Source organism: Oncorhynchus keta, chromosome 26 (assembly GCF_023373465.1).
Source record: "Oncorhynchus keta strain PuntledgeMale-10-30-2019 chromosome 26, Oket_V2, whole genome shotgun sequence".
Lineage (NCBI taxonomy): Eukaryota > Metazoa > Chordata > Actinopteri > Salmoniformes > Salmonidae > Oncorhynchus > Oncorhynchus keta.
This window is the reverse complement of record NC_068446.1, coordinates 23,983,856-24,105,751: the sequence shown is the minus strand read 5'-3', so window position 1 is coordinate 24,105,751 and position 121,896 is coordinate 23,983,856. Positions and strand designations below refer to the sequence as shown.

Below are 121,896 nucleotides of genomic sequence, written 5' to 3'. Positions count from 1 at the left end.
TTACTATCTTGTCTCATCACTACAACTCCCGTACGGGCTCGGGAGAGACAAAGGTCGAAATCCATGCGTCCTCCAAAACACAACCCAACCAAGCCGCACTGCTTCTTAACACAGAAGCCAGCCGCACCAATGTGTCGGTGGAAACACCGTTGATAGAGGAATTCTAAATTCCTGTATGTTTTATTGCCAAAATCAATTCGCACTCATTTCTAATTCATTAATGAGTTGTAAGTTCATTAATTATGCATGAAGTAGATTGAGACCAGTCTTAAAAGCCAAAGGTAAACAGCGTTTATTACAAGAGAGTACTAAATGCATACACACATTTCCACAGGTTATAAACTGAAAATGACGTCAGCGTTTTCCAAACGTTCTATTTCACAAGCAGAGGGGCCCCCTAGCTCTTGAGCCTTCGCGTTATCAGCACGAAGTCAAGGCCAGTCAGCATAAATCAACATTCTAGACAATCTGGCCCGTTCCCACCACCTGGAGATTTGTACAACTGAATGAACTAAGGAACAGACCTTCATTGTTACTAAACTCCTGACTACATTATATACAATTGGGAAAGGGAGCAAGAGAGAAAATTCACATGTACAGTACATTATAGCATTTGGACTAGTCAGTTCTGATTGGAATGTATACATAATTAGTCATTTCAACCATAATTTCCTCTATCAACCGTGCACTTGGCGACCTTGGTTAGCGTGCACTGCGCCCGGCCTGCCACAGGAGTCCCTGGTGCACGATGAGACAAGGATATCCCTACCGGCCAAACCCTCCCTAACCCGGGTGACGCTAGGCCAATAGTTTTTTTGTGGGACCTTGATTATGTGTAGGTGCCTGTGAGCACTCCATAGCTTCACGTGTCGTTTGCTCTTTATCGTTTTTTTGCCATATCACCCATATCACGCAGCGCCTTGATCTGAATGTTATTATGACGATCGTGGCAGAAGATCCCACCACACCAGGACCAAGCAGCGTGCCCAGGAGGAGAAGGTATCCTGGACTTGGGAGGAAATCTTGGATGGGAAGGGATCCTGGACTTGGGAGGAAATCCTGGCAGGACAGGATCACCTTCCTTCGCAGCAGACGCAAGGAGAGAAGGGAGGATAGCGCCGACGCCAGGGTTCGCGGCCACAACGGAAGCCCAAAGGACAGCCCCAAAAATGTTTTGGGGGTGGGCACACGGGGTGGTTAGCGGAGCCGAGGAGGGAACCAGAGCCCATCTGGGAGAAGATGGAGAAATTGGAGGAGAGTGAATGGAGAGAGCCAAAGACCACCTGGGAGGAGCTTCCGGCGATGGTCCCCAGTCCAGAACATCCGGCAACGGTCCCCAGTCCAGAGCATCCGGCAACAGTCCCCAGTCCGGAGCTTTCGGCGACGGTCCCCAGTCCAGAGCATCCGGCAACAGTCCCCAGTCCGGAGCCTCCGTTGATGGTCCCCTGTCCGGAGCTTCCGGTGATGTTCCCCGGTCCGGAGCTTCCGGAACCTCCTGCGACGATACACGGTCCGGAACTTCCTGCGACGGTCCATTGTCCGGAACCTCCAGTGACAGTTCCACAGTTGCAGCCCCAGACGGTGAGGTCAATATCCACCAGGTAGCTTCTTACGAGTAAACATCAGTATATTCCACATGGATAGGTCCCTTCTTTTCAGGTGGGAGTGCCAGTTGTTGGTGTGTGTGGTATGTGTTAGTCCTGCTTTGTTCATGTGCAGGAAAGGACAGAGTGAGGGGAGACGTGAGGTTTTATACAGGCAGGGCATCACTGAGGAGGCAGTGTCATCCATAGAAGCCTTGTCAATGACGTGGGCTAGGATAAAGGATGGCCACTGAGATGGCTGGACTCAGCCTGGCTGTGTCCACACACCTTGGCTGGTTAAGACAAGCCATACAGCACCACCACATACAATATGATGATGGTTCTCCATTGATTTTAATATTCACTCTTCGGTTTAGGTCTGCACAATTAGAGCTCTGTCTATCAGGCAGAAAGATTTTGATTCATGTAAAAAAAAAAGAGCTTCAAATGTTAAGAGATATTCCTTTGATTCAGATTGGGGGGAAAAAATCCAATAACGCTTTGAATGCATCGTAAAACCGTTAAATTATCAAGAGCAATAACAGTTCAAATAAAACAAGTTAATTAATTTGTAAGATAATATAACTATTACTCCACCAGAAGATATGACCAAGCATACAGTACATCACCAAGTCATTTTCTCTGATTAGTCCAATCAAGAACTTCACATTGAGCCAACCTACAGTAAATTTACTTTATGTTTGTTTCTTATCTTTTCTTATTTCTTATTGTTGTTGCATTGTTGAGAAGGAACCTGCAAGTCAAGTAAGCGTTTCATTGGACGGTGTACCTACGACTAATACAAACATGAAACTTGACCTTCCTCCCTGGTGCATCCCTCTTTTCCCCGGGGTGAGAGGAAGACTGGGGCCGATGTGAGGAATGTAGCACAGGGGTCAGAAAGCAGTGGGCTTACGGTAAAGGGTTTGTGGTAGGGCTGGATGGCCCCACCCAGCAGAATGAGACCTTGGGTGGAGACCTCCAGGGTCTACAGTCTGACAGGCAGCAGTCAGCATACATCTCCAGTCTGGACAGAGAGACAGACAGGGCCAGCCGGTGCCACTCTCCATCCCTCTGCTTGAAACCTGCCCAGAGGAAGAGGACACACAGAGAGAGATGTGGTGGATCAGTAGGCAACGGGTATAGAGACACTCCACTGTAGAGGACATTGTGCCTACAGTGTCTATGCGTGGAAATAGTCATTGAGCTTTGTTTTAAGGGCAAAAATAAATGATACGCTCTATGGATTTTCTTAACATTGGAATAGGAGACATATTTGTCACGTCAACCATTCTAATGACATCTATTTCAACATCCTCAGCCATAGCTCCTGGCGGTGAGGATGAGGACTTGACTGTGTGTGTGTACATATGTGCACGTGTATCTGTTGGTACTGAGTAGCGTCGTCTCCAGGTACTGACGAAGGTGAGTAGTCCAGATCCCAGTCTCAGCTGTAGCAACTCCTCCGCTTCCTCTGACAGCACTGCCAGCAGACTCCTTTCCTCCACCCAGGCCTCCCAGCCTCATCTGAAAACCTGACACACACACATCTCCCACAGGCTCACACTGCATCTTCAACCACAAACAGTGTTGACAGTCTTGTCTATGCAATTGTGACTGATGCAAATTAGCAAGCCAAATAAGGCTATTTTGCATTCAAAGTGGAGTGAAATGTAATTGTCGTGTTTCAGACAGGGTAACTGGTCCTTTAAACACATTGAAGACCAGTTTCATAAGCCAATGCAAAGTAATATTCATTCAGCTTCAGTGCCCAACATGTCAACATTCAAGTTCAAGTTTCGCACCAAAGCATAATGTCAACCTTGAAAGAATCTCCCCATCTACCCAATAAAATAAGGCATTTCGACAATGCCTTTCAAACTCAAAATGATTAGATTTGATCTTTACATCAGCTTGCTGGTTATCATTTCCACACGCTGTCAATCCATATGACTTACTGAAGGCCAAACGCTGTGTGTGTGGGGAGGAACAAGGTGGAGTACTGTCCGGTCTCGTAGGCCAATCAGCCCCTGCTGTAGAGACATTGTAGTGGTCGGGGGAAAGCATGTCCAAGATGTCCAACAGATTCTAGAAAAGGGAACAAAACATGGATCGATAATCAGTGAGAGGATTGTGAGACTGAAGTGTGTAATAACGATAGCTTTGGCAATGCTCAACTTTGATTGAAATGAATGTTAGGAATTCACCAGCCAGTAGTGTATATTACATCACCTCAATCAATGGAATTGAAACACACTTTGATGTTAGAATGGCAGTGAGTTTAAAAATGAACTGGATGTGATCATCTTCTCCCACATCTGTTTGGTCAGCCAACGTGAGAGCAAGGTGAGGTACCATCCTTTGATAATTGGAACAGGTTGCTGTGTCTACCTAGAGAAGAGAGAACTTGGCTGCCTCTCTGTGAGATCAAAGACTGGAGTCTCACCTGCTGCCAGTATGGAATGTCTGAGTGGAATCTCCCCAAGCTTGAAAGCAACACCCGTGTTTGACATGGACCAACTCTCCACCTATTTTAAAGGGTTCTATGACAACACTGTTGTGGGGTGAAAGATAGAGATATTGAGATGTATTGCTTTGGTGAAGTTGGCATGGTTAGAGTAACGAAGTAGGAACACATCACACAAAACAACACATTTCTGCGAAATACATTAATATTTGTTACAGATTATCACAATTCTGGGATTACAACAGTTTCAAAAAAATTCTCAATACCTTCTATATCAATTACTGTAAATACACCAAACATGCAAAAATACAATATATTGCTGTCATGGCCAGATCAATTTTATCCTGGGGTGCCATACTCACCTTTGGCCACGGCTGGTGTTAGGTCTCCCCTGACTCTCCCATACTCCTATGGTCCTGTTTGGAGAGGGGACAGCCCATGTGTGGACCCATCCTGGGAGGCTCCTTCTCCCCAAGCCTCGAACAGACCTAGTCCTGCCCAGAGAAGCACCAGAGTCCCAGCCATGCCAACCCCTCCAGGTGCCCTTCTGGTGTCCATCATGTCCCAGGGGAGGGCTAGTGAGGAGGATCTGAGGACACGGTCACAATGACTCACTGTATCAGCGTTGTCATGGCAGCATTCCCCTCTCACACAATGTCGAGAGATCCACCACCTGAGCTCTGTGGGTACACACACAAGCCCATATCTAACCACATGTGGTTTATCTTTAACCTACTGAGACAAAGCCAAGTAGCTATGCCAGAAGAGACACAGCTCTCCCCATCATCATAACTATATCTGCCACATCTAAAGCAGTGATTTTTTTTTGCTGTCATAAATCGATTTTCAAAAGATGATTTGTCACTACAGCTTAGTTGACATTTCATTAAAGAGGATTAATATTTTTTAATGGTTCTTTACACAGATATGCAAACATATTTTTTTAGACAGGCATCTAGATTAAATACAGTATGAACAGTGCATTAAATTAGACATGTATTTGTTTATATATACACTACATACAGTCGCTAGTGAAAGTCTACACATTCCCTGCCTTAAAATTACACCTAAAAAGGGATTCAATTTGTTTTTTTCCTATCGATCTACACAACCTCCACATTTTCAAAGTGAAAGAAAAATGTAAGAGTTTCATTCCAGAACGCTATATATATAAATGTTCAGACATGTTGGTAAATTAGCTTGTTTTGTTTAAAGAACTTATAAAAGAGGTTGGTGTATATTTTCACCACCTAATCAGGGCATGGGGTTGTTCAATGACAGGCATGTATTTGTTTGATATGGCTAACTTAATGTTTTCATTTCAGAGAGACAAATAATCATGTTTTGTTGCAAAACGCTATATATCCGCGTCACTGTCAGAGAAATAAGTAGAACTGCTAGTTACAGAGTCAAACACGTCAAATAACACCTTTTTTTTATAAAGAAATGTACAAATTATGCATTTGTGACATCACTATAGAGTGCATTCGGAAAGTATTCAGACCCCTTCCCTTGTCCCATATTTTGTTAGGTTACAGCCTTATTCTAAAATGGATTAAATAAAATAAAAAATCCACATCAATCTACACACAATACCCCATAATGACAAAGCGAAAACAAGTTTTTAGAAATGTTTGCACATTTATTAGAAAGAAACAACTGAAATACCTTGAAGTACTCAGACCCTTTGCTATGAGACTCTAAATTGAGCTCAGGTGCATCCTGTTTCCATTGTTCATCCTTGAGATGTTTCTACGACTTGATTGGAGTCCACCTGTGGTAAATTCAATTGATTGGACATGATTTGGAAAGACACACACCTGTCTTTATAAGGTCCCACAGTTGACGGTGCATGTCATGTCAGAGCAAAAACCAAGCTATGAGGTCGAAGGAATTGCCCATAGATCTCACGAGACAGGATTGTGTCGAGGCACAGATCTGAAGAAGTGTACCAAAACATTTCTGCAGCACTGAAGATCCCCAAGAACACAGTGGCCCCATCATTCTTAAATGGAAGTTTGGAACCACCAAAACTCTTCCAACAGCTGGCCGCCCAGCCAAATTGAGCAATCGGCAGAGAAGGTCCTTGGTCAGGGAGGTGACCAAGAACCCGATGGTCACTCTGACAGAGTTCCTCTGTGGAGATGGGAAAACCATCCAGAAGGACAACCATCTCTGCATCACTCCACCAATCAGGCCTTTATGGTTGAGTGGCCAGTTGGAAGCCACTCCTCAGTAAAAGCACATGACAGCCTGCTTGGAGATTGAACTCTTTGGCCTGAATGCCAAGCATCACGTCTGGAGGAAACCTGGCACCACCCCTATGATGAAGCATGGTGGTGGCAGCATCATGCTGTGGGGATGTTTTTCAGCAGCAGGGACTGGGAGACTATTCAGGGTCGAGGGAAAGATCAACAGAGCAAAGTACAGAGAGATCTTTGATCAAAACCTTCTCCAGAGCGCTAAGGACCTCCGACTGGGGCGAAGGTTCACCTTCCAACAGGACAACAACCCTAAGCACACAGCCAAGACAACACAGGAGTGGCTTAGGAACAAGTCTCTGAATGTCCTTGAGTGGCCTAGCCAGAGCCCAGACTTGAATCCGATCGAACATCTCTGGAGAAAATAGCTGTGCAGCAACACTCCCCATCCAACCTGACAGAGCTTGAGAGGATCTGCAGAGAAGAATGGGAGAAACTCCCCAAAAACAGATGTGCCAAGCTTGTAGCGTCATACCCAAGAAGAATCAAGACTGTAATCGATGCCAAAGGTGCTGTAACAAAGTACTGAGTATAGGGTCTGAGTTCTTATGTAAATGTGATATTTCCGTTTTTTTTTATTTTATACATTTGCAAAAGTGTCTAAAAACCTGTTTTTTGCTTTGTCATTATAGGGTATTTTGTGTAGATTGATGAGTAAAAAAAACGATTTAATCAATTTTAGAATAAGGCTTTAACTCTTATCCATAGCGACTTACAGTTAGTCCATTCATCTTAAGATCTCTAGGTGACACCCCATATCACAGTCAAATACAGGATACAAACATTTCATTCCAGCTAAACAATGGATATATAGCGTTTTGCAGCAAACCCCATTTTAATACACATCTAGAATCCATTAACAAATATTCTGAGAGCAGTAATAGTTTACACACATGAAGTTACCGACAAGTAATACTTTTGGATGAAAAAAAACATGTGAAAAATGTGTGGTTATAGCGTTTTGGAACTAAACTTTATAGAACATTTTCTAAATTACTAAGAAATATTGAGGATGTATTGATTCGGTATGTCTTCACACCCCAGAATGAATATTTGGTGGAAGCACCTTTGGCAGCCATTACAGATGTGAATCATTTTGAATAAGATTCTATCTTTGACAGAATTGCTCAAGCTCAGTAAATCTGTCTGGGAGTCATTGATGGACAGCAATATTCAAACCTTGTCTCTGATTTTTTTTTAAAGCAGGACGGAGACGGGACTATTCAGGAACACTCAATGTCTCTTGGAAATCTATTCAGGTTTGTCTTTGGCATTAAAATGTGTGTAATCGCCCGCAGAGAATAAAACCCGATCCCAGAGTTAGGTTTTCAGAAAACTTTTCCTCTAACTTTTTACCTGGGCTTTGCTCATTTCATATTTATTTTGATCCTAACAAACTCCCCAGTCCCTGCTTGTGAAAAGCATACTCATATCATAATCTTGCCACCACAATACAAAGGGATCAACAACATTTGCATTCCCTCCACATTACTGGCCTGTATGACAAAGTGAAAACAATGAAGCCTGTGTTAAGAAATCCACTCCAAATCATCCATTTGGTTTGCAACAAGGCTGTTAAGTAATACTGAAAGACAACATGTCAAAGACATTGACTTTGGGCCTAAATTAAAAAATACAGGTTTGGAATAAATCCAATACAACACAACACAGAGTGAAACCCTATGTATTTGAAAGAATTGTGGGGGTAGCAGCATCATGTTATGGGTATGCTTGTCATCGGCAGAGACTTGGAAGTTGTCAGTATCAAAATAAATATGAAAGGAGCAAAGCCCAGGTAAAAAGTTCAATGAAAACCTGCTCCAGTCTTCTGAAAACCTAACCTTGTAAAAGAGTTTTATTTTTCTGTGAGACAATTACAAAAAAATGAATGCCAAAGACATGGCTTTACAAAAGGTGTTGAGTGTTCCTGAGTGGTCTCGTCTCAGTCCTGACTTTTGCCTGAAAATCAGAGACAAGGTTTGAATATTTATGTCCGTCAATGATTCCCAACCAAATTTAATGAGCTTGAGTAATTTTGACAAAAACAATGGACATACGTTGCCCTAATAGTTGTGCAAAGTTGGTAGAATATTTTTCTGAATTATTCACAGCTGTAATAGCTGGCAAAGGTTTTTTTGTATTTATTTTATTTAAGCTTTATTTTAACTTGGCAATTCAGGTGCTTTCACAGAGGACATCTTCGTTCTATTACTATCTTCGACTTTGAAAATGTGAAGTAGGTTGTGTAGATCTGTAGAAAAATATAAAATTACATTAAAAGGCAGCAAAATGTGAAGACTGTGCAAGGGGTGTGTAGACTTTCACTACGCACTGTATATACCAGAAAGCTTTTTATTTTCAATACCAGAAATTCAATAGCAACATAAAACTCATCATGTTCCACAGAGCAGTGGGCCCGTACATGCCAGAACAACATTGGACCAAATACCTCCTATTCACATTTCAGAAAGATGTCCACAAAACAAGTTACAACACGACATGTGATATAATAGAAGCTATCTTTTGGGGAACAATCACTGTTCAAACGCTGGAATGTTGAAAAGTGAAAATGTTCAAATGCTGGGCTTAAAAACCACGCGTAAACATAATTCTGTTGGGGTCTGATGAGTGAGAACGCCACTGAGTGGACATGGACCCATCAACTGCATTGAGTCACCCTACTCACAGGCAGGCACATTTTATCACTATCACCATCATGATGATCACCATCATCACAACCATCATCATAACCATCATAATGTTGCTACAAGACAGAGCTGTATCTGGCTAAAATCTAGTTTTATACAGCACTGTCAACGTGATAGCAAAAACGGACTAGGTCAGTTTTGAGTGACATGGTAGTTAACTTCAAAATAAATCATAGTTAGGAATCATCCATAAAAATATCCATGTTGAAATAATTTGCATCAAATGACAGATATGATTCATTACACAAAAGGAAACAACCTCAAGACACTTGATTATATTTACAGGAAAAATGGCTTTGTAGACTTTGTAGTCTCTGTAGAAATCCGAGTTGTCTCACATAATATTTCAAATGCTCTAGCTTAAAGAGATTGTCCAGTACTTGTGTTTACTTTTCAGCCAGTAGTTCTGAAAATAGAGCTTACGAGCCAAAAGTGGTCCACGAAAATTGGGTACTGTGTCTCATATGTGCACCACGTCTTTGCTCTCTCTCGTGCTCTGCCGTGTGGTCACTCAAATGGCGAGGGACTGAAGCTCATTGGTTGAACTCAAATTACTAGAGGGATGGCTCTCGTGGGAGAAAACTTAGGAAAAATGGTGCAGCACAGCTTCCAAAAAAACAGTTGCTTCCAAACTAGGGATTTTGTGTACTAATTGCTCATAGATTACGCATGTATGAACTACACATTAACACATCCAGCCCAGAGTGAGAGGTTTAAAAAAATACTTAGTCGTCGCCAATGTTCCCAGAGCATGTCTTTATCAGGGCCTGGTTTTCCAGACTATTGACATGACAGCAGTATCCAGCACATGAACATTACACTATGTCTGTAGTTTAGGAGAGGCCAGTCTTGCTGCTGTCCACTGAGGGTCTATAGTTTAGGGCTGGCCCTCTCCCAAGTACTCAAAGTGGTAATCATGCTTAATCCAATGAGGTGACAGTGACAGACACCAGCATGGCAGTGGGTCTTCTGTCCAGAGACACACTGAAGGTCACACAAGGACAAAGCCACCATGTTTAGGCTGAAAATGAGAACTAGAGATTTGACATGGAATGACACTGGAACACCTCACTTTAGAGGGTTCAAAGCCCCAGAGCTCTGGAAACGTACAGTATCTATCAGGGAAAGGTCATGTCCTTGCTTAACGGGTCCTAAATACCATAACATTCTGAGAACCATATGTTTCTTAGAGCTTGGTGAGAGCGTGGTTGTCCTATGGTTATTTTGCATACTGTACAACCTTCCCACAAGGGTCTGGGAAAGGTGCAGCTAGCACATAAGTTCTGAGATCCATATACATTGAGTATACTCAATATTAGGAAGGTGTCCTTAATGTTTTGTACAATCACACAGCATGACGTTTACACATGGTTCTCTTTAAAGTAATGTTCTCAAATTGTTCATAGAACGTTAACAAACAACATTCTTCTGTAGGAATTTCTGTACTTCAGCATAACACTTTCTACAGGTTTCCTCATGGCTCTATTTAAAGTAATGTTCTCAGAAGGTTCAGAAACGTTTTCTTTGGGAATTTCACTACTTCCAGCCTAACATCTCCTGAAGGTTTCCTCATGGTTCTCTTTAAAGTAATGTTTTTATTTTTTAACCAGGTTAAGAACAAATTCTTATTTACAACGACAGCTTAGGAACAGCGGGTTAACTGCCTTGTCAGCTTGGGGATTTGATCGAGCAACCTTTCAGTTACTAGCCCAATGCTCAATAGGCTATCTGCCACCCCAAATGTTCTCAGAACATTAAGAAAACGTTCCATAAAAACCACAAGAAAATTGCTAAGAAGTTTACTTTGAAGCAGTGTGCCAATGCTTGTTTCACTTGATCAGAAGTACGAGATCAGTGACTTCTGAAACATAGTTTTTTTTCGAGCAACCACCTGATTGGTTTTGTATTGGTTTTGGTAGAAGACAAAAACGCTACCCTGCACACGCGCTACGGCGTGTGCGACTTCATCTATAATAATTTGGCGGTTCTAAATGATTTTGACCAGCAGGTGCCACTAGTGTACAACGTGTTGATCAAAGCTTTGAGTAATTAACCTATTTTTGACACAATTGGCTGGAAATGCGCAATGCTTCAGGAAGCTTAGTTTCCTCATCACTCGTTCCAAGATCATTCTGAGAATGTTATTTAAAAACGTATACAGTACCAGTCAAAAGTTTGGACACAACTACTCATTCAAGGGGTTTTCTTTATTTTGACTATTTTCTACATTGTAGAATAATAAAATAGGAAATAACACACATGTAATCATGTAGTAACCAAAAAAGTGTTGAACAAATCAAAATATATTTTATATTCTTCAAAATAGCCACCCTTTGCCTCAATGACAGCTTTGCACACTCTTGGTATTCTCTCAACCAGCTTCATGAGGTAGTCACATGGAATGCATTTCAATTAACAGGTGTGAGTTGTTAAAAGTTCATTTCTGAAATTTCTAGCCTCAATGCATTTGAGGCAATCCATTGTGTTGTGACAAGGTAGGGGTGGTATACAGAAGATATCCCTATTTGGTAAAAGACCAAGTCCATATAATAATAATAATAATATATGCCATTTAGCTGACGCTTTTATCCAAAGCGACTTACAGTCATGTGTGCATACATTCTACGTATGGGTGGTCCCGGGAATCGAACCCACTACCCTGGCGTTACAAGCGCCATGCTCTACCAACTGAGCCACAGAAGGACAAGAACAGCTCAAATAAGCAAAGAGAAACGACAGTCCATCATTACTTTAAGACATCCCTTGTGTAGTCTTAGCATTCTGTATACTCCCTTTGTCCTAAGGGTAAAAAATGTCCTGCCTTCATTAAACCCCTAAAATAAAGCAGCTTAATTGAATTTTAAACCAACAAATCTATTTTGCATGAAGAAACAACCTGTCACCTGTCACTCTTCACAATGCAGAAAGACTGCATTGACTGCATCAGTGGACACCACTCGTTTTTAAAACACCTGTCATAATTGTTTTCTTTACTAAAGTAGAGGTTTATTATTATTATTACTACTGCTAAAGGTACTGCATAGGTGTAAACATATTTTTTTGCAAGAGATACCACTTGTATAGCCTCGCCTCGACCTCGTTCGTCTTCAGTCACCCACGTGGGTATAACCAGTGAGGAGATGGCACGTGGGTACCTGCTTCTACAAACCGATGGGAGTGGCAGGACTTGTAGCACGATCTGCGTCAGAAATAGAACCGATTTCTATTTTAGCCTTTGGCAACGCAGACACTCGTTGGTGCGCGTGAGCAGTGTGGGTGCAATCATTTAATAACGTGGATTTCTACATTTATTTTGCGACGCTCGTGCACGCAACGCAAGCGGTGTGGTCAGCCTATGAGACAATCTTTGTATCCTGGTGGTGTACAGCTTTCTTTGAAATATGAACAAAGGCGATGTTTCACTTTTTCTAATGTTGGGGTCACTCAATCAAATTTCAAGTTGACAAAATATAATTTAGGGGGTTTTCTCTGCTGTTAAACATAGTGGCGGGTCATTTTTTACCCTTAAGACATCACAAGGGTTAAGACATGAAGGTCAGTCAAGCGCTATGATGAAGTTAATTAGAGTTACCTGCCTCAGATTGCAGCCCAAATAAATCACATAGTTCAAGTAACAGACACATCTCAACATCAACTGTTCAGAGGAGACTGTGGGAATCAGGCATTCATGGTCAAATTGCTGCAAAGAAACCACTACTAAAGGACACCCATAATAAGAAGAGACTTGCTTGGGCCAAGAAACACGAGCAATGGACATTAGACCGGTGGAAATATGTCCTTTGGTCTGAAGAGTCCAAATTTGAGATTTTTGGTTCCAACCACCGTGTCTTTGTGAGACGCAGAGTACTGTAGGTGAACGGATGATCTCCGCATGTGTGGTTCCCACTGTGAAGCATGGAGGAGGAGGTGTGACGGTGTGGGGGTGCTTTGCTGGTGACACTGTTGGTGATTTATTTAGATTTCAAGGCACAGTTAACCAGCATGGCTACCACAACATTCTGCAGCGATATGCCATCCCATCTGGTTTGCGATTAGTGGGACTATAATTTGTTTTTCCACAGGACAATGACCCAGCACACACCTCCAGGCTGTGTAAGGTCTATTTGACCAAGAAGGAGAGTGATGGAGTGCTGCATCAGATGACCTGGCCTCCACAATCACCTGACCTCAACCCAATTGAGAAGGTTTGGGATGAGTTGGACCGCAGAATCAAGGAAAAAGAGCCAACAAGTTCTCAGCATACGTGGGAAAACCTTCAAGACTGTTGGAAAAGCATTCCTCATGAAGCTGGTTGAGTGTGCAAAGCTGTTATCAAGGCAAAGGGTGGCTACTTTGAATAATTTAAAATCTATAATATATTTGGATTTGTTCAACTCTTTTTTGGTTACTACATGATTCCATATGTGTTATTTCATAGTTTTGATGACTTCACAATTACTCTACAATGTAGAAAACAGCCAAAATAAAGAAATGTGTAGGTGTGTCCAAACTTTTTACTGAAGATTCTGTTCACAGCATCAATAAAACTATCTCTATACTCTTAAGTGTGTTCAGGTGTGTTGACCATGACCACTAATGAGCCACACCTGATCTTAATAAGTGCCTGTTTCCTTTGAAATAGGGTCTTTTGAATAGACTAAAATTAACAGCTTTGTATGAGTTTAAAAAAAAACATGGCATGCTAACTGCATCCTGGTGGCACAGTGGACTAATTCCATGAATAGAAAACAGAGGATTATAGGTTTGAATCTCACTGGTGTTGTGCCACAATAAAAAAAGAAATGTGTTTGCATGATTAATGCCTCATGAATGTCCTATCTGTGCTTGGAGTTCAAAACAGTAAAACTACCTATAATTTACGTTCTCAGAACGTTAATAAAACTTTCAGGTAACCATAGTAAAATGTTCTCAGATCCTCTCTACAACCTAAAAATGTACTTTCCCAGAAAAGACAATATTTTCACCTCCATTCTCAGAATGTTGAAAAAACATTGCATTTTACTGGTGAAGAAACTTATGGCTTCGTTGCCAGGACCAAGAACTTTCGTTGCCACAATTTCCAAGCAACCAAATGTGCTAGCTGGGTTGTTTTAAAGCAGTGTCTGTTGTGACAGCCAATGTCTGTTTCGGATCCCTACACACCAATCACTGTTTCATGATCCACAAAGATCTAACAATTGAGAGCTTTCTTCTTATCTTACATGAGGAAAAGAGAACAATTTTAATACATTCCTGCTACTTCAGTCTCACATGCTATTTTCAGCTACATACTGTACTTGAAACATACTTATTATTTTTCATAGGTCTAAGCAGTGAGGATACATTCTCCCCAGTTATTCGACTTTGTTCAAACAACAATCAAAATGCAACTGGTGAACTTTTACACTGTACGTCAGCAGTGCACTTCCCATATCTTCCCTGTCTTATTGATTTGGCAAACATATTGCACTCCTACACACACACACACACACACACACACACACACACACACACACACACACACACACACACACACACACACACACACACACACACACACACACACACACACACAGACAGATGCACACTCAGTACACGCCCTGACAGTGTACTTCAGACTGAGGACCCCTGTCTCTCTGGTACCCAGTTTTGCTGTCCATCTTCCTCATCTTCCTCTCCCAGTCCCGGCCCTAACAGCGGTCATCCACGTCGGTGTCACACAGGAGCTCGCAGGCGGCCACAGAGCTGGCCTGACCCAGGCGTTTATGGAAGTGTCCGTTGGGGACCTGCCAGTTGTGTCTGAGCTGGGGGGCAGAGCTGATGGTGTTGGCCCGACCCAGACTGGTTGCAATGGCCACCTCGAAGGTCAGAGTCTCCTCCAGGCCTGAGGAGTCTGGGCTGTAGAACTCCTCGTGCAGGGGCAGGTATGGCTCCGAGATGTACCGGTGAGGGGAGGGATGTGGGTGACTGACCCCTAACCCTGGGTCACTCACCCCTACTACCACCCCCACCCCAGATCCTCCTCCTGCCACCTGGGCTGGCCTCTCCCCTTCCTCCCTCCACAAGGCCTCCTCCGTCTCTCTAGGGGCCTCCTGGGTCTGGGCTCTGCCCTCGCTGACAGCAGGGGGGGAGGGGTGGGCTCGGCATATCAGGGGGGAGTAGGAGATGTGAAGGCGTGGCCGCGATGGCGTCTGGGGGAGCTGCCGACGGCCACTGGGTGTGCTGGACTCAGAGTTAGACGGGCCTGGGCTGCCTGAAGTGTTGCCCTGCAGAGATAAGAGATTTCACACATAAACCAGGATTTAATGGTAGTAGGGGAGGTTATTGACAGTTAAAGCCAGGAATTAAATAATAACAGTGTCAGGGCCGTTAAAAGAACACCCACCTGTCTATGGTGGACATGTGCGTGTCCCTCGCTGGGGGAGCGGGACTGCTTGCGTTCCTGTGACGTGTCCTGGCCCCGCTCCTCAGAGTTGCAGCGGGACACGTCGGGAGACAGCAGGTGGCGCCGCTCTTTGGAGCGCCCCCGCTCTTGATCCACTGGTTCCCTGAGGTTGGACCTGATGCCTGAGAGGCAAGGAGAGAGAGGGGAGCTATGAAGAGGGTCACATACATTTCAGTAAACACACAGCTTTCATCAGGGGGCTTCTAAAACTGAGAACCACCAGTGTTCTTCAATAGTTCTTGAAATGGAACAGGACCAGTGAATAGACCCTAAGCAATGGCATAGTGAACACATTCCTGCAACTGTGTATAAGGTACCTCTGATGCTCCTCTGTCGTGGTCTACACAGACGGTCAGAACTGACCCTCTCCAGAGAGTACTCCTCCTGCCACAGCCCATTTACGCACTGATCACCAATAGTGGAGAAGGAGCGTTTCATCAATTTGCTGCTGTCCGTCCCAACCTACACACACAGATAAACACACACACATACAGTGCACACACACACACACATACAGTGCACACACACACACACACACACACACACACACACACACACACACACACACACACACACACACACACACACACACACACACACACACACACACACACACACACACACACACACACACACACTTGGTTGAGAGAATGTGGGAGGGTAGGAAGTGTGTGGAGTTCTAGTTCTGAGAAGAAGACTTTCTCCCATTCACCACACACATTCCATGTTTAATACATGGTATTTACATAGCGCTTTTCAAGGACCCAAAGTCACTTCCAAGCCATATTACCTTGAACTAAAAGACACCGTTTTGGAAAACCTGGCATACTGACATTTTTGCCACGCAAGGATTAGAAACCATCAAAGTATGCCACCCACACTGTCAACAACCATTGAAGGTAACAGTTGAAATCATATGTATCTACTATAGCAACCTAGTAACACCCAATCCGCCACTTCATGGCAGATTGGCTGACTGACTGCTGTATCTATGTCCCTGCACTGCCCCAGTGTTCAATCAATCCCTCTGAAGCCGCCACAACGGCTGTCTGCCTGGGTCCTGTTCTTTCCCCATGGGTAGAGGAGGGGAGGTGAGGGGCTGTACAGTAACAGGTACCTGTGTGTCTACAGCCAGCTGAGGCATAGACGAGGCTCGGATAGAGACTGCCCACCCGGGCACCTTGAGTGGGGCATCCTGCCTGTTAGTAGGGCAAAGGATGCGGTTAAACTCTTTGCGCTCCGGAACCTATATAGTTAGAGAAAGAGGAAGGGGAGAGAAACACAGCAGAGTTCTAATGTGTGAAAACAGACAGAGTTTGCAGCAATGACGTCAGGGGACCAGCAGAGGACTACTGTACCAACACGCCACAAGCAGATGTAGTATGCTGCCTGACATACCGTAGAGTGGAGCTATCAATATCGAATAGCCGTACACTCTCTTAACTCAGAGTAAAAGCACTGTCTGTGCACAGTGACAGCCAAAGCACTGTGTGTTGGCAGTGTAATGTATTCATTTTTCACTATTCATTGTGAACCTGTGTGAGTGGTGCCTGTCTGGATTCCTCAGAAGTACTGTGGGTTGGAGTACCACTGTCAATGAGGGGCTGACAACCAGGCGGGGCAGAGAGGAGGGGCTGAGGGGAGGAAGGGGGCGGTGTCGACATGCGCAAAAAGGGGTTAAAGCTGGCGCTTGAATAACTGAAAGTCATGAAGCGGAGGAAAGAACCAGTCACATGCATGCAGGCTTAGGAAACCAAAATGCCCTCACTCATCACCAAAGAGTTGAGAGGAGCTGAGAAACCATAACCAAAAGACGTGAGTAGTATCCTCCAACAGAACTCTGTACAGCTGCTCAAAGAACAGAGAGGTGTGTGGGAGAGCCATATGTCATACAGCTCTGTATGATGACAACGGTGCCAAATACCGGCACAGTACAGTTAAACCACAAAACCATGAGAGGAGTGAGACACTAAACCACGAGAGACAAGCCGCCGTCTCCATCTCTGTTCCATTGACACACTTACAGAAAGGCACACACTTTCATGTAGTCAGAGTCACACTCCCCATAGTGCCAAAGCTCAGCGGAATCCCAAACAATTTTGCAAAGTAAGCATAATATGCATGGTCCATCAAAGCCTATGGCGAAGAAATTATGATACCATTTCATAGAAATGGGTGCGCAGTCATAATGCCTAAAACAAGGAACAACACTGTGTGGAGTGGACAGCATGGTAAGACATTGCCATGGTGAAGTTGGGAATGACACAGAAGGGGGCAAGGCAGCTGTATCAGCTACTACAATCCAGTACTGCTAGATATAACTGGCATTGATTGTGTAGAGGTCATTAGAGTGTGTATTGATAAAAATATAGGTGTGTGTTTGAATGGCTTTGAGTGTAACGTGAGAGTGTGTATGACGGGGCCTCCCGAGTTGGGCAGCGGTCTAAGTCACTGCATCGCAGTGCTTGAGGTGTCGCTACAGACCTGAGTTTGATTCCAGGCTGTGTCGCAGCCGGCCGCGACCGGGAGACCCATGAGGCGGCACAGGGGAGGGTTTGGCTGGCTGGGATGTCCTTGTCCAATCGCGCTCTTGCGACACCTTTTGGCGGGCCGGTCGCATGAACGCTGACGTCAGTCGCGAGTTGTACAGTGTTTCCTCCGACACGTTGGTACGGCCAGCTTCTGGGTTAAGTAAGCAGTGTGTCGAGAAGCAGTGCGGCTTGGCAGGGTCGTGTTTTAGAGGACGCATGGTTCTCAACCTTCGCCTCTCCCTTGTCTGTACTGGAGTTGCAGCGATAGGACAAGACTGTAACTACCATTTGGGGCAAAAAAGGACTAAAAGGGTGCCTGAATAACAGATGAGAAACGAATCTGTGCTGGGTCTAATAGATATGATGACAGTCTGATCGTACTGTACACGCTTGGAAAAATGGTTTTTCGACTGTCCCCATAGGAGAACCCTTTAAAGAACCATTTTCGGTTCCAGGTCAAACCCTTTCCACTGTGGGTTCTACATGAAGCCCAAAGGAGTTCTACCTGGAACCAAAAACGGTGACATCCAAAGAACCCTTTTGGAACCCTTTTTTTCTAAGAATAAGAGTGTAGGGATCAGCAACAGTGCTTTATACAATGTTGTTTCAGACAAGAGTGTGATGATGAAGCAGAATACACTGGCACCATACATAAAACCTCTCGACACAAATCACACCCCACTAGCGTCCGAATACTGCATACTGATTGGGCTGGGACTGCGACAACTAATTGACTGGACAGTGACACAGTGATGGATGGGGGATTGGATGAGTCAGAGTGAGTCCAGCCAGACGCTGCCTCTCCTGGGACAAACAGTCTCAATTCCCCCCTCCCATTCTCTCTGGATCACAACCGCATCCTACCAGACTATAACCCAACCCCATAATATCTCACTGGATCCATCAAAAGTCTAACTACTAATGCATTAAGTGTGTAATACTAAAAACACAATAATTTCCCCATGAAGTGAGTAACATACTAATACATGCTTTTACACTGTGTACATGCGGAATTAACTTTAAAGGCACAGTTCACCCAAATGACAAAATAAAATATTGGTTTACTTACCATGTAAGCAATCTACACACATCATGTCCACATCATCTGAAAGTATCTCAAATTGATTCCCGAAAAATGCAAAAATCAGTCCCATGACTTGAATGTGATTTGTGCACCAAATGCAAAAATGTTAGCATTTGGAAACAGTGCCAGCCACTGCCAGGGAAACTATACCAAAGCATAGGTTGCTGTCATACCTTGTACACTGAACAAAAATATTACTGCAACATGTAACAATTTCAAAGATTTGACTGACTAACAGTTCATATAAGGAAATCAGTCAATTGAAATGCCCTGATCTATGGATTTCACATGACTGGGAATAAACATATGCAACTGTTGGTCACAGATACCTTAAAAAAGGTAGGGGCCGTGGATCAGGAAACCAGTCAGTACCTGGTGTGACCGCCATTTGCTTCATGCAGCACAACACATCTCATTCGCATAGAGTTGATCAGGCTGTTGATTGTGGCCTGTGGAATGTTGTCCCACTCCTCTTCAATGGCTGTGCAAAGTTGCTTGATATTTTGGTGGGAACTGGAACACGCTGTTATACATGTCGATCCAGAGCATCCCAAACATGCTCAATGGGTGACACGTCTGGTGAGTATGCAGGCCATGGAATAACTGGGATATTTTCAGCTTTCAGGACTTGTGTACAGATCCTTGTGACATGGGGCTGTGCATTATCATACCGGAACAATGAGGTGATGGCGGCAGATGAACGGCATGACAATGGGCTTCAGGATCTCGTCACTGTATCTCTGTGCATTCAAATTGCTATAGATAAAATGCAATTGTGTTTGTTGTCCGTAGCTTATACCTGCCCATACCATAACCCCACCACCAACATGGGGCACTCAAATCACGTTGACATCAGCAGACCGCTCGCACACAACACCATACAAGTGGTCTGCGGTTGTGAGACTGGTTGGACGTAATGCCAAATTCTCTAAAATGACATTGGAGGTATAGAAATTAACATTCAATTCTATGGCAACAGCTCTGGTGGACATTCCTGCAGTTAGAATGCCAATTGCATTCTCCCTCAAAACTTTACACATCTGTGGCATTGTATTATGTGACAAAACTGCACATTTTAGAGTGGCCATTTATTGTCCCCAGCACAAGGTGCACCTGTGTAATGATCATGCTGTTTAATCTGCTCCTATATATGCCACATCTATCAGGTGGATGGATTATCTTGGCAAAGTAGAAATGCTCACTAACAGGGGTGTAAAGAAATTTGTGCACAACAATTGAGAGAAATAAGCTTTTTTGTGCGTATGGAAAATTCTTAATTTCAGCTCATGAAACATGAGACCAACACTTGACATGTTGCGTTTTATATTTTTGTTCAACATACATACATTTATTTACTTAGCAATGTGTAATTTAGAAATTTTGGTGAACTATCCCTTTGATTTGATTTGCTTTGATTAGGGCGTTGAGTGAGTGTGTTTCTGGGGGTGTTACAGTACCTGAGACCTATTCCTTACCAGAGTGTGGAGCTGGTGGTGGTGGTGGTGGTGGTGATAGTGGTGGTAGTCCTCCTCTTTATCCTCAAGGTCCTGGGACATGGGCTGCATGAACATCTCCTGGGGGGAGATGGGACTCAAGGCGACAAACCCTCCTCTGGTCCTGATGGAATGGATAAGAAGACAGACATTCAGAGAGGGATAGGGGACACCTAGTCAGTTGCACAACTGAATGCATTCAACCTAAATGTGTCTTCCGCATTTAACCCAACCCCTCAGAATCAGAGAGGTGCGTGGGCTGCCTTAATCGACGGCGTACGTCATCGGCGCCCAGCATGCCTATCTAGGATGAACACACACATCTATTAACATACCCGTACCCACATGCACACACAGGTTCGGGGACTTTAGGAGTCAAAAAGCATATTTACAGGGCAGATCCAGCGCTGTGGGTCAGAAAGGGGAGGGCTTTGGCACTGCAGAGGATGTCCTGAGGCAGAGAGGACGCGTCCATACGCTGGAACATGGGAGCGTGTTTCTATAGGGGATGAGGATGAAATAGGTCCAGTATGAGAGTATGCAAACTACTGTTCAGAGGCCATAGTTTCATACTGTAAATAGAGGTAGATATACCTGCTCCTCCAGCTGTTGCCTGAGCTTCTTGGCTTTGCTCTGCTTGTAGTAGTCCATGATCATCATAGCTGCGTAGATCTTCCCAATGGTCATATGATTGGCTGGAAGAATGGCATAATGTCACTCATTTGGAATTCTTTGAAAAGCAAAACTACTATAGCAAATAGTTCAACTACATTGACTAATGCCAGAGGTACTATAAATTCTGACTGTCACCTTTGTGGATGGGGACGAGCAGGTCTAGCGTCTTCTGAGAAAGGTGTGGCCAGATGATACTGATCTCCTTCTGTAGGTCTGAATCCATCTGCCCCCTGTCCTCCCCTCCTGGAACCACCACAACAACAACAGGAGATAAAGCATGCAGCCGTTGCTCATGGGGGCAGTTGGTCAACAGTGTGTAGAGAAAGTTGAGAAGAACAACAAGTTCAGAGAGTTGTTCATGTTCAGCTATTTTCACATGCGAGCCTGACCTCTGGCTATCTTGACCTCCAGGGCAGTTCGGATCAGGGCCATGAGGGTGGAGGTGAAGTGAACAGACATCTCCTCATCCACGGGCATGTTCATCAGCACCAACCTCTGAGGGTGTCCATGGAAGGGAAAGAGGGGGGAGCAAAGCAGGAAATATTACTCACTAACCAGGAGACAACATGTTGCCGACAAGAGAAGCTCAGTTAACCATCTATGCCTTACAGTAATATACAAGTCTCAACTACTTGATGGTCTTTTTTCACTGTTCAAGCTAAACGTACAATCGAAGGATTATAAATGCATGTTTTAATAACACAATTCTCTAATAAGTATGACATTGTAACAACAGCCAAGAGACTCACAACACAGTGTGCACAAAGAGGTTAGGTTCATTCCCATTGTACAGTCCATGCACACATATGACAATGATAATGAGAAACAAAGGCAAAGAGGGCAAGGGCAGAAGGCACATGCGTAGAGATAGAGGAAGTAATCAGGCAGCAGTGATTGAGAAAGGTTGTTTGGCATTCTGACACTGTACAATGTGGCTCTATGAAATACATGTTAGCTTTTTGCACCCGTTTCAAAACCGAAGCATTCTTACTGTCACTGAAAACCAGTTATTCCACAAACAGCTCTTAAACACACAAAACCTGACTCGGTTAGTTCTCTGCCAAGATGCAAATCAATACAAAAAAAGAAAACGCCAAAGCACAATGCTCATTTATGTTTACTCTACGTATTGTCATCTGCCGATCAAAAAACACCATTGTGGATATTCTCTTACAATTCCACAAGCGACACGTTACGGTACGATATAGACAACAGTCATTTTCCACACTTCATTTGGAACTGGCTATATAACACAGAGGTTTTACTTTGCCATCTCCATTGACCAAATGTAGAAACGTTGCCCAGTTGTCTTTGGTCTACCTTATAAGCCACTTTGGAGGGACATTTCTTTCCGAGGCCAAGAGGTGGCGACATATCAGTCAGCATCTCGTACATGTCAGTGTAATGAATACGCCCGCTGGGGAGGAGGCAGGGAGCAGGGCAGATGACGAGGAGGACGAGGAGGAGGAGGAAGGGCAGGGAAGGTATTACCAAGGAATGGAGGAAGAAAAGAATATGGAAAAAAAGGAAGAGATCAGAAAGAGGGTTATTCAATGGCATTACACAGAGAGGATCAAATCAGGTTGTGGTATTTCTATGCAGACTTGGCATAGAAAAGAGAGAGAAGAAGAAATCTAAAACCAAAGACCAAAGGAATGACAGCAGGGTCCTCTGTGGATCTGGCAGATACTTACCTGGCATCCTAAACCTGCAACGTTACTGCTGACAATTGTCAGGGAGGGACTTACAGTAGGCCCCACTATAACCCTTCTCATGATTCTACTATAACCAGTCAACTAAATCAGAGGTACCAGATCCAACCAGCCACAGAGTGTCACGACTCAGCACACTGGTTTTGTGTAGTTGTAAATGTAATGTAATGTAAATGTAGTTGTTTGTGACACTATGTGTTCCAATAGTTCATTGCTCTGCATCTACAGCATGACGTGCATAATGATATTGTCTGTATGCTAGAGGAGGAGCCATCTCTTTGTATCCTGAAGCCATAACCCAGTCATTCTTTGGCCTGGGGCAGAACCAGGGTGGTCCCCCTTCAGCAGTGCAAGCAGGCCTTAGAGGGGTAGTGAAAATTGTTGGAGAGGAATGGAAGTGGGCATAGGAAGGATCCCAACAGGTAGGAGGGGTTAAGGGATCAAGGGATAGTGGGGAAGTGGTGGGGGAGCCAAACCTTGCATGCCACGGTGTAGGGGCAGTTCTTTCCAAAGCCCAGGGGAGGTGAAATAGTGCGTACTACTGTGTACATCTCCTTATAGTGAATCCTTCCACTGGAAAGAACATATATTTATGTAGTTAACAATAAACACAGAGATTCAGCTTTGCTGGAGTTTAATAGAGCTGGATTGCCACCATTGTCCTAACAAGAACCCGGAGAGCAGAGCATCAGGACATATCGGACAACAATTAGGCAAATATGCAATACTATTCACATTGTGAAATGGTTAAGGCCATATGGTGGTATTTGTAAGTAGTTGGGTGAAACATTAGAATAACATTAAAATAGTAAATCATTCCTACACATGCTGTATAACATATGTGCTGTGCTGCTACTTTGTTTGTGTTAGTATGTGTTGTTGGGCCTCTGACTTACCAAGCAGCTCGGTCGTATTCACCCCAGATACGAACAAACTCATCCAGATGATGAGGCCCCAAGATGGAAGAATCCCGGGTGAGGTACTCAAAGTTGTCCATGATCACAGCCACAAACAGATTCAGCATCTGAACAGTGATTAGAGGAGGTCATAGACAAGGAACTACAATAGGTGTACATGAAAGGGAATATGTATGCATGTAAGTGTCTCCTTCAACTTCTTCCTCTCATTTCTGGTAAGAGACGGCCTCCTAGAGTAGGACTCATAGAGTAGGACAGTAGGACTCTTAGAGTAGGACTCTTACCAGAAATGAGCTGAAGAAGATGAAGGAAACAAAGTAGAAGTAGGCAAACTCAGTTCCACAGCGCTCCTCGTGGTCTGACGTTAGAGCTAAGGGGTCTGGCTCACACTTCTGCCCCCCTAAACATGACAGCATGATCTCCTGCCACGACTCCCCCGTGGCACTCCTGCAGGCAGACAGCAGTGTGTTGTTCAGAGACTGAGCCTTAGTTAGCCACTGTGTGACACATGCAGGATATCCTACTGTACCTGAATAGCAACATCAGAGCACCAAAGAAGGTCTTGAAGTTGTTGTGTTGGTTGATGTGAGTCTCCTCATCCAGTCTGATGTTTCCAAAAACCTTGAGGAATATTCAAATCAAATTGTATGGGTCGTGTACACATACGCCATGCCTATGTTTATAGCTCAAACAGTGCAGTAATACCTAACAATACAAAATAATACACAAATTCCAAATATATATCAGAAATATCAGAACGAGCCATGTCAGAGTCATAAACAAAAATATAAACGCAACATGTAAAGTGTTGGTCCCATGTTTCATGAGCTGAGATAAAAGATTCCAGACTTTTTACATATGCACAAATTTGTTTACATCCCTGTTAGTGAGCATTTCTCCTTTGCCAAGATAATCCATCCACTTGACAGGTGTGGCATATCAAGAATCTGATTAAACAGCATGATCATTACACAGGTGCACCTCGCTCTGGGGCCAATAAAAAGCCACTCTAAAATGTGCAGTTTTGTCACAAAACACAATGCCACAGATGTCTAATGTTTTGAGGGAATGTACAATTGGCATGCTGACTGCAGGAATGTCCACCAGAGCTTTTGCCAGAGAATTGAATGTTAATTTCTCTACCATAAGCCACCTCCAAAGTTGTTTTAGAGAATTCGTTAGTATGTCTAACCGGGTTCACAACCACAGACCACTTGTAACCACGCCAGCCCAGGAACTCCACATCCGGCTTTTTCACTTGCGGGGTTGTCTGAGACCAGCCACCCGGACAGCTGATGAAACTGAGGATTTCTGTCTGTAAAAAGCCCTGATTGGCTGGGTTTAGCTCCCCAGTTGGTGGGCCTGGCTCTCAAGTGGGTGGGCCTATGCAAAATCCATAGATGAGGACCTAATGAATTTATTTCAATTGACCGATTTTGTTATATGAACTGTAACTCAGTAAAATTGTTGAACTTGTTGCATGTTGCGTTAATATTTTTGTTCAGTATATAATGGTGTGTATAGACAGTATGGACAGTATATGAATAGAGACGATTCATGAGATATGTCTTGTGCTATATGCAGAACCGACACATTCACACCATGCAATGGCGAACAAAGAAAGTGGCAGAATAGATCAAGCGTGTGAGCAACACCTTACCTGCATTCCGATGATTGCATATATGAAGAAGAGCATGGCAATGAGCAGACAGACGTAGGGGAGAGCCTGAAAGAGAAACCCTATGTCATGATAACATAACAGTACCAGACGTTACACACACACACACCTGGCTTCAGTCTTGTCTCTTTCCAGTGCTGTACTGTAATGTGAGTGGAGCTGACCTTAAAGGACTGGACAAAGGTCCAGAGCAGGATGCGGATGGTGTAACCCTGCCTCAACAGCTTGATCAGTCGAGCAGCTCGGAACAGCTTCAGGAAACCCATGTTGAAGGTCTCAATTGACTGAAGGGAGACGAGAGAGACACTCGCACTACATATGACGTTTATTTACAGTACACTGCATAGAAATGGCGACGTAATCAGCCATTGACTGATATTCAGTCATGCTTTTTTACCTGCAGGTCCACCACTATTTCTGTGATGCTGCCCAACACCGTGATGAAGTCAAATATATTCCAAGTGTCTCGAAAGTAGTTCTGGAAAAGAGAGGAAAACATCCATACTTCAGTCAGTAGATGTTAGTAGCATTGCACACAGCATCAGATCATGATGTTATGGGCAGTACAAATGTAGGATCTTCATTTGAGCCAGTTTGCTACAGGACGAAAATAGGAACAGGAAATGTGAATTATTATGTGGATTATAATTAATTGGGTATTTTTGTAGGGGTTGATACATTTTTCGTTAGGGAAAATCAAGTGTGAAATTAGAAAAACGTTAGAAGCCTTTTTAAAACTCAAATACACTACAAGTTTGCATTTCCTTCCATGCAGGAAAAGTCTCAGCAAGACACTTCTCAAATTAAGATCCTACATCTGTAAGTTTAAACTGTTTCCTCACCAGAAAGCCAAATGCCATGATCTTGAGGACACACTCCACAGAGAAGAGCACAGTGAAGGCTGTGTTCAGGTGTTTCAGCACAGCCTCGTACACTGGTGGGGCTGAGTAATACTACCACCACATAGGAGAGTGAAAGAGAGAGACACCATTAAACACAATTGCCATTACTCCAAATTACTGGGATGCACAGGTAACCCCAAATGACACAATGAACCCAAACACACACCATCTTGCTCAACCACCATACAACTATAGAACTATAGCCACAGGTTAATGGCAGATTCCCTCTGATATGTAAATAGCGAAACATTGAGCAGAGCTGAGGCTAAAAGGGGTAATTCATCTGAGTTGTACAGGCAGAGTTAATGAGGGCATGTTAAATACTAGCAGGTGGATATAGATCAATATTTAATAAAGGCTGAGTCATCCTCTGCTCTGTCTGATGGCTCTCTCCCTCTGTCTGACCGAAGGCTTTTTCTCAGAATAAATGAAATGCTCACGGGATGGGAAAAAACCCAGACCGTTAGCTAGAGCCCAGCACAGGGTAGAGGGACATGCATCTTACAACCCAATCAGCTACAGCAGAGGTGTCAAATACATTTTGCCACGATGGCCAAATTCGGTCTTCAACGAGGCTCGGAGGGGCGCACTGAAAATTGGTTATATTTCCTCTGCGTCAAAATCTGCAAAAGCTGGTCCTCTAGATAATTTGCTAAACATAGACCCCCCCCCCCTTGCAGACCAGATGTTTAACACCCCTGAGGTACAGCAACAGGCTCCATAATACCTTCTGCACCACAGGGACTGCTATTAGGCTTTATAAATGGGATTAGTTCAGCATATGGGTCAGGTTGTACATTAGAGATAATGAACAAGGTGTAAATTAATGTACTGTTTGTATACGATCATTATCCACACCTTCATCATCAGGACAATGGTGTTGAGTGCAATCATGGCCAGCACGGTGTACTCAAAGGAGGGGGAGACCACAAAGTGCCAGAGGCGGTACTGGAACGTCTGCCTGTTCTGAGGCATGTAGCGGGTCAGGGGTTTGGCACTTATGGCAAAGTCAATGCAAGCCCTCTGTAAGGGAAAACACACAAGAAGGAAAGTTGAAGAACAGTTTGTTGTGCAGGAAATAGCCTGGGATTAAGTACAGTATGTAGCAGCTAGCTCTGGGAAAGTCCTTATATTTGATACTTGAAGTAGACATATTGCTATGTGGACTGCTGGGAACATTCTGGTCAGTGTCGGCTGAGGGATACCTGGTGGGAGAGACTTTGTGTCTGGAGGGGAACTCTCACTATTCCTGTATATTTACCTAGTGTTTTCCATGAGTCAGTGTGCTCCTCTACGTAATCACCTGTCAAGACCGAGCAAGTTAAGTCTAAATGCACAGATGGCGTCATTTTGATGCGTTTGCTACATTCTACCAGCAAACCAGATCACTGACACTTACACTGAGCTGGTGTGTTGTATGGTGTCACTGGAAATTCTACATTTCAAATTGAATGTCTGTTACATTTCGTTTGGTTGAGGATTCTGTGTAAAGTGTGTGTGTGTGTGTGTGCGTGCGTACGTGCATGCGTGCGTGCGTGCATGCTTGTGTGTGTTGACTCAATCACCTCATTCTTCTCCAAGCTGCACTCCTCCATCATCTTGTCTCCCTGCTCCTGGAAGGTGATGATGATGAGAGCCACAAATATGTTGACGAAAAAGAAGGGGAAGACCACAAAGTAGATGACATAGAAGATGGACATCTCCATTCTGTTTCCCTGGCTGGGTCCTCTGTCCTCCTCTGTCACATCCACAGAGTGCTGCAGGACCCTGGACAGACACACAGATCACACTGTGCTCAGCACTGGACACCCACACTGACATTCTGAAGTATATTTCAGTCTAGCCTAAGTACAGTTATGACATAGTGAGTAGTGTGTATGGAGAGTGAGACTTACTGTGGCCAGCCTTCCCCAGTGGAGACGGTGAACAGAGTGAGCAGGGCCCAGACTATATTGTCATAGTGAAAGTCATGTCTCCTCCACTCCCTCCTCTTCACCTCCTGTTTGTCTTTCTCATAGTTTATGTAGAAGCCCCTGATCGGACGAGACAGACACACAGTGTACAATGGACATTCAGTGGACAAAGAAACTAGAAAACATGACAATACTGTAGGTCTCCAATAGGTCTCCATCCACTTCAACTATGTTAGTGTTCTATAAGGCCCTATGCAGGCAGCTCAGCAGACACCTACTGGCAGTCCTTCTCTGTGTCTTTGGATCCGTCAGTGCAGTAGAAGAACTTCCCCTTGAACAGCTGCACAGCGATGACAGCGAAAATGAACATGAAGAGCTTGTAGACGATGAGGATGTTGAAGACGTTCTTCAGAGAGGTCACCACACAGTCAAACACTGCCTACACACAGACAGAGGACGAAGGATGAGGTGAAAGCAATTAACAACAACAAAAAAGTCAGACATATTCTAAAACTGTAGGGGTTTATCTTTTGTACAGTTACCGATGTAGGATCTTAATTTGATCAACCTGTTGCAGGAGGACATTTAAAACATGTAGTTTCTTTGAGATTTGAAAAAGCTTCTGAAGTTTGTAATTTACACTGTGAAATGTCAGACTTGATTTTCTCTAACGAAGAATTTAGCAACCACTACAAAAAAATGTAATTCATTGTAATCCACATAATAATTAACATTTCCTGTTGCTGCAGGATTATTTTCCTGCTGTAGCAAACTGGCTCAAATTAAGATCTTACATCTATAGTGTCTGATTTGTTGAGGGTGACTTCTAACTCAAGTGGTATAAATAGCATACAATTGTCCAAAATGATCCCAAACTGTTGTTGTGACATGACTGACTGGAAGAGGATTGTGTTATTCTGTAGATCTTTATGTCACTTAACAGTACCAGGATAATCAGGTCTATTGATTGCAGTTGTTCTGGTAGCACCTGACTGACGACCGTCCTGGTACACTCACAAAGTTATCAGTCTGACTCCTTTCCTCCAGGTTTGACAGACACTCTTCCCCACAGCAGAAATTGGATGTGTGAGGTTTGGGAAATCAATTTGTCACTAAATGTTTTCATGATCAAACGCTCAGGTTTATCACCTAATCTTCTCTCTGACTGATTCTCTGCTTCATGGAAACCCTCTTGTGGAAACAGGTGTGACTAAATGGATGTAAAGTCATCACCACCTGTTTAACAGTGGCTTCTGCCCTCACCTGATACCATCATACCACACATAAACATTACCTAAACTTTAAACACCTTGATATATCTCGTATGTTGTCTATCCCTCAGACTGTTGACTGGAGGAGGCACGGTTAACATGGGAAGTCATCTCTGAGAAAAGGGTTACCTTGAGTTTCGGCAGTCTCTTGATGGTCTTCAGGGGCCTCAGGACGCGCAGCACCCGAAGAGACTTGATGGTTTTGATGTCCCGTCCTTTATTATTTCTACAAGTAGACACACGTAGAATGAAGAACCTGTTGAACTCACTTTAACACTGAGCTAACCATGTTACTTATTACAGGAGAGGTATTACTGTGCTTTACATTTCTGATTAGAAAGATACATGTACAGTGCCTTCAGAAAGTATTCATACCCCTTGACTTATTACACATGTTGTTCTGTTACAGCCTGAATTCAAAATGTACTTTTCTCACCCATCTACACAAAATACCTCATAATGACCAAGGGAAAACGTGTTTTAGAAATGTTTACTAATTTATTGAAAATGAAACACAGAAATATGTCATTTACGTAAATCCTCTACAGGATCGGTGTCCCCCTCGCGGGACGGTTGAGCTAACATGCGCTAATGTGATTTAGTCGCTATTACAGTAAATTATTCCCACCCCTGAGTCAATACTTTGTAGAAGCATGTTTGGCAGCGATTATAGCATTGAGTCGTCTTGGGTATGTCTGTATCAGCTTTGCACATCGGGAATCCTTGCAGATTTTCTCAAGCTCTGGTAAGTTAGATGGGATTCAAGTCTGGGCTTTGGCTGGGCCATTCAATGTCTCACATTCTTGTTCTGAAGCCATTCCAGCATTGCATTGGCTGTATGTTTGGGGTCATTGTCCGGTTGGAATGTAAATCTTTGCCCCAGTTTAAGGTCATTTGCACTCTGATGCAGGTTCTCATCAAGGATTTGCCTGTATTTGGACCCATTCATTGTTCTCTTTATCCTGACTAGTCTCCCAGTTCCTGCTGCTGAAAAGCATGATGCTGACACCCCCATGCCTCACGGTGGGGATGGTGTTAGACAGGTGGTGAGCTGTGCCTGGTTACCTCCAACTATCTGGCCTGAATGCGCTTTGCATTCAGGCCAAATAGTTACATTTTTGCCAGGTTGCTCAATTTGGTCTGACGGTCAGCTCTTGGCAGAGTCTGGGTAGTTGCATATTTGTTTCATTTCCCAATGTTGGAGACCACTGTGCTCATGGAAACTTTCAACACTTTAGATTTTTTTAAAACCCTTCCCCAGATATTTGCCTCATCACAATTCTATCTCAGTTCATTGAACTTCATGGTATAGTTTCTTCTCTGACATACACTGTCAACTATGGGACCTTACACTGAGTGTACAAAACATCAGGAACACCTCACTAATATTAAGTTGCACACAGAACAGCCTAAATTCATCAGGGCTTCTACGATCAAAAGCGTTCCACAGGGATGCTAGCCCATGTTGACTCCAATGATTCCCACAGTTGGCTGGATGTTCTTTGGGTGGTGGACCATTCTTGATGCACACAGGAAACTGCTGAGCGTGAAAAACCAGCAGCATTGCAGTTCTTGACACCCTCAAACCAGTGTGCCTATCACCTACTACCATACCCCATTCAAAGGCACTTAAATATATTGTCTTGCCCATTCACCCTCTGAATGGTACACATACACAATCCATGTCTCAATTGTCTCAAGGCTTAAAAATCATTCTTTAACATGTCTCATTCCCTTCATCTAAACTGATTGGAGTGGATTTAACAAGTGACATCAATAGCTTTCACCTGGTCAGTCTATGTCATGGAAAGAGCAGGTGTATTTCTTTCTAAATCATATCCAAACTGATTGATTTGGCCACAGGTCAATTCCACTAAAGTTGTAGTGGAATCTAAAGGATGATCTAAGGAAATTGGATGCATCTGAGCTCAGTTTGTAGTGTCCTAGCAAAGGGGTGTGAATACCTATGTACATTTTATATTTTTGTATTTATATCTTATGGGTTATTATGGGTGAGAAAAATGTTGTCAATGGGGATCTAAAAAAAAAAATATATATATATATATATATATATATATATATATATATATTTAACCTTTATTTAACTAGGCAAGTCAGTTAAGAACAAATTCTTATTTACAATGACGGCCGAGGAACAGTGGGTTAACTGCCTTGTTCAGGGGCAGATTTGTACCTTGTCAGCTCGGGAATTCGATCTCGCAACCTTTCAGTTACTGGCCCAACGCTCTAACCACTAGTCTAACCTGCCGCCCCATGAATACTTTGTGAAGGCACTCTATGTAATGAACTATACAGGACACATAGAATCCTGTTGAAGAGAGCAGAAGGAAAGGAAGTGAAGAAAGTGTTTACCCCAGCACATTCCTGGCAGTCCCACAGCAACACAATCCACAGGAGCAGAGGACGACAGAGAGAAAAACACGGATGCTGAACATGTATATCTCAGGATGGGAAAAACATGTATATCACAAAACGGAGTGAAACACAGTGCTATACTGCAGTGGCAGTATACACTGGTAATGTCCACTACACAGGAAGTTATAAACTATGCAAGGTCACATGACTCACGTGAGGGCGAAGGCAACCAGAGCTCCGACCACCACGATGAAGTCTAGAATGTTCCACAGGTCCCGGAAGTAGGAGCCGTCATGGAGAATCAAGCCCTGGTCTATCATCTGTCAAAAAATACATCTTGTTAAATGATTTCAAAACAGAACTGTGCTAAATATTTGCAATTGCCTCACTGTTAATTAGCTAAATACAATATATTCTGTCTATCCGACATTACATTTTCTTGGGACTAACAGTTTATGCCAAACATGTTCATGTACCTTCTGTCCAATCCAACTGACTCTGCTACCGTATGGTATGACCTATAGCATGTCAATATGACATCATTTGGTAATGTTTTAATACAGGATCCTTGCTGATTGAATTAAGAATACTGTATTTTTGTTCTATTAACTTGTTCTATAACTCACCTTTATTATCATTTCAAAGGTAAAGACACCTGTGAACACGTAGTCAAAGTAACGCAAAACCTGTGGGGTAAAAAGTAGACAAAAAAATTAACACATCCATTACAAAACTGGACTCCAGGGGATGAGGAAGAACATTTCATTCCTTGCTATTAACATTAGAGGAGATCAGAGAGAGAGAGATCAGAGAGAGAAACTGATCAGAGAGAGACAGATCAGAGAGAGACAGATCAGAGCGAGACAGATCAGAGCGAGACAGATCAGAGAGAGACAGATCAGAGAGAGACAGATCAGAGCGAGACAGATCAGAGAGAGACAGATCAGAGAGAGACAGATCAGAGAGAGACAGATCCGAGCGAGCCAGATCAGAGAGAAACTGATCAGAGAGACAGATCAGATAGAAACTGATCCGAGAGGGACAGAGAGAGAGAGACAGATCAGAGAAAGACAGATCAGAGAGAGACAGATCAGAGAGAGACAGATCAGAGCGAGCCAGATCAGAGAGAGACAGATCAGAGCGAGCCAGATCAGAGAGAAACTGATCAGAGAGACAGATTAGAGAGAGACAGATCGAGACAGATCAGATAGAAACTGATCCGAGAGGGACAGAGAGAGAGAGACAGATCAGAGAAAGACAGATCAGAGAGAGACAGATCAGAGACAGATCAGAGAGAGACAGTTCGAGACAGATCAGAGAGAGACAGATCAGATAGAAACTGATCCGAGAGGGACAGAGAGAGAGAGACAGATCAGATCGAGACAGATCGAGACAGATCAGAGAGAGACAGATCAGATAGAAACTGATCCGAGAGGGACAGAGAGAGACAGATCAGAGAGAGACAGATCGAGACAGATCAGAGAGAGACAGATCAGATAGAAACTGATCCGAGAGGGACAGAGAGAGAGATCAGAGACAGATCAGAGAGAGACAGATCAGATAGAAACTGATCCGAGAGGGACAGAGAGAGAGAGACAGATCAAAGAGAGACAGATCAGATAGAAACTGATCCGAGAGAGACAGAGAGAGAGAGAGACAGATCAGAGAGAGACTGAGAGCTTCTGCTTAATGTGTTGCATCTGTTCTTCACCGCTGAACTGGGGACATATTGCCCTTTTAGGAAACCAACTTCTCTCTATAATGGTCACACTGATTAAGTTGAACCGGAGGGAATTCTATTTCTATTTCAGACTTTGGAAGATGATGCTTTCAAGTGGAGCCCTTCTCCGCTGATGGATTTCTGCTTTGATTAGCTTCTTAGCGTGTCACCAGGCCCATTGCATTCCCAACTCGATTTGCATCAATCAGCAACATCCAGATAAGCCCCACCCCATCAAGTCACCATGGGAGACCTTCACAAAGCAATTAACATAATGTTTTCTTTCAGTCTTCCAGCTGCTCAGCTAGGACAGGGCCTGATATGAGACCCCAGGCACACATTCCCAATGATTTGTTTTTTTACCTCAAGGAACGTCTGTAACGAAGTACAAAACAATGGCATCGCCAATAGAAATGCTGCAGAATTCCAGATTATACTAGATTGACACTGTTTGTGCTATCTGTCTGATTTGTAGTCGTATGAAGAGCCTAAACCAGAGGTGGGAGTAGGGAGTGTGATGTGATGATTCTATACCCCCCAACACCCTCCTCTATCTGGCTCTTCAGTGTGAGCAGAGAGTGACAACTCTAACATTGCTGTCCCCCTGTGAGATCAGCAATACTCATCAGAGACAGCGTCAAGCACAGACGCAGACACAATCCCTGTCACGAGTGTACGCTTGCACTCACGGTATGCTGTGAGAAGATAGTACAGCACAGGAAAACTAAGCCAAACAAAAGCAATCACACGTCAAAGACAATAGCCTAACCACAATTGTGGAGAAGGACTGTTAGAACAATGAGGCTCTGTATGAGTCCATGTAAAGTCCAGTGACCAGACTGGCTCTTACTTTGTTCCAGTCAGAGGTGGCTGAAACGGGGTCCTCTGCAGCGAGGGCGATACTGCTGGCAGCGATCACCAGCAGGATGCACATCTCAAAGTAACGCAGGTTCACCACATAGTGACAGGTCCGGCGGATCCTAGAGATGGAACAGAGGACACAACCACTCTGACTGAGAAACAGAGACAGCTGACAGAGCAGGACTGAAACAGGTGTTGTGTTTCTCTACCTCTATCATGCCTGTGTTTGATGGTGAGGATGAGGGTTTTAAGATGATGGTGAGGATGAGGATTTTACGATTATGGTTTTAAGATGCTGGTAGGGATGATGGTGTTAGGATGATGGTGTTAGGATGATGGGAGGGATGGTGGTGTTAGGATGATGGTAGGGATGATGGTGTTAGGATGACGGTAGGGATGAGGGTGTTAGGATGACGAGAGGGATGAGGTTGTTAGGATGATGGTAGGGATGAGGATGTGAGGATGATGTTAGGGATGATGGTGTTAGGATGATGGTAGGGATGATGGTGTTAGGATGACGGTAGGGATGAGGGTGTTAGGATAAGGGTAGGGATGATGGTGTTAGGATGCCGGTAGGGATGATGGTGTTAGGATGACGATAGGGATGAGGGTGTTAGGATAAGGGCAGGGATGAGGGTGTAAGGATGACGAGAGGGATGAGGTTGTTAGGATGATGGCAGGGATGAGGATGTGAGGATGATGTTTAGGATGATGGTAGGGATGATGGTGTTAGGATGATGTAGGGATGAGGGTGTTAGGATGACAGTAGGGATGGTGTGTTAGGATGATGGTAGGGATGATGGTGTTAGGATGATGTAGGGATGAGGGTGTTAGGATGACAGTAGGGATGGTGGGGATGAGGGTGTTAGTATAAGGGTAGGGATGAGGGTGTTAGGATAAGGGTAGGGATGATGTGTTAGGATGATGGTAGGGATGATGGTGTTAGGATGATGGTAGGGATGATGGCGTTAGGATGATGGTAGGGATGATGGTGTTAGGATGATGGTGGGGATGAGGGTGTTAGGATAAGGGTAGGAATGATGGTGTTAGGATGATGATAGGGATGAGGGTGTTAGGATAAGGGCAGGGATGAGGGTGTTAGGATGGTGGTAGGGATGATGTGTTAGGATGGTGGTAGGGATGAGGGTGTAAGGTCTACTGTAGGGATGAGGGTGTTAGGATTATGGTAGGGATGATGGTGTTAGGATGACAGTAGGGATGAGGGTGTTAGGATGACAGTAGGGATGAGGGTGTTAGGATGATGGTGGGGATGATGGTGTTAGGATGATGGTAGGGATGAGGATGTTAGGGTGATGGTAGATATGCTGGTGTTAGGATGACGGTAGGGATGAGGGTGTAAGGTCTACGGTAGGGATGAGGGTGTTAGGATTACGGTAGGGATGATGCTGTTAGGATGACAGTAGGGATGAGGGTGTTAGGATGACCGTAGGGATGAGGGTGTTAGGATGATGGTGGGGATGATGGTGTTAGGATGATGGTATGGATGAGGATGTTAGGGTGATGGTAGATATGATGGTGTTAGGATGACGGTAGGGATGAGGGTGTTAGGATGACGGAGGGATAAGGGTGTTAGGATAAGGGTAGGGATGATGGTGTTAGGATGACGGTAGGGATGAGGGTATTAGGATAAGGGCAGGGATGAGGGTGTAAGGATGATGTAGGGATGAGGGTGTTAGGATGACAGTAGGGATGGTGTGTTAGGATGATGGCAGAGATGATGGTGTTAGGATGACAGTAGGGATGGTGGGGATGAGGGTGTTAGTATAAGGGTAGGGATGAGGGTGTTAGGATAAGGGTAGGGATGATGTGTTAGGATGATGGTAGGGATGATGGTGTTAGGATGATGGTAGGGATGATGTGTTAGGATGATGGTGTTAGGATGATGGTGGGGATGAGGGTGTTAGGATAAGGGTAGGAATGATGGTGTTAGGATGATAGGGATGAGGGTGTTAGGATAAGGGCAGGGATGAGGGTGTTAGGATGGTGGTAGGGATGAGGGTGTAAGGTCTACGGTAGGGATGAGGGTGTTAGGATTACGGTAGAGATGATGGTGTTAGGATGACAGTAGGGATGAGGGTGTTAGGATGACAGTAGGGATGAGGGTGTTAGGATGATGGTGGGGATGATGGTGTTAGGATGATGGTAGGGATGAGGATGTTAGGGTGATGGTAGATATGATGGTGTTAGGATGACGGTAGGGATGAGGGTGTAAGGTCTACAGTAGGGATGAGGGTGTTAGGATTATGGTAGGGATGATGCTGTTAGGATGACAGTAGAGATGAGGGTGTTAGGATGACGGTAGGGATGAGGGTGTTAGGATGACGGAGGGATAAGGGTGTTAGGATAAGGGTAGGGATGATGGTGTTAGGATGACGGTAGGGATGAGGGTGTTAGGATGACGGTAGGGATGAGGGTGGTAGGATGACGGTAGGGATGAGGGTGTTAGGATGAGGGTAGGGATGAGGGTGTTAGAATGATAGTAGGGATGAGGATGTTAGGATGATGGTAAATATGATGGTGTTAGGATGACGGAGGGATGAGGGTGTTAGGATAAGGGTAAGGATTGATGGTGTTAGAATGCCGGTAGGTATGATGGTGTTAGGATGATGGTAGGAATGATGGTGTTAGGATGACGATAGGGATGAGGGTGTTAGGATAAGGGCAGGGATGATGGTGTTAGGATGACGGTAGGGATGAGGGTGTTAGAATGATGGAAGGGAGGATGGCATTAGGATGATGTAATAGGAAGAGCAGAGAAGAGCAGAGGGAGACTTACGGATTGTCAGGTTTGAAGATGAACATACTGTCAGGTGTGACAGTATTGACTGGGTTGGCCACCTCTTCCTCGTCCTTCTCAGGCTTGGATGCCTCCACATCTTTACTGTTGCCTGGAAGAGGTGGATAATGTGGGTGTGCTACTCTGATTGTGGTACCATGCTGTGATATCAGGGGTATCTCTTACCCCGCATGAGATAAAGGCTTTCATACACCTCTCAGCAGAACTATGTTGAATGTGATTAAAGTACACTGAATGTAAAATAAGGACACCCTTGATGGTGTTACCTGTGATGGGGGTGAGCTCTAGTGACAACTGGACATCGGTCACCTCGATGACGACACTGGAACTCAGAGGGGACTGGTTCAGAGTGGTGGCATTGCTATCGGTCTCACTGTCTCCTGTGGGGCCCTCTGGTAGCGCCAGAACTGCAGCCTGAGATGGCTGCAGGGTGGGTGGATCTGACTGTAGACCCTCCTCCCTGTTCTGCAGCTCAGGACCCCCAGTCTGATCATGGTCCATCTGTCTGTGGAAGAGCAGAGGGACAAGGAACAACATCCAGACTCTGAGTCTGGATTCACTGGGGATTTGTTGTATTTAGGGCACCCTGAAGTCTGATACATTGACAATTGGAGAATACTGACTATCAACACTTTACAAACAAAGTCTACAGAATACTATACAAACAGTCTACTATGCATTGAATTAATAGAGCTAGCTGTACATCAGTGTGAGCTCTTCCTCACCTGTGTTCAGCCTCCCTGGTCTTGGAAGGTTGGCTGGTTTCTCCCTTGTTACCGTCTTTCCTCACCTCCTCCACTGGGTCCTCTGGGGTCTTCCTCTCCATGCTGACAGAGAGACTGCTGCCCTCCGCCTGAGGTGAGTCCAGGCCTCTGGCCCCAGCCTGAGCCTCACAGTGCCCTGTGCCCTGTGGCCTCCTGAGCCTCATGCCTTCCATGTCAGTGGTCAGGGTGTCACCAGCAGGAGGGCGGAACTTACGCACCGCTCTCTGCCTTCTCTCCCCATTCAACCAGGGGCTCTTGCGGCCATTGAAGCCTTGGTGGCAGTGATTGGGGATGCCACGCTTGCCCTCTGGGCATGGCTCAGATTCTGTAGGCTCCGGTATGAACACAGCTGTGGACGTGGGGGAGTCCGGCAGGGGCGTGTCAGTGGGATCGGGTGGCTCTGGTAAAGGGCTGGATAAGTGGGGCTCAGGGACACCCATGGACAGGGCTGGTTCCTCTAGGGGAATCTCCATGGGCTTTGGGGGCTTAGCTGTGAAGTCCTTAGGGTCAGCTGTGGGATCAGCCAGCTTCAAGCTGCCTGTGGGTGTGCCTGTTGCTTTGAGGTGGTGGGGACAGCCAGGGGGCGCTTCCTGCTCCTCACTGGGGTTGCTGAAGAGGATCTCTCGGCTGGACATCTGCCGGTGCCTGCGCAGTTGGCTGGTTCTCTGCTCCCACACAGACATGGTCATCCGTCTACTCCTCTCCCTCCTGGACATGAAAGAGTTAGAGGAATTCAGTGGCGGGCATGGGGGCCCCTCGGCGAGGCTCTCAGCCTCCTCCAGAGAGTAGGCAGGCCGGCTCCTGTGTATCGCTCTTTTCCTATACAGGTAGGGTCTCCTCCTCCTGCTGGAAGAGAGGACAACAACACTGTCAGGATGAGTAGTAAGGGAGATAGCAACACAGTACGGTACTTGTCTATAGCAGTGATATACACTGAATGCTGCAAGTGCTATTCTTCATTTGAAACCAATTCCAAAATGTGTAAGAATTGCTTTTGAATTTCTTATGCTAGTTTGTATACAAATGTTTGTCAAACATACACTTATAAATAAAACATTAGTACAAAACCAGTGAGCAGTTCAAGAAAAGACAATCTAGTCTGATTTTCAAAGCTTGGTAAATAAGATCCAGAATTTTTATTAAGCATTTATAAGAAAACAATTTACTGGATCAATGAAGATGTTATGTGGTAAATTAAGCAAAATGTAACTAAGAAGTTATAATAACTACAGTATAATGAAAGTGGGAGATGTGGAACTGATATAAAATGCAGAGCCAAATACTGTAAGATTCTGGAAGTAAAACAAGGAATGCATTAAAATGAGAATAGAACATTTACCCAGTTAAGAAAATCAGGCAGTTTGTTTTGAAATTGAAATGAACAGACAGTGTTAATACTTACTCGTACTTGTACTCTTGTGTGGTCCGTGTTATCAATAAGCGATTGGTTGAAAACAAGACATTAGTGCTTTTGTGAGCAGAGACAAAACAGAGCCTGAGACACAGGCCAAAACGCAAGACTCTACAGAGGCCAATGTCAATTTGAATGGACAGTATCAGTATGTACATCTTACTGTATTTCTGTATAGACAAAATCATTATTCTCTGTTTTACCAGGTAGTAAAATCCTAATGAATTATTCAACCAAATGAATGATGCCTAAATGTTTTGGCGTGTGCCTCGAGGAAAGCAAAGCTCAACATGACAAACAGGATGGTAGCAGTATTAGAACAATGAGAACAACATTAACATCAACAGGTGCAACATATAACATATTCAGGAAGTACGACAAGTTAAAGACATTCAGAGATACAGTATGGTACAGGAATAAACACAGAAATGGCCTTCATTGGCACAAACATAGCAAAGACAGATTGTTTAGGCAAAGCAAACATGTCAGTTTGCATTATGCACGCAGCTCTCGTCCCCAAAGTTGTGCCAGGGTCACATTGTCATTGGTCATGCTGGTCAGAGAGAGACATGCACCCTCTGCTCCCCAAAGGTCAGAAGTCACAGACAAGCTACAACCCTTTTCACTTGGTCAACATCATCATCATGCTCTGAAAGTCAGTTGTGCAAGAGCCCCAGGAAGATAGACGGTCCCAACATTTCACCCCAAACAACACAGACATGATGCAATGCAACCAAAGTTCAAGACTCTTCTCCAAACACAGACGCCGGGATACTCTATGTTATTTAAATCTCATCAATGTGATTCGACAAGTGCCTGACCCTGAATATGTCAGAAGGTTTATATTAAGGGACCCTGCAAAAATCACAGATCCATCCCTACACCTCAAACTGGATGAATCTAGACAAATATTTACTCTGTTAATTCTGCACAAAGCAATGAATAGAACTGGTTATATTTGTAGCATCCACCAAAGCTCCGCTAACATCTACTCCAGCTGTATTAACGTAATGCCAAGGAGAACAAATGCTGCACAGCATGAGACCAACATTTTTAACCATCAAACGTTTAAAAATGTATTTTTCCGCTCATGTGGTTTGAATGCCCATGCAATATGCTGTTCATTTTCAACATGCACACTATATCTCTATAGAGCTAGAAGCAGAGCTACCATGTCAGTCAGCGCCATCTTGCCAGCATAGTGTGTCCCCATCTTGCCAGCATAGTGTGTCCCCACCTTGTAACATAGTGTGTCCCCATCTTGTAGTATAGTGTGTCCCCATCTTTGTAACATAATGGGTCCCCATCTTGTAGTATAGTGTGTCCCCATCTTGTAACATAGTGTGTCCCCATCCTGTAACATAATGGGTCCCCATCCTGTAACATAATGGGTCCCCATCTTGTAGTATAGTGTCCCCCCATCTTGTAGAATAGTGTGTCCCCATCTTGTAACATAGTGTGTCCCCATCTTGTAGTATAGTGTCCCCCCATCTTGTAGTATAGTGTGTCCCCATCTTGTAGTATAGTGTGTCCCCATCTTGTAGTATAGTGTGTCCCCATCTTGTAACATAGTGTGTCCCCATCTTGTAGTATAGTGTGTCCCCATCTTGTAGTATAGTGTGTCCCCATCTTGTAACATAGTGTGTCCCCATCTTGTAGTATAGTGTGTCCCCATCTTGTAACATAGTGTGTCCCCATCCTGTAACATAATGGGTCCCCATCCTGTAACATAATGGGTCCCCATCTTGTAGTATAGTGTCCCCCCATCTTGTAGAATAGTGTGTCCCCATCTTGTAGTATAGTGTGCCCCCATCTTGTAGTATAGTGACCCCCATCTTGTAGAATAGTGTGTCCCCATCTTGTAACATAGTGTGTCCCCATCTTGTAGTATAGTGTCCCCCCATCTTGTAGTATAGTGTGTCCCCATCTTGTAGTATAGTGTGTCCCCATCTTGTAGTATAGTGTGTCCCCATCTTGTAACATAGTGTGTCCCCATCTTGTAGTATAGTGTGTCCCCATCTTGTAGAATAGTGTGTCCCCATCTTGTAACATAGTGTGTCCCCATCTTGTAACATAGTGTGTCCCCATCTTGTAGTATAGTGTGTCCCCATCTTGTAGTATAGTGTGTCCCCATCTTGTAACATAGTGTGTCCCCATCCTGTAACATAGTGTGTCCCCATCTTGTAATATAGTGTGTCCCCATCTTGTAGTATAGTGTGTCCCCATCTTGTAACATAGTGTGTCCCCATCTTGTAATATAGTGTGTCCCCATCTTGTAACATAGTGTGTCCCCATCTTGTAGTATAGTGTGTCCCCATCTTGTAGTATAGTGTGTCCCCATCTTGTAACATAGTGTGTCCCCATCTTGTAACATAGTGTGCCCCCATCTTGTAGTATAGTGTGTCCCCATCTTGTAACATAGTGTGTCCCCATCTTGTAGTATAGTGTGTCCCCATCTTGTAGTATAGTGTGTCCCCATCTTGTAACATAGTGTGCCCCCATCTTGTAGTATAGCGTGTCCCCATCTTGTAGTATAGTGTGTCCCCATCTTGTAGTATAGTGTGCCCCCATCTTGTAGTATAGCGTGTCCCCATCTTGTAGTATAGTGTGTCCCCATCTTGTAGTATAGTGTGTCCCCATCTTGCAGTATAGTGAGTTCCCATCTTGTAGTATAGTGTCCCCCCAATCGTGTATTGTGTGTCCACATTGTGTAGTATAGTGTGTCCCCATCTTGTAGTATAGTGTGTCCCCATTTTGTAACATAGTGTGCCCCCATCTTGTAGTATAGTGTGTCCTCGTCTTGTAGTATAGCGTGTCCTCATCTTGTAACATAGTGTGCCCCCATCTTGTAGTATAGTGTGTCCTCATCTTGTAGTATAGCGTGTCCTCATCTTGTAACATAGTGTGTCCCCACGCTATGCTACACCATGTGCATGTACATGCATTTCCACCAGACGGACTGGGAGTCCTGTAAGTTCTGTGAGGCAGACCATCCATATAGGAAATCAATATTGTGAGCTTTGATTAAATAACATTACTTTATGACTCATCTCTTGTAACCCAATTGGCTTGTCCAGATGTATGTATGTAACCCATACCATTCCTAATACTTGGTAATTCTTCTAAAAACATAATGCTAAAAACATAATGTCTTGTGAAAATGAGGGAGCCTAAGTACTGCAGTAAATTTCTCTCATGGGAATGATATAATAATTTGGATGCCAGTAATGCTGTCTCTATGACGATGGTATAGGCTCATCCCTGCAGATACTAGGAAGCCTGCTGGTAGCCATGGTGATATGAACTCATTATGAAGGTCTCTACGACTGTCTGGGGCTCCATAATACAGCTCCACTTACAGTAGCCTGTACCTAGATCAAACTAACTAAATCAAGTAACCAGTAACACAAACTAGAATCAAATCTAGTTTAAACCTGGGGCTCTTATGCATTACAAGAGAAATTCCCCTGTCCTTTTGCAAAACCCTAATTCCAAGGCATAGCACTACGTAAGAAAAGTGCACATAGTGAAACTTTCTCAGCCTCAATCCCTCCCGTCCTTTAATGTCGGCTGTGCTGCAGAAGCAGCCTCTGGTGAGACTACACAGTGTTAGTACTGTTAGTTAGCAGTCTGTTCGAGTCCTGAGGGCGACAGAGGGGAAGGGGAACAGGCAGCAGGGGTACACACAACTTACTCTGATGACATCAGGGAAGACATGGCCCCTACTTCCTTTGCTTTCTGGAGAGCATGTTTCTGATTGAAAGCAGCCTCTTCGTCCTCTTCATCCTAAATATAAGATTGCATTGAACATTTTAGAAAATCACTGATGTTGTTGAGAGCAACTATCATCTTCAATTGTGAGAAGACTAGTTAGTACATTCTTGAAAGGAGGTTTTACCTTGGTTAGTTCCTGGGCATTGGCCAGATTGTCCACAGCGATGGCCAAGAAAACATTCAACAGCGTGTCTGGTCACAGTCATGTCAAGGACCTAAAACGATCAAATAATCTACAGAATCCACACATCTTACATACGCAGTAGGGAAAGTGGTTTTCTGGCTGAGAAAGGATACAGTTACCAAAGAGTGTGAGTACAATGAAGTATATGGAGGACCACATTCCTGACTTCACTCCTCCCTGGGAGCGGATCCCATTGTACATCACCTCATTCCAGTCTTCTCCTGTCAGAATCTAGATAAGGCGTAACACACACCCCAACATTCAGACAGGATACACATGTAGATCTGCAGGTTCCTGACAATGTAAAATGTCCACATGCAAAGCTTTGATTCCGGTCAATCATACGGATCGCTTCCTAAATCAAAAACACAAAAATCAAAACAATTGAGATGGGCCAGACCTGAAATACAGTCATGATGGCTGCAGGAAAAGTATCAAAGTTTGTAGGAGTGTAGTCTTCAAAGATGAACCTGCATTGAAAGAGGAAGACCGAGAGGACATTGAGTTGAGCCAAGATTTTAAATGATTATTTCTTCCCAGGCAGAGAAACCAATTGTTGAATTTTCCTTTTCTGGGTAATAGAAGGGGAAGTTTTTCCAAGGTCTGTTTAGTTTTCTGTATTCCAGTGGCCAGGCAATGTCTGTCTCTATGCACTGCATTCATTGAAGTGACAGTTTCCCCAGAAACGGTCCTTTACCCGTGGGAACATAGTGGCACAACAACTAAGACTAGATGTGTGACAGAATCTGCTAGGGCAAGACTGAGTCCTGTCAGGTTGTTTCTAAATGTGCAACAGGGGATGAAAATGTACACTGTAATATTACATTTATCACAAGAAGCATGACGGCATGATGACACAAACCAAACAATCAATTATACTACATTGACTTTGATTACATTCACTGCTAGTATCCATCATACAGTGGGGCAAAATAGTATTTAGTCAGCCACCAATTGTGCAAGTTCTCCCACTTAAAAGATGAGAGAGGCCTGTAATTTTCATCATAGGTACACTTCAACTATGACAGACAAAATGAGAAGAAAAAAAATCCAGAAAATCACATTGTAGGATTTTTAATGAATTTATTTGCAAATTATGGTGGAAAATAAGTATTTGGTCAATAACTTGCACAATTGGTGGCTGACTAAATACTTTTTTGCCCCACTGTAGTTTGTGATTAGACAAGACCTGATAGACATGGAATGGTAGTTTGTCCTTGCCTCTACGGTACAGTAACTCAAATCAAATTTTATTCGTCACATACACATATTTAGCAGATGTTATTGCGGGTGTAGCGAAATGGTTGTACCTGCCACCAAAGAGCTGCATGCCCAGCAGAGCAAAGACCAGGATGAAGAGGAAGAGGAGGAAAATGAGGCTGATGATTGATTTCATAGAATTCATCAGGGATACCACCAGGTTCCTCAGCGACGCCCAGTACCTGTCAATTGCAACCAACCAGAGGCGGGATTAGTTCCAATTTAATTCATCCAAAATAAGAGACAATCAATTCATTAAAAATGTATCAATTTTGTTATTGTGAGAGTTAATCTATTTGCCACCAGCCTTGCAATGGACATATCTGCATATCTTAACCCTATCAACGTCACACCTATTGTAATGCTCGTCAAAATGGGTAGACCAAGGCGCAGCGTGATTTGGGTTCATCATAATTTATTCAAATGTGAACCAGCAACAAAACAATAAAGAGACACACACAAACAAACAAACGTACAGCCTTGAAGGGCTCAAAAGCAACCGTACAAAAACAAGATCCCACAAACAACAGGTGGGAAAAGGCTGCCTAAATATGATTGGGAACCATACCAGGCCAATATAGAAATACAAAAACTAGACTATACATAGAAATAATAAACTAGAACACCCCCCAGTCAGGTCCTGACCTACTCCACCATAGAAAATAAAGTCTTTCTATGGTCAGGACGTGACAATTATGTAACACCCAGCAACCTAAATCTAGGACATTGATACCTAGGTGCCAGTGCTTGCTAGCAGGTAGACGTTTATTGTCATGAATCTTGCCCTGGAGGCAGAACTGAGCGATTTCTGCTTGATGGGCCAGTTGCAATGTTGAAATTGGCTTTTATCGTAAAGAATAATTAAAACAAAAATTACCCTTGATTTAATGTTAGGGTTAGGCATCCGGTCATGTGCGAGCAAGTTACCTTATTGCAGAGCTGCCTCCAAGGCAAGAATCAAGACAATAAATGCCAACCTGCTGCTTGCTGCATGCTGCAGGAATAATGTTATAAAGTAATAGACAGGAGTAGTGAGGAGTCCTTGGACTAACTTGGTGATCTTGAATATCCTCAGCAGACGGAGCGCACGCAGCACACTGATGCCAAAGGACATGCCAGGCCTGAAGAATCCCCACATCACCTCAAAGATGCTTCCCACTATCACCTGTTAACAGACCCAGTAACAATATCACTGACAGCTGAAACACACCAACAGCAGCCTTCAACATACAGTAAACAGAGAGACAAAGACAAAGGATGTCTGTTTGCGCATGATTGCAGAGGTGACAGTTTTATATAGTTTGTATACAGTGTCAGAAGTTACTTTTTTCATAGCATGTTAGGATAATTTACGCTGCAGATCAGGAGAATTAGGTTAAGGTTAGGAAAAGGGTTAGGGTTAGTTCAAATAAAATAAATATCCAGATGGGAATCAAACAAGCAACTTTTGACGTCACTTTGAGATAAGCTGAATCCCGTCTAGCCATGACCAGAGGTGACAGAAACAGAGACATTAACTGCACTTCATTAACTAAATTATGCCCATCAGTGTTCATTTAATTAAGAAGTCTTTAAGTCACTGTCCAATGTTTTAAGTAAATAATTTCCTCTCACTCCCTCATAATGGGTGCAATGTTACAATATATCTCCCTGTCTTTCCCTCTGGCATGTTCTCTCCATGTTGGTTAGGGATGAAGGAGAAAAATAAAAACTCACCCCGCAGTCGAAGCGATTGAAGGCAGAGTGGAAGTAGAGTCTGGGTCCCAGGCTGTACATCTTTAAACACATTTCAGTCAGAAACAGACCCAGAAAGAGGAACTCTGCATAGTCTGAAATACGAACAACAACAAAGAACCCTCATGAACACAGTAAGAAACAAACATCTCAAAGATTAACGTCACCAGACATGATTTATTTTGGATGGAGATGATGGTACGTACCCGTGTGTGTGTGTGTGTGTGTGCGTGTGCGTGTGCGTGTGCGTGTGTGTGTGTGTGTGTGTGTGTGTGTGTGTGTGTGTGTGTGTGTGTGTGTGTGACTTACAGAGGAACACAGACAGCCAGTGGGGTTGGTTGTGATGGACGATGGCAACACAGAGTGTGTTGAGGGCCACCAGGCCCAGTACGGTCCAGTAGAAGATGTGTGTCTTCACCATGCGGCGGAGAGAGATCCGCAGCAGACGCTCCTTACGCTTCAAATAAGCGGTGGGTCCTCTCTTAGCACTCCTGATGCTGGCTCTGGTCATCGGGATGCCTAGAGGGGAGAGTCCAGTCAGGATCATAACTAAAATCGCCCTAGTAGTAGAATGACAAATGCACATTTTCTTCTAGATCTTTTCTCTTTGAAACTTTTCACCTGCACAACAGAAACACTTTGTCCAGGCCTTCTCATCTATTTAGCTTAGCCACTGACTGTAACACGTAATGACGCCTGGAAATGATGAGCTGCCATTTCCAGTTTATTCCCAATACGCCAATGGCAATCTCCTCCTCTGTAATGAGTCTAATATGGAGGGGGTGCCTGCTGGCAGATCGTTCAACCATTCAGGATGTCAGTTACGAACCATTGTTCTTTTCAGTGGCTATGTACATACAGTACCAGTCAAAAGTTTGGACACACCTACAGTACTCATTCAAGTGTTGTTCTGTATTTTTACTATGTTCAACATTGTAGAATAATAGTGAGTACATCAAAACATGATAGTTTGTTGGTGATGTGGACACCAAGGAACTTGAAGCTCTCAACCTGCTCCACTGCAGCCCCATCAATGAGAATGGGGGCGTGCTCGTTCCTCCTTTCCCTGTTGCCAACAATCCTCTCCTTTGCCTTGATCATGTTGAGGGAGAGATTGTTGTTCTGGCACCACATGGCCAGGTGTCTGACCTCCTCCGTATAGGCTGTCTCATCGTTGTCGGTGTTCAGGCCTACCACTGTTGTGTCATCGGCAACTTGATGATGGTGTTGGAGCCGTGCCTGGCCGTGCAGTCATGAGTGAACAGAGACTACAGGAGGGGACTGAGCACGCACCCATGAGGGGCCCCCGTGTTGAGGATCAGCGGGGCGGATGCGTTGTTACCTACCCTTACCACCTAGGGGCGGCCCGTCAGGAAGTCCAGGATCAAGTTGCAGAGGGAAACATTTAGTCCCAGGGTTCTTAGCTTAGTGATGCGCTTTAAGGGCACTATGGTGTTGAACGCTGAGCTGTGGTCAATGAACAACATTGTCCAGGTGGGAAAGGGCAGTGTTGAGTGCAATAGAGATAGCATCATCTGTGGAACTGTTGGGGCGGTATGCAAATTGGAGTGGGTCTAGGGTTTCTGGGATAATGGTGTTGATGTGAGTCATGACCAGCCTTTCAAAGCCCTTCATGGCTACAGACGTGAGTGCTACGGGTCGGTAGTCATTTAGGCAGGTTGCCTTAATATTCTTGGGCACAGGGACTATGGTGGTCTGCTTGAAACATGTTGGTATTACAGACTCAGTCAGGGACAGGTTGAAAATGTCAGTGAAGACACTTGCCAGTTGGTCAGTGCATGCTCGGAGTACACGTCCTGGTAATCCGTCTGGCTCTGCGGTCTTGTGAATGTTGACCTGTTTAAAGGTCTTACTCACATCAGCTACAGAGAGCGTGATCGCACAGTTGTCCGGAACAGCTGATGCTCTCATGCATGTTTCAGTGTTTACTTGCCTCGAAGCGAGCATAGAAGTAATTTAGCTCGTCAGGTAGGCTCGTGTCACTGGGCAGCTCGCGGCTGTGCTTCCCTTTGTAGTCTTAATAGTTTGCAAGCCCTGCCACATCGGACGAGCGTCGGAGCCAGTATAGCATGATTCAATCTTAGTCCTATATTGAACTTTTACCTGTTTGACGGTTCGTCGGAGGGCATAGCGGGATTTCTAATAAGCTTCCGGGTTAGAGTCCCACTCCTTGAAAGCGGCAGCTCTATCCTTTAGCTCAGTGCGGATGTTGCTTGTAATCCATGGCTTCTGGTTGGTTCATCATAGCGCATGATGGTTTTTGCGACTGCACTTGAAGAAACTTTCAAAGTTCTTGACATGTACCAGATTGACTGACCTTCATGTCTTGAAGTAATGATGGACTGTCATTTCTGTTTGCCTATTTTAGCTGTTTTTGCCATAATATGGACTTGGTCTTTTACCAAAGAGAACGATCTTCTGTATACCACCCCTTCCTTGTTACAACACAACTGATTGGCTCAAACGCATTAAGAAGGAATGAAATTCCACAAAACAACTTTTAACAAGGGACACCTGTTAATTGAAATACATTACAGGTGACTACCTCATGAAGCTGGTTGAGAGAATGCCAAGAGTGTGCAAAGCTGTCATCAAGGCAAAGGGTGGCTACTTTGAAGATTCTCAAATATAAAGTATATTTTGATTTGTTTAACACTTTTTTGGTTACTACATGATTCCATATGTGTTATTTCATAGGTTTGATGTCTTCACTATAATTCTACAATGTAGAAAATAGTGCAAATAAAGAAAAACCCTTGAATGACTAGGTGTGTCATAACTTTTGCCTGTCACTGTTTACACTCACTCACTCACTCACTCACTCACTCACTCACTCACTCACTCACCCACAGAAGAGATGTCACCATACTGCTGGTCCAGTCCTCTCCTCTCCTCTCTCCTCTTGATTGTGGCCCTCTTCAGCACTGCAGCCAAAGGTTTCACATTGTCAGCCCACAGAAAGCACACCCAAAACACAACATTTATGACACTCCAGCACAGAGAACGTGTCAGGACACACACAAGTAGATATATAAGATCATGAGGGTATTACTAACGAGGTGAGAAGAAAATGGAGAAAATAATAAACACATTTCCATGCCACTGTGTTTGGTGCTTTGGGTATTGTAAAACAAGAGCAAAACAGATGCCTTTAGTGAACATGGGTAAGAGCATACATCAACATGATGTTAATAAGATATGCAGAACGATGAACCCGACTAAACTACAACTAATTGTGGTTGTTGTTGGTTCTATTCTCTCGGCTATAGCCCACACTCACAGTAAGTTTATATGGAGATCACTGGTGCAATGTCTAATTTTAGCCATATCATACTAAAGAGTGGTTTTGAAGCACACATATAATTCTATATGTCCCTAACGGGGAAAATACAATGAATTATCAGGGTGAGATGAGCTGTTCCTCCATCCTCTCCTACACCCCCACCACCTTTTGGTATTGATCTAATTGATTTATTCACCATATTTACCTTGACTTTCCCCCTTTTAATAAGCCACTGTGTTTGTATGAGGCACACACTGGCTGCATCCGGTCATTGCTTTTCAGTTGCTAAGGCAGCATCGGCACACTCCATAAACTAGAGTAGACTAATGCATCTTCTGCATTTACAGCTACTTTTTGTTTTCTGGTGCCGAGTTTTATTTTTGGAGGTCAGAATGTCTCGTGGTTCATTAGGAAGTGGGTTTGTGGAACAATAGCTAGGACTATTTTAGCGTTCATGTCAGATTCAGTTGTTGCAAAGGAACAAAAGATGGCAAGGAATTGTAGAATAGAAGTTGTTCCTCACCATGGTTACCGCTTGTATTCCATTCAGACAGCCTCGTGGGAGCTGTCAATCAACATTTAATAAAAACGATTTGTTTGTTGGGGGGGATCATGCTTCACTTGATATGGTCATAGCTTTGTGTACTGTAAGTGTCTGGTAGGTTTAAAAGTCCATATTGGTAGTGATGTACCAGAGGTGATTGCTTTTGGGGGTACAGCATGCACAGTCCTCAATAGTCCTAAGTAAAGTTGTTTTTGAAGTGCACCACACCAGAAGCAACAACAACGGCATTTTAGGAATAGCTGTTCTTATGAAGATTTGTATCTAAATATGTCTTTGGTATACATACAGTATATATCATGATTATACACAAGCCCAGAGACATATACATACAGGATAACACACACGTTTAGAGTCTTGGGAGACAAAACTTCTTAAAATAGTTACACTCTTATGAGAAAGTAAATTACTGTCCCAGTCAACCAAACAGATAGTACTGTACGTTCCAACACTCAATGACACACAATTGATACATTTAATACTTCAGGAGAGTCTGACAACACCTATTCTTTCTCCCTAGCACTTACCTACGTAATACAATGTTATTTATGCATCACACACAGTATGATATTAATAAATGAACAATTCTTACAAAATGAAATGTTTTCTACGAATGATGTATTTCAATGTAGGCCTATGTTATAGTTGTGTTTACAACATGTGGTTGACAGTCTTAGAGGACAAGAAGATGATAATGAATCCATTCAGATATTCATGGCTTTAAAACAGAATCCCATAAATCCTGTACAGACAGATTAACTGTAAACTATGTAGTGATGTAAAGACAATATAACCAATCGGGCCATCTTTCTAGTCTTACCATCAAGAGCAGACGGTCCTGAATTCTTATTATCCTCTGCAAGCATCACCTCCTCTGCAAAGCAGACCCAACAAAGAAGTCTGATTCATACAGTAGAAACTTAAATATCAAGGAGATTGTGTTTCAGAGGTATCCTTTCAAAAGCAGGACGTGAATTAGATCTATAGTGTGGTACAGAGAGTGGTTTCAGTACCTGCTTTGTCAATCCAGGCCCGGTAGCCATTGAGTTCCCTCTCAATCTGCTGTTGCCTCCGCAGCTTCATGAACGCCCTGCGGTTCTCAACCCGCTCCCTCTCTTTGGCAAACTCTCTGCAGGCCAAAATCAACAGGAGATAATGACTATTCTTAGACATGTTGTTCAGCGCTGACCTGACCTCCCTCATCATTCAGACACCAGGGGAGAGAAGGGGAGGTACTCAACCCTTGTCTCCTTTACATGCAGTTAATTAGAGTAGATTGTGAGTCAACCTTTTATATAAAACTAATTACCTTGTGCAGACGGTGACAGTGTGTATTAAAGCTGTCAGCCACCCCAGCACAATGTGATGCTGTAACGCCGACTCACCCTGAGAGCACTCCCAATACCAGGTTCAACACGAAGAAGGAGCCAATGATTATCAGAGGGATGAAGTACATGCAGTTCCAAGTGGGGCCTAAAGCATCATTGGTCTGTGGAGATACAAAACAAAGAGCTGACAATGAAGTGCACTGTATTCTTATACTGTATTTACAAAGTATTCACACCCCTTGACTTTTTCCACATTTTGTTGTGTTACAGCCTGAATTTAAAATGGATTCAATTTATAGTTTTTTTCACTGGCCTTCACGCAATACCTCAATTTCAAAGTGGAATTATGTTTTTTTCTTTTTTACAAATCAATAAAAAATTCTAATATGAAATGTCTTGAGTCAATAAGTATTCAACCCCTTTGTTATGGCAAGCCTAAATAAGTTAAGGAGTAAACATTTGCTTATCAAGTCACATAATAAATTGTATGGATTAACTCTGTATCAATAATAGTGTTTAAAAATCATTTTTAAATGACTACCTCATCTCTGTACTCCACACAAACAATTACAGTGCATTTGGAAAGTATTCAGACCCCTTGGCTTTTTCTACATTTTGTTACGTTACTCGTTACATTTTGAATGCTTAGCAGGATAGGAAAATTGTCTAATTTACACGCTTATCAAAAGAAAATCCCTGGTCATCCCAACTGCCTCTGATCTGGCAGACTCACTAAACACAAATGCTTTGTTTGTGAAATTTGTCTGAGAATTGAACTATGCCCCTGGCTATCCGTAAATGTAAAAAACAAGAAAATCGTTTTATCTGGTTTTCTTCATAAAATAAATTGTAAATTATTTATACATTTACTTTTGATACTTAAGTACATTTAAAACCAAATACTTTTAGATTTTTACTCAAGTAGTATTTTACTGGGTGACTTTCCCTTTTACATGAGTCATTTTCTTTTAAGGTATCTTTACTTTACTCAAGTATGAAAATTGGATACTTTTTCCACCACTGGCTACAGCCCGAATAAATTCTTCATCAATCTACACACAATACCCTATAATTACAAAGCAAAAACAGGTATTTATACATTTTTGCAAATGTTAAAAAAAATAAACATCTGAAATATCACATTTACATAAGTATTCAGACCCTTTACTAAGTACTTGGTTGAAGCACATTTGGCAGCGATTACAGCCTCACATCTTCTTGGATATGAAGTTACAAGCTTGGCGCACCTGTATTTGGGGCGTTTCTCCCATTCTTCTCTGCAGATCCTCTCAAGCTCTGCCAGGTTGGATGGGGAGCGTTGCTGTACAGCTATTTTCAGGTGTCTCCAAGGATGTTTGATCGGGTTCAAGTCCAGGCTTTGGCTGGGCAACTCAAGGACTGTACTTTGCTCCATTCATCTTTCCCCTTGACCCTGACTTGTCTCCTAGTCCCTGCCGCTAAAAAACATCCCCACAGCATGTTGCTGCCACAACCATGCTTCACCGTAGGGATGGTGCCAGGTTTTCTCCAGATGTGACGCTTGAAATTCAGGCCAAAGAGTTCAATCTTGGTTTCATCAGACCAGAAAATCTTGTTTCTCATGGTCTGAAAGCTCTTAGGTGCCTTTTGGAAAACTCTAAGCGGGCTGTCATGTGCCTTTTACTGAGGAGTGGCTTCTGTCTGGCCACTCTACCACAAAGGCCTGATTGGTGGAGAGCTGCGGAGATGGGTGTCTTTCTGAAAGGTTCTCCCATCTCCACATAGGAACTCTGGAGCTTTGTCAGAGTGACCATTGGGTTCTTGGTCACCTCCCTGACCAAGGCTCTTCTCTCCCAATTGCTCCGTTTGGGCAGGCGGCCAGCTCTCGGGAAGAGTCTTTGTGGTTCCAAACTTCTTCCATTTAAGAATGATGGAGGCCACTGTGTTCTTGGGGACCTTCAATGCTGCAGACATTTTTGGTACCTTTCCCCACAATCCTGTCTCGGAGTTCTACGAACAATTCCTTCGACCTCATGGCTTGTTTTTTGCTCTGACATGCACTGTCATCTGTGGGACCTTATATAGACAGGGGTGTGCCTTTCCAAATCAGGTCCAATCAATTGAATTTACCACAGGTGGACTCCAATTAAGTTATAGAAACAGCTCAAGGATGATCAATGGAAACAGGATGCAGCTGAGCTCAATTTCGAGTCATTGCAAAGGGTCTGAATACTTACTTAAATAAGGTATGTCTGTTTGTTTTTTTAACACATTAGCAAACATTTCCAAAAACCTGTTTTCACTTTGTCGTTATGGGGTACTGTGTGGAGATTGATGAGGAAATAAATATATGTAATCAATTTGAGAAAAAGGCTGTAACGTAACAAAATGTAGAAAAGGTCAAGGGGTCTGAATACTTTCCGAATGCACTGTATCTGTAAGGTCCCACAGTCGAGCAGTGAATGACAAACATAGATTGTACCACAAAGACCAGGGAGGTATTCCAATGCCTCACAAAGAAGGGCACCTATTGGTAGATGGGTAAAAAAAGACATTGCATATCCCTTTGAGCATGGCATTAATTACACTTTGGATAGTGCATCATACACACCCAGTCACTACAAAGACAGGCATCCTTGTTAACTCAGTTGCTGGACAGGAAGGAAACCACTCAGGGATTTCACCAGGCCAATAGTGACTTCAAAACAGTTACAGAGTTTAATAGCTGTGATAGGAGACAAATGAGGATGATCAACAACATTGTAGTTACTTCACAATAATAACCTAATTGACAGAGTGAAAGAACGAAGCTTGTACAGAATCCAAATAATGCCAAAAATCCATTCTGTTTGTGATAAGGCACTAAAGTAAAACTGCAAGAAATGTGGCAAAGAAATGTACTTTATGTCCTGAATACAAAGCGTTATGTTTGGGGCAAATCCAACACATCACTGAGTACCACACTTCATATTTTCAAGCATGGTGCTGGCTGCATCATGCTATAGGTATGCTTGTCATCGGGCAAGGACTAGGGAGTTTTTTCTGATGAAAATAAATGGAATATGGCTAAGCACAGGCCAAATTCTAGAGGAAAACCTGATTCAGTCTGCTTTCCAACACAAGGCCAAATGTAATGGCCTTGAATTGGACAAATATTTTTTTGTCGAACAGCCCTCAACCCCGTTGTTCGCTGGAGAAAGAGACAGAGATTTTGCGGAAGGAGATCTGGGTGCCTTGTGAGGATCAGGCGACAAGTGGCCTTTGCCATCCATATTGTTAGCCAACATACAATCCCTGGAAAAGAAATGGAATGAACTAAAAGCACATATATTCTACCAACGGGACATTAAAAACTGTAACCTTATGTTTCACCGAGTCGTGGCTGAACGACGACATTAATAACATACAGCTGGCGGGTTCTAGACTCTATCGACAGGATAGAACAGCAGCATCTGGTAAGACATGGGGTGGCGGTGTATGTATATTTGCAAACAACAACTGGTGCACGATATCTAAGGAAGTCTCAAGGTTTTTCTCACCTGAGGTAGAGTACTTCATGATAAGCTGTAGACCACACTATCCACCTAGAGAGTTTTCATCTGTATTTCTGTAGCTGTCTACATGCCTCTGTTAGCAATTTATGTTATTCTTAATTACACAAACTCAGAAGCAAATAAGGGGGAGAAAAATAGGTTAATTTGAAAAGGACAAATCAAGATATGCTGAGAGGTACAGTTGAAGTCAGAAGTTTACATACACTTAGGTTGGAGTCATTAAAACTAGTTTTTCAACCACTCCACAAATTTCTTGTTAACAAACCATAGTTTTGGCAAGTCGGTTAGGACACTTAGGCATGACACACGTAATTTCTCCAAGAATTGTTCACAGACAGATTATTTAACTTATAACTTACTGTATCACAATTCCAGTGGGTCAGAAGTTTACATACACTAAGTTGACTGTGCCTTCAAACAGCTTGGAAAATTCCAGAAAATGATGTCATGGCATTAGAAGCTTCTGGCTAATTGACATTATTTGAGTCAATTGGAGATGTACCTGTGGATGTATTTCAAGGTCTACATTCATACTCAGTGCCTCTTTGCTTGACATCATGAGAAAATCAAAAGAAATCAGCCAAGACCTCAGAAAAATATTGTAGACCTCCACAAGTCTGGTTCATCCTTGGGAGCAATTTCCAAACGCATTAAGATACCACGTTCATCTGTACAAACAATAGTACGCAAGTATAAACACCATGGGACCACATAGCCATCATACCGCTCAGGAAGGAGACGCGTCTCCCAAGAGATGAGCGTTCTTTGGTGAAAAAAGTGCAACTCAATCCCAGAATAATAGCAAAGGACCTTGTGAAGATGTTGGAGGAAACAGGTACAAAAGTATCTATATCCACAGTAAAACGAGTCCTATATCGACATAACCTGAAAGGAAGAAGACACTGATCCAAAACCACCATAAAAAGCCAGACAATCGTTTGCAGCTGCACATGGTGACAAAGATCTTACTTTTTGGAGAAATGTCCTCTGGTCTGATGAAACAAAAAATAACTGCAAGCCAAAGATCACCATCCCAATCATGAAGCATGGGGGTGCCAGCATCATGTTGTGGGGGTGCTTTGCTGCAGGAGGGACTGGTACACTTCACAAAACAGATGGCATCATGAGGTAGGAAAATTATGTGGATATATTGAAGCAACATCTCAAGACATCAGTCAGGAAGTTAAAGCTTGGTCGCAAATGGGTCTTCCAAATGGACAATGACCCCAAGCATACCTCCAAAGTTGTGGAAAATGGCTTAAAATGGACAACAAACTCAAGGTATTGGAGTGGCCATCACAAGGATGGCAAGGATGCCTACAAACCTGACTCAATTACACTAGCTCTGTCAGGAGGAATGGGCCAGAATTCCCTTGTGGAGGGCTACCCGAAACGGTTGACCCAAGTTAAACAATTTAATGGCAATGCTACCAAATACTAATTGTGTGTATGTAAACTTCTGACCCACTGGGAATGTGATGAAAGAAATAAAAGCTGAAATAGATCATTCTCTGCTATTATTCTGACATTTTATACTCTTAAAATAAAGTGGTGATCCTAACTGACCTAAGACATGGCATTTTTACAATGATTAAATGTTAGGAATTGTGAAAAACTGAGTTTAAATGTATTTGGCAAAGATGTATGTAAACTTCCAACTTCAACTGTAGATGTTCAGTCTCCCCTGTCCTCAGCTTTTCTCAACCGAACAAAGGAACAGGATGCCATTTATAACCCCCCACCCTAGCCTGGGGTTGATCAATCAGAAGTCCTTGCAGTCCAACTGGCCAATGGCCAAATAACAAGTATCCTGCTCCCGACTCAATGTACAGAACATAGCACAAGTAGCCCTGAGTTCAGGAGTGACATTCCACAGATTCTAAACAGATGTCGAACTGAAACCCAACTCCTATTTACATTTCCGTATTGACCATTAGTACTATATTTAGATATTACTACTCTCGTCCTCTCATCCTCTCAAACTCTCAAACTCTGTGTTGTGTATTTATCCTCAAAATATTCTTATACCACCACAGACCGATGCTTGCACCAAGACAACACTCAATGAGCTGTATACCACCATAAGCAAACAGGAAAATGCTTAAATCAGTTTTACCTCATTTCTATCAGCATGATAAATGTGTAGCCTGAGGGAAAAAAACTCCAGACCACCTTTACTCAACACATAGAGATGCGTACAAAGCTCTCCCTCGCCCTCCATTTGGCAAATCTGACCATAATTCTATCCTCCTGATTCCTGCTTACACACAAAAAATTAAAGCAGAAAGCACCAGTGGTCAGATGAAGCAGGTGCTAAACTACAGGACTGTTTTGCTAGCCCAGACTGGAATATGTTCCAGGATTCTTCCGATGGCACCACATCAGTCACTGGCTTCATCAATAAGTGCATCGATGATGTCGTCCCCACAGTGACTGTACGTACATAGCCCAACCAGAAGCCATAGATTACAGGCAACATCCGCACTGAGCTAAAGGGTAGAGCTGCCGCTTTCAAGGAGCAGGACTCTATAACCCAGAAGCTTATAAGAAATCCCGCTATGCCCTCCGACGAACCATCAAAGCGTCAATATAGGACTGAGATCGAATCGTACTACACCGGCTCCAACGCTCGTCTGATGTGGCAGGGCTTGCAAACCATTACAGACTACAAAGGGAAGCACAGCCGAGAGCTGCCCAGTGACACGAGCCTACCAGACAAGCTAAATAACTTCACTGCTTGCTTCGAGGCAAGTAACACCGAAACATGCATGAGAGCATCAGCTGTTCTCCACAGCCAATGCTCTCCGCAGCCAATGTGAGTAAGACCTTGAAAAAGTTCAACATTCACAAGACTGCAGGGCCAGACAGATTACCAGGACGTGTACTCTGAGCATGCGCTGACCAACTTGCAAGTGTCTTCACTGACATTTTCAACCTCCCCTGTCTGAGTCTGTAATACCAACATGTTTCAAGCAGAACACCATAGTTCTTGTGCCCAAGGAACTAAGGTAACCTGCCTAAATGACTACCAACCCGTAGCACTCACGTCTGTAGCCATGAAGGGCTTTGAAAGGCTGGTCATGGCTCACATCAGCACCATTATCCCAGAAACCCTAGACCCATTCCAATTTGCATACCGCCCCCAACATATCCACAGGATATAATCTCTATTGCACTCCACACTGCCCTTTGACACCTGGACAAAAGGAACATCTATATGGGAAATCTATTCATTGACAACAGCTCAGTGTTCAACACCATAGTGCCCTCAAAGCTCATCACTAAGCTAAGGACCCTAGGACTAAACACTTCCCTCTCCAACTGGATCCTGGACTTCCTGATGGGTCGCCCCCTGGTGGTAAGGGTAGGTAACAACATATCCACCACGCTAATCCTCAACATGGGGACCCTCAGGGGTGCGTGCTCAGTCCCCTCCTGTACTCCTGATCACCGACAACGATGGGACAGCCTGTAGGGAGGAGGTCAGAGACTTGGCCGTGTTGTGCCAGAACAACAACCTCTCCCTCAACATGATCGAGACAAAGAAGATGATTGTTGACTACAGGAAAAGGAGGACCGAGCACGCCCCCATTCTCATCGACGGGGCTGTAGTGGAGCAGGTCGAGAGTTTCAAGTTCCTTGGTGTCCACTACACCAACAAACTAACATGGTCCAAGCACACCAAGACAGTTATGGGGTGGGAACGACAAAACCTATTCCCTCTCAAGAGACTGAAAAGATTTGGCATGGGCCCTCAGATCCTCAAAAGGTTCTACAGCTGCACCATTGAGAGCTGGTTGCATCACTGCCTGGTATGGCCTGCTCGGCCTCCGACTGCAAGACACTAAAGAGGGTAGTGCATACAGTACACCACTGGGACAAAGCTTCCTACCATCCAGGACCTCTATACCAGGCGGTGTCAGAGGAAGGCCCTAAAAATTGTCAAAAACTCCAGCCACCGTCGTCATAGACTGTTCTCTCTGTTACCACATGGAAAGCGGTACCGGAGTACCAAGTGTAGGCCCAAGAGGCTTCTAAACAGATTCTACCCCCAAGTCACAAAACTCCTGAACATCTAATCAAATGGCTACCCAGAATATTTGCATTGCCCCCCCCCCTCCCACGCTGCTGCTACTCTCAGTTATGATCTATGCATAGTCACTTTAACTCTACCTGCATGTACATATCACCTCAATTACCTCGACTAACCGGTGCCCCCGCACATTGACTCTGTACCGGTACCCCTGTATATAGACTCGCTATTGTTATTTTAATGCTGCTCATTAATTACTTAATTTTTGTTATTTTTTTGTAGGTATTTTGTTAAAACTGCCTTGTTGGTTAAGGGCTTGTAAGTAAGCATTTCACTGTAATGTAATACCTGTTGTATTCAGCACATGTGACAATTAAAATTGTATTTGATTTGAAAAATACACTGGAGTGGTTTATCAAGACAAAATTGAATGTTCCAGAGTGACCTAGTTACAGTTTTGACTTAAATCAGCTTTGCAATATATGGCAAGACTTGAAAATGTCTGTCTAGCAATGATCAACAACTAACTTGACAGAGCTTGAAGAATAAATAAATGAATAATGTGCAAAGCTCTTAGAGACTTACCCATAAATACTTTCCCAGTAATCACTGCCAAAGGTTATTCTAACATGTATTGACTCAGGGGGTTGAATACTTATCTAATCAAGATATATTAGTGTTTAATTTTTCATAAATGTTTTAAAATAGTTTTTTCTTCCATTTTGACATTACAGTATTTTGTGTAGATCGTTTACAAAAAAATGAGAATTAAATCAATTTGAAACCCACTTTGTAACACAACAAAATGTGGAAAAAGTCCAGGGGTGTGAATACTTTCTGAAGGCTCTGTCCCAACCCAATAAATGGAGCCCCCATGTTGTTCAACACCTGAGATCCATGAGTGTAAATCAAGTTTTGACATCATCAACATGATTTATGCAAAGGTACAAGTTACAGTCCTTTCTCAAGACAGAATTTAACCCTATATGGACATGCATGTCTTTGGCTCGGTTCCTTCCTACAGTCAGAGATGATTTATCCACTAATAAGAATGGGACGCCATGGGAGAGGAACCCGTGGCAGGTGTTGAGGCAGTGCAGAGCTTACCTATGGAGATGTGAACAGTGTGGGCTACAGTACAGAGACCCTCCACACACCCTGAGTGCCAGAGGACAGAGGTGTTGCTGCAGGTGTCAACATTCCTCATCTCCAACAGCTCTCAATTATTGGTGCTACACATGTATGTGGTGAAAAACTAGAAACCTGCCCTTGTATTCATTATCATCTAAAGGTGGTGTTAACAAGATCCCAAGCAATTGCTTACAAGTCAACATGGTTATTGACTAGCTCTTGACTCAAGCCAGTGTAAAACGTACTGGCTTTTGTTCCATTGACCTGCGGACCACCTTGTTTATGTGCTGCTACACCTTGGGGAGCTCAGGGCTTTGTCAGATAGTTAGGATGTACCACAGTCATGAGCTAGGCAGAGGCTAGCTGACTGACTACAGGAATGAAACAGAGTTCAAACACACATCCCCAGTCTCACAGTTACACACATCTCTCTATTACTTACTGAGGCCAGGGAGCCTATTCTGTTCTCTACCTCCATGTGACATGTTCCCTTGTCCACGATTCGTCAAAAACCGTAATGGAATTTGAATCTGAACTTCGGGAACATAATACAGGACTATAGTGTAGATACTGGGAAAATCTGAAACTGAAAACCAAGTTCATCTGTGTTAAATAAGAGACAGAGAGAAATAGTATTGATTAGCTCTGGGCCAACATGAGAGGGGAAAGTGGATCAGGTACGGCAGTAAGTGGATTCTGTATCAGATGAAAACAATAGAAAAGAGAAGCATGTGTACTCAACCTTTGTTTTAGCAGAATGCTATGAAGTGGGTGGCATGGTTTGTTTGTGAGTGACTTACTGAATGAGTAAGAGTCTGTGTGCACGTGTATGTTTTACTGAGTGTGTGTGTCTGTGTACAGTACGTGCATACGGTGTGTTCCTGTAGAAAGGAATATGAAACAGCAAACAGTATTAGAGAAAGTCTGCGGGCCTTTTTAACCAGAGCAGACTCACATTATCTCCTTCCACTGTCTTTCTTCACTCCATAATACATTCCATTCACCATAATGTATGTCAACATAATACAATCAAGGCAGCACTAAATCTGCTTCCATCAACTTAAATAAAGAACCATGAAAGCAGTGAGCAGAAAGTATGGCCTGGCATCTATGCTCTGTGGGTAGGCCAACCATAAACTGTGCTACACTGGTAGCCAAGCAGTGAAAAGTACATCTTTAATTCAAATCAATCAAATGTATTTTCCACTACCTTACTGAAGATGTGTCAAGGTAATATTCCTGTGAATCTCAATCCCAGGGTCTCTATGATTGTAACTGCATGATTCCCTGGTGAGATCAGTGGTTTCCAGAGGTTGTCTAGCTATATGGTTATTGACTATGTTTTGTTCATTCCATGTGTAACTCTGTGTTGTTGTATGTGTCAAACGGCTATGCTTTATCTTGGCCAGGTCGCAGTTGCAAATGAGAACTTGTTCTCAACTAGCCTACCTGGTTAAATAAAGGTGAAATACATTTATTTTTAATTTTTAAAATAGCCTATGGCAAGCATGCTCTCCTGTGTAGTAAACACCCAGGCACTTTCATTATCAAATTAGCATTTTGATCAAATGATGTCCTTGTGTCCGCAACGGAGTCCTTCCGCCAACACAAGGCCAGGGGACTTCAACAGTCGTGGATTGGCAGCTAATTGATTCTGGCTCTGAAAAGAAAATCACGAGGAACAAGCTGACAAAATGCTCTTGCTATCCTGTTTAAAATGTTACAGTTTTAGTTTATGCTATCAACATAGTTGTGTTTTTTTTTATTTCTAAATGAAGGTATTCACCATACGTTGACACCTGCTGATGTCCAGTTACTAATAGCCCTAGGCATGAATGGATTGGAAGTTTTATTACATTCTTTTGCATCACCATCATTAACCAGCATCAGAGGTTTCAATAGACTGCCTTTCACATTCACAGTGACAACTACTCTACTATAATATTACCATGAGGTGGGGAAAGAGCCGAGGGAGGTAGAGGGAGGTAGAGGGAGGTAGAGGGTAACATGATTGAGTTTGTTTGAGTTGGGCAGGTACATGATCAGATCAGGGAATTACTACACTGTCTGTCTGAGCTCCTCCTGAAATAGACAATGCCTTCTGCAACATAACACCAGCCAGGTACAGTATTGGTAGCTTGGTACTGGGATGTGCTGAGGAAAATGCTTGGTGACATCATCTCACTCAAACAGAATGTGATGTATGTATGGAGAACAGGAGGAGTAAACTCTCAACCTGGTCCTTGATACGCTAATACAACTGCTCCTCCCAGTCCAGCCACTGGTCCCTTTACATGTTGTATTTAATGAATCGAGGTACAGTATAATATTGAGGCAGTGTTATGCTTCGTATACTATAATATGAACTGGCAGCAGCAGGTGGGGAGAGTAACAGTATATATGATATACAGTATATAGGATAGTATTCTTACTATCCTATATCGATCAGATCAGGGAGAGTCCCAAGAGAATGTGTAATGAATTGGAAATCAAAAGTTGTGAAGCAACCATCAGACATGCAAGAATCATCCCAATACTCTGTAGTGTCAACAACAGCATCTCAGTCATTTCATGTTGCTTGCATAATCTGAGAGAGAAAAGCAGAATGGAATCAAAGTCTCATACTAGCTTCCACAAAACGAATCGGAAACCATCCGCTGCATGGAGCAGTAATTCCAGATGATTCAGTCAAAAGAATTTGCACTCAGTATAATGTACACTGAGTGTACAAAACATTAGGAACACCTTGCTACTATTGAGTTGCACCCCGTTTTGCCCTCAGAACAGCCTCAATTTGTCAGGGCATGGACGCTACAAGGTGATGAAATCGTTCCACAGGGATGCTGGCCCATGTTTAATCCAATACTTCCCACAGTTGTGTCAAGTTGGCTGGGTGTCCTTTGGTTGGTGGGCCCTTCTTGATACACATGGGAATCGGGTGAGCATGAAAAACCCAACAGCGCTGCAGTTCTTGACACAAACCAGTGTGCCTGGCACCTACTACCATACCCCATTCAAAGGCACTTAAATCTTTTGTCTTGCCCATTCAACCTCTGAATGGTACACATACACAATCCATGTCTCAATTGTATCGAGGCTTACAAATAATTATTTAACCTGTCACCTCCGCTTCATGTATATTGATTGAAGAGGATTTAACAAATTACATCAATAAGGGATCATAGCTTTTAACTGGTTTCACTGGGTCAGTCTAGGTCATGGAAACAGCAGGTGTTCCTCATGTTTTTTACACTCAGGGTACTGTATGTCCCAACACACTTAAAATGACTTTCTTAATGGTATCATCATTTCACTATTGTCCTGACGATAATTCACTGATTATTGTTCTCAGTCTGAATGCATCCAATCTGGCATAAAGAGTGCAACTGATAACTCGAAGAATAGTATCAGCTTAAAATGTCTGCCAACAACATCCCAGCTCTGCCAAATCATGCCCATGTGTTTAGGATGTAATTGAGTGTGATTAAATAAGGAGGGTCAGTGGGAAGAGGGTAGTAGTGAGGCAGTGGAGGCAGGTGACTGGGAGATTAAGAGTATAATTGACCTGATCTCACTTTGCAGCCCATTCACTGCACTTAATTACCCTACTCTCTTGGCACAGACACACTCCACTCTATATGCTGCGTGTGTATCATTGTGTAATGCTTCATTCATTTGATTCCTCAAGTACAGTGTGTAATCAATTGAGTTCATAAACACAGAACAGGGAAGCAGCTGTAAAAGGATGTTTGAGTGCGTCCCACAACAAATATCAGACAGTTTTAGTAATGACTGGTAAAAATAGGTGTCTAGGGTAAGGAGAGGTACAACAATGTCTGTGTCCCCAATGACGCAAAGGGTTTATTCAATTCAGCCAAGCAAAGGCAAAATCAAACCAATGTATCAAAGAATGACATAACCAGGTCAAATAATAGGCCTATTTTCCCCATTCAGAGGACAGGACATGGTTATAGAGAAACAGATGTGACTCACGTTGTAGAGCACGGTGGTCCAGCCCTCCATGGTGATGCACTGGAAGACGGTGAGCACAGCAAACAGGATGTTGTCAAACTGGGTGATGCCGTCGTTGGGGCCGATCCAGGTGTCATGGCAGGTGTACTTGTCAGGGCACTTCCTTACCCCACACGGGAACTCTGACTCAGACTTGTCCACCGTCTCATTCTCTGACAGGGGGACAAGAGAGAATGAACTTCCTCGACTGGTTCATAATGACCATATTGAGTCAGAGTCCATTAAATGCTCCGCAGGCTCGGCTGGAGATTTAACAAAAGGATGCAAACCAGAAATCCATCTCACTAATCGTGTTTTTCCAATGAGAGATGGGATGACTTTATAGAAATGTCTCACTTGTGAGAAATGACTCGCATCTACCGGAGATACATGAATAAGTACCACAATATGATGATTATAGTGTATGTAATGCATGACTCAATCAATGAAGTGAGCAGCAGTAGCAACTCTCTGTGTAAAAGTCCTTTCCTGAAAGATGACGTTATTATTATGCTATTTGACTTGTGCAATGTGTCATTATAATAAATTGTCTCTCTAAAGATAATAGTCAGGTAACTAAGGCCCCCTTGTACAGTGAGGTCCCCACATAACCTTTATCTGAAACATTACACTACAGCTGCACTATTAGAGCTAGAAACACAAGCATTTCACTGCACCAGCGATAATATCTGCAAATCTTTTTACGCAACCAATTTTTACGCAACCTTTGATTTGATTCCAGAACACTCTCCCCTGGCTAGAGTCATGTGACCTGGTCAGCCAATCACAGGCTGTACCTGGTGGGGATCTCAAACCCCCAACATAGTACGTGCTTTAGTTGGACACAGAGGTGCAGAGAGACAGATCACAAGATCTCACCACCTTAACTACACTCATACTGGATATTTCCTGACCAATGACCCAAGCCCAGCTCAGTTAATCCCTAACATTGTGTCACTGAGTCATCATAATGCTTTAGCAAATGTACATTATACTAGGGGCATTGGTAGACACAATTGCAAGTAACCTAATCTATGTCGTTCTGAATGCTTCTGCTGATCCTACATCTATTGTATGCAGCAATCATGTGTCTACTGTATACACCAGATTTGTGAAATGAATAACTTGCTAGTAACAGATGATATTCATATTCTGACTATCTTTGAAACTCACTTAGACAAGACATTTGATGATACAGCTGTAGCAATACAAGGTTATAACATTTACAGAAAATAAATGCCAGTAGTGGAGGTGTTGCTGTTCATATTCAGAACCACATTCCTGTAAATCCTGTACATTCCTGTAAAGATTAGCGAGGATATTGTGTTAAATACTGTTGATGTAATATGGTACAGGTTTATCTGTCTCACCTAAATCCCATTATTGTGGGAGGCGGCTATAGACCACCAAGTATTAACAATCAGTATCTGGATAATATGTGTGAAATACTTGATAATGTATGTGATATCAACAGAGAGGTATATTTTCTGGGTGATTTAAATATCGACTGGCTTTCATCAAGCTGCCCACTCAAGAAAAAGCTTCAAACTCTAACCAGTGCCTGCAACCTGGTTCAGGCTACCAGTCAACCAACCATGGTAGTTACAAACAGCACAGAAATGAAATCATCAACACGTATTGACCACATCTTTACTAATGCTGCAGAAATGTGCCTGTAAGCAGTGTCCAGATCCATCGGATGTAGTGATCACAATATAGTAGCCATATCTAGGGCCTAATATAGTGTATAAGAGATAATAGAATATGTTTTGTAGCGATTCCTATGTTGTTGATGTAAAGAATATTTGTTGGTCCGTGGTGTGTAATGAGGAGCAACCAGACGCTACATTAACACATTTATGAAATTGCTTATCCCAGTTACTAATAAGTATGCACACATTAAGAAAATGCCTATAAAAACGGTTACATCCCTGTGTATTGATGAGGAATTGAAACATTGTATGATTGAGAGGGATGAGGTAAAAGGAATGGCAAATAAGTCTGGCTGCACAATCGATTGGAAAACGCACTACAAATTGAGAAATCATGTGAATAAACTGAATAAAAAGAAGAAGAAACTACACTATGAAACAAAGATAAATGACATCAAGTAAAATGACACATAGTAAAAAGCTTTTGAGCGCCTTCAATGAAATTTAGGGAAAAAAGGCCAAATCAGCTCCCTCATTCATTTAATCAGACGGCTCATTCATTACAAAACCGACTGATATTCAAAGTACTTTAAAGACTTTTTCATTGGCACGATTAGAAAACTTAGGCATGACAAGCCAGCAACAAATGCTGACACTACATATCCAAGTATATCTGACCAAATTATGAAAGACAAGAATTGTAATTTTGAATTCCGTAAAGTGAGTGTGGAAGAGGTGAAAAAAGTATTGTTGTCCATTAGCAATTACAAGCGGGGTCTGGATGGAATATTACTGAGGATAATAGCGGAAAATATTGCCACACCTATTTTTTTAAATTATATTTATTTATTTATTTAACCTTTATTTAACTTGTCAAGTCAGTTAAGAACCAATTCTTATTTACAATGACGGCCTACCAAAAGGCAAAATGCCTCCTGCGGGGACGGAGGTTGGGGTTAAAAATGTAAAATAAAATATAGGACAAAACACAAAAAGAGACCTAAGACAACAACATAGCATGGCAGCAACACATGACAACACAGCATGGTAGCAACACAACATGAAAACAACATGGTAGCAACACAAAACATTGTACAAACATTATTGGGCACAGACAACAGCACATAGGGCAAGAAGGTAGACAACAATACATCACGTAAAGCAGCCACAACTGTCAGTAAGAGTGTCCATGATTGAGTATTTGAATAAAAAGATGGTGCTAAAATTGTCCAGTTTGAGTGTTTGTTGCAGCTCGTTCCAGTCGCTAGCTACAGCGAACTGAAAAGACGAGCGATCCAGGGATGTGGGTGTTTTGGGGACCATTAAAAGAATGTGACTGGCAGAACGGGTGTTGTATGTGGAGGATGAGGGCAGCAGTAGATATCTCAGATAGGGGGGAGAGAGGCCTAAGAGGGTTTTATAAATAAGCATCAACCAGTGGGTCTTGCAACAGGTATACAGAGATGACCCGTTTACAGAGGAATATAGTGCAGTGATGCATCCAATAAGGAGCATTGGTGGCAAATCTGATGGCCGAATGGTAAAGAACATCTAGCCACTTGAGAGCACCCTTACCTGCCGATCTATAAATTACATCTCCGTAATCTAGCAAGGGTCGGATGGCAATCTGAATCAGGGTTAGTTTGGCAGCTGGAGTCAAAGAGGAGTGATTACGATAGAGGAAACCAAGTCTAGATTTAACCTTAGCCTGCAGCTTTGATATGTGCTCAGCAGAGGATTTGCCATATCTTCAATTTAAGCCTACTAGAAAGTGTGTGCCTGTGTGACTGTCAGGATTCACCTAGGGGTCATGATTTGGGTCTGTACAAATGTTTGATGTATTAGAATAATTGATTATGCTTATGTTATATTAATAGAATGGGAGGGGTTATAAGACCCCAACCCTCCTTACATTTATATGGTCCAAACCTACAGATTAACAATATATATATATATTCATTATATAGTTTTAGAATTGTTCCACAGTTGTTTGCTCTTTCTCTCTCTTAAAATGTGTGACTGAGACAGAACTCTGCAGGGGAGTGTGGGAGATAAGAGACTACTCAGACATTTCACAATAAATCCACTTTGGGGAGGGGACATTTATTGCCTAGCTTTTAGATAAACACTGAAACGTTATGTTGTATAGCTATGGATGCAGGGTTATGGTCTCAGGAGTAAAAATGTCATGACGTAGTCAGTGACATCACTAAGGCGGGGCTTTGGTTTAATAAAACAACTTGAGACCTTATGTTTGATGCAGAACTTACTCAGCAACATTCATGCTATGTTCCTGTTTGTCAACTTCTGTCTGCAATTGCATTAATAAAGGTTTTTGAATGATTTAATTAAAGATATTGTCATAATGCTAATTTCACCAATGAGCCAATGATGATTGACAAGGAGGAAAGGAACAAACCTAAAACTACCCAAGAATAGTAAAGCCCCCTTTACTGGCTCAAATAGCCGACCAATCAGCCTGTTACCAACCCTTAGAAAAGTTTTGGAAAAAATAGTGTTTAACCAGATACAATGCTATTTTACAGCTATTTTTCAGCACGCTTATAGGGAAGGACATTCAACAAGCACAGCACTTACACAAATGACTGATGATTGGCTGGGAGAAATTGTCTGGCCCAGGAGTGTGAAGGTGAACTGAAAGGCAGTGGAGCAACTTGCTGTCTCTGCCCCTCTCTCCACCAGGATTCTCTGCCTCTAACCCTATTATAGGGGCTGAGTCACTGGCTTACTGGTGCTCTTCCATGCCGTCCCTAGGAGGGGTGCTTCACTTGAGTGGGTTGAGTCACTAACATGATCTTCCTGTCTGGGTTGGCATCCCCCCTTGGGTTGTGCCGTGGAGGAGATTTTTGTGGGCTATACTCAGCCTTGTCTTAGGATGGTAAATTGGTGGTTGACGATATCCCTCTAGTGGTGTGGGGGCTGTGCTTTGGCAAAGTGGGTGGGGTTATATCCTGCCTTTTTGGCCCTGTCCAGGGGTATCATCGGATGGGGCCACAGTGCCTCCTGTCTCAGTCTCCAGTATTTATGCTGCAGTAGTTCATGTGTCGGGGGGCTAGTGTCAGTCTGTTATATCTGGAGTATTTCTCCTGTCTTATCCGGTGTCCCGTGTGAATTTAAGTATGCTCTCTCTAATTCTCTTTTTCTCTCTTTCTTTTTTTCTTTCTCTTGGAGAACCTGAGCCCTAGGAACATGCCTCAGGACTACCTGGCATGATGACTCCTTGCTTTCCCCAGTCCACCTGGCCGTGCTGCTGCTCCAGTTTCAACTGTTCTGCCTGTGTCTATGAAACCCTGACCTGTTCACCAGACGTGCTACCTGTCCCAGATCTGCTGTTTTCAACTCTCTAGAGACAGCAGGAGCGGTAGAGATACTCTCAATGATCGGCTATGAAAAGCCAACTGACATTTACTCCTGAGGTGCTGACCTGTTGCACCCTCAACAACTACTGTGATTTTGACCATGTTGGTCATTTATGAACATTTGAACATCTTGGCCATGTTCTGTTATAATCGCCACCCGGCACAGCCAGAAGAGGAATGGCCACCCCTCATAGCCTGGTTCCTCTCTAGGTTTCTTCCTAGGTTTTGGCCTTTCTAGGGAGTTTTTCCTAGCCACTGTGCTTCTACACCTGCATTGCTTGCTGTCTGGGGTTTTAGGTTGGTTTGAGCTATCAGTTGATGTAAGAAGGGCTTTATAAATACATTTGATTTGATGATAACATACGCACTATACACACACGCACACATGGATCTTGTGTTGTAGATACGTGGTCGTGGAGTATGGGCCTGAGGGCTCACACTTAGTGTGTTGTGAATTCTGTAATCAATGTATTGTAATATTTTTAACATTGTATAACTGCCTTCATTTTGCCGGACCACAGGAAGAGTAGCTGCTGCCTTGGCAACAGTTAATGGGGATCCATAATAAATACAAAATAAAAAAATACAAATCCTCCACCCTGGACTTCCTAACCGTGTGTTAGTGTGTGGATGACAACACAAGCTCTTTCGCCTATTCCATCAATTCACTTCATATTGCTGTCTGTCTGTCTGTCTGTCTGTCTGTCTGTCTGTCTGTCTGTCTGTCTGTCTGTCTGTCTGTCTGTCTGTCTGTCTGTCTGTTGTGTGGTAATAAATGTGTGTTTTGTACATCTGTCTCCTACTGGTCATTCACCTTTTTAACCCAAGGGCCCAGGCTGATTGTACCTATATCTAAACTGGCACCGCTAGCGGAGTCCATCGCTAGTTGGTGGCACTCTTTTTGAGATACAGTTAGATACTGTATTAAATCTAATATCTTTCAAATGCAGTTATAAGGAATACTAGAATGCATTATATAACTCTTTAATGTAGCAATCCACTGAAACAGTCTGTCAACATCAGAGGACATTTTGTGACCAAGTCAAGCCATGAGTGATATTGAACAAAAGATGAGTTTATGTATTTATCAGGTGAGGACAATCTGTTTGAAAATGTCATTTGAGAGGACAGCTAATTTCATTATCTTCTCTATCTGTGACAACTCAATGCCTATCATGTGAAAAACTGAAGGAAAATATCCCACAGTAAGGTTGTAATAAGACCACACTACCTGAATAACAAATTATGTTCAGGCGTTAACCCTTTATGTAGATCTTTGTAAATAGAACTGTGTAGCCCACTTAACTATAACATGATCCGTGCAGCGAGGCAATAACATCTATGACTTTATAATTCGTCTAGGTATTGAGCTGCTATATTGTGGGGTTTAATTACATAGGCAGTCATTGTGGCTGTGATTACACTTACAGGTGCAGCCAAGCATGGTATTGTGTGTTTCAGGTCTGTTGCGTAACACAGTTGGGTCGTTCCAAGAAAAGAGTGCCTTTTGCGTATTTTAAGTAGAAATTGTGCATCAATATTGAATTTTAAAAGTATGTTATGTAAATTGAACTGTCACGTTATGACCTTAGTTCTTTTGTTATGTCTTTGTTTTAGTATGGTCAGGGTGTGAGTTGGGTGGGTTGTCTATGTTCTTTTTTCTATGATTTGGGATTTCTGTGTTTGGCCTGGTAAGGTTCTCAATTAGAGGCAGCTGTCAATCGTTGTCCGTGATTGAGAACCATACTTAGGTAGCCTGGTTTCACTTTTGAGTTGTGGGTGCTTGTTTTCCGTGTTAGTGTTTGTGCAACACGGGACTGTTTCGTTTGTTTCAGTGTTTCACGTTATTATTTTGTAGTTTAGTGTTCTTGTTAATAAAGTAACGTTATGGACTCTTGCCACGCTGCAAATTGGTCCGATCTCTCTTACTCCTCGTCAGAAGAAGAGGACGAGCGTTACAGAAGCACTCATCACCAAAGGACCAAGCAGCGTGGTAACGGGCAGCAGCAGCGATCTCAGGACTCCTGGACGTGGGAGGAGATTCTGGACGGCAAGGGACCCTGGGCACAGGCTGGAGAGTATCGCCGCGCCAAGGCAGAGCTGGAGGCAGCGAAAGCCGAGAGGCGGTGGTATGAGGAGGCAGCACGGCAGCGCGGTTAGAAGCCCGAGAGGCAGCCCCCAAAAAATTATTGGGGGGTGGCACACGGGGAGTCAGGTAGGAGACCTGAGCCAACTCCCCGTGCTTACCGTGGAGAGAGAGGGACCGGGCAGGCACTGTGTTATGCCGTGAGGCGCACGGTGTCTCCGGTGCACAGGCATAGCCCGGTGCGGTACATAGCAGCGCCTCGTATCGGCCGGGCTAAAGTGGGCATCGAGCCAGGTGCCATGAAGCCGGCTCAGAGCATCTGGTCTCCAGTGCGTCTCCTCGGGCCCGGGGTACATGGCACCAGCCCTACGCATGTTGTCCCCAGTTCGCCAGCACAGCCCAGTGCGGGCTATTCCACTTCGCCACACTGGCCTGGATACGGGGAGCATTCAGCCAGGTAGGGTTGGGCAGGCTAGGTGCTCGAGACCTCCAGTGCGCCTTCACAGTACGGTCTATCCGGTGCCACCTCCACGCACCAGCCCTCCGGTGGCAGCCCCCCACACCAGGCTGTCTCTCCGTCTCCTCCCTACAGGTGTTCCCGCCTGCCCAGCACTGTCAGAGTCTCCCGTCTGTCCTGAGCTGCCAGAGTCTCCCGTCTGTCCTGAGCGGCCAGAGCCGCCCTTCTGTCCTGAGCTGCCAGAGCCGCCCGTCTGTCCTGAGCTGCCAGAGCCGCCCGTCTGTCCTGAGCTGCCAGAGCCGCCCGTCAGTCAGGAGCTGCCAGAGCCGTCCGTCAGTCAGGAGCTGCCAGAGCCGCCCGTCAGTCAGGAGCTGCCAGAGCCGCCCGTCAGTCAGGAGCTGCCAGAGCCGTCCGTCAGTCAGGAGCTGCCAGAGCCGTCCGTCAGTCAGGAGCTGCCAGAGCCGCCCGTCAGTCAGGAGCTGCCAGAGCCGCCCGTCAGTCAGGAGCTGCCAGAGCCGCCCGTCAGTCAGGAGCTGCCAGAGCCGTCCGTCAGTCAGGAGCTGCCAGAGCCGTCCGTCAGTCAGGAGCTGCCAGAATCGCCCGTCACTCCGGAGCTGCCGGAGTCTCCCGCCTGTCCGGAGCTGCCGGAATCACCCGTTCGTCCGATGCTGCCGGAATCCCATACATTCGGGACCCGTGGCTAGGGTCCCCAGTCCGAGGTTGGCGGCGAGGGTTGCCGCTCTAAAGAGGCCACGGAGGCGGTTAAAGAGGCGGAGAAAGACTATGGTGGAGTGGGGTCCACGTCCCGCGCCAGAGCCGCCACCGTGGACAGACACCCACCCAGACCCTCCCCTATAGGTTCAGGTTTTGGGGGGGGGAGGGGTACTGTCACGTTCTGACCTTAGTTCTTTTGTTATGTCTTTGTTTTAGTATGGTCAGGGTGTGAGTTGGGTGGGTTGTCTATGTTCTTTTTTCTATGATTTGGGATTTCTGTCTTTGGCCTGGTATGGTTCTCAATTAGAGGCAGCTGTCAATCGTTGTCCCTGATTGAGAACCATACTTAGGTAGCCTGGTTTCACTTTTGAGTTGTGGGTGCTTGTTTTCCGTGTTAGTGTTTGTGCAACACGGGACTGTTTCGTTTGTTTCAGTGTTTCACGTTATTATTTTGTAGTTTAGTGTTCTTGTTAATAAAGTTACGTTATGGACACATCCACGCTGCAAATTTGTCCAATCTCTCTTACTCCTCGTCAGAAGAAGAGGATGAGCGTTACATGAAATGCCCTTGAATATAGATCACATGGAGAATTATTAAATCAGTTATACAGCATTAAAATCTATTTTTTTATGAATAAAGGCTTGTTAAAGTGCAAATTCAGCATTATGACATGTACCTCTGTCAACCCTGTGCCACTTCTAGGAAGATTGTAACCCACTTAAGTTCCACCATCATTGTCAAGCTCTAGCTATTTTGTTGCATAGTGAAAGTAATTTCTGAAGATTATTATTTATTTCATGTCAACCCTGTTATGTGAACTCAATTATCTTTTTAATATCGTGACTCTATTCCTTAAAAAAAAAAATTCTAAAGAAACATTGAACATCTAGTCAAATCATAGAGTTAAAGCAGGTGAACTGGTTCTACTCTTTCTGGCCATTTTCTGGTGTTTTGTGGTGGAAAACGGAGTGGGTCGAGCACAACACGTCAACCCTGTTACCCATAGACAGGCTAGAAATGTTTTAACAATTTCATATTTTGTTGTGAAGCTTGCATTCAATTGCCACTCCCTGTTGCGTACTACAAGCTTCCATTCCCCCTGTCATAAGGGGATTTCTGGCTGATTTAAGAAGAAATCGTCAACCCTGTTACAGTCAACACTGTTACAGTCAACACTGTTACAGTCAACCCTGTTACTTTATTTGTCACTTAATAGGCAATTACTAAAGTAATTTTTATATTTACCCTCTTGAGATGGGTAAAACAAGTTTTTTTATGAAGTTGAACATGTGCTCCTCATGACAGAATGTTTACGACAGAAGTTACACTTCCCAAAACAATACACCGATTTGGTGGAACGACCCAGCTATTATCAGCCGGACCAGCATTCAGTCCACTGGGCGGGCGGGTGGGAGGAAACAACAGTGAACCATTACAGGACGTTTGTATAGCCTATCATTACAGCTGAGGGAAGCCTCGCAGAAAAGAATCATCTGCTCATTGTCGCAGTAATAAGCCTGCTGAGAAATTATCAGCTTGAAGAATGTTTATGAGGATGTACCTGAAATGTTTACATATAACAGAGTTAATGATCACCTCAGCACGATATTAATGTAGGTGTTAAAAAGATTCATTGAAGCTAGGTGTTTAATTATGCAAGCATAGGCTATATGCAAAGTAGAGGTATAAAAAAAACACAACAGATTCAGCCTCAGATAAAGTGACACCGACTGCTACAGAAGCATCCAAAATTGATATGCAGAACATTGAGTGCCCTGGATTACTGTCGACGTAAGGGGATCTCGCTAAAGCCCACTCTCTGTCTGAGTGTGTCCCAAATGGTCCCTATATATTCCCTGGTCAAAATGTGGTGCACTACAAAGGGAATAGGGTGGCCATTTGGGATGCATTTTCTGTCTTACCTAGGATATTGGGCATGGGCAGACAGGTGCTGTGGAGCTTCCCGCTGTAGAACTCCAGGCCGATGATGGCAAACATGAGAATGGCGAAGAAGAGCAACAGGCCAATCTGGAGCAGCGGCACCATGGCTTTCATGATAGATTTCAGGACTATCTGCAGGCCTGGTCACACACAGAGAGATAGAGAGACAACCGTCATGTGTCGTCAGTGGCAACAATGAGTCACAGCTCCAAACAATTATGGATGGGAAGTGTGGGAACAACTTAGAGCAGATAGTGTCAGCACTCTCACTTTGGATAATACAACACTTCCACAAAGACATTGTTGCCCGTCCTCATTTTGGGAGTGGTTTTCAGTTTGACTCAGTGGTGGTCTGCCAACAAAATAACTCATTAGGAATTAACTTTACAGACTCCAAAATGAGATTGGACAGATGTACTGCAAACGCCAGAAGAACAAGTAAAGATACCTATACACTGTACATAATTCCAAATATATACTGTATATATAGACAGAGCAGATCCATGGACATCCAACCAGGAAATATGATCTGGTGGCGGAGACTACTCACTAGGGATTCCAGAGACCAGTTTGAGGGGTCTGAGTACACGGACGGCCCTCAGGGTCCGCAGGTCCACTGGGATGTTCATGTGAGCTCCCGCTGTGGCCAGAATCCTGCATACACACACACACACACACACACACACACACACACACACACACACACACACACACACACACACACACACACACACACACACACACACACACACACACACACACACACACACACACACACAGAGATAATTATTAGATCAGTTATACAGCATTAGTATCCCATTAATATTTCAAAGAGTCTGAATCAGGTATTGCATGATACAAAGAAATGCATGATACATTTCTTTGTGTAGATCCAGGACCCATCATGACTGAACCTATCCCATAGTGTGTGTGGGGGGGTACTTGTAGATAAAGTACTTGTAGTATTCATCACATCAGTTTCCCAAATAAACATGACACTTCATCGATTTTCTCTAATTAAACTCAGGCAAAGCTGGGCCAATTGTGCACCGCCCTATGGGACTCCCGATCACAGCCAGATGTGATACAGCCTGGATTTGAACTATGGACTGTAGTCTATTTCATTGAGATGTAGTGTCTTAGGATATTAGGCTATTGGCTTCTATAACTTACAAATGTATGAATGAGTAATACTTGAATCTTTAAAAAAATGAAATAGCATTTGTCAAGATTCAAGATCAATATTTCAGTGCAATGGTCCATTGGTGTAATTCTGCTCCTACTCTGTTTAAAGTTAACACTCGGCAGCTATCCTAGCACTTCATCTCTGGGTCTTATCATCTGAGTCATCTGTCACATGTGTTCAGCTAACCACATTAGTTATATTTTCTCATCATACTGGAGTACAATGAGACCAGCCATTAAAGATGTGAGCCACTCAAAAGGTTCAGGAGCAGCAGCGAGGGGAAGGGGCTTCTAGGGTTCAAGCAACCTGGTTTCACTGGTACACCAGGCAGCGAATGCAGGAGAAAACAAGTCCTATTTTTGTCTGCACTGCGTAGGAGGAAGGCACTGACAAATTCTATTTAGGAAATGAAGACTGCAGCTAGTACGAGGAAGAGAGAGAGACAAGGTTCCTGTCTGTGTAAGTGGGCGTTCCCTCTCTCACATGAGCATACGTTCCCGCTCACATGGGAAAGCATCCCCCCCCCCCGGCATGCTCAGAAAAAAAATAGCCTGTTAGATGTCTTTCTCTACCCCCTGGATAAATGGTGCAGTCCACAGGCTCCAAGTAAATATCAGCTAGTACCTGGAACAAATGTGAAGCAGCTCATTATAAAATGCAAATGTTATCCTTTCTTTGATGTGCCTCCTAATAGGAGGCAACTTATTGGAGATGCAGTGCAGCAGGTACAATAGACCTAAAGGAGGCTGGTGCGTCCTGGCCCCTCCTCTCCTCCTTCATCGCTCCTTCTCTCCTCTACGTTATAGTGGCACTATGCTGTGCACACTTGGGGGGGAGCAGAGCCTCCGCCCACTATTTTCACCTCGCCCCCTTTCTCTCTTACACACTTCCAGTGAGATCCACTCCACACCATAATAGGAGATCTAGACAACCCACGGTCACCCCTCCCTCTGCTTTTTGACCTGGTTCATTTCTGCCCTTCCCCTCTCTTTGTCCAGATCTGACAGCACGGCAGTGTTGTAGATGATGCAGCTGCAGTAGATATGACGTCATAAAACATAGAAGTGATCCCTTTTTTCAACAATTGTTAGGCCTAAATCTCAATTTTGTAATGTCCTGTTAACTGTGCTACACAGACATAATACAGATTATGTTGAATATGGCATGGATCCAATTATGGTCTGAAAAGAAGAGCTACAGCCATATTTTGGTGAGGATTAGCCACGTCTAGGATGTCAGGACACCGGGGTGTCAGCCATTTTAATTAAGACTAAAACTATTACTAAGACTATTAAAATAGCACATCCATACAGAGATGATATTATTCCATCTGGGATGAGCTGAGAACAGACAGAGCCTCCTCCCCTTCACCAAATCATTACGAAATCTGGGCTGCTCTTTAGTTGTTATGGAGACGGGGGGAGCTAAAAATGTCATCCCCCTTTAGTCTGATGATGGACTTCCTGCTCAGGCAGACACCCTTGTGATTTGTGAGAAGCCAGCCAGGTGAGCTGTATTCTAGTCTGGTCTATATCAGTGGACAGAGAGAGTGGCCACTGGGCAGGTGCACGTGCAGGCTAGGTACATGAGCTTGATGAGACAAAGTTACAGCCTTCCAGTCCCATTCAACAGAAGGCATTATCAAATCAAATCAAATAAAATGTTATTTATATAGCCCTTCGTACATCAGCTGATATCTCAAAGTGCTGTACAGAAACCCAGCCTAAAACCCCAAACAGCAAGCAATGCAGGTGTAGAAGCACACTATAAAATAAAGAGCAAATCTATGTGGGTGGTGCACATTTCTACAATTGAGTATTCCATTCAGCAAATACAGTTTACACAACCAAATTCAGAGGCAACAGCGTTAGTTTTTTAAAAACGTTGTCACAGCCTGGGAGCATAATGTGGCATGTTAAAACCCTGTGAGGAGTAAGGACACTGTGGGAGGCTTTAGAAGGAATGGAGGCTCTTTCTTTGTGCTAGAAAGCAGAGCAGTGTGGGAGTACCTCAGCAACACAAAGCCTGGGTAAGGACAAATCCACTGTCAGTTTCACTGCATGCCAGGGAACATCTTCTGTCATTGACTTTACTACATCATGCCAGAAAACAAAAGCTGTTCACTTTGGCACTCAGCTGCAAAATTCACACTCATTACTGATCCTATACTTCTCCATGTCTGATAATTATCTGCTGGTGTCAACAATGTGACACAACTGTAAATCCATAGACAAGTAACTTCCATAACACTTCACATGACAGTGACATAAAGTACAGATGTAGGATCTTAAAGGGATACTTTGGGATTTTGGCAATGAGGCCCTTTATCTACTTTCCCAGAGTCAGATGAACTTGTGGATACCATTTGTATTTTTCCGTGTGCAATTTGAAGGACGTTGCTAACTAGCGCAACTAGCAATAGGGTATCTATAGGTATCTGCAGATACCTATAGACTTTCAGTCATTGCACTAACGCAAGTTAGCATTAGCTTGCGAAACTACCTCTAACTTCCTTCATACTGGACACAGAGACATAAAGATGGTATCCACAAATTAATCTGACTCTGGAGAAGTATTGTACATGATGGACCTCATTGCCAAAATCCCGACGTGTCCCTTTAATTTGAGCCAGTTTGCTACAGCAGGAAAATAATCCTGCAGCAACATGAAATATGAATTATTATGCAGATTATAATTAATTGTCACGTCGTGTATGTAGGTGGCAGGGAAGTCAAGCGCAGGAGAATTAAACTTGGTATAAATGGAGTATTTTAATAACTTAAAACAAACTCCAAAACCAAAGTCCATAGTAAAATAAATGTGGGTACAAAAACCCGTCGCACACCAATCCATAAAACATCAACATAACAATAAACAATCTCTGACAAGGACATGAGGGGAAACAGAGGGTTAAATACACAACAATTAATGAATGGGATTGGAACCAGGTGTGTAAGAAGACCAGACAAAACCAATGGAAAATGAAACATAGATCAATGATGGCTAGAAGACCGGTGACGTCGAACCGCCGAGCACCGCCCGAACAAGGAGAGGCATCGACTTCGGCAGAAGTCGTGACATTGATAGACATTTTTATAGGGGTTGATACATTTTTTGTAAGGGAAAATCAAGTCTATTTCAAAGTGAAAATTACAAACTTCGGAAGCCTTTTAAACCTGAAATACACTACAATTATACAATAGCTGCATTTCAGAAAGGTTATCCAGCAACAGGGTGCTCAAATGACAATCCTTCATCTGTAATACATAAGTCATAATGCTATCAATATCATGACATGGTTGACACCTGTCACTGGCATTATGTCAAATGATAGACAGCTGTCATTTTTCGAGGCCAAATCTAGGTTAGGAAGTTATCTAACTGACAACTTTCATCTTGAGGACATGGAGAGTTCCGCTGTATCATTGACGTCTTTGCTTTTGATAAATCGCTGTAACTAAGGTCTACATTTATGCCGTCCCTGTTTCTACAAGACACCCGTTATGTTTGCCCACGATGGTGCGCTGTGTGGAGCATGCTGCTGGGCCCCTTTATAGCCTGAGACAGAGACAACAAACCCTGTCTGTCTCAGTCAGTCAGTCAACCTGACCCTGGGCTGTTCTCATGATAACATCCTGCCCACACTAGTCACAAAAACAGCTCTACATCCAAAATACAATACCCTATTTCTGACTCACATGGCAAGACTTTGTGTGATCGTGGTGACCAGATATGGTGGTGGGGAATCCAATACTCTCGAAGACATAGCCAATCACTATATAAGACATATGGACCAGTAACAAATATAGCTAAACATTACTGTACTGTGTACAGTGTATATGTTGGCCACATTCAATAGTGTGTTCAATAGTGTGTTCAATAGTGTGTTCAATAGTGTGTTCAATAGTGTGTTCAATAGTGTGTTCAATAGTGTGTGTACTCTACTGTATAGTCTCTCGTCAACCCTCATCAACCCTGTTCCTTTTACGCTGTGTCTTATCAATCATTCACCAGATCTATTATTCATCTTGGCTAAAGAGCAAACACTTAGCTAATTGTCACACATCCAATTCGGACAGCTGGTGACAGACACCTAAGGACAGTTAGACAACAGAGATACAAAAGTGTTAAGGATTGCACCTCGATTTGACATTAGTAAACTGGAGCTTGCTGATTATTTCCAAACACTGTGCTAAGCCTTGGGCAGAGATTCACTGGGGATTTCATAGGAGCTCATTACCAATATGTGTACCGTATAAAGGAGAAGTGCATCTAGACATCTTGTCATCCGCTTGCGTTCATATTCATCACTTCATTTTGTGGAAAATATGAGTCTATTCTCAGAATGTAGGTTCACTTTTATAACACAAGATAACATACCATTCGATGTGTTATGTGAATTATATTGCTGTGTATTTATAGTCAGAAAACACTGACACGTGACAGTTTCTAAGCACCTTAAACAGTTCTGAATCTATCTGGATGAGCATTTTCTCTCTGGCAGCCATCTGTTGTGAAACACAGTTTATGTTACACCAGGATGCCATGATGAAATCATGTTTTCTTAGAAACAAATTGTATTCCCAGGCATCTTACGCCAGAGGTTACCGTATCACTTAGGAGCCTACAACGCTACATTGCACTCCATACTTACCCAGCAGGGTGAGGTAATGCACACTCTTCCTCCACTGCGTAACCACCACATGCAAACTTCAAAGGGCCTTTCATTTCATCATCTCTGATGATAAAGACTTCTTCACATCTCTCTGTATCATGAGGAACCTACGACCCTGGCCTCACCCCTGGACCAGAGCTAATGCATAATACAACTGCAGGGATAACACCATGTCACTTTTTTTTTCATGAACCTTTATTAAACTAGCAAAGTCAGTTAAGGACAAATTCTTATTTACAATGATGGCCTACTGGGGAACAGTGGGTTAACTGCCTTGTTCAGGGTCAGAACGACAGATTTTTACCTTGTCAGCTCAGGGATTCAATCCAGGAACCTTCCAGTTACTGGCCCAACGCTCTAACCACTAGGCTACCTGCTGCTGCTAAATGAAAATCTTTTATTGCATGGGGTCTCAGGCTCTGACTGACCCAGCATGTGGGAACTTGATCTACACCCAGGGATGCCAGCCCTTTCTGAAAGTCCAGGAGTGGGCAGCTATTAAAGGACATGATGATGTGTGTGTAGCAGCAGTGAGCCTGTACCACCTCCATGTGCCTAGTCACATTTGATCTCAGTGTCCCCCAAACACAGCCCGTCTATCTACAGTACTCCCATTTACACCCTGGATATCAATTTGTTCAATTTAGTTGCTTGTCACAGATAATACAGCCAATAATGAAAAATGTTTGGCTCCGTATAAACTTCAAAGGAGTTAGAGAAGGCATCCTGCAGAAGTGAAAAGGCAATTTCACCACAATGGGCCATTTGATGCTCCCTGCGGGTACATTTCAGTAAATACCTTTTGTCCCAGTGAAACACTGTGGCTCCAAAACAATGACAACAGCACACATTCATACAAGAAATGGGAGAACAGGGAGTTACCTTAAAATTGCTTTTCCACAAACAAACACCACAGGGAATCAAATGACAGAGAGATAATTTGGGATGCTATAGATGTTAATTATCCTTGGCAGATACCATCTGTCTTTGTTTGTCTGATTAAGAGGTAAATTGAAGACAAACTGTCGTAAAGATTTACAGTACAGCAATCTGGTTTCCCTTTCAGCTGGATACAAATGAAATAACCCACATAGAAAATACAGTAATCTCCTAAATTATTGGCACCCTTGATAAAGATGAGCAAAACAGACTGTATAGAAAATGAATAATACAAATACTGCGCAATATTGTATGCTCCAAAAAAATGGAAATTATATTATTTTATATACTAATGCAATTGCTCAGAGAAAAAATATTTGGTTTGACCCATAAGAGTCTAAGCCCTGTCTAAGTGGGGAGGAAGGGGGTTCTACTAATAACAGATTCACTACATGGAACAACAGATAGCCCCCCCCAATAAAATCTAAAGGAAGTTTGCAATGCCAGCCTGTCGAAACTGCCCCTTTTGAGCAAACTGTATAAATGATGGGTTAAGAAAAAGCACATCAGACCAGAAACACGTGAAGCTCCAGCTGCACGTTTAAAGTGGTTTGAACTTTGAATCTCAAAATGAGGTAGAGATGTTAAACACACCAACCGGACAAGCTGATTAGCTGTCCGAAGTAAAGTATCTTCGAAAGAAAATTTAAGTAGGACCATTCTGTTACTCTGCTCATTCTGTTACTCTGCTCAAAGCATCATATTATGCTACTCTCATCACCCCACTGGGAAATAGCCTATCTTCAAAGAAGCATCTTCAAGAGTAAATGGAAGGAAAGTCAACTCTGTAGTTCATGACTATACGACAAGTCACCTGATACTCCTAATCTTACCTCATTTGCACAGACTGTATAAAGATTTTTTCTATTGTGTTCTTGACTGTATGTTTGTTTATTCCATGTGTAACTCTGTGTTGTTGTTTGTGTCGCACTGTATGCTTTATCTTGGCCAGGTCGCAGTTGTAAATGAGAACTTGTTCTCAACTGGCCAACCTGGTTAAATAAAAGATTAAATAAAAAAATTATCAATAAAAATATGGGACAACTACACAGAAGGACAAAAGACGAAGACTCATCATAAACATTTCGGACAATCAGAGCCTTACAATCGTGCTGTGATTGTGCCCTAGACCACTGCACCACCCGGGAGGCCGGACAGACAATTTTTATGTGTTACGAGCTTCAACACTCGGCGGTCCTATTCTGTGAGCTTGTGTGTCCTACCACTTAGAGGCTGAGCCGTTGTTGCTCTTAGACACTTCACAATAACAGCACAGCTGACCGGGGCAGCGCTGGCAGAAAATTGACAAGCTGACTTGTTGGAAAGGTGGCATCCTGTGACGGTGCCATGTTGAAAGTCACTGAGCTCTTCAGTAAGGGCCATTCTACTGCCAATGTTTGTCTATAGAGATTAAATGGCTGTGTGCTCAATTTTATACACCTTTCAGCAATGGGCGTGGCTGAAATAGCTGAATCCACTCATTTGAAGGGGTGTCCACATACTTTTCATCAAGAAGTGTATGTCACATAAAGAGCAGGTGTCCTTAATGTTTTGTAGACTCAGTATATGTTGACCACTGAGACCAGATGGGTTACTTAAATTCAATATACTGGTCATATCTATTCTAGTTCAGGGCACTACAGCTTTTAGAGGAGACCACAGAGAGACTGAGCAAAGGCAAGAGGATGATAATTCAATACTGTATATGGTTAATCTGACTTCACCTTTATCTCTGAGGATATAAACTGATTTAGGTCATTACCACTTTGAAACAATGCAAGGTGACAAAGAGCAGAGGACAGAAAAGGGGACCTTTTACTACATGGCTGGATATTTTTTAAGTAGTATACACTGAACATTCAAACATGAGTAACACCTTCCTAATACTGAGTTGCACCACACACCCTTTTGCCCTCAGAACAGTCTGAATTCGTTGGGCTATAGACTCTAAAAGGCGTTATAAGCATTCCACAGGGATGCTGGCCCATGTTGATTCCAATGCTTCCCACATTGTGTCAAGTTGGCTGGATGTCCTTTGGGTGGTGCACCATTCTTGAGACACACAGGAAACTGTTGAGTATGAAAATATCAGCAGCGTTGCGGGTCTTGACACAAACCGGTGTGCCTGGCACCTATTACTATACCCTGTTCAAAGGCACTTAAATCATTTGTTTTGCCCATTCCCCCTCTGCACACATACACAATCCATGTCGCAATTGTCTCAAGACTTACAAATCCTTCTTTAACCTGTCTCCTCCCCTTCATCTACGCTGATTGAAGTGGATTTAACAAGTGACATCATTAAGGGATCATAGCTTTCACCTGGATTCACCTGGTCAGTCTATGTCTATTGAAGATGGCACCGAAGAACATGGCTGAAGTTTTACAATCTCCCAACCAATTGTGCTATTTTGTTTGTTTTTTTGCATTTTGTGGAACTTGTTTTTTTTAACATATTTTGTACATAATGTAGCTGCTATCGTCTCTTATGACCGAAAATAACTTCTGGACATCAGAACAGCGATTACTCACCTGGACTGGAACAGTCATTTCCTACGAGACGGATATACAGTTGAAGTCGGAAGGTTACATACACTTAGGTTGGAGTCATAGAAACTCATTTTTCAACCACTCCACAAATTTCTTGTTAAGAAACTATAGTTTTGTCAAGTCAGTTAGGACATCTACTGTGTGCATGACACAAGTCATTTTTCCAACAATTGTTTACAGACAGATTATTTCACTTATAATTCCCTGTATCACAAATCTAGTGGGTCAGAAGTTTACATACACTAAGTTGACTGTGCCTTCAAACAGCGTGGAAGATTCCAGAAAATGGTGTCATGGCTTTAGAAGCTTCTGATAGGCTAATTGACATCATTTGAGTCAATTGTAGGTGTACCTGTGGGTGTATTTCAAGGCCTACCTTCAAACCTCAGCTTGACATCAGGGAAAATCAAAAGAAATCAGCCAAGACATCAGAAACTGAACTGTCCTTCTGTAGCTCAGTTGGTACAGCATGGCGCTTGTAACGCCAGGGTAGTGGGTTCGATCCCCGGGACCACCCATACGTAGAATGTATGCACACATGACTGTAAGTCGCTTTGGATAAAAGCGTCTGCTAAATGGCATATATTATTATTATTATTATTATTAGAAAAAAAATTGTAGACCTCCACAAGTCTGGTTCATCCTTGGAAGCAATTTCCAAACGCCTGAAGGTACCACGTTCATCTGTACAAACAATAGTACGCAACTATAAGCAAAATGGGACCACGCAGCCGTACCGCTCAGGAATGAGACACGTTCTGTCTCCAAGAGATGAACGAACTTTGGTGCAAAAAGTGCAAATCAATCACAGAACAACAGCAAAGGACCTTATGAAGATGCAGGACGAAGTATCCACAGTAAAACGAGTCCTATATTGACAGAACCCGAAAGGCCGCTCATCAAGGAAGAAGCCACTCCCCCAAAACCAAAACTGCCATAAAAAAAAGCTAGACTACAGTTTGCAACTGCACATGGTGGACAAAGATCGTACTTTTTGGACAAATGTCCTCTGGTCTGATGAAACAAAAATGGAACTGTTTGGCCATAATGACCATCGTTATGTTTGGAGGAAAAAGGGAGAGGCTGGGCCGATAAAAACAACATCCCAACCGTGAAGCATGGGGGCGGCAGCATCATGTTGTGGGGGTGCTTTGCTGCAGGAGGGACTGGTGCACTTCACAAAATACAGTACATGGCAGCATTAGGTAGGAAAATTATATGGATATATTGAAGCAACATCTCAAGACGTCAGTCAGGAAGTTAAAGCTTGGTCGTAAATGGGTCTTCCAAATGGACAATGACCCCAAGCATACTTCCAAAGTTGTGTCAAAATGGCTTAAGGACAACAGAGTCAAGGTGTTGGAGTGGCCATCACAAAGCCCTGACCTCAATCCTATAGAAAATTTGTGGGCAGAACTGAAAAAGCATGTGCGAGAAAGGAGGCCTACAAATCCGACTCAGTTACACCAGCTCTGTCAGGAGGAATGGGACAAAAATGTGGGAAGCTTGTGGAAGGCTACCCTAAACATTTGACCCAAGTTAAACAATATAAAGGTAATGCTACCAAATAATAATTGTGTGTATGTAAACTACTGACCCACTGGGAATGTGCTGAAAGAAATAAAAGCTGAAATAAAATTCTCTCTACTATTATTCTGACATTTCACATTCTTAAAATAAAGTGGTGATCCTAACTGACCTAAGACACAGCATTTTACTCTGATTAAATGTCAGGAATTGTGAAAACTTTTAAATGTATTTGGCTAAGGTGTATGTAAACTTCTGACTTCAACTGTTCTGCTTTCACTAGAACAGGCCCAGAACCCCATAATTTACTTGAAGAAAAAACGTAGGAAAAGGGGCCGCAGATCGGGATGCCCTCTGAGAATCCGTAGGCGAGCGAGTAAACTCCCACTGCCATCTGTTCTTCTTACTAACGTGCAATCATTGGAAAATAAAATGAATGACCTACGATTAAGATTATCCTACCAACGGGACATTAAAAACTGTAATATCTTATGTTTCACCGAGACATGGCTGAACGACGATACAGATAATATAGAGCTGGTGGGATTTTCCATTCACCGTCAGAACAGAGAAGCTACGTCTGATAAAAGGAGGGGTAGGGGTGTGTCTATTTGTCAATAACAGCTGGTGCGTGATGTCTAATATTAAAGAAGTCTCAAGGTATTGCTCGCCTGAGGTAGAGTACCTTATGATAAGCTGTGGACCACACTATCTACCAAGAGAGTTCTCATCTATATTATTCGTAGCTGTAAATTTACCACCACAGAACGAAGCTGGCACTAAGGCCGCTCTCAACCAACTCTATAAGGCCATAAGCAAAGAAGAAAATGCTCACCCAGAAGCAGCGCTCACAGTTGCCGGGTACTTTAATGCAGGCAAACTTAAATCAGTTTTACAAATTTTTTACCAGCATGTCACATGTGCAACCAGAGGAAAACAAATCCTAGACCACCTTTACTCCACACACATAGATGATTACATTTGTCAAACCTGACCATACGTTTATCATCCTGATTCCTGCTTCCAAGCAAAAACTAAAGCAGGAAGTACCAGTGACTCGCTCAATACGGAAGTGGTCAGATGACGCGTATGCTACACCACAAGACTGTTTTGTTGGCACAGACTGGAATATGTTCCCGGGATTCATCCAAGGTACACCACCTCAGTCATCGGCTTCATCAATAAGTGCATCGATGATGTCGTCCACACTGTGACTTTACATACATATCCCAACCAGAAGCAATGGATTACAGGCAACATCGGCATCGAGATAATGGCTAGAGCTGCCGCTTTCAAGGAACGGGAGACTAATCCAGACGCTAATAAGAAATCCTGCTATGCCCTCAGACAAACCATCTAACAAGCAAAGCGTCAATACAGGATTAAGATTGAATCCTACAACACCGGCTCTGACGCTCATCGGATGTGGCATGGCTTGAAAACTATTACGGACTACAAAGGGAAATCCAGAAGCGAACCCGAGCCTATCAGACGAGCTAAATGCCTTTTATGCTCACCTCGAGGCAAGCAACACTGACGCATGCACGAGAGCACCAGCTGTTCTGGATGACCCTGTGATGATGCTCTCGGTAACTGATGTGAACAAAACCTTTAAACAGATCAACATTCACAAAGCTGCTGGGCCGGATTACCAGGACGTGTACTCAAAGCATGCGCGGACCAACTGGCAAGTGTCTTCACTGACATTTTCAACCTCTCCCTGTCTGAGTCTGTAATACCAACATGTTTCAAGCAGACCACCATAGTCCCTGTGCCCAAGAACATTAAGGTATCCTGCCTAAATGACTACTGACCCGTAGTACTATAGTCTGTAGCCATCAACATCAACACATCAACACCATTATCCTAGAAACCCTAGACCCACTCCAATTTGCATAGCACCCCAACAGATCCACAGATGATGCAATCTCTATTGCACTCCACACTTCCCTTTCCCACCTGGACAAAAAGAACACCTACTGTATGTGAGAATGCTATTCATTGACTACAGCTTAGTGTTCAACACCATAGTGACCTCAATGCTCATCACTAATCTAAGGACCCTGGGACTAAACAGCTCCCTCTGCAACTGGATCCTGGACTTCCTGACGGGTCGCCCCCAGGTGGTAAGGGTAGGTAATAACACATCTGCCACGCTGATCCTCAACATGGGGACCCTAAGGGGTGCGTGCTCAGTCCCCTCCTGTACTCCATGTTCACTCATAACTGCACGGCCAGGCACGACTCCAACACCATCATCAAGTTTGCTGATGACACCACAGTGGTAGGCCTGATCACCGACAACGATGAGACAGCCTATAGGGAGGAGGTCAGAGACCTGACCGTGGGGTGCAAGGACAACAACCTCTCCCTCAATGTGATCAAGACAAAGGAGATGATTGTGGACTACAGGAAAAGGTGGACCGAGCACGCCCCCATTCTTATCGACAGGGCTGGAGTGGAGCAGGTCGAGAGTTTCAAGTTCCTTGGTCCACATCACCAACAAACTAACATGGTCCAAGCACACTACGACAGTCATGAAGAGGGCACGACAAAACCTATTCCCCCTCAGGAGACTGAAAAGATTTGACATAGGTCCTCAGATCCTCAAAGGGTTTTACTGCTGCACCATCGAGAGCATCAAATCAAATCAAATCAAATTTATTTATATAGCCCTTCGTACATCAGCTGATATCTCAAAGTGCTGTACAGAAACCCAGCCTAAACCCAGCCATCACTGCCTGGTATGGCAACTGCTCAGCCTCCGACTGCAAGGCACTACAGAGGGTAGTGCGTACGGCCCAATACATCAAAGGGCCTCTATACCAGGCGGTGTCAGAGGAAGGCCTTAAAAATTGTCAATGTCTCCAGCCACCCTAGTCATAGACTGTTATCTCTGCTTCCACATGACAAACGGTACCGGAGTACCAAGTCTAGTTCCAAGAGGCTTCTAAAACAGATTCTACCACCAAGCCTTAAAACTCCTGAACAGCTAATCAAATGTCTACACAGACTATTTGCATTGCCCCTCCCCCTACACTGCTGCTACTCTCTATTATTATCTATGCATAGCCATTTTAACAACTCTACCTACATGTACATAATTAGCTCAATTACCTCGACACCGGTGCCCCCCGAACATTGACACATTGACTCTGTACCGATACCCACTGTATTTTGCCCCGGTTTTGTAATTTACTACTGATCTTTAATGATTTGTTATTCTTATCGCTTACTTTTTTAGGGATTTTCTTAAAACTGCATTGTTGGTTAAGGGCTTGTAAGTAAGCATTTCACTGTAAGGTCTACTACCTACACCTGTTGTATTCGGCGCATGTGACAAATAACATTTAATTAGATTTTAAGTCTTTGTAAGAGGCATACCTCAGACCTTACCACAAATAGAACAAACTGTCACTTCAACGTCAATTTACCAAACCTTTACAAAGTAACAATGCCTCCTGTAAATATCACAACTGTTTTCACCTGATTTCAAAAGCCTTTCAGTCAGATCAGACAGATAAAATATCTCCCTGTGTCTCTCCCACTCAGCCTCTCTTTGAAGCAGAGCAGCATGTGCTCACTGTGGGTACTTGACCATGTGATTATCATTCACTAAATGAATCCGAAATTAGAGATAAAACACATCCCTCTACTGGCTACTCTAAAGCAATTCATAATGTTAATGAATGAAGTGAAAACAGTCCACACAAAAACGACATAAAGGAGACATTATTGTCATGACACTGATATGTTTCCTCTATGGCATCCAAGGCGCATTGCCCAGAATATACAGAATTGTGCATGATAAAAAAAAGTGTCCAGTTAGATGGCCCAAAGCACGAAGTGAAACCTCAGAGTCTGTTGGCATCATCTCCCTGTATCACAGACCAACAGTGCCAGGGCTTGTCAGATCCTCCCTTATGTTCAGTAAAGCAGTGCCTCTGGGCAGCAGTACTGTGTGTTCCCATTCCAGAGCCACGTTGTCACAGAACACACTTCTTAACATCAGCCCTGAGATAATAATAGTGTGTGAACAGATCAGCACAGCACCACATTCACATGCCTGGTGAAGAGAACCAGCAGACTGAATATCTAAGGGCTCAGAAAGTACTTATCACCTCTGAAAGTAATTTGCGAACCGACTATGCACCAATTTTATATGTGAAAAATGTCGGCAGTCAGAAATCTACAGCTTGTGGTCCCTAAAACACAGCGCACTGAACAATCGTCAGATGAATGCTAGATAAACATTTGGTGTAATGTGTGTGAGCCTTAATTAACACAGTCACTCCTTCAGGGAGCTGTGACCAGACCAGTAGCACAGTCACAGCACAGTCAGCCCTCACCTGTGAACTCCTCCTGCTCACTCCCTAAATGTGATGCTAACCACAGGCTCCAAAGCCTTACTTCTCTTCCCTCATTATGGCTCAGTCGGCTCTGTCAGCTCCAGTTTCTCTGCTGTGAGAAGGGAAAATAAGAAACTCTCCCATTAGGAGCCTGTCCCTCTTAGCCAAGTGAGTGTAAAAAAAAGCTGATGGGATATAAAGCCCAGGACGAACAATGGGCCTGCTAGTTGTGACAGCTGTTTGTCTGTCCTGTCTGTGTGGACACCCCCGCACCGCTCCGTCACATCCTCCAGTCCTATCCTTTCCTGTCCTGTCCTCTCCTCATCTTTCAGACACAGCTGTACATCTTGCCTGGAGCCAGGGATTGAATTTCTTCACTTGTGAAAGCTCTACCATATACATGTCTCAGTCCCCAGCGTTTGTCATAAGCCATTTGATACATAGCCAGATAGAGGGGAAGCAGGTCCAAATCGTTCATGTCACAATCTCCCTGAAGACAGAGGAACAAAAGCTGTGACTAGAGTTTTAAACAAACATGGTATTGTCTGTGCATTCTGAAACAGGTTATGCCTTAGACTGCTGTGCCAATCAGGAGCCCTCTTAGATGAGTCCAACTTCTTTTTTAAAGCATGGTAAAGTTATGAATTACACTTTGGATGGTGTATCAATACACCCAGTCACTACAAAGATACAGGTGTCCTTCCTAACTCAGTTGCCGAAGAGGAGAAGGAAAACGCTCAGGGATTCCACCATGAGGCCAATGGTTACCTTAAAATAGTTAACTTTATGTCTGGAATACAAAGGGTTATGTTTGGGGCAAATCCAACAGAACACATTAGTGAGTACCACTCTCCATATTTTCAAACATGATGGTGACTGCATCATGTTATGGGTATGCTTGTCATCGGCAAGGACTAGGGAGTTTTTTGGGGGGATAAAAAGAAACGGAATAGAGTTAAGCACAGGCAAAATCCTAGTGGAAAATTCAGTGTGCTTTCCAACAGAAACTGGGAGAGAAATGTACCTTTCAGCAGGACAATAACTTAAAACACAAGGCCAAATATACACTGGAGTTGCTTACCAAGATGACATTGACTGTTCCTGAGTGTCCTAGTTCCAGTTTTGACTTAAATCGGCTTGAAAATCTATGTCAATACTTGAAAATGGCTGTCTAGCAATGATCAACAACCAACTTGACCGAGCTGGAATTATTTTTAAAAGAATAATGTGCAAATATTGTACAATGCAGGTGTGCAAATCTCTTAGAGATTTCCCAGAAAGACACAGCTGTAATCACTGCCAAATTCTAACATGTATCACTCAGGGGTGTGAATACTGTAAATTAGATATTTCTGTATTTCAATTTCAATACATGTCAAAAAACATGTTTTGACTTTGTCATTATGGGGTATTGTGTGTAGATTAAGAAAAAAAAAATAAAGTTACATTTTTCAAGGACAAAATGTACATATATTTCAGTATTTTTGTTGTTCTAGTGGAGACATTAACATTAGTAATCTCCCCAAAAAATGTTTTAAGGAAACTGTTTTTATATTTTTATTTGATTTTTTATTTGTATATTTTGCTCACATATATAATTTAAAAGTACGCGCTTAGGTGTCTGTAATAGAATACATATGGCAAAGACGAACGCAGGCCTCCAGAGTGGCGCAGTGGTCTAAGGCACTGCATTTCAGTGATAGCCACTAGAAATCCTTATTAAGGTCCAGGCTCTGTTGCAGCCTGCCGCAACCGGGAGACCCATGCGGTGGCGCGCAATTGGCTCAGCGTCGTCCGGGTTAGAGGAGGGTTTGGCCGGTAAGGATGTTCCTGTCCCATTGTGCACTAGTGACTCCTGTGGTGGACCGGGCACAATGCACGCTGACACGGATGCCAGGTGTACGGTGTTTCCTCTGACACATTGGTGTTTCTGTGAAGCAGACATTGTGTTAAGAAGCAGAGCGGCTTGGCTGGGTTGTGTTTCGGGAGGACATTTACCTCTCCTGGGTCTAAATGGGAGTTGCAGCAATGAAATAAGACTGTAACTACCAATTGGGGAGAAAAAGGAATAATAAATATTAAAAGACAAATGCAGATATATATATTTTTTTACATTGGTGGGGGTGCCAAGATGGAGGTATGGGGGCTTCAACAATGCGTCCCCTATCAGTCATCTAGTGTATCATTTAAATAATTGTGTACTGCCAAGACACCAGGAAATCAGCTCCTAGTGATTTAAATGTTGGAAATCTGTTCCCAATTATTCCCACGCATAATAGAGAGACATATGTGTACTTTTATTTATATATCTTCTCTTTATTGTTGGACATAAAGGACTGTAAAATCACCAGGAAATCAACTCCAAATGATTTTAATTTCGGAAATCTGTTCCCAATTATTCCCACGCATAATAGAGAAACATATGCGACCGTAAACAAATAATAATCATTCAAAATGATTGATCGGATTTATATAGGACTTTTCTACCAACTGAGGTACTCAAAGTGCTTTACATAGTAGGGGGAAATGTGTAGCACCCACCTCAGTGATGCACAGTGACCATTTTTGTGCCAAAATGCTCACCACGCATCAGCGATCAGGTGGAAAGGTGACATATGCCAATTAGGAATGAGGGGGATGATTAGGTTGCCATGATAAAATGTGGCCAGGTTTGGAATTTAGCCATGACACAAAGGGTGAACACCCCTACTCTTACAATAAGCGCCATGGGATTTTGAACGACCACAGAGAGTCAGGACACCCGTTTTAACGTCCCATCAGCAAGACGGTACCCTACGCAGGACAAGGTTCCCAAATGTAATCAAGATTTGAAAGGATTATGTTTTAGTCAAATATTATATATGTTTAGGCTTCTTACGGTTCATTTGCAGTCTAAAAAATATTTGTTCTATTATGTTTCGGCCCCTCAACCATCCTTTCAAGAATAAATTGGGTCCGTGGCTGAATCTTGTTGATGATCCTTGCCTTAAACAGTTCCTTTTCCCTCTGACCTCTATCTGCACATGTCTGTTGTTTAAAAGTGAATGGATACTGATGACTCAACCACTATTACCACCAAATCACACATTTCTTAATAAGGTTGCAAACCCCTGCCGGATTTGCAAGTTTGTGTGTCTGCGAGAAAGAGCAATCGCGAGTGGGAGATTCATTGCATTATATTATGGTTGCCGTGGACAGAACAATAATAAAGAAAAAAGCATCTAAACCTCACTTCATTATACTAATGTCATGACGTTGCCCTCTTTGAGTACAGCGAGCACCATCCCCCGCTCTCTGCTTCTACAACCAGACTGCTGTGGTCAGAGTTCGTAAATTCCTGAGAAGACCTCATGGACACACAGTTATAGAGAGTTGTTTTTCATGGAGACAAAGGAAATCCTTCCACCTCACGTACGAACAAATTTCATGTTCCAGAGAAAGTGTAAAAGATCGGTGAAGAATCCAGCTACGAACTGGTCCGTTTGTCACAACTTGGGAAGCTCAAGAGAGACGGTGTGGCCACATTACCATAACGCTGTTTATATAATAGCCCCAGATATGAGGTTTACATCTAATTGTTGTATAAGATGAATGAGTGAGTATGATACTGTTTGTATAATTGGGTAATATGATTGTGGACTGTTTAATGAAGAAAAATACAATTCCCTTTTGATTTGAACTAAATCAGAGGACCGCTCCTGAGCCCAGTCTGGGTCAGACATCCTGGGACAGCCCTCTTCTGCCATTCCAAATAAAACCCAACTTTGAGAAATTATCAGCAGACCAAGCTTACCTCAATTACGAGATGGCTAAAGGTTGTAGAATATTTTAACCATACCACGTGGTTAAACTCTTAGACTATCGATACCGACAGAATAAGAACAAGTCTTGGATATTAATTACTAGTCTGCTGCTAGGAATTCGGTATCATTGAACGTGAAGAACAACAACCCCCGAAACATCCATTCTATACCGAATGTCACTTTGAACTATCCCCTCTAACCAAGACACAGAGAGAGAGAGGGAGAGAGACGGACAATTCTACAAAATACTTTTCACCAGCGATCAAGACGACACACTGAGCGTAAATATATATATTGATTGCAATTGTTCCCGAATGAGTGAGAGTTCATGTGTAAAGGATTAGCATTTTCATTTTTATAATTAACTCTGTAGTGACTTCTTGGTAAAAAAAAAACACTCCCCTTTTGTCAAACAAGCAGCCATGCCGGTTCAGCCCACCAGGACACATTCTATAATTTCATGTAACCATATTTACTGTTTGTTTATGCATTTCTGTGAATTACTTAGTTATTAATAAATAAATGATTTAAGACAATTGATGTATGGATGAGTCATAGTGAAGACTGGGTTCGTGCAGATAACCAACAATTTACGACGTTTGGAATGAGACTAATTATGAGGTAAAATAAATACATCATTAATCAGAAAACTATTGATCAGATATGAAAATATCTGAAAGGTTATATTGGGAAATTATAACTATGTAATCTGAATACTTTCCTTGGTGCCCCAACTCCCTCGCTAATTACAGTTACATGATTATTCAGTTTAATCGAGTAACTAATTACAGAAAATCTTTGATAAAAACGAAGTCTTCAGTTTAATGATAGTAACGACACGATACTAAAAAGGAATGAAATTAAACCTACAAGCGATTTATCTCCAAACTCTATCAAGTCCCCCCATAGTGGTGGCTTGTACATAAACTGAGATTGGGGCATACTGTCGTCATGCTATAGACTGTTTCATGTGAAATATACTGGTCATTCTGTATTCATGATAACAGACTGCCAGACCTGATGTCACACATGCTTGACTGGGAGCTGATATGTGCTCTGATTTACTATCAGTCAGAAAGCAGATGTCTTCTACCATCCAGGTCCATGAATCATTCAACTCTCTCTGTACGTTCAAAGTGGAGAAAACACGATACAGTTGTCAACCTGTCTTGCTGTCAGTGCTGGAAAGTGGAAAGTGTTCACTAAGAGTAATACAATTATATGAAATGCTAGATTGATACATCTGGAAGCTGACATCATTTAGCAAGGGCCAGTAACTGACAGGTGAGGTAAGAAACTACTGCCAAATACAGTCATCTAAACTGGAATAGAAAACCCCTCTGAACATTGCATTAAATACCCAGTGTAGTCAAGATGCTGTGTTTTATATCATACTGTACAATAGCTGATGAAACTAACACTGTAAAAAAGTGTGAAAAGAATTGTAGCAGTTACATTTCCTGGTAGTTGTTGGTTGAAAATACAATCTACACATGACCTTTTAATCAGCAGGTTTGCATGGGCAGGAGTTTCATCTTTCCATGGTGACATCACCCTGAGGTAAATTGGTTAACAAACTAATAACAAAGGGAGTTCCAAAACTCTCTGCCAATAACAGCTAGTTTTCAGTTTCTCTCCCCACTCAGACCACTTAACAGACAGTCCTAGCAATTTGAGGAAATTAGCAAAGTGATCTCATAAGCAGACAGTTTTTTCCTCACACTTTATGATTCATTTTATATTCAATTTACATTGCTATTGTGACATTAAGCTCTACAAGTCCAAGCCTTTGGGATAGGGGGTTATACTAATATAACATATGGAATTGTTTAAAGATGGCCATACCATGGATCATTTAGCTATTTGATTTAGAGTTTTAGGACCCCTGTTGGTATAAAAAAATGATATTGAAAAATGATTTGATAAAATGTTGAATTTGGACTGATTAGTTTGTAGACCTAACCGTTTGGATGCTACAGACGTTTTCATGTCTCCTGGTCTGACAAACAGCGCTGTAGCTATGCCACTTTCCACCGCAGATGCAGAAGGCCAACATAGGCAGATGCAGTGGATTGAGAAGCAGCCCATACAGACCTTAAAAAGACGGATTTTGATGTACATTAGTTTCAATCAACTTCAATTTTAAAAACCCTTACACAATGGTACATTTTAGCACTTTGCGGTGGACCTATAGGTCGGGGCTGTGTCAGAAATATTTTTGCTATTTTCACAGAGGGAATTATGAAAACAGTAGCTGCCGGTGGCGTGAAAGGACTGGGTTTTGATGAATAAATAAGTTGTAGGTGTCAAGGCTTGACCCCTCAATGGCCAATCAGAACATGCTCCATGCTTCAAGTTGTGTATGTACAGTCTATTAGGTATTGCATTGTCATCAACTCCAATTTCAATGTTAGTCCGTTATAGGCTAGTTTGTTAACTTCTTCGAGATAGGGGGCGCTCTTTTAATTTTTGGATAAAAAACGTTCCCGTTTTAAACAAGATATTTTGTCACGAAAAGATGCTCGACTATGCATGTAATTGACAGCTTTGGAAAGAAAAAACTTTGACGTTTCCAAAACTGCAAAGATATTATCTGTGAGTTCCCCAGAACTAATGCGACAGGCGAAACCAAGATGAAGTTTCATGCAGGAAATGCCCCAGATTCTGAAGGCGCTGTGTTCCAATGTCTCCTTATATGGCTGTGAATGCGCCAGGAATGAGCCTGCCCTTTCTGTCGTTTCCCCAAGGTGTCTGCAGCATTGTGACGTATTTGTAGGCATATCATTGGAAGATTGACCATAAGAGACTACATTTACCAGGTGTCCGCCCGGTGTCCTGTGTCGAAATTATTGCGTAATCTCTTGGTCCATGCGCGTTCCATTTCTTCAGAGGAGAAAGTCAACTGCCACGAAGGATTTATCATCGATAGATATGTGAAAAACACCTTGAGGGTTGATTCTAAACATCGTTTGTCATGTTTCTGTCGATATTATGGAGTTAATTTGGAAAAAAGTTCGCGTTTTAATGACTTAATTTTCGTTTTTTTTCTTACCCAAACGTGATCAAGAAAACGGAGCGATTTGTCAACACAAATAATCTTTTTGTAAAAACTGAACATTTGCTATCTAACTGAGAGTCTCCTCATTGAAAACATCTGAAGTTCTTCAAAGGTAAATGATTTTATTTGAATGCTTTTCTGGTTTTTGTGAAAATGTTGCATGCTGAATGCCAGGCATAATCCTATGCTAGGCTATCAATACTGTTACACAAATGCTTGTTTAGCTATGGTTCAAAAGCATATTTTGAAAATCTGAGATGACAGTGTTGTTAACAAAAGGCTAAGCTTGAGAGCAAATAGATTTATTTCATTTCATTTGCGATTTTCATGAATAGTTAACATTGCGTTATGCTAATGAGCTTGCGGATATATTTACACAATCCTTGGATCCAGTTTTTTTTCGTAGCTAAACGTGACCCAGAAAACGGAGCGATTTGTCCTAAACAAATAATCTTTTTGTAAAAACTGAACATTTGCTATCTAACTGAGTCTCCTCATTGAAAACATCCGAAGTTCTTCAAAGGTAAATTATTTTATTTGAATGCTTTTCTGGTTTTTGTGAAAATGTTGCCTGCTGAATGCTAACGCTAAATGCTACGCTAGCTATTAATAGCTATCAATACTGTTACACAAATGCTTGTTTTGCTATGGTTGAGAAGCATATTTTTGAAAATCTGAGATGACAGTGTTGTTAACAAAAGGCTAAGCTTGAGAGCTAGCATATTGATTTAATTTCATTTGCGATTTTCATGAATAGTTAACGTTGTGTTATGCTAATGAGCGTGCGGATAGATTTACACAATCCTGGATACAGGTTTTTTTCGTAGCTAAACGTGACGCAGAAAATGGAGCGATTTGTCCTAAACAAATAATATTTTTCTAAAAACTGAACATTTGCTATCTAACTGAGAGTCTCCTCATTGAAAACATCTGAAGTTCTTCAAAGGTAAATGATTTTATTTGAATGCTTTTCTGGTTTTAGATGCTGTTCTTCCACTAACCTCATTGCAACTCCCCTCCAAGTCTCCGACCACTACCTTGTATCCTTTTCCCTCTCGCTCTCATCCAACACTTCCCACACTGCCCCTACTCGGATGGTATCGCGCCGTCCCAACCTTCGCTCTCTCTCCCCCGCTACTCTCTCCTCTTCCATCCTATCATCTCTTCCCTCTGCTCAAACCTTCTCCAACCTATCTCCTGATTCTGCCTCCTCAACCCTCCTCTCCTCCCTTTCTGCATCCTTTGACTCTCTATGTCCCCTATCTTCCAGGCCGGCTCGGTCCTCCCCTCCCGCTCCGTGGCTCGACGACTCATTGCGAGCTCACAGAACAGGGCTCCGGGCAGCCGAGCGGAAATGGAGGAAAACTCGCCTCCCCTGCGGACCTGGCATCCTTTCACTCCCTCCTCTCTACATTTTCCTCCTCTGTCTCTGCTGCTAAAGCCACTTTCTACCACTCTAAATTCCAAGCATCTGCCTCTAACCCTAGGAAGCTCTTTGCCACCTTCTCCTCCCTCCTGAATCCTCCTCCCCCTCCCCCCCCTCCTCCCTCTCTGCAGATGACTTCGTCAACCATTTTGAAAAGAAGGTCGACGACATCCGATCCTCGTTTGGTCAAAGTCAAACGACACCGCTGGTTCTGCTCACACTGCCCTACCCTGTGCTCTGACCTCTTTCTCCCCTCTCTCTCCAGATGAAATCTCGCGTCTTGTGATGGCCGGCCGCCCAACAACCTTCTCCCTTACCTCACCTCGCTCATCAACTCATCCCTGACCGCTGGCTACGTCCCTTCCGTCTTCAAGAGAGCGAGAGTTGCACCCCTTCTGAAAAAACCTACACTCGATCCCTCCGATGTCAACAACTACAGACCAGTATCCCTTCTTTCTTTTCTCTCCAAAACTCTTGAACGTGCCATCCTTGGCCAGCTCTCCCGCTATCTCTCTCAGAATGACCTTCTTGATCCAAATCAGTCAGGTTTCAAGACTAGTCATTCAACTGAGACTGCTCTTCTCTGTATCACGGAGGTGCTCCGCACTGCTAAAGCTAACTCTCTCTCCTCTGCTCTCATCCTTCTAGACCTATCGGCTGCCTTCGATACTGTGAACCATCAGATCCTCCTCTCCACCCTCTCCGAGTTGGGCATCTCCGGCGCGGCCCACGCTTGGATTGCGTCCTACCTGACAGGTCGCTCCTACCAGGTGGCGTGGCGAGAATCTGTCTCCTCACCACGCGCTCTCACCACTGGTGTCCCCCAGGGCTCTGTTCTAGGCCCTCTCCTATTCTCGCTATACACCAAGTCACTTGGCTCTGTCATAACCTCACATGGTCTCTCCTATCATTGCTATGCAGACGACACACAATTAATCTTCTCCTTTCCCCCTTCTGATGACCAGGTGGCGAATCGCATCTCTGCATGTCTGGCAGACATATCAGTGTGGATGACGGATCACCACCTCAAGCTGAACCTCGGCAAGACGGAGCTGCTCTTCCTTCTGGGGAAGGACTGCCCGTTCCATGATCTCGCCATCACGGTTGACAACTCCATTGTGTCCTCCTCCCAGAGCGCTAAGAACCTTGGCGTGATCCTGGACAACACCCTGTCGTTCTCAACTAATATCAAGGCGGTGGCCCGTTCCTGTAGGTTCATGCTCTACAACATCCGCAGAGTACGACCCTGCCTCACACAGGAAGCGGCGCAGGTCCTAATCCAGGCACTTGTCATCTCCCGTCTGGATTATTGCAACTCGCTGTTGGCTGGGCTCCCTGACTGTGCCATTAAACCCCTACAACTCATCCAGAACGCCGCAGCCCGTCTGGTGTTCAACCTTCCCAAGTTCTCTCACGTCACCCCGCTCCTCCGCTCTCTCCACTGGCTTCCAGTTGAAGCTCGCATCCGCTACAAGACCATGGTTCTTGCCTACGGAGCTGTGAGGGGAACGGCACCTCAGTACCTCCAGGCTCTGATCAGGCCCTACACCCAAACAAGGGCACTGCGTTCATCCACCTCTGGCCTGCTCGCCTCCCTACCACTGAGGAAGTACAGTTCCCGCTCAGCCCAGTCAAAACTGTTCGCTGCTCTGGCTCCCCAATGGTGGAACAAACTCCCTCACGACGCCAGGACAGCGGAGTCAATCACCACCTTCCGGAGACACCTGAAACCCCACCTCTTTAAGGAATACCTAGGATAGGATAAAGTAATCCTTCTCACCCCCCCCCCTTAAAAGATTTAGATGCACTATTGTAAAGTGGCTGTTCCACTGGATGTCATAAGGTGAATGCACCAATTTGTAAGTCGCTCTGGATAAGAGCGTCTGCTAAATGACTTAAATGTAAATGTAAAATGTAATGGTTTTTGTGAAAATGTTGCCTGCTGAATGCTAACGCTAAATGCTACGCTAAATGCTACGCTAGCTATCAACACTGTTACACAAATGCTGGCTAAAGTAATGATAGAAATGGGATGTCCGCTCACTGTTGAGGCTCCTAAACACATTATTTTAATTAATCTTCAGTGATTCGTTTCTTATGTTTCTAAATACAAGGGTTATATGAGCATATAGGCACTGTGCGTCACGGCTGGATAGGTTGCGCTTCCTTTCTCAAATCCATGTCATTACCATCTGTGTTACCACTGAGACCTGCTTTTCGTTGGTCTTCAATGTCACAATTTGTGATCCATGAAATTGTCACTTTGCACTAGTTTTTAAAGACACACCTCAAATATTACCACCCCTCCCACATCAGTGCAGGAGAGCTGATGTTAGACAGGTAAATTGCCAAACCTGGTGCAAGGGGTGGAAAATGGCAGAACACCAGTTTCTACATGGTGAAATTGCCAACTAACGTGAGTTTGACACTTGCGCTGCCTTAGCGCCAGCCAAAGATAGAGTCCTAAAAGTACAAGACTTGGTATCAAGAGACTGGAATGCACTCACCAGGCACATATCACTGAAAATAATGCCATGTAAAACCTGAAGAGGAAAATGTATCAATATACACAGTGTGAGAAGACAAATGTCTGAGTAGAGTAGTAATCATGTATCTCAAATGTTAGATTAGACAGGTCATTTAGGGGGGGAATTAGGCCAGATAAGATGGAGTCTACGGAGAAAGTCAACAGTGTAAAAGGCAGAGAGGATGGGTGAGGTTGGGGGCGATGGGCACTGTGGGGGAGGAGACATTATCAGGGCATGGCTCCACAGAAATTAGCTCCACAGCTACAGTCTGACACCCCTCTCCCACCCCACCCTACCCTATCCCTCTCCTCTCCTCCTTTTCCTCTCATCCTTTCAGCAGAGAGCTGGGCCTTATTCAGCACTGCAAGCCTGCACTCATTAATATTGAAATGCAGAGAATAATGTAAAATTCTGTAAGAACCTTGCCACCCTTTGTACTTTTGCACTATGGAATGGATTAATATTTAATCTGTGTGCAAATGTATATGTATTGAACCAGAGTTGGCCCTGCTCTTTTCAACAGGGGTGGCAAGTAGCCTACCAGTTAAGAGCATTGGGCCAGTAACTGAAAGGTCACTGGTTCAAATCCCACAAGGCACTTAACCCTAATTGACCTGGATAAGAAATGTAACAGGCAGCGCTGTTAAGAAAATAAACTGTCTTCATCTTAAAGCCTCTCAAGAGAATTCCTCACCCCTTTTAGATCTGCAAATAACCTGTAATAACCTTTTCATTTTCCACTGCAATCATTTGCTCCAGGAGTCAAGACAGTGGAAAATGTATTCCTTTCCATTGTGTGTAAAAGCCTAAAGGTGACCTGAATTATTGTGTGTTATTTTAGTGAAAGACACAACGAATTCTAAAGCTGTGCATCCGCAAGATTGGATTATTTCACAGACAGTGTTTTGTTCTTGGCATCTGAACTGAGAAGATGTGCCATGATATTTGCCTCAGAAATTAAATTAACTCCTTCCAGGAAATGAACATCTATCTGATAAAGTCTGATACATGTGAAATAGTCCATTAAACATGCCAATAACATAGACAAACATTCAATAATGTTGGCACCTAAAACCCTCACAAACTTTTACAAATGCACAATTGAGTGCATCCTGTCGGGCTGTATCGCCGCATGGTACGGAAACTGCACCGCCCACAACCACAGGGCTCTCCAGAGGGTGGTGAGGTCTGCCCAACGCATCACCGGGGGCAAACTACCTGCCATAGAGGACACCTACAGCACCCGATGTCACAGGAAGGCCCAAAAGATCATCAAGGACAACAACCACCTGAGCCAATGCCTGTTCACCTTGCTATCATCCAGAAGGCAAGATCAGTACAGGTGCATTAAAGCTGGGACCAAGAGACTGAAAAACAGCTTATATCTCAAGGCTATCAGCCTGTTAAATAGCCACCACTAGCACATTAGAGGCTGCTGCCTATATACATAGACTTGAAATCACTGGCCACTAGTCACTTTAATAATGTTTATATATTTTGCATTACTCGTCTCATATGTATATACTCTATTCTATTTTATTCTACTGTATCTTAGTCTATGCTGCTCTGATATTGCTCATTCATATATTTATACATTCTTAATTCTTCGATTTGTGTGTATTGGGCTGTGAAATTGTTAGATATTACCTGTTAGATATTACTGCACTTTCGGTGCAAGAAACACAAGCATTTCAATACACCCGCAATAAAACCTGCTAAACACGTGTATGTGACCAATACAATTTGATTTGATTGTAATAAAACCTTTTAAAAATCAATCACATGAACTAGGCTCGTGCAATACACCAGTCTTATTTTAGCAAGCAGCCATGAACAGGGTGTTAAAACAAGAGGGTGTTATTCAGCAGTAGTAGTTAAAAGTCCTGCAGTGTTTCAGCTGACTGAGACAGCCTACCGTACTCACCCACTCAGAACCACAATGAAATCCATGACGTTCCAGCCATTTCTTAGGTAGGAGCCTTTATGGAATACAAATCCCAATGCCACCACTTTAATCCCAGCTTCAAAGCAGAACATCCCAATGAAGTAAGGTTCTGTCTTTTCCTGTGAATAGAAAATGGACATATCAGACAACTACAGTACAAAGTGGTCATGTTAACATGAAAGGTTAAAGAATAAAGCCTATGCATTTGTGTGGGCATTTATCACGCTTTAGGTTCATGGAAAAACACTTAAATCTGTTGAAAATTAATTACAAAAATAATGAGAAATTCCCCTAAAGAAGACATATACTACAGGTCATAACAAGCAATTATTTTCCAATCCTTTCTGTTTTGCTCATTTCAAAGGCTTCTCTCAGACTCTTAAATGTGCTCAGGAAAGGGTTAATTACATTTTTCCCTCAGCAGACAGGTAAGCACTCCCATGTGCTCACAGAGGTACAATTAGCATGATCATATACATTAAAAAAAATATATATACAGTTGAAGTCGGAGGTTTACATACTTAGGTTGGAGTCAATAAAACTTGTTTTTCAACCACTCCAGAAATGTCTTGTTAACAAACTATAATTTTGTCAAGTCGGTTAGGACACCTACTTTGTGCATGACACAAGTCATTTTTCCAACAATTGTTTACAAACAGATTATTTCACTTATAATTGACTGAATCGTAACTCCAGTGGGTCAGAAGTTTACATACACTGAGTTGACTGTGCCTTCAAACAGCTTGGAAGACTCCAGAAAATGATGTCATGGCTTTAGAAGCTTCTGATAGGCTAATTGACATCATTTGAGTCTGTGGAGGTGGAGGTGTACCTGTGGATGTATTTCAAGGACTACCTTCAAACCCAGTGCCTCTTTGCTTGACATCATGGGAAATTCAAAAGAAATCAGCCAAGACCTCAGAAATTGTAGACCTCCACAAGTCTGGTTCATCATTGGGAGCAATTTCCAAATGCCTGAAGGTACCACGTTCAGCTGTACAACCAATAGTACGCAAGTATAAACACCATGGTACCACGCAGCCGTCATACAGGAAGGAGACACGTTCTGTCTTCTAGAGATGAACGCACTTTGGTGCAAAAAGTGCAAATCAATCCCAGAACAACACCAAAGGACCTTGTGAAGATGCTGGAAGAAGCAGGTACAAAAGTATCTATATCCACAGTAAAACGAGTCCTATATCGACAGAACCTGAAAGGGCACTCATCAAGGAAGAAGCCACTGCTCCAAAACTGCCATAAAAAAAAGCCAGACTACAGGTTGCAACTGCACATGGTCGTACTTTTTGGAGAAATGTCCTCTGGTCTGATGAAACAAAAATAGAACTCTTTGGCCATAATGACCATCGTTATGTTTGGAGGAAAAAGGGGGAGGCTTGCAAGCCGAAGAACACCATCCCAACCGTACGAGGGGTGGCAGCATCATGTTATGGGGGTGCTTTGCTGCAGGAGGGACTGGTGCACTTCACGAAATAGATGGGAGGTGGGAAAATGATGTGGACACATTGAAGCAACATCTCAAGACATCAGTCAGGAAGTTAAAGTTGGGTCTTCCAAATGGACAATTACCCCAAGCATACTTCCAAAGTTGTGGTAAAATGGCTTAAGGACAACAAAGTCAAGGTGTTGGAGTGGCCATCTCAAAGCCCTTACCTCAATCCTATAGTGGGCAGAACTGAGAAAACGTGTGCGAGCAAGGAAGCCTACAAACCTGACTCAGCTCCACCAGCTCTGTCAGGAGGAATGGGCCAAAATTCACCCATCTTATTGTGGGAAGCTTGTGGAAGGCTAATGTTTGACCCAAGTTAAAGAATTTAAAGGTAATGCTGTCAAATACTAATTGAGTGTATGTAAACTTCTGACCCACTGGGAATGTGATGAAAGAAATAAAAGCTTAAATAAATCATTCTCTCTAATATTATTCTGACATTTCACATTCTTAAAATGAAATGGTGATCCTAACTGACCTAAAACAGGGAATTTATACTAGGATTAAATGTCAGGAATTGTGAAAACTGAGTTTAAATGTATTTGGCTAAGGTATATGTAAACTTCTGACTTCAATTGTATATATACAGTCGCATGAAAAAGTTTGGGCACCCCTCTGAGGCTGCGTAATAATTTACTCTGTCGTCACAGAAAATGATCACAGTGGCATGCCACTAATAAAAGCTGAGTACTGGGGTATTGTCCAGACAAAGATTTTTAGTGTAGCAATATTAAGTTGTATGAAATTAAATCAGATGTGAAAAGTAGGCTATGCACCAATGTCATTCTGTTGATTTGAATATCTGTAACTACTTAGCACTGATTAATTGGAACACACAATTGGTTTGGTGAGCTCATTAAGCCTTAAACTTCATAGACAAGTGCATCCAATCATGAGAAAAGGTATTTAAGGTGGACAATTGCAAGTTGTTGTTCTCTTTGACTCTCCTCTGAAGAGTGGCAACAAAACAAAGATTGTTCAACATTAGGGTTTAGAGGAAGGCTACAAAAAGCTATCGCTGAGATAAAAGCTGTCATTGTCCACTGTGAGGAACATAGTGAGGAAATGGAAGACAAGAGTTCTTGTTAAGGCCAGAAGTGGCAGGCCAAGTAAAATATCGGAGAGACAAAGGCGAAGGATGGTGAGAACGGTCAAAAACAGCCCACAGTGATGCGGAAGAAGCCTTTTCTGCACACGCCACAAACAGAGTCGCTTGAGGTATGCAAACGCACATTTGGACAAGGCAGCTTCATTTTGGAATAAGGTGCTGTGGACTTGATTGAGTTATTTGGTCATAAAAAGGGACGTTATGCATGGTGGCAAAAGAACACAGGCTTCCAAGAAAAACACTTGCTACCCACAGTAAAATTTGGTGGGGGTTCCATCATGATGTGGGTTCCATCATGCTGTGGGGCTGTGGGGCCAGTGCCGGTACTGGGAATCTTGTTAAATTGAGGGTCGCATGGATTCCACTCAATATCAGCAGATTCAGCAATAATGTTGAAGAATCAGTCACAAAGTTGAAGTTACGCCGGGGCTGGATATTTCAAAGACAACGACCCAAAACACTGCTCAAAATCTACCAGGAACAAGGGGAAGAGGAACAAGTACAATGTTCTGGAATGTTCATCCCAGTCCCCAGACCTGAATATCATTGAGATGATGATTTGAAGCAGGCTCGGCAACCATCAAGCCTAACTGAACTGGAGATGTTTTGTAAGGAGGAATGGTCCAAAATACCTTCATCCAGAATCCAGACACTCATTAGAGGCTATCGGAAGCATCTAGAGGCTGTTATTTTAGCAAAAGGAGGCTCTACTAAATATTGATGTGATTTTTCTATTAGGGTGCCCAAATGTATGCACCTGTCTAATTTTGTTTTGATGCATATTGCACATTTTCTGTTAATCCAATAAACCTCATTTAACTGCTGAAATATTACTGTGTCCATCAGTTATTTGATAGATCAAAATGAAATTGCTGATCCAAACACCCAATTATTTATAAATGGAAATCATTGAAATTGTCAGGGGTGCCCAAACATTTTCATACGACTGCATATATAATAGCTGTAATAGCTATTTATCGAATGAGAACCAATTAATCCAGCTAGTTTCTCACTCTATTAAACACAACTGTAAAACTAACGAGCTGCTAACGAGTTAGAGGGGATAACTGGGACATGCCAAAACACCCATTTGATAAAATGCTATAGTATATACACTTATTTGTACTCTATTTGGTTAAAGTGTAATATTTGATGTCTGTTAAATGTGTCTTAAAGATAATCAATGATTTGGCATTATGAGGCAGTGGGGAACTCAGAGGTCCCCATTTGGAACGTTATGGTCTATGCCATGGCTCAATAGGTATACTGCATTCAGAATGAATTCATACATAATGCAGGAAATGAACACAGGAACTTTTTTTATACGCCTTTCACAAAAAAATATTTTGTGAACAATTGTTTGTATTGGATCACGATGGCAATAAAATCAATAAAAAACAATAAAATTTCACAAACATACCCCTGGAGCCCTACCCCATCCATAACATACCCCTGGAGCCCTACCCCATCCATAACATACCCCTGGAGCCCTACCCCATCCATAACATACCCCTGGAGCCCTACCCCATCCATAACATACCCCTGGAGCCCTACCCCATCCATAACATACCCCTGGAGCCCTACCCCATCCATAACATACCCCTGGAGCCCTACCCCATCCATAACATACCCCTGGAGCCCTACCCCATCCATAACATAACCCTGGAGCCCTACCCCATCCATAACATACCCCTGGAGCCCTACCCCATCCATAACATACCCCTGGAGCCCTACCCCATCCATAACATACCCCTGGAGCCCTACCCCATCCATAACATACCCCTGGAGCCCTACCCCATCCATAACATACCCCTGGAGCCCTACCCCATCCATAACATACCCCTGGAGCCCTACCCCATCCATAACATACCCCTGGAGCCCTACCCCATCCATAACATAACCCTGGAGCCCTACCCCATCCATAACATACCCCTGGAGCCCTACCCCATCCATAACATACCCCTGGAGCCCTACCCCATCCATAACATACATACCCCTGGAGCCCTACCCCATCCATAACATACCCCTGGAGCCCTACCCCATCCATAACATACCCCTGGAGCCATACCCCATCCATAACATACCCCTGGAGCCCTACCCCATCCATAACATACCCCTGGAGCCCTACCCCATCCATAACATACCCCTGGAGCCCTACCCCATCCATAACATACCCCTGGAGCCCTACCCCATCCATAACATACCCCTGGAGCCCTACCCCATCCATAACATAACCCTGGAGCCCTACCCCATCCATAACATACCCCTGGAGCCCTACCCCATCCATAACATACCCCTGGAGCCCTACCCCATCCATAACATACCCCTGGAGCCCTACCCCATCCATAACATACCCCTGGAGCCCTACCCCATCCATAACATACCCCTGGAGCCCTACCCCATCCATAACATAACCCTGGAGCCCTACCCCATCCATAACATACCCCTAGCCCTACCCCCCTGGAGCCCTACCCCATCCATAACATACCCCTGGAGCCCTACCCCATCCATAACATACCCCTGGAGCCCTACCCCATCCATAACATACCCCTGGAGCCCTACCCCATCCATAACATACCCCTGGAGCCATACCCCATCCATAACATACCCCTGGAGCCCTACCCCATCCATAACATACCCCTGGAGCCCTACCCCATCCATAACATACCCCTGGAGCCCTACCCCATCCATAACATACCCCTGGAGCCCTACCCCATCCATAACATACCCCTGGAGCCCTACCCCATCCATAACATACCCCTGGAGCCCTACCCCATCCATAACATACCTCTGGAGCCCTACCCCATCCGTAACATACCCCTGGAGCCCAACCCCATCCGTAACATACCCCTGGAGCCCTACCCCATCCGTAACATACCCCTGGAGCCCTACCCCATCCATAACATACCCCTGGAGCCCTACCCCATCCATAACATACCCCTGGAGCCCTACCCCATCCATAACATACCCCTGGAGCCCTACCCCATCCATAACATACCCCTGGAGCCCTACCCCATCCATAACATACCCCTGGAGCCCTACCCCATCCATAACATACCCCTGGTGCACCACCCCATCCATAACATACCCCTGGTGCACCACCCCATCCATAACATACCCCTGGTGCACCACCCCATCCCCAATCTTAGTCAACACATAATATAAAATAACAAAAACAAATCAAATAATAACAACAAACACTACAATAAAAACAAAATACAACTAATGTCCAAGCTAACAATGTACTCAAAAGTCATAAAACAAGATTAAGTGTTCTCGTTTTGCTGCAACTATCCGATTCTCTCCAATCTTTGGAGAAAATGTCAGATAACAATTAAATACCAAATTTCATGAATAAGGAATTGGGAGGGAAATTGTGTTTTTGAAATAAGCTTCTGCATGGATGGAGAACCCCACTGATGATGACTGACTTATGACACAGTGTATTAGTAGATGGTTTACTGACCAGTCTCTTAGACATGGGGGTCTTGTCCTCTCCGGGCAGGTGCTGCTCCAGGGCCAGGACGATACAGTTGGCGATGATGGTGGCGAGGATCATGTACTCAAACGGAGTGAAGCAACAAGTTAAGGAAGAATACTTTGTCACAATATACTTAACATAAACTCTATTCTTCTAATTTTTGTAACCTGTGAGATTACAAAACAAAGACATAATGTAGAATTTCCATCCCAAAAGGAGAGAGATACCATAGTGTGCTCGAATAATCCCCAATCAGAATGACAAGGATGACAGTATCATCACACCTATCTAAAACACCCCCTTCCTACTGCCTCACATTCCTAAGACATTTGATGAAAATCCCTCTCATTGATTAAATGTCAGGATGCATCTATTCTTCTTACTTCTCTGTTGGCAGGCAGACCAGTGTTAATCCAGCCTGCTGCTGAGCACCTGACAGTGCTGTTGCTGCCTCCTCCATACAGCTGGCTGACTCACAGAGAACCTGACTGTCAGCTCCTCACAATTCCCTGATGCTGTCCATCTAGCCAGCCATGGAGAGGAGAGGGGCAGGAGACTGTTGTCCACAGTAGCTGAGGACAGTAGCAGGAGACAGGCCATAACCGTGAAAGCTGGAGGGAAAGCTGGAGGAGAGGCAAGTCTGGGTGTGCTGGGGATGTGTGGGAAGAGCAGGAGGCTGATCCCACAAAAAAGGGCACTTTACTACAAGCTTGCCAAGGAACCCCTGGTGATTGTAGGTTTAAATGTGCCACAGGGATGAGCGAACGTTGCACATTTCTCTAATTTTGTGCGTGGGCACTGGATTTATTTTGGCTGTGTGGAAAAATGAGGGAGAGAATGAGGGAGCCTAAATCTCCTCAGTGGAGAGGGGGGAGGAGGGGGGATCAATGCAAACAGAGCTGGCAGCTGGAGTTGCTGCCTGGAGGGTCACACAGGGACACCCCTTATTTTCTGAGCATTAAATAACTAAATAAACAAAAGCTCCAATACAGTAACACTTGTGACTTTCTGCTGTGATTAAATACTTCCTGGCCTGCTCTAATGGGAGCACTGAGCAAACTATATTCAACCAGGATTTATAGAAAACTCCTGTCCTCTTACATGTGCTAGAGGACAACCTACCATGATTCTCTCTGTCAGGGCCCTCCTCCACAACCACACCCTACTGTACCTCCATCCCCTCAGACACAAAGAGCAGCTGCAAGAAGACCATTGACACTGCACTCAGAGAGAAAGAGAGATAGGGGGGGGGGGGTAGAGAGAGGTATCCACGGCAACAGGCTCCTCTCAGCCAAAAGTCAGCGCTCACATTTAATTGGCGGCAGTCAGAGCTATCGCGACTCCCCACATGTTGCACAGCCCTCCTGACAATCAATACCAAGTCCTGCCTTATTCAATTAATTTGTGCGTAAAATCTCTTCTTCACTCAGTCAACAGTAATTTACACAAAACCATGTGTGTTTATATCATCCAATGTGAGAAGTGTGATTTCTCCAGGAATAGGTGTATCTACAGTATCGTCTTATAATTGGCCTATATTGAAGAGGGGCTGCGGAGAAACTTCTAGGTTTTTTTTATCCCAATAATTCTGTTTTATCATTCATGAAATGCCTTCTGAGAAAACTGTCATTTATCCACGAAGGGGCTTTGTAATGAGGGCTCGTGGGGACGTGTGAGTCACATTGACAAGTTTGCGCTGGCTCCCGCTCTAAAACAGGTTAAAAATAGCAGTGGAGATGGAATGTGATACAGGGTGCATCTGTGCACATGTTCTTAGATTGGCTTCAAATCCTATTACACACATGGGGTAAAATAATGAATCGCTGTGGCTGAGTCAGGGTTCTCTTTCAATTACTCCTTTCAATATCTCACATGTGGGATTCACCTGAATCTCAGAAGCTCGAAAAACGAATCGCACACATCTGTCAGAGACAGACAGGTCGAGATGCAAATGAGGTGAGCCTCTCCCCTCATGATAAGGAGCCACACACCTGCACTCTGCAAGGGTGGGCCCCTCTCTCGTCAATGGTTATCACATTGGATTATGGAAGCTATTATATTGGCCTATAATAGCAAGGGGTTACAGACTCTGGAGGGTCAAAACCTGGTTGCCTCTGCCAGGAGGCTGACATTTGGCCTCAAGTAGATCTTCCAGCAAGCCAATAATTCCAAGCACTAATAAAAATCCTCAAAGAAATTGTTAATTGACCAAAAAAAAATACATTTTGCAATGACCATCTCATCCCCATTGAAAGCCTGTGGTTTGAATTGAAAAAGGCAGTCCATAAGCGCACACAAAGGATATCAAGGAGGAACTTTCTAAGATCTCCAATCTTATAGAACATTTTAGAAGAAAAAGGTTCAATATTGGTATCCTCGCTAGGGGAGCGTGCTAGAGTAAGTTTTAAGTTCCTCGGCGTACACATCACAGACAAACTGAATTGGTCCACCCACACAGACAGCATCGTGAAGAAGGTGCAGCAGCACCTCTTCAACCTCAGGAGGCTGAAGAAATTTGGCTTGTCACCAAAAGCACTCGCAAACTTCTACAGATGCACAATCGAGAGCATCCTGTCGGGCTGTATCACCGCTTGGTATGGCAACTGCTCCACCCACAACCGTAAGGCTCTCCAGAGGGTAGTGAGGTCTGCACAACGCATCACCGGGGGCAAACTACCTGCCCTCCAGGACACCTACACCACCCGATGTTACAGGAAGGCCATAAAGATCATCAAGGACAACAACCACCCGAGCCACTGCCTGTTCACCCCGCTATCATCCAGAAGGCGAGGTCAGTACAGGTGCATCAAAGCTGGGACCGAGAGACTGAAAAACAGCTTCTATCTCAAGGCCATCAGACTGTTAAACAGCCACCACTAACATTGAGTGGCTGCTGCCAACACACTGACTCAACTCCAGCCATTTTAATAGTGGGAATTGATGGGAAATTATGTAAAATATATCACTAGCCACTTTAAACAATGCTACCTAATATAATGTTTACATACCCTACATTATTCATCTCATATGTATACGTATATACTGTACTCTATATCATCTACTGCATCCTTATGTAATACATGTATCACTAGCCACTTTAACTATGCCACTTTGTTTACATACTCATCTCATATGTATATACTGCACTCAATACCATCTACTGTATCTTGCCTATGCCACTCTGTACCATCACTCATTCATATATATTTATGTACATATTCTTTATCCCCTTACACTTGTGTCTATAAGGTAGTAGTTTTGGAATTGTTAGCTAGATTACTTGTTGGTTATTACTGCATTGTCGGAACTAGAAGCACAAGCATTTCGCTACACTCGCACTAACATCTGCTAACCATGAGTATGTGACAAATACAATTTGATTTGATTTGATTTAGAGTATTGAAAACAGGGGTCTCAATAATTACCCCATATAGCTCAGTATTTGTATTATTTATCGAATACAGGTTTTTTTGCATATATTTATCAAGGATGCCAATAATTCTGGACCTCACTGTGTATATTACATACAGGATGATTTTAAACAAGCATGAGGAAAAGCCAAATAGTGCTTGTAGATGGATTATAATAGTAAACAAAGACATTCAAACACAACAGGTGGCCATTTTTAAAACTGTTTAAGTACATTTCTGGTTGAACAAATATTGACATTCTCTTATGACTGAATGTCAGGGTTACATTCATTCATGAGAGAATGGATTGATGGAAGGCAACTTGTTGAGATAATTAGATCTAGAATAGCAAGGCTGTCTTTAGAAATGAGCAAACATCATTTTGAATGATCGCAATAAAATTACACACAGATCAACCAAGAATACTGGAACCAGGAGTAAATGTTGGGATATGCCAATGCCAGATCCATTGTGCCATCTGAAATTGAATGAAGCTAATTTGCCACTCCTGCTGTTGGGGGGAGGGTGGGGGCTCTAGAGGGTGGCGTCAGTCAGCACCCCATCCTTCAGACCTGCTCTGCCATGGACAGGATCCATTATTAAAGAAGTACCTACACCCCGGGGCACTTCCTGTAGCAGCCTCCCAGTGTTCATCAGACAGGGAGAGCAGGAGCTCTTCCTCCCCTGGCTCCCTGCACCAGAGTGGGCAACATGTTTCCTTAGGCCTGCCTGGCTCCTCCACCCAGCCCCTGCCAGTCTCCACATCGACCCCTGACACACCTGCTGCTCCTGCATCATGCCAGTCATGGATGCCTTGAAATAAACCCCTCATTGATCACTGGTTTTAATTGAGCAGTAGAAAAAAAGAGCTGCTTATACCAGGAAGCATGTTGTTCTGCACACAACTATGACCTTTTAATCAGGGAAACGGGAAACCTAGAAAGTTGCACAACTGAATGCATTCAACTGAAACGTGTCTTCAGCATTTAACCCAAACCCTCTGAATGAGAGAGGTGCAGTGGGCTGTCATTCATAGAGAGCGTATTGTGTGTTGTGTGCGCGCGTGTGTGTGTGTGTGTGTGTGTGTGTGTGTGTGTGTGTGTGTGTGTGTGTGTGTGTGTGTGTGTGTGTGTGTGTGTGTGTGTGTGTGTGTGTGTGTGTGTGTGTGTGTGTGTGTGTGTGTGTGTGTGTGTGCGTGTGTGTGTGTGTGTGTCTTACGAAGTTCACGGTGGTTCATTTACCAGAGCTCTCTAAATGCTAAAGCTCAAGCTTATGAACAGCAGCCTGTGCTGTGTCACATCATGACAGGAAATGACTCTGAATGAGACCATCAGTTCCAGTTCTAATCACTTTATACTACATGATACAGCAGACTGATCAGACGTCATTAGACGTAATGATTGTTCATTAATTTCACAAAGTTAATTAGATGAAATGAGACACTCCCTACACAATGCCACATTAACCTTGGGGTTAGTTCATACACTTTCCACCCAACAAAACAGAAAGATAGCCACAAACTGCCGAGAATCAGTCAGGAACTGCATAGACAACGATATGTTTGCAAGGAACCGAACAATAGATGGATTGAGGTTTGGAACTCTCTTTCTTATTGGTCTATTAACTCATTTACCATCTGGTGATTGTTACCAGGCAGGCTAAAACTCCATCACACCTAAACAGGCTCAAATTTCAGGTATTTTCAAACAGCTCTTACACTGTAAGGCCATTATCATAACTTTCACAATTTCACAGATTTATTCCAAAGTTATACTGCGGAAATATAAAGTAACAGTCAAGCGTTTGGACACACCTACTCATTCAAGGGTTTTTCTTTCTTTTTTTTAACAATTTTCTACATTGTAGAATAATAGTGAAGACATCAAAACTATGAAATAGCACATATGGAATCATGTAGTAACCAAAGAAGTGATAAACAAATCAAAATATTTTTTTTACATTTGAGATTCTTCAAAGTAGCCTTGATGACAGCTTTGCAGACCCTTGGCATTCTCTCAACCAGCTTCACCTGGAATGCTCTTCCAACAGTCTTGAAGGAGTTCTCATATATGCTGAACATTTGTTGGCTGCTTTTCCTTTACTCTGCGGTCCAACTCATCCCAAACCATCTCAACTGCTTTGAAGTTGGGTGATTGTGGAGGCCAGGTCATCTGATGCAGCATTCCATCACTCTCCTTCTTGGTCAAATAGACCTTGCACAGCCTGGAGGTGTGATTTGGGTCATTGTCCTGTTGAAAAACAAATTATAGTCCTTATAGTCCCACTAAGTGCAAACCAGATGGATGGCATATCGCTGCAGAATGCTGTGGTAGCCATGCTGGTTAAATGTGCCTTGAATTCTAAATAAATCAGACAGTATCACCAGAAAAGCACCCCCACACCATCACACCTCTTCCTCCATGCTTCACAGTGGGAACTACATATATTTGTTTAAACCTTTATTAGACTAGGCAAGTGAGTTAAGAACAAATTATTATTTTCAATGACAGCCTAGGAACAGTGGGTTAATTACCTGCTGTGTTCAGGGGCAGAACAACAGAGTTTTACCTTGTCAGCTCGGAGATTCGATCTTACAACCTTTCGGTTACTAGTCCAACACTCTAACAACTAGGCTATGCAGACATCATCCATTCACCTGCTCTGCATCTCACAAAGACACAGCGGTTGGGACCAAAAATGGTTCTACTCATCAGACCAAACGACAGATTTCAACCGGTCTAAAGTCCATTCCTTGTGTTTCTTGGCCCAAGCAAGTCTCTTCTTCTTATTGGTGTCCTTCAGTAGTGTTTTTTTTGCAGCAATTCGACCGTGATGGCCTGATTCACAGTCTCCTCTGAACAGTTGATGTTGAGATGTGTCTGTTACTTGGACTCTGTAAAGCATTTAGTTGGGCTGAAATCTGAGGTGCAGTTAACTCTAATGAATGTATCCTCTGCAGCGGAGGTAACTCTGTGTCTTCCTTTCCTGTGGCGGTCCTCATGAGAGCAAGTTTCATCATAGTGCGAGATGGTTTGTGCGACTGCACTTAAAGAAACTTTCTTCAAAGTTCTTCATGTCTTAAAGTAATGATGGACTGTCGTTTCTCTTTGGTTATTTGAGCTGTTCTTGCCATAATATGGACTTGGTCTTTTACCAAATAGGGCTATCCTCTGTATTCCACCCCTACCTTGTCACAACACAACTGATTAGCTCAAACGCATTAAGAAGGAAAGAAAATCCACAAATGAACTTTTAACAAGGCACACCTGTTAATTGAAATGCATTCCAGGTGACTAACTCATAAAGCTGGTTGAGAGAATGCCAAGAGTGTGCAAAGCTGTCATCAAGGCAAAGGGTGGCTACTTTGAAGAATCTCAAATCTCAAATATTTTTTTGATTTGTTGAACACTTCATTGGTTACTACATGATTCCGTATGTGTTATTTCATAGTGTTGATGTCTTCACTATTATTCTACAATGTAGAAAATAGTAAAAATAAAGAAAAAACATTGAATGACTTTGACTGGTACTGTATATAAACCACAGGAAAATCACACTTTTGACTGCACTGGGCCTTTAAAATTATAGTGTAAGGACTATTATGTTATAATAGTATATCAGAAAGCCATTCAGCTGGGCAGGACAGTAATAACACACGTGGGACACCTGGTGTAGGCCTACTGTAGATAAACAATAGCTGACCCACATAAGGGCATTGTGTTGCTTACTTTAAGAGAAAGGCAATCCATTTGCTTTGGTGTAGTGCCAAGTCATTTCAGGGCTATTAGTGACCCTCTCAGCTTTCCATCCCTCCATCTCCTCTCCATCTCCTCTCCTCCGTGACGTGAAAATGTGGTGATATGCCTCAAATCTACAGCCAGTGATCATTATGGTCGGCAACACCTGCATCTTGTTGACAGAAAGTCATTAGCTTCATGGAGGAAAATGGAGATCTACGTGTCTAATTCAGTTTCCACTGACTGACACACTCTCCCACTGAGTCAAAGACAAAGACAATCTTGCATGTCAATTAAGCAATAAGGCCCGAAGGGGTGTGGTATATGACCAATATACCACGGCTAAGGGCTGTACTTATGCACAATGCAACGCGGAGTGCTAGGACACAACTCTTTGCTGTGGTATTTTGGCCATATATCACAAATCCCAGAGGTGCCTTATTGCTATTATAAACTGGTTACCAATGTAATTTTAAAAAAAAAATCTGCATTCAGGGCTCGAACCACCCAGTTTCTAACAATATATAATATACAGTACTGGAGTTTTCTAAAGATAACACACATTCTTTTGTTTTTTTTAACCTTCATCCAAATAACATCCATTGCTTGTCTGATGCAGATTCCCCTATGATATCCTGAATAATACTTAGACCATATTACATTTTCATAGTCAAATCAACCAATGAAAAAGGTGGCATTAAATTATATTCAATCAGATACTGATCCAATTTAGGAAAATCAATTCACCAATGTGAATTAACCATACATTGATGGAAACACCAGAGAGAGGGATGAGTAAGAAGGCCAAAAGCTATACTGTTAACATAACATGTAGAAAAACAAGGAATCTGAAATTCACTGATAAAATAGATCTATACCTACAGCATTGCAATGCTACAAGAAAACCATTACCATCCTGTAAAACATTACCATCGAGTCCAACTAACCAGGTTTCGGTCTCAAACACTTGATCATGACAGTTGGTCATTTCTGGCAGTCAAGAACAGCTCCATCATCCTGATTCAAAAACATCAGTCGAGACTTGAATCTCAACAGGTTAATAATGTGAATCTAGCACCACAAAGAGATGCCACTGTATCGTTAGCGTTATACTAGCCATATCGCTTGAATCAGTGACACACAGATGAAGCCCTAAAGTTTTAACCATTTGGAAATCGTTGGATGGACAGCACTTTCACTCAGTGGGAAACGTGATCAATGGTTTAAAACATGTCTGCTTTTACTTCGAGTGGATTGTCAGTGGTCAGTGAAGTGAACCTCAGTGTGTGTGTGTGTGCGTGGGGGGGGTTAATAAATGTTGGAAATCAATTTGTTAAAAGATGGAACTAGGCAGATAAATATAATCCCTACCCTCCTATAAATTCCAGTTATACAACTGCTACTGGTGCTGTCCCTGGTGCTGAATTATACTGTTCTTCATGATGATAAGAAAAACATTCATATGATAGACAATTCTATATAGATAAGAACTTTCGTTGAAAGTGTGTGTGTGTGTGTGTGTGTGTGTGTGTGTGTGTGTGTGTGTGTGTGTGTGTGTGTGTGTGTGTGTGTGTGTGTGTGTGTGTGTGTGTGTGTGTGTGTGTGTGTGTGTGTGTGTGTGTGTGTGTGTGTGTTTACACTTAACCGAAAGGATATGGCCACTCTATGACCTTCTTTGCGTACTTCCGAACAATGTTGTCCTCCCCGAAAATGAAGAGTGATCTATTGACGGTGAAACAGTTCTGTCTGACAGGGATGGGGTTGTACAGGGCCATGGTGCGAGCTCTCTGCGCTTTGGTCTGTTTAAAGGCTGGGGAAACTCCACCACCTGTAGATACAGGTGCTCCCTCCCGGTTCCTGTTGCGCTTGGAGCCCCCATCCCCGGAGCCCAACATGGCGGGAACGTTGTCTCCGAACCGGGACATTCTGCGAAGAGCAAGAAAAACAGGAGAGAGGGGAGAGGGTTAGCCCCTGGGAAGCAGGGTGGGGTAGAGAAAGTAATTTGATCGGGGAAAAAATACTCGTTTTAGTCCATCATAATGTCCTTAGCCAAGGCAACAAGTGATGATAAATATTCCTATCCGCATGTGGAGTTGTTCACAAATAAATGTTCCTCAGTTTTGAAGTTCAAGCCTTTACTTCTTTGACCGTGGGCTTTCTACTTCTTGTGAATAAATCAAAATCGACGCATGTCTTCAACGAGTGGGTAGGTTACAAAGAAACACATCAATTGTCCAAGAGACCGCATTCAAACCCATTAAGCAAAATATATATATATATATATATATATATAATTCGAGACTCAAAATGTCAAATCAAGGCTAAACATATTCCCTTAAACAAATCTCCATAAGATCCGTTGTGGAGGGGCGATGCATCCAGACACCACCGAAACTGTTCTCAGCACAAAAGCCACCATAAGTCACGTCTCCCGAAGGTTTGTCCACATGACAGAAAAGAACAAGAGCATTTTGTACGGTCCATCGATAAACCGAAATCCGAGCTTCTAATTACACCACCTGTCCTCACTCTCTCATCTTCTCGTGCACATCTGCCATAAACATATTCCCACCGTAACAAAACAAATAAAGCACTGCGCAAACTTTTTTCATTTTCAAAAATCTTGCTTGCTTTTCGCTACCACACGGACCACACCACTTCTCAAGCCTTCGATGCGCAACAAGGTACAAGCACTATGTTTGTGCTGTCTTTTCAGCAGACTTATCCGCAATGAGGTGGCACCTGTTATGCGAAGCGAGGCTCCACATTTCGCACAGAAAACGCGTCTCCATGTTTTGCCCTGTTTGCCTTTATCTTTAGTCCTTACATTTCAGATAGGCTATGTGCCTCAAATTCAATACCATTAGTTAAAGAAAATATGTATTTCATATAGCCATGGTGATAATTCAAATGTTTAGTCATCATTTTTATACTAGCTGCCCTAAAAGTAACCCTCCAACCTAGTAATGAAAGTGCTTGAATGCAAGTACAAAGACTAAATCCATATAGATAAATAGGTCAATATTATCAAGTTAACATATTTCATGAATAATGTGGAATCTGTTCAGCACCAAAATGTAGAGTAAACACATGTTAGAAATTCATTACAGAGGAGGCATGAGACATTTTAATAGTAGGTTCTCTTTTTAGCAGTTCTCCACTATGAGACAGTCTGTATGGAGATAAAAGGTAATTGCTGGGTAAAAGTCACTGTTTTAGGGCATGATCTCCTAGTGAGTGGGCGTATTGCTGCTGTGTGTTCTGAACAGGAAATGGATATGTGGAGTGAGCACAAGACAGAAACTGCTAGCCTACTTCACCAAAACACTGGCAGATTCCCCAGTTCCAAAACGACTCAAGTATCTCACATTAAATGTGGATACAACATCTGTAAAACATTTTATAAATGTGGAGTAAACTTGCAGTTTTATACCAAAACTTACATAGAAACTCAAATTGAAAGCCAAGAAAAAACCTTCAAAGATTTCACACTGAGGAGGGAAAGATACTAATACTTGCTAGACTAACCACAGCCCACAGAAAACTGTGTGCTCGGAGTGTGAAATCATTAGCCATAGTCATATAATTTCTGAAACTGAGAGATTAAAATGATTATGATGTGGGTAGAAAGGATAGGTGCTAATAAGGATCTATTGCCGAGTTAAACTAGCAGTGAAACCAATAGGCCCTGGTAGTATGAATGATTATGAAGCGGGCAGTGATCCAGTATCATCTCGAGGCCATTAGATAGACAGCTGCACTGCATGGAAGGCCAAAATAGAACAAGGGGGAAATCATGCTTTACTTTGTCCAAGGTGAAGAGACATTACAAAGCTTGATTTAAAGTTCTGTAAGCCCAAAAAACACAAGACAAACGTTTTTTTATTTTTTATTTTTTTATTTGATTTCACCTTTATTTAACCAGGTAGGCTAGTTGAGAACAAGTTCTCATTTGCAACTGCGACCTGGCCAAGATAAAGCATAGCAGTGTGAACAGACAACACAGAGTTACACATGGAGTAAACAATTAACAAGTCAATAACACAGTAGAAAAAAGGGGAGTCTATATACATTGTGTGTAAAAGGCATGAGGAGGTAGGCGAATAATTACAATTTTGCAGATTAACACTGGAGTGATAAATGATCAGATGTTCATGTACAGGTATTGGTGTGCAAAAGAGCAGAAAAGTAAATAAATAAAAACAGTATGGGGATGAGGTAGGTAAAAATGGGTGGGCTATTTATCGATAGACTATGTACAGCTGCAGCGATCCGTTAGCTGCTCAGATAGCAGATGTTTGAAGTTGGTGAGGAAGATAAAAGTCTCCAACTTCAGCGATTTTTGCAATTCGTTCCAGTCACAGGCAACAGAGAACTGGAACGAAAGGCGGCCAAATGAGGTGTTGGCTTTAGGGATAATCAGTGAGATACACCTGCTGGAGCGCGTGCTACTGATGGGTGTTGCCATCGTGACCAGTGAACTGAGATAAGGCGGAGCTTTACCTAGCATGGACTTGTAGATGACCTGGAGCCAGTGGGTCTGGCGACGAATATGTAGCGAGGGCCAGCCGACTAGAGCATACAGGTCGCAGTGGTGGGTGGTATAAGGTGCTTTAATGACAAAACGGATGGCACTGTGATAAACTGCATCCAGTTTGCTGAGTAGAGTGTTGGAAGCAATTTTGTAGATGACATCGTAGATGACAAGTCGAGAATCGGTAGGATAGTCAGTTTTACTAGGGTAAGTTTGGCGGCGTGAGTGAAGGAGGCTTTGTTGCGGAATAGAAAGCCGACTCTAGATTTGATTTTCGATTGGAGATGTTTGATATGAGTCTGGAAGGAGAGTTTACAGTCTAGCCAGACGTATATTATATAGAGATATAGAGACAATAAAGGTTATCCATGTTATCCATGTAGACGTGTACAGTGTCCATTAAATGAGTAGTGCAAGGGCAAAACAAGAGAGAGAAGGTGTTTTTAATGTTTCAGATTAAAGATACATTAGAAATTATACAAACAATTACATTGATAGAACCTATAATCTATTGATCTAACCTATAATATTAAAGCTGATTTAACCCCCCCCCCAAATAAATATGTGTGTTATCGGTTCTATGTGATTCGTTTTCAATATTGGTCCTGACATCTCCATTAGTACAAGAGGAAAGGATCACAGACCTACAGAACAAATTAACTGACATGAGACTCTTCAGAGAATAGCTGCTATTTCTGGAAGCACCTATCGGCATTGAGGTTTTAAAGGAGCTGCTCGGCTCTTGTCTGAAACCTGATTATGAGACTGATGTTTGTCTAGATTAGTCTTGAACTAAACAAGTCTCTGTTGGGGACACCTAAAGATTGTGTTGAATGATGCAGACAGGCTCCGTGAATAGAACAGAATAGACCTGCTGTGTAAATAAGTTATTCTCTGCAGAGAGCCCCTCTAACCACAGAGCCATCCTAACACAAAGGCCCCAGCCTCCCCAAGCTGCCAGAGCTTTCTCTCAAAAGCCAATAATTATTAATTTTTTTAAACTCCAAAGGACGTCTCTGTAGAAACAAAAGTGCACCAGGGTGGGGAACAAGTAAACACAAGGACTCACTGTGTGTGCGTACGTGTGTGTGTGTGCCGCAAGCGTGCCTTTGAGCATGTGTGCTTGTGTATGACATGTCAACACATTTTCATAATGTATTGAATGCATGTAATGAAGAGCATAGGAGCTGCTTCAATAACACAAAATTGATAAAAGGTTCTGACACCGGCTTGGACATATTGTCATGACATGGTGTATTAAAGTAACAAACACACTTTTCCTACTGATCTACAGTGCATTCGGAAAGTATTCAGACCCCTTCACTATTTTCCACGTTGTGTTACGTTACAGCCTTATTCTAAAAGGGATCATTAATCTGCACACAATACACCATAATGACAAAGTGAAAACAGGTTTTTAGAAGAAGAAAAAAATAATGCTTTATTTACATAAGTATT

The 121,896-nt window shown here is 43.2% G+C and overlaps 1 protein-coding gene across 1 annotated transcript; it reads right to left on the bottom strand.

Moving 5' to 3' along the window:
* Positions 1-268: 268 nt before the first annotated feature.
* Positions 269-118,576, bottom strand: LOC118359124 (voltage-dependent R-type calcium channel subunit alpha-1E-like). Its single transcript, XM_035737386.2, has 46 exons — positions 117,561-118,576; positions 108,743-108,848; positions 102,641-102,780; positions 75,226-75,329; positions 74,657-74,815; positions 64,427-64,617; positions 51,794-51,897; positions 51,422-51,537; positions 51,229-51,282; positions 49,410-49,487; positions 46,852-47,061; positions 46,525-46,637; positions 45,861-45,973; positions 44,859-44,990; positions 43,949-44,018; positions 43,662-43,779; positions 43,489-43,556; positions 43,285-43,376; positions 38,141-39,025; positions 37,682-37,920; positions 37,395-37,506; positions 34,587-34,716; positions 32,643-32,702; positions 32,230-32,336; positions 32,014-32,025; positions 29,770-29,866; positions 28,648-28,808; positions 28,352-28,489; positions 28,022-28,223; positions 27,315-27,479; positions 26,397-26,507; positions 25,952-26,032; positions 25,719-25,838; positions 25,537-25,602; positions 24,406-24,497; positions 24,161-24,323; positions 23,856-23,983; positions 22,568-22,664; positions 21,637-21,742; positions 21,383-21,490; positions 21,167-21,267; positions 20,965-21,071; positions 20,555-20,696; positions 15,782-15,926; positions 15,405-15,586; positions 269-15,285 (listed from the first exon to the last, which is right to left on the bottom strand). Exons 1-46 carry the CDS (start codon positions 117,827-117,829, stop codon positions 14,710-14,712), a joined length of 6,870 nt encoding a protein of 2,289 aa, XP_035593279.2. The 5' UTR covers positions 117,830-118,576; the 3' UTR covers positions 269-14,709.
* Positions 118,577-121,896: the final 3,320 nt, after the last annotated feature.

Excerpts from the sequence above, each read along its gene's own strand:
- LOC118359124 (XM_035737386.2), bottom strand. The coding sequence starts at position 117,829 with ATGTCCCGGTTCGGAGACAACGTTCCCGCCATGTTGGGCTCCGGGGAT. Across the intron at positions 51,538-51,793 it reads GTATTGGGAGTGCTCTCAGG|AGAGTTTGCCAAAGAGAGGG; the intron begins GTGAGTCGGCGT and ends TTTGGCCTGCAG. Across the intron at positions 47,062-49,409 it reads TGGTGACATCTCTTCTGTGG|GCATCCCGATGACCAGAGCC; the intron begins GTGAGTGAGTGA and ends TCTCCCCTCTAG.